This window comes from Lynx rufus, unplaced genomic scaffold, assembly GCF_022079265.1.
Source record: "Lynx rufus isolate CCGP_SWC_20201006 ecotype Redwood Valley unplaced genomic scaffold, mLynRuf1.p SCAF_7, whole genome shotgun sequence".
Taxonomy (NCBI): domain Eukaryota; kingdom Metazoa; phylum Chordata; class Mammalia; order Carnivora; family Felidae; genus Lynx; species Lynx rufus.
The window spans coordinates 96356337-96500515 of NW_025814889.1; the positions used below are offsets into that span (position 1 = coordinate 96356337).

A 144179-nucleotide genomic window follows, 5' to 3' on the forward strand; every position below is an offset into this window, starting at 1 on the left:
AGGTTGAGAAACATGAAGTAACAGGTCCTCAAATATGTCTAGGTAAGTGGCCCAGCAAAGATTTAAACTCAGGGTTATCCAAAACTAGTGTTGTATTTTTTTCTAATTTTATTTTTTATTTTTTAAAATTTACGTCCAAATTAGTTAGCATTGTATTTTGATGCAGTATAATTTATTTCTAAAATTTTTAATTTTTGTAATTAATGTCACATATGCACATGGTTTCCATACGTTTTGCTGTTACGAGAAACTGTCTTTTTCCTTCTCCCCACTCTCTAATTTCTCTTCCCTGTTGGCAAGATTTCCAGCTTTCAGCTAATTCTTTTGGAATTTACTTCCATATCTCTTGATGCTATAATATGCTTGTGTTGCTACTACTTTAATTTTCAGTTTTAGGCATTGTCCACTGACTCCCCATCTTGGAAGATGCGGATTTACCTCTCTTTCCCCTCCCCTCAGTCCTCCCTATGCATATGCAAAATTCTGTATCTTTCCACCTGCCAATATAGTTGATACCGCAATATGGATTAGATCAAAGCAATTAGCTGAGGCAATTTAGCCACAACATTCATTTTCCTTTGAGAGCTAATTCCTTAAAAAAAAAAAAAAAGATTAATTCTGGTATAGTTAACATACAGTGAGGAGCTAATTCTTACCGAGGCTTTTCACCTACTGATCTTATACATAATTCTCACTAATCCAACCCCACACTCTCTACCAGATATTTAAATTGGGGCTTGTCAACTGTGGGCTTCACTGTAGGGTGATCTGACTGCTTCATTTTGTTCAGATGCTCTAGGCTTTGCCTAGCTGGAGGATAAATGCCTGGCTGTCAGCCTTCTGAGGTTTGTGAGTCTCTGTATCCAGTTCATTTAATCACTCTCCTTTCAGGATGATACCCCTATTCTCAACTTTGGTGCCTGTCAGTCCAGAGGCCGTCTATTTTACCCTCTCCAGAGAATAAGCTCCATTCATCTACTGGGGGCAAGAAGGGAGGTGTCTTGGCTATGTAGAATAGGGGCAGAAAATATAGGTCTTTATAGTGTCTTTAAAATAAATTTAAAAAAATAAATAGAGTGTCTTTAAGAAAAGATTTAAAATTAAAATAGAATTCTTATGCTGTAAAACTCACTAAAAACACTTCAGTGTTTTTCAGTATATTCACAAAGTTTTGCAACTATCACCCATATCTAATTTTAGAATATTTTATTATTCTGAAGAGAAACGCTCCACCTGTTAGTAGTGATTCCTACCTACCCCACCCCTCTTTCCAGTCCTTAGCAACCACTAATCTACTTCCTGTGCCTCTCCTTTTCCTCTCTTTTGCCCTCTTCTAGACATTTCATGTAGATGGAATCATAAAATATGTGGTCTTTTGCGACTGGCTTTCTTCACTGAGCATGTTTTCAAAGTTTATTCATGCCATAACACATATCAGTACTTCATTCCTTTACATTGCCATTTATGTATATACCATGTTTTGTCTTTTCATCAGTTGATACTTGAGTTGTTCCCACTTTTGGCTATTTGGGGTAATGTTGCTGTGAACATCCATGTACAGGTTTTTGTGGGGACGTATGTTTTCATTTTTCTTAGAGGTGTACCTAAGAGTGGGATTGCTGAGTCATAGGGTAACTTTAGATTTAACTTTTGGAGGAGCTATCAAACATTTTTCTGAAGCGACTACGCTACTGACATATACCTAGAAGTAAAATCACTGGGTCATATGATAGCTCTATGTTTAACATTTTGAGAAACTACCAAACTTTTCCAAAGTGGCTGTACCATATTTCCATCCCACCAGCAATGTATGAGGACTTCAAGTTTCCCACTTCCTTCCAACACTTATGTGACTTTTTAATTTCAACCATACTAGTGGTTTGCGAAATTGTGTCTAATTGTGTTTTTTGATTTGCATTTCTCTAATGACTAATGATGTTGGACATTTTTTTCATGTGCTTATTGGCCATATACTCTTTGGGGAAATGTCTATTCAAATCCTTTGCCCATTTAAAAACTGCTTTATTTGTCTTTTCATTGTTGAGTTATAAGAGTTTCTTATATATTTGGGACACTGTCTCCTATGAGATACTTGATTTACAAATATTTTCTCCTAAACTGTGGGTTATCTTTTAATTTTTTCTGTCTTTTATTTTTCTGGATTGTGTTCTTTGAAGAACAAAAGTTTTTCATTTTGACGAAATCTTATTTATCTATTTTTCTTCCTAGTATGTTTTTGGTATCATATCTGAGAAACAATCACCTCACCCAAGGTTATGAAGATACAGTTTTTTAACATTTGTTAAAAAGATTATCCTTTCCCCATTGAATTGTCTTGGCACTTTGGTTGAAAATCAATTGACCATAAATGTAAAGGGTTTATTTCTGGACTCTAAATTCGTTTCCATTTATCTGTAAGTCTATCCTTTTGCAGTGCCACACTGATTTTTTTGCCCCGGCACCAGGTTCTTGAGTCTCAATGTCACAGAAATGAACACTGAACTTGAGAGAAAGAAAGCAGGCAGAGTTTATTAGAGATAGCTTGTATATGAGGGAGTCTACAAAAAAAAGGAATATCACTCCCCGAAGGGGTAACATGTAAGGCTTATAAAGGCACTTTTCCAAAGAGTGAAAGGCTGGGAGTGGGGAAGCGTCCTTCAGTCCCATGGTCATTATCTTGTGGTCATTACTGATTAGTAGACACAAGACAATCACAGGATACCTTTCCTCGTGGTCAACATTCTTTAGGGCTCCTGGAAAATAGAAATACTTGTGCAAGCAGGCTTTAAATTGTTACTTCTAATTTTGCTCTGACAACCATTACTCCCATTAATGGCTGTTATCTCTCATTTGTTCTCTCTCCCAGAAAGAGGTATTTGTTTCTAAGCGTATGGAAACTTAACTTTTACCTCAGACCAGTGGCTTTAAGGGAGTTAAGTCCCTCTTGCTTTCCCTATACAGTCTCAATTTGATTACTGTAACTTTGTTAAATTTTGAAATTAAACAGAATTTGGACCACTCTCTTCCAGTCTCCTCCATTTGCTTCCTCTTCTAGAGGTGTTTGAGTCTTTATGGGAACCTACAATATAAACTGAGTTGCTTCTCAGTCTTTGATAGCTTAAAATTTAGCTTTCTCGGGTCTGCAAAATTTTCGATCACTCATCTCCTTTCAGCTTCTCATTTTCTGTTGCTGTTGTTTCTTGAATTTATGCTATTCTTTTGTGCCTTAAAAAGGAATGGAAATCTTATACTATTGTTTTAGCTGGATTCCTGGAAGGAGCAGAAGTAGTTAAATCTATGTTCTTAATTAGGAAGTGTCTTTTGATACCTTATATAGATGATCTAGACCTGTGGCCTGCACTTCAGCACCCACACTCCTTTTAACTCCTGTAAACTGGGTTTTATGTTCTCTCTTTTGCTAAAACTGCACTCTTTAAAGTCACCAACAACAGTTTCATAGCCAAATCTAGTGGTCTTCCTCTGGTCCTCATTTCCTTCCTCTTCTCTTTAGTATTTACGAATTTATTTATTTTTTAAAGTTTATTTATTTATTGAGAGAGAGAGAAAGCACAAGATGGGGGAGGGTCAGAGAGAGAAGGAGAGAGACAATCCCAAGCAGGATTCACACTGTCAGTGCAGAGCCTGACGCGGGGCTTGAACCCACAAACCATGAGATCATGACCTGAGCTGAAGTCGGGTGCTTAACCAACTGAGCCATCCAGGCACCCCTCTTCCTTAGTATTTAAAACTATTGACCACAAGTCTTTCTTATCTCTTTCCTAAGCTTTCATGTTTCACCTTGTTAATCATTTTCTTACCTGATGGCTTCCCTTTTTCACTCTACCTTTAATTGTGAGCATCTTCCATGGTTTAGTTCCTGGGTTCTCTTGGGTTTTATTTAGTTATTATGAAAACATTTTTAAAAATTGTAAAACACAGGGGTTCCTGGGTGGCTCAGTTGGTTGAAAGTCTGACTCTTGATTTCAGCTCATGTCATGATCCCAGGGTCATGGGATGGAGCCCTGCCTGCATCAGGCTCAGTGGTGAATGTGGAGCCTGCTTGGGATTCTCTCTTCTTTGGCATCTTTCCCCCACTCTTGCTCTCTCTCTCTCTCTCTCTCTTAAAAATTTTTTTTCTCTTAAATTGCTATTATTTATGTGTGGTCTAGATTAATGTATGCCACTGTCATTAACCCAGTCCCTCAAGTCAGAAACTTAGAAGGTATTCTGGCACCTTTTTTCCCTGCTCTCACATACAAGTACAGATGTTCGATGGATTTTATCCCTTAACATCTCTGGTTTTGCCATTGCATCCTTAATGCTATTGCCTTAATCCAGGTCATCATCTACTGGTTAGACTATTTCAAGCCCTAAGTGGTGTGGGGTGGATGCCTTCAGTCTCGAAGTCTCCTCCAAGTTGCTTCTTGTCTAAGATACCAGTGTGGTTATGCTATTAACTTGCATAACGCCCTTCTAATTGTTCTCTTTCACCTGCAGCAAAAGGTGATGATAAAGCATAAAGCCCACCGAATGCCATTCAAGTTTTAGCAGAATTTGACCCCGCTTTCCTCCTTAGCCTTCTCTCTCCCAGGGCACCTTGCCTCAAATCCATACTCCAGCATTGTTGAACAACAACAATTCTCTGTATATTTTCTTAAATTCTTTCTACCTAGAATAACCTGCTTTCTTTTTAAAAATTTTTTTTATTTCAATCCAAGCTAGTTAACATACAGTGTAGTAATGGGTGCAGGAGTAGAATTTAGTGATTCATCACTTACATATAATGCCCAGGGCTCATACCAGCAAGTGCCTCCGTAATGCCCATCACCCATTTAGCCCTTCCCCCCACCCAACACCCCTCCAGCAACTCTCAGTCTGTTCTCTGTATTTAAGAGTCTCTTATAGTTTGCCTCCCTCTCTGTTTTTTATCTTGTTTTTCCTTCTTTCCCCTATGTTCATCTGTTGTGTTTCTTAAATTCCACATGAGTGAAATCATATGATATTTATCTTTCTCTGGCTGACTTATTTCGTTTAGTGTAATACACTCTAGTTCCATCCACATTATTGCAAATGGCAAGGTTTCATTCTTTTTGATCACCAAGTAATATTCCATTGTATATACATACCACATTTTCTTTATCCATTCATCAGTAGGTGGATATTTGGTCTCTTTCCATAATTTGGCTATTGTCAATAGTGCTGCTATAAATATTGGGGTGCATGTGCCCCTTCAAATCAGCATTTTTGTATCTTTTGGGTAAATACCTACTGGTGCAATTCCTGGGCCATAGAGTAGTTCTATTTTTAATTTTTTGAGGAAACTCCCTACTGTTTTCCAGAGCGGTTGCACCAGTTTGCATTCCCACCAGCAGTGCAAAAGAGATCCTCTTTCTCCGCACCCTCACCAACATCTGTTGTTGCCTGAGTTAAGTTTAGCCATTCTGACTGGTGTGAGGTGGTATCTCATTGTGAATAGCTTACTTTCTATCTCCTATTCCATTCTGATTAACAAACACAAACACTTTTTTTGAAGCTTTTAAAATTTTATTTTTAAATTAGCATATAGTAAAATCAACTTGTGCAGTTTGAATTTTGACATGGAGAGATTAGTGTAGCCAACACCATAATGAGGATATAAAATATTCCCCCTCAAACTCCCTCTTGCTATCCCTTTGGAGTCACACCCTCCCCCACCCATAAACTCTGGCAACCACTGATCAGTTCTCCCCCACTACAGTTTTATCTTTTTATGAACGTCATATAAATATACACAGTCTTTCAAGCCTGACTTCTTCCACTCGGCATAATGCCTTTCAGATTCATTCAGTTTGTGTATATTAATAGTTACGTTCCTTTTTTATTGCTAACAAGTATTCCATTTTATGAATGTCCCACAGTTTATGTATCCATTCACCCACCAAAGGACATTTGGGCTGTTTTCAGAACCTCTGTAAAGGTTTTTGTTTGAATACAAGCTTTAATTTCTCTAGCGTAGACACCCAGAACATACTCACTTTTAAATATTCAGCCCAACTTGTACCCCAATGTTTATAGTAGCACTCTCAACAATAGCCAAATTGTGGAAAAAGCCTAAATGTCCATCAGCTGATGAATGGATAAAGAAATTGTGGTTTATATACACCATGGAGTACTACATGGCAATGACAAAGAATGAAATATGGCCCTTTGTAGGAACGTGGATGGAACTGGAGAGTGTGATGCTAAGTGAAATAAGCCATTCAGAGAAAGACAGACACCATATGGTTTCACTCTTATGTGGATCCTGAGAAACTTAACAGAAACCCATGGGGGAGGGGAAGGAAAAAGAAAAAAAGAGGTTAGAGTGGGAGAGAGCCAAAGCATAAGAGACTGTTAAAAACTGAGAACAAACTGAGGGTTGATGGGGGGTGGGAGGGAGGGTAGGGTAGGTGATGGGCATTGAAGAGGGCATCTTTTGGGTGTTGTATGGAAACCAATTTGCCAATAACTTTCATATATTAAAAATAAATAAATAAATAAATAAATAAATAAATAAATAAATAAATATTCAGCCCAGGCAGTGCCTCCTAGGCGCCTCTTCCGACTCTCCTAAGGTAGCATTGAGCACCCTGTCTCTTGTGCTCCTAATGTCTTCTGTTCATAAGTCAATATATTTGTTTCACTTATTTATTTTCATGTGTGCTTCTTGCAGCTCATGTGTGATTTGCTTGAGGGTAGGGACTGTATCTCATTCATCTTTGCATCGCCAGAACTCAGTTTCAATGCCTAACAGAAAGTGTCTGCGTAACGAAGTTTTGTTGAATTACACATCATCCCAAACCCTGTTCTAGCTGAAATTATGTATGTGTGGTCTCTTGAGCCTACTTAGGTTTCCTCGTGTGGAATACCTAAGAGGCTGTATAATGTAAGAGCATGGATTTTGGAGGCAGACTGCCTGAATTTAAATCCTGCCTCAGCCATTCTTTAATTGTATGAACCTTTTTTTTTTTTTTAATTTTTTTTTCAACGTTTATTTATTTTTTTGGGGACAGAGAGAGACAGAGCATGAACGGGGGAGGGGCAGAGAGAGAGGGAGACACAGAATCGGAAACAGGCTCCAGGCTCCGAGCCATCAGCCCAGAGCCCGACGCCGGGCTTGAACTCACCGACCGCGAGATCGTGACCTGGCTGAAGTCGGACGCTTAACCGACTGCGCCACCCAGGCGCCCCTAATTGTATGAACCTTTTGGCAAGTTACCTAAATTCTCTGTGCCTCAGTTTCTGCCTATATAAAATGGAAATAATAGTTACTGCCTTGCTAGTGTTGTTGTGATGATCAAACATGTTTTTACCTAAAAAAATTCTTGGAATAGAAATTGGAAAATGCTAAGCACTCACTAATATTAGCTATTGTTATTATTACTTCAATCAATGTATTTTATATTTTTAATAGTAAGAAGTAGCATGATTTTACTGAAATGTTTTAGGACAGTGTTGGAAAATCTTAAAATCCTATATTCTAAACCTCAATGAATGTATTTAAACTTCATCTTACTGGGGCTGCCTGGTTGGTTCAGTCCATAGAGCATATGACTCTTGCTCTCGGAGTTGTAAGTACATGTTGAGTGTAGAGATTATTTGAAAATAAAATCTTAAAAAAATACACTTCATCTTCCTATCAGTTTGTGAGAGCTGATTTTTGGAGGAAATCCATGCCAAATAATATTTTCAAAATTAGGTCAAATAATAATTATGTTCCATGAAGATTCCAGAAACAATTAATATCCAGTTAATACTAGTTCATCCATTTCTGTTTTGAAAATTTTTCATCTTGTTTTCTGTACAGAGAAGCAGCACCAGCCCCAGGTTTTGTTTAGTTTTGCAGTCAAATAAGCATATCTGGTGAAGAGTCTTCCAGCCTTTAGGAGATTGATAATATTTTCCTGTGACATGGTGATTATCACTTACTAAAGTTTGAATAGTAAGTACTTCAATTGATCTATACATTTCAAATTGTTGGATTTGATCTAGTTACAAGTGGAGAGGAAAAATTCAGAAACCGTCAATAGCATCAAAGGAATGACTGATATATAGGCATTTATTTTCCTTTTCCTTCTCACAAAGTGGAGAAGATTCTAGGGTTAGTGTCTCAACCACATATGTGGCTAAATCAAAGCCTTACATATCCTTTACAATACAATTGCCTGAATATCACCACACAGCGGCATCGTAGGATTGGGAAGCAGTGCCTTTTATGAAAGCCATCACACACATACAGTTGTAACACATCAGATCAGAAAACACTTAACACAAAATAAAATGGCTTAAGGATTCAGCAGTGCTGATCTTTCTAAAAAAATTTTTTTTTCCTTTTGGAAAGAAAGCCCAAAACCTTTGAACTCATAGTCACCTAAAGTCTGAGGTTAGCTTGCCAGTAGCAGGTTTGAGAGATGAGAGCTAACCTCAGGGAACAGATGTTTTCTTTTACAAATAACATCCCCATTATGTATTGTTCTCCACCACCCACACCCAAACGACTGTTCGACCTATGAAACAAACCGCGACAGGAGCACAGATAACCCCAGCCTTCAGGTCTGTAATCTGATCGTGGCCATCGGCAGCCAGAAATGAGTTTCTTTCTAATCAGCCTTCCATCAGTCCCCAGTCACTCATATAAAGGAGCCTGGGGAGGGGACGATTCTCATTGCTCCTTCGTCAGCACCAGTGTTGTGGACAGAGCCTGGAGCAGCCGTCTATCTTACTCCCCTTCCGCTCTGTCTCCTCCAGCGCTGCTAACTGCCCCTCTAGTCCCCCCTGCTGCAGAGAAAGAAAATTACATCGGGATCCATGCAGCCGGCAATGATGATGTTTTCCAGTAAATACTGGGCAAGGAGAGGGTTTTCTCTGGATTCAGCAGTGCCTGAAGAGCATCAGATACTTGGCAGCTTAACAGTGAGTACTGAGTAGCTGGCACTCTAGAGGAGTGTTTTCTAGGGTAGCCATCGTTTTATCCTTGCCACAGGGACACCTGATATAGACCAAGCACACACGCCTCAACTTGTTCCTCTATCATCTGTATACCATGCTTCCCTGCTGTCTGCCTTCAGTCTTTCTTCTCTCTCCATAAAGTGGGTATATTGATCGCTATGTTCTCAACTTCCTTTCCTCAAAGTTTATAAGTAGAAAGTAAAGAAGTTCCTGAACATCAGGAACAAGAGATTGTAGGAACCAATGTCTTATATCTACAACTAAACAGAGTGTGTAGAATTTTGAAAGGCCATTTATTATGAGTAGGAACAGAGAGAAGAAATTAAATAGATTTCTGTGATTCCCGCAAGATTATTGTGTCTCCTATACCTCTAACCATCTACAAAGCTTGTTTTTTTTTTAAACACAGAAGTAATGTTTTCTATTCTTGCCTATAGGTGCTGATTATTGGAATAAAAGAAAGTCTGGTTCCTTTCAAAAGTTTTCCTGCTTTCCTCATTACCCAATTCCCCCCCCCATTTTAATTGATGGAGTAATGAAAGCAATATACCACTTGCTTCAGTATTTAAGATAGTTTTTGTATTGAAATACTAACAGAATAAAAAAGGAAACATTTTGTGGGATTTTAGATCCTGATTTGAGGTAATAGTCATGCGATTTAATAAAAAAGACAATGAACAGAAAAATCTATTCAGATTCCTAGTGATTTGAAATATTAAATACTATTTCATTATTATAACCTCAGAGTTCATCAAACCAATTACAATTCAGTCTGTGTCATAGAAAGTTCTGTTCTAACGTTGTAGCTTCAAACATGTGCCAGAAGGTTGTATTGTACAGTGCATTATTAGTGGTAAAAGTGTTGAAAAGTAATCGGGGTAAGTTTTATAGAACTATTTAAATCAATTTGCAGAAAGGAGACCAAACATGTAAATAGATTTTTTTAACATCTAAACATCATGAATATTTGGATGAGATATTACACTGAGGAATTTTGAAGTCATAATGAACTGCTAGAAGGAAAACAAAGAACTCAGAGTTATGGTTAATGTATGACCCTTTTGTATAAAAAATTCTACTTAAATAGATAAGATCTGTGTGTTATGTGGTGAGGATAAGGCAGATGTTGTGTGAGAGTGCTGTGGCATTTGAGCCTTTAATGACTAAACATACTGTCAAATGCCAATGTCTGCATGAACTTTTTCTCTTTCAAGTCATATAATAAAATATTCATTTCCATGATATAAAAATCTGGTGAGTGAGGCAATGTGAAAATGTGAAACATGTAAAAATAAAGCTGGTAGGGAAATCAGAGGAAGAGAGTGGCAAGTCCCTGTTCACTGGGTACATATCAAATGTACTTTTCTCAGTTACGTGAGAAACTCAGTTTCCTGAGACTGGTCTGATTGTACCAACTTACTACTTGCTAGGGAGAAACATCTCTGTTTGCTCAAGTCTTCGTTTGCGTATAAAGAACACAAAAAAGTACAACCTAACTTCACTTTGTCTTTTACGTGAAAGTTCCCAGCTTTTTTATTCTGTATTTCTGACAATGTGATCCATCCAAGTTCTGAAATCTGCCATTTTTTGTCTTTAACCAATAAGGCTAATAGTCATCACTTAGTCCTGTATTACAATATCTTGAATGGCTAATGAAGTGTTAATCATGTTCAGTTTCTCAGATTTTACCCTTTGCTTCTAATGATTAGCTAGTTTTCCTTTCTTCCTTCCTTCTTTCCTTCCTTCCTTCCTTCCTTCCTTCCTTCCTTCCTTCCCTCCTTTCTCTCTTTGTCTCTTTCTTTTTTCCTTCCTTCCTCCCTTTCCCTTTTTTCTTTTATTTGTGGCTGGATTGTAACAGCCACTTTTCAGATATTATCGCTAACACAGATGGCCTTAATTGAATATGCTCCTCTGTGTTGAACTTGTGCAGATATAGATTCACACTGACAATGTGGATCTAATTGCAGAGAGTAAGGTTATCAATTTCAGTGCATGTCCTGACATATTTCAGAATGAAATGGGTAGTTTATTTTGAAGATTTAATTGAAACTAAAATTATTGTTGTGAAAAATGTTTGGTCTTAATTTTTGTTTTATTTACTAATTACTATAGTTTCCATATTATGCAAGTAGGCTAACAGACCAAATTTCATGCTGTAAAATAAACCTAGAAAGAAAAGCAGGAATTATTTATATATGAGAAATTATGATGGTCAGATTTTTGTTACTATTAAATAAAGTGAACCAAATCTGACCCCCCTGGATCAGATTTCAACCACTGAGGGGTATCTTAGAACACTTGGAAAATAGTGTCCCAGAATACATTGGATCAGTATTTATGATCAAAAGTTATGAGTTCTGTGGTAGCTTCTCTTTGAGTGTATAGGATTGCTGAAGTTTCTGGCATATGAATGGAATATCTGACAAAAACTCTAGTTAGGGGAACTCTGGAATCCTAATCAATATTTGTGTGTGTGTATGTGTATGTGTATGTGTATGTGTATGTGTGTGTATTTCTACCTTCTTGAAGTTAAATAAAGCTAACTCTGGCAAAAATGATGATAAAAAAAGCAGCAAGGGGAACAGCAAAAGTGAAACTGGTCCCGAAAGTGGCAAGACGGCTGTTGTCTTCTCGTTGAAAAATGAAGTTGGAGGATTGGTAAAAGCATTGAAACTCTTTCAGGTAAATGTAAAACATCATTACATAACTTTAAAAGTGATCATGTGCCCCATTACACACCTGTCCTCTGCTGTGAAACATCACTGAATCCATTTCAAAGAAACCAAATTTCATGAAGCTTTACAAGGGAAGTGTGTCTGTCAAACAATGAAATGAGCAGATTTGCGTCAGCTATGTTTTATTAATTCTGAGTTAGCCTCTTAGAAATTCCTCAGACTATAGTCAGATAAGAAAGTCAGTAATTAAAAATGGGAGTCTCACACCTGAGAAAGCAAATGCAAGAGGAGCCAACAGGCTATCTTTAAATATCAAGAGCCTGCAGCCTTATTTGATTTGTTAACATTTGAGTTGTGTGCATGTTCTATGAGCACATTTATTGCCTAAAATGAGATACATAAGGAGAGGCATTTGGTAGTTTCCTATGCCTCATTGTTTCATGAATTTAACATCTTTTGGAAAGACGAGTCAATCTCCCCATATATAAGCTAGGGCTAGCTCTATTTTATAGAAATGTAGTAGCTTTTTTTCCAGGTCCAATTTGGTGGCTTGAACCCCCAAGAAAGAGCCTGGTTGAGGGGGAGGTTAGAAAAGCCCAGAAACACTGTTGCCCTCTGGAAACCTGATGGCTACCTTACTCTTCAGCAAGCATTGTCCCTTACAAATGCATCTGGTTTGGGGGCACTGGCTGCTGATTTGGGCTGCAAGATAGGGAGCCCAGCTCTGTATGGTGCCTAAGGGCCTGTCGGTGCAGTGGAAAGGTGATTGGAATTGCAGTCAGAGAATTCCGACTTGTGTTCTCCTGGTTTGGCTAATCACTAGCTGCTTCCTAGCTTCAAGTTCTTCATTTGTAAAGTAGCGGTAATCATTCCTACCAAACAAGGTTGTTGTGATACACTAATATGAGTGAAAGGGCTTTGTCGAAGTGTACAGATAGGACGCCTTTATTGTAAGGTCTCTTTGATGACCATAGAGGGGGAATTAGCAGCCTCATTTGGCAAATATTTCCTTGTTCTCTCTTGACCTGGAAGAAAGGATCAGGCACCATTAACAGTGGTAATGGAAATCTGGGGAAATATTTCGCACATAATTGTATCATCCAGGGCCGTCGCCATTCAGTGCCCAAAGGCAGGCCAGACTCCCTGGAGAAGGAGTTAGCAGCCCAGAGTTTTCACTGGGCCATCAGCTAGTCATGGGGTCAGAGCTAAACCATTTAACCCATCCAAACCCCAGTTCCCTTGTCTAAAAATACCTACTCTGCTTCAACCAATGGACATTAAGAGCCCAAAGTGACACAGCATGTGTGTGAAGACTCTTGACCTTAATATTAGTCTTACCTTTATTATCAGCCGATTTAGAAAATGTGGTGTTATTGTAAAGGTTAATAAAAACAGAAATAGAGTATCTAGTTTCCTGGTCACAGGACTACTTTCTTTATACAGGGGAGGATCTGTTTGATTCGATCTTACTCTGTACTGGAAACCACCTATCCTGCTCCCGTGCTGAAAATTCTGAGACCATCCAGGATTGTATGAGGAAATGTGAATTGATAATTGCAATATACCATCTGGTGTGATGGGGAGGTTTTGGCTTATGTAAGGGCAGGGTAGGGCGGAGAGGAGAACTTAGTCTTCAGTTAACTCAGGGGAAGGGTGGACTGCATCGCTGGGCAAATTTCAACCTGATAAATAAAGTACTAAATTGCTGCCCTCCCTTGAACACCTTATTGTAAGGAGAACTTTACCCCTGAAATCTGTCACAGGGTGAGGTTTGCAATGATGTATCCTTGCATGAACCTAGTCTGGAGGTTGCTGAAACAGAATAGTTGATAAATGGTCCCATTTAGGTGTGTTTTTTGGTTGTTGTTTTGTTTTTGTTTTTGTTTTTGCCTGTAGAGATACTTTCTTGGCTGCTTTTCTTCCTTTTCTTTTTCTACAATGTGGGTTGCACTTTGGCTTGTGTCTCCCAACTATCAGTCGTTTTCATACCACCTGCCCAATGTCTGCCTCATTTGCCTGCCATTTGTACCATGTACTTATTTTTTCAAAGATTATTGTGTTTTAAACTTTAACTTGTGAGGAAAACTTATACTGTTATAAAATCAGGGATTCGAGATTAGTTATGGTGATTTTTTTTGAAACATATGAAAATAAAAATATAAATTTGGGGATCATATGATGATATAAACTAATTTCCCCCCTCCAAATAGCCATGTACAACCCCCAGCAGGATGTGCGCTGTTCAAGAAAATAATGATATTCATAATTATAATACATTTTATAGGGCCCTGTGTATGCTCTTTTATGCCCTCTTTTTTTAAAAAATAAGACGGGAAAAACTATATACAGTGTTTATTTCCATTAACAGAGGTAGTGGTTGGAAACATTGCCATGTTTTAGTCAACCAAAGAGCAAGGAGATGGTCTTTTCCTCCTCTGTGGGCACTTAGCACCTGTTCTTAAGAGTTGAATAAGAACAGCCTGTGGCGTCCCTTTTATTGTGCCCTGAAGGTAATTTAGAGATGTTGCTTACATTTCCACAGGAGAAACATGTCAACATGGTTCATATCGAGTCCAGGAAATCCCGGAGAAGAAGTTCAGAGGTTGAAATCTTCGTGGACTGTGAGTGTGGCAAAACGGAATTTAACGAGCTCATCCAGTTGCTGAAATTTCAAAGTACAATTGTAACGCTGAATCCGCCGGAGAACATTTGGACAGAGGAGGAAGGCAAGGCCAGCTTCTCCTTGTCGGGTGATTTAGCAATCTGAGAAATGTTGCAAAGAGGAAAATACAATCTGTGAGCTAATATTTTTGAACTCGCACTGTGTTTCCAACAGAGCTAGAGGATGTGCCCTGGTTCCCCCGGAAGATCTCTGAGTTAGACAAATGCTCTCACAGAGTTCTCATGTATGGTTCTGAGCTTGACGCCGATCACCCAGTAAGTGTCCAGTAAGATCCATTCCATGCAGGCTCTTCCAGCTCCACGCGTGTGCCAGCTAGTGTGCCATGTTGTGTGCTGTGACGCTTTATTGTAGAGCAATTTATTATGTATTCCCCATCATGCAGAGCAGACTTTCAAATGATAAAGCTTCCCTGTACATATGCGGTGGCTGGAAGCAGATTAGAAGGATGGCATTTCCACATAACATTTGTTCTTAAAAGGATTGGAGAGAGGAGGAGATTCAAAACCTTGGAGAATATTTCTGTAGTATTAGACAGCCTGAGATATACTTGCAGATGGTGACCCTTGGAAAAACGATGAACTGAAATTGATCACCCCTTTGAGAAATGAGGGAGGACTAGGCATTATGGGGGCTCAGTGAGAGAATAAAATTCTCCTCGCTATTTTCCTTGACTGGAGGTAGTTAGGAGCAGAGTAATGTGGTGGGCTTCAGTCTCAATGGAAGGGCAGAGGGTTTTAGAATGAGGTTGTGATGGAAAACACATCTCTTCCCACATCTACTCTGAATCTACCGCTATCTCTCGTCTATTCCAATAAAAATGGCCACCTGTAAAGAAATATGATGCGTAGGTAAGCATTTCCCATTATTTCCTACCTCCCCCTTTACATCAGTTTTTATTTAACACAAGAGACCTGGAACTTCTTTATGGTCAGAATGAAGTATAGTTAATAGTCTGGGAGAAGTAAGCAATGTACTCATTTGTTACAAGCACTTTTTTCCTGGTGCCCCTTGTCGAAAAATGGGCAGATAAAAGAGTGAAACCCAAGCAGATCAGTCATGTTTATGGAAGGGCTTTGCAGTCTGAGGGTAATGGTGTACAGTTATTCCTTTATTTTAAATGGAAGAAATCTAGAAATGTGACAGTGTGACTATACTCTATGCAGTGGTTTACCAAGTGTGGTCCCAGGATCGGCCCCATCAACATTACCTGGGGGTTTGTTATAACAAGCCCACATCTAAGTTTGAGAACCACTGCTTTAGAGGAAACTATGACAACTTCAATAAACAAGGAAATTTTCAATCGAATTAGTCATTTCACGCAATATACCAATTCAAACCAATTCATAATATACCATTCAAGTAATGGTCAAACAGACCTAATTCAATTGCATTGTTTTCAAGAAGCTGAATTTATCCAAAGATGTGGTGTGTTAACATTTGCCAGTCTAAAATTTCAGAATAATTCACAGTAACTCATGAGTGACGCTCCCAAATGTTAGAAAAACACTCAAAAGTGCCTTTAATAATCATCCATTTGTTATCTTCCCCTTTCCCACTTCCAGAAGAGTCAGAATTAGCACAGACGCCTGATTTAAGAGTTTAGCAGTAATGGGACTTTCCGGATACCAGCTGTTAACTTGCAAGATGACCTTGGGCGAGTCCCTCTATTTTTGCACCTCAAATTCTTTATGTAAAAAGTGGAAATAAAATTCTTATTGACCTCCAAGGGGCGTTTGAAAAGCCTACTTAATAAAACAACTGGAAAGCATTTTGGCAAGAGTAAATGCTTAATCCCAGGGATGGAAATGCTGTGTCATTCAGATCAGTGCCTGGATAGTAAATGAATTTTTGCTAACCTCGTATTTCCAAATGTTCCCCTTAGTCTAGTTTTTAAATTACTCGACCTGGAGAAAGGGGGTCAGCTTTGTTAGTGGAGCAACCACAGGAACCACTGACCTTGCTTTGAAAAAAAAAAATTTATTCCGATACTCAGTGTGAATTTTTCTGTGTTTAATTCTGTTCTGTTATTCCTAATTACACCTACTTTATGATACCTTCTCTTATTTTCTGTGCAGCCAGTTGAAATAATTGCAAGTACTTAGCAATCTACTATCTCACTCGTCATTTTTTTTTAATCACATGTATTCCTTTTATAAGCACGCCAAATGTTTGTTATGCAAAATCTGGTATTGGTAAATTGGTGTTTCTCGTAGGTTATTATTTGATGAGCACGGAGAACGTTGTCTAAGGACTTTGGGTGCCTGGGAATAATCTCAGTTTCAAGACAGGGATTATCGTTTTAGGATGGCACTCTTGCTCTTGGTTGGCTCGGAAGGAGCTGGGATGGGAGAGTCAGGTTGCTGAGGCTACCTAGAAAGGGTTAAATATCTATCTAGGTCAGTGTCTCTCAAACTTTAATGGACAATCACCTGGAGGGTCTTTTCAAAGTGCAGATGGGAGTTCTGGGATTCTACGTGTCTGGTGAGGTCCCAGCTGAGGCTTTCACTGGGGGTCTGCTACACTTTCAGTAGCAAGGATCTGGACTGGGAAGGTCTCTCAAAGTGTGATTCATGGCCCACCCATAAAGTGCTTATTAAAAATGCAATTCCTTGGAGCTCAGCCCCCTGAATCAGAACTTTCAAGATGGACCCTAGAATCTGCATTTGAGAAGATTTGCAGGAGATCCTGATGAGCTCTAGTGTTTTGAGAACGAATGTTCTAGCTCAACAATTGTCAGCCTTAGCTTTCCATTCAAATAATCTGTGGAGAATTAAAAACACTACTGAGGCCAGTCTCACCTCAGAGTGCTGAAATCAGAACCTCTGGGAATGCATCTAGGTTTGGAGTATTATTATTTATTTTTCTTTTAAATGTTTATTTATTTTGAGAGACAGAGAGACAGAGAGACAGAGAGACAGAGAATGTGTGCATGAGCAGGGGAGGGACAGAAGGAGAGAGGGAGACAAAGAATCCCAAGCAGGCTCCCGGCTGAGCATGGAGCCCAAGGTGGGGTTTGATCTCACCAACGATGAGATCATAACCTGAGGTGAAATCAAGAGTCAGATGCTTAACTGACAGAGCCACCGGGCGCCCTGGAGTATTATTTAAAGCTCCCCAGGGGATTCTAATATTTCACCAGCGTTGAACGATTTGGGATAGCTGCTTGAGTGCCAACGCACACTTGGCTGAGCTCTTTAGGGTACTGGCTGGGTCTTTAGTTCTCCTTGATTTAAATGGAGAGAGGAAGGATGGGTATGCGACAGATATTCACTGGGGACTAGGGTTGCCAGCTTTAACAAATAAATATACAGGATGCCCAGTTAAATTTGAATTTCAGGTAAATGAGGAATAATTTCCTGGTATGAGTATGCTCCAAATATTACAAGGGTGCCCTCTGTTATATCTGGTAACTTATCCCTGCCTTCAGTCCAGAATAGATGGCCAAGGAACTCTTTGTCCCTGTAATCACTGGTGTAGCTGGGGTCTCTTTTATTTTGCTAGTCCACAGCTCCAGCCTAGAAGCTCTGGATCACCACTGGTGTTTGCGTAACCACTGCCATCCGAGGCTAATGAGGCACGATGAGTAAATCACTCTCTTGCATGCCTGGGAAAAGGTGCAGGTGTTTGCCAAGGAGAGGCAGTCAAGAATCTTTGGGAAGCCCAGCAGACAACGATGCTTGCAGGATGGTGTCTGGTTTGGCAGGAGCTGGGGAACAGGTGCTGTGCTTTTCACATGACTCTTTTCCCTTTGTCAGGTCTTCTTTCCTCTTGAGTAATAAAGGTGCTTGGAACTCGTCAGTTTTAGCATCCTGGGCTGCTTGGTATCACTAGGGAGTTGAAACTTATACTTTCTTGTTGAAAGCAGGAGAGCCATTTTCAGGTCACAGGCGCATTTGTGAATGTGGTAGCTACGGTCATGTCATTTTGCGTGTGCACATTATAAGTTTTCATAAGCCTGCCTGTGAATACTGGTTTGAAAATTCCCAATTCATAGCAGAAGAAAGATAGCACCAGCTTCTCTGGTGCGGGTACTTCATTTCTGCAGCGTGTTTGGGTGATCTCAGATACTCTCTCTGTCTCCCGCTATTAGGAGTGCTCTTCTGAGAGAAAGGCTGTTGGCAGTGGAAGTTCTTTACCTCAGCCCAGCAGACAGTCCTGAAGGCCAGTTCTCCTCCAACCATACAAGAGAACAGAATGATTTTCTCTGAGTTTGAGGTTCCTCTGACCAGCCCACCTTTGCAGAAACATGCTAGCCACAGCAGGGGTAGTCTAGGCCTTTGTGGGCCTGTCCCAGCTCTCCCCTCAGAGCCAGGGATCCCAGCGGCCCGTCTTGCCTGGCCTCCATTCTCAGAGTGGTCACTGCTTCCTGGCTACCTTTTAAGGTTGCAGGGGTTGCAGACGTAAGAAGTTAAATTGAAACAACTCCTTCTGGGTTTCCAGCGGTTTGAAGAAACAACCCCAGAAAGAATTGATTGAAAGTACCTGAAGGAAAGGAGAATGGAAAGTCTGTTGACAAGAGGAGAGATTCTTGAGTAAACCAGGAGGTTCCTCTCAGTAGTAGTCCGCCTGACAGAACAGTGGCAGACAGGATGTTTAATTTCCCAGGTGCATGATGATGAATAAGAGTCTCGCAGTTGCTAACGACTAAAGAGCATCACGGGAAGTCACCGTGGAATGGAACTAACTTGCTATGCTGTGCATGAATCCCTTATGATCGATTTTGCATTGTGTGGCTATCCTCCTAAAAAAACAGCAAAACCTCTTTAATTCATGCTAATTTGGGGATTCCGTGATTATTCTGAATGACAGGATTTTTAATAAATGTGCATTTATTGGTTATTTACACAAAATTACATTTAGGTTAACTTACTGAGTCACCATGTTAGAGGGACCTGTTTTAATGAACAGGGTAAGATTGACTTGTGATTAACATCAATTACATGTAAATGATACTTGAACACCAAAGGGTGTCATTCACTTTAGCCTGAAATCCCGCGCATCCCAAATTAGTACAACCTAAATTTAATGAGGTTTTACTGTAAGCACAATTCGCTTCTGCCTGTGTCATCAAGATGGTCATCCAAGGATCGGATTTACATTTGAATTGAACACTCAAGAAACACCCCAGTGATTTTCTTTTAGGCCTTCTGCAGCTACTTTTTGGTACTTTGTTAAATAACTTAATCTCTTTTCTGTTTAAGGGATTTAAGGACAATGTCTATCGACAGAGAAGAAAGTATTTTGTGGATGTGGCCATGGGTTATAAATAGTAAGTACCTGTGTAACTCTTTTCTGTGACTTGTTGCTGGCGAATTAGGGAAAACACACATTGTGCTAAATAGACCTGTCTTGTCTTCACTTTACCTTTTGCAGAAGGCAGGCACGAGCCATTTTAAATACTCACCAACTTTGTAGGGTTTCAATGCCAACACTGATGTTTGACATGCAGGTATAATTGTAAAATAATGAGTCCTGCAGGTCACAGGCCAAGTGCTACATTTTCACCATTGTCTTTGCTGCTCTACCAAGACAAGGTGCCGTTTTTATATACTCTGTAGGGTCTAGAAAATGTGTTTAAAAATTTTTTTTAATGTGTATTTTTGAGAGACAGAGACAGAGTGTGAATGGGAGGGGGCAGACAGAGAGGGAGACACAGAACTGGAAGCAGGCTCCAGGCTCTGAGCTGTCAGCACAGAGCCCCACGAGGGGCTTGAACCTACGAGCCGTGAGATCATGACCTGAGTTGAACTTGGACACTTAACCGACTGAGCCACCCGGGCACACCCGGAAAATGTGTTTTAATTTTACTTTTGATTTGACTTGTCAGTAATCTCCTTCAATGTTCAGTTTCCCCAGTGAAAGTAGAAGATTCAGCAGGATTGGTACAAGGGTTCATGTAAGCGGCGTTAATAAAAAATACATGTGTTTGCTTTACATGGAAAGGGAAATTCGCTATAAATTGGAGGGCTTATGGAAGACTTTCTTACCTAATCCCAGATCAGGGTGGGGATAAAGTTGGAGAACCTCAGGATTGGGGTTAGGACCATGCATAATGCATGGTGCTAAGTAGCAGTGACAGGATGTTTGAGACCAGTAATGATGTCATGTGTTGACTGCAGGCCGTGTGTAGGAAAATGGAGTGGATGTTAGGATATTCTGCTCACATTAATAAAGCTCGTAGACCATCACACTGCTGCCTTTCCTTTGTCTGGTGTGTGATCAGCTACATGAAACTTGTCTTCAGAACAAAATGTAAATCCATACCCGATAGGAGAGATTCTTTCTTATTTTACTTGTGAGTAGTTGAGAAGCTTGACTGTCCTGTGGGGCAAATTTTCCTTGGTGAGAATTTCAGACATTTTGTGTGTTTTAGAGAGTATCAGTGTTTGCTTTATCCTTTTCCTCTTTTTTTTTTTTTTTTCGTTAAGGAATATAACACACAGGGGCTTAAAGCAAAGTCAAACAAAGGACCCCACATCACACCCATGATTGGATCAGTTGTTGGCTCATGTATAACTTCCTTTGTTGCTTTAGTGCTCTTCCCTTCCTCCTCCCAAGACTCAGACACCTTTTGTGCTTTCTCCACCATGTTTATGATCCTAAAAACCAGAACCACTTGGCACATGCTTTTCCACATGTGTCTCCTCCATTTTTTAAAATGTTTATTTATTTATTTTGAGAGAGAGAGTGAGTGGGAGAGGGAAAGAGAGAGAATCCCAAGCAGCCTCCTCACTCAGTGCGGAGCCTGATGTGGGACTTAATCCCACCACCCTAGGATCACGACCTGAGCTGGAATCAAGAGTCAGAGGCTTAACTGACTGAGCCACCCAAATGCCCTTGTCTACTTCATTTTTATTTCCTTTGTTCCAAACAGCTTTTAAAAAATTTTTTTTAATTTATTTTATTTTTGAGAGAGAGAGGAAGAGAGAGAGAGAGAGTAAGGGAGGGACAGAGATAGAAGGGGAGAGAGAATCCTAAGCAGGCTTCACACTGTCAGTATAGATCCTGGTGTGGTTCTATCTCATGAACCCTGAGAGAGATCCTGACCTGAACCCAAATCAAAAGTCAAGACACTTAACCAACTGAGACACCCAGGTCCCCCCGCCCCACCTCTCAAGCAGTTTCTTGACCGCCTTTAGCTTCATGTGACTTTCTACCCCCTCACAATGTCAGCATACATAAGGCTTGTCCTGGCCCAAGCCCGACCTCCTGCCCCATTTTTACCCTCAGCACCATCACTCACTAGCCCCATCTCCCATTGTTTCCCAGTCAAATTGCTAAGAGGGGACTCTGATGGGCTGAGCTTACTTTTTCACATGAGGGTCTGACGAGTGATTGTGAGACTTAAGATTTGCTCCTCTTGTTTCACAGATTGTCCCCAGGGGAACCATGTCATACATGGATCCTCAGAAGGGGGGGGGGGTGGGGGGGTGGGACAGGTCATTAGGGCATGAACTCCCCAGGACATGATAAAAGCTCAGTGCTTGGCAGAGCCTTTTTTAAAAGACAAAACAGGGGCGCCTGGGTGGCGCAGTCGGTTAAGCGTCCGACTTCAGCCAGGTCACGATCTCGCGGTCCGTGAGTTCGAGCCCCGTGTCAGGCTCTGGGCTGATGGCTCAGAGCCTGGAGCCTGTTTCCGATTCTGTGTCTCCCTCTCTCTCTGCCCCTCCCCCGTTCATGCTCTGTCTCTCTCTGTCCCAAAAATAAATAAACGTTTAAAAAAAAAAAAGACAAAACAGATGGATAAATATGTATTTTATGCATAGATGATATATGTATTATATATGTGAAAATATATGTATGTACATATATGTATATATGTGTGTGTGTATATATATGTATATGTATATATAAAGGGTTTTATTAGCATAGTGATCAAGGATCTATCTCAAATGTTACTAATTTCTTCTTGGTAGATTCCAGAAACTGGACAAAGCAAGCTGATATTGTGGTGACACTAATAGAATTGGTATATATGAGTCAAACACTTTCAAAGAGCATTGATAATGGGGAGTGTTTGTGTTTTAAGGAAAATATATTGAGATGGAGAGAAGAGGCAAAGAACATGTAGTGAAAATGATGGAGGGTGAGGTTCTCAAAGCACTAACAAGAGTTTACATTTGCCACCTTCCCTTAGCTGAAGAGTAAAATTGAGTTGCCATGTCTATGGAAAACAAACGTAAAAATTGGTGGTTGGAAATGGTGGACATTTTTTTTTCCTGCAAAAAGCTTATTGTTTCCATTTGGTCCACTACTCAGGAGAAGGCTCCAGGGTGGTTAAAAAGCTGCCTAGTGCCTGCAGGGAGGGACGCAGGCAGAAGTCTTGGCACCAGGGGATGCTAGAAGGGCCTCTCAAAGAATGAGGTTTTGGAAGAGATACCTATGTGGCCCAGCCTGGGGGGCCGCCAGCCTGTGGAGTTAGCCAGGTGGTTGCCATCTTCTTGCTGGGTTTCACCTGCTCATCTAGGGAGTGGTTCTCTAGGAAGTCACAGAGCTGGGGGTCTGCGTTGGCAGAACCTGGGCATGAGATCCAGAGGGCCTGTTTCAGGTTCTTCTCCAGAACCATGGCGGCTTCCATGGCACCCAGGGTTTAACCCACTCACCCTGGGATGGCTTCTGTGTGTCCTGGAAGAGGGCCAGGCTGCTGTGTTGTTTTGTGTCTTCAAGAGGTGCTGGGCATCCTCATGCTTCTCCTTGGCCAACTTGGGGAAGAAGTGCTCCGTGCCTTTCAGAGCCACACGAGCATGGTGGAAATAGAAGCCCAGAGAGAGGTAGGTACAGGAGGCCAGCAGATGCATGCCGACCAGGCTGTTGATGGTGGCCTCCACCTCGGTGGAATAATTCTGACCAAATTGGGAGCTCAGCATTGGTGGGCGATAAACAGGCTATGCTCAGAAGATGGTGTTGGCTGGTTCCAGAGGCAGCGGGTGGCTGAGAAGATGATTCCAAAGGTTATGTATGAACGGAAAAGAGGTTGGAGGGTGGTGGGAGCCTGGGTCTGTTCCATTCAAACGCTGTTGCAACAGGACACAGACTTGCAAGACCCGCAGCTGGAAATGGTAGAGATTCTACACAGAGAAGGCTCTGGATGGAGCTGAAACATTCCAAGATCTGGCCCCTGTTTGCAGGGCTAGGGGGTGCTTAGTTTCAAGGGCCCTGATGTTCAAGAGGCTGAGGTTGGCAGGAAACCGCCAATTCATCATTATACAGGGAGAAACTACTCTCATATGACTCACAAAACTCCCTGTTGTCATGACCCCAGAGAGGCTAAATGCTAACCTAAATGTTATTTGGTGGATATAGTGTCAAACCAAACGGTGTTTAAGAGAGTCTGGAATCCAGGGGCATTATAACCCTTTCCTGGGACAGTGCTGAGTCCAGATTGACTACCTCTAACAACAAAGAGATTAAAAATAACAAAATGATTAGAACACTGGAGCCAGACAGTCTGGGGTTCAAGTCCCGACTCCACTGCTTCCTGGCTGGGTAATCAACCTCACTGTGCCTGTTTCATCATCTAGAAAGTGAGTCTCCAAATACGACCCATCTCCCAGGGTTGTAGTAAGGATTACCGAAGAGAAGGCACGTGTTGTGTTTAGCACAGGCCCTGGCACACGATTTGTGATCATGTGTCACTTATTATTACGTCTTCCCCCTTCCCTTTTGTCACAGTCTGTTTTCAGTTTCCAGTTGAACTATTATTGTTTAGCTCTTTAGCTATGTTAACACCATGCTGCCACCTTAACAAATACTGTAGCTCAAATGTCGCAAGAAGTAATCCTTAGGTGAAAACGACTTCAGTTCCCGATTTAAAGACTGTTGCCTATACCAAAGCTTTCTGGGCAGAGCGACATCCTTCTTTCGGGAAAGATTTCATAGAAAGCAATCATAGTCCCATTTGTGTGTGTGGGAAGCTGCCACAATACAGATACAGATCGTCAGTTGCCTTGGTGCTTCTTGTAAGTTGCCAGAGTGAGGAAGATGCCTATCAGGAGAGGTTAGATCTGGAAAGCACAAACCCAGGACCTGTGGAAAGTAGAGAGAAAAGAATCATTCCTTAATGCCTTTTATGTCATTGCTGCTGTGGCTTCTCTGAATATGAGTTTGAGGATAGCTAAGGGCTAGCTATTTTTGTGTGTGTGTGTGTGTGTGTGTGTGTGTGTGTGTGTGTTTATATATGTGTGTATGTGCGAGCGTGCACACAAGCCCATGGAGTGCTGGGGCTCAAGCTCGGGTTCTGGTGCATGTGGGTGTGGGGCACAGGTGCTAACGAATCCCAGGTGGGCCTGGCCCATTGTCTCCAGTTTGCCATGAAGTAAGTTAGGTTTCCTTTCAGTTTACAAAAAATAAAGATGCAATTTCTAATCGAAATAGGCATTTTTCTAGTGCTGATGGCTTTCTGAGAGCAAAGGAAAAAGATGTCAACACAATAATAACTTAAAATAAGCTCCTTAGAGTGGCTTCTGGCAGCATGCTACAATCTGATTTTCCAATCCGAAGCTTGGAACCTCCGGTCTGAGAAGCAGATTACTTAAAATTGACGTGGTCCTGAAAAATCCAGCATGAGATGTCCCAGCAAATTAGTCTGGTGATAAAATTAGGGGCCGTTCTGACAGGTGGAGAGCAATTCAATTCCCCTTAATAATTAGTTAAGGCTTTCTGGACCCTGAGCAGGCAAATATATGGTGAGAGATACAGACAGAGATGGAGTACCGATGGTTGGGGTTGTTGTAGGGATTGGCACGATGTAGTGTGAGGTGCTGAGGGTTTAGGGAGGGAAGAGAACTGAAATGCAGAATAATAGATATTGAAACCAGGGCCAAGAAGCCCTCCGGGGGATTCGTGTTGAATACTGTATTTTCTGTGATAGTCTTGAAAGGATAAAGCAGGGGGAAAGAATCAACACAAGCAGAGAAAATGAAAAAATTCCAGTCTATGATGAAAAAACAGCAGGCTCAAAGTGTGCATTACCATGAACCCGAAAGAGGAGAGGGAGCAGGGAAGGTGTCGGCACGCTGAGAACCGTCGATGGGTGCCACTCAGGCGAGTCTCTGATTGACAGCGCTGCTGAGAAACATGATTGATTACCCAGAGGTCCACCACTGCCTGCAGACATGCCTGAGCCATGTGGCCACGAGTGTCGGGAAGGCCTAATTGCCTCACCAATAATAGCAGAGGAAAACATTCATTAGTGCAAATACTTCTCCATAGAAGACCTGAGAATGAATGCCCTGGATTGAGAGGGCACTGTTTCTAAAATCCTGTGCGAGAGAATGCGAATCACCCCCTGTTCTCCCCAACCCAAATAGAAGAAATTCCTGGATAAACAGAAAAAGAAGTAGCCCTCGATTAGATGGTGCGATGTGCGTGCAGACAGTTCAGAGAAAATGGAAGTGCGTGGGGGGCAGATGGCATGTGGAGGAAGAGAAAATTATGACTGTGATATGGTAGCTGTTAGGTTTGTCTGAAACTATCCAGCTTTCTGTCATTGGCACTTTCATATTTTAACCTTGGCATTAGCTTTGCTGCATTTCTGTAGTTTTCACAATTGCTAGGTTATTGGGGAAGAAGAATCAGCAATACATTTTTTTTCAATTGACTAGAAATAAACGCATTTTTCTTTGAGGGCTATTATAACGATTATTCCTCAACAGTATGCATGCATATTTAATTATATTTTTGGTGTGTGTGTGGGGGTGGGAGTTATGTCAATCCATCTTACTCTCTTGGAAAGAGGCCCTGAGCTCTGACTTTAATTATGCCACTCTTGTTTGCTTAAATTGATTTTGAATATTATTGTGATTGTGTTTTGTTATGGATGTACTTTCTTCTGGTTGAAATTAAGGGAGTACATGTACCTTCCGTCCTTCTCAAGGGGCTATGTCCTCTTTTATTTATTATTTATTTATTTTTAGTCCATGGAATCTGAAATGTAAATAGGTAAATGCAATGTCAGAGGGTAAGGTAAACAAGGGAGATTCAAAACAGTCAGAATTTGCTTCAAGTTGGAAAATTCCCTGACCTGCCAAGAAAACTCATTTGACTTCAGATGATGTCAGGGAACCACTTCAGTCCATCTCGCAGCCTTAGTTTTCTCCTCTGTGAGTTGGGGATAATAATATCTCTTCTGCCTTCCTCCTGGGAGTATTTTGAGGATTCAATGAAATCAATGGAACATTGCCATACAGTGTACTTTATTCTTATCTCTCTCAAAACAATAATCAAAGAGTCTACACCAAAAGCCTGGAGTTTACTCAGACTCCTGGCCCACTTGGAGGACCTTGGTTGCTTTCTCTGGTTTTTCTTTCAACGTGGGAGGCAGTGTGTGGTGTGCTTAAGAGTGCAGAAGCCTGGGGTGAATTCCGGCTTTAAACACTTGCCAGCTGAGTGACTCCTACAAATGATTTGTCTTTTATGCCTCAGTTTCCATATCTGGGATACGGGGGGTAACTTTACTACTGCTTTTTAGGATTGTTAAAAGGATTAAGTGAGCTAATATATTAACAGTACTTAGAACACCGTATAGGAAATGCTACATAAGTGCTTGCTAATATTATTCTAATTTTTCTCACTTCAACTGGTCTCTCCTTTTTGTCTACCCGCATGTTCCAAATCTTTGTATTACCTTTTGGTTAATACCCTTCTCCATTCCCCTTGGCCAAGACTGTCTTTAGGCCCTGAAATTGTCTGATTTTTTTACACTGTATTGGTTATTTATTGCCATATAACAAATGACCACCAAATTGAGCAGCTTGAAACAACAATTTACTATCTCACAAAGTTTTTGAGGGCCAGGAATTAGAGGGGGCTTAGCTGGGTGGTTGTGGATCAGGGCCTGTCATGAAGCTGGAGTCAAAGTATTGACCAGGGAAAGCTTAGGGCTGGAAGATCTATTTCCAATATGGTCATGCGCATGGCTGTTGGCTGGATGCCAAAGTTTCTTACAACATGTGTCCCTCCACTAGGCTGCCAAGTGTCCTCAAGATAGGGCAGCTGGCTTCCCCCAAATCAAGTGGCCCAAAGGTAGAATCTGCCATGCCTTTTATGATGTAGCCTCAGAAGGGACATACCATCACTCTTTTTTTTTTTTTTTTTCAACGTTTATTTATTTTTGGGACAGAGAGAGACAGAGCATGAACGGGGGAGGGGCAGAGAGAGAGGGAGACACAGAATCGGAAACAGGCTCCAGGCTCTGAGCCATCAGCCCAGAGACCATCACTCTTGATGTAGTCTCTTGTTTTCATTGCCCAACCCTGCCACCCTATGGGAGGGGACACATGGGATAGAGGCCAGGAGTCAGGCTTCACTGGAGGCGAAGGAGGTTGGCTGCCATATACTGAGGTTGTGTTCAATTTTATTTCTTCAAGACCCTCTCGAACAGCTCCGCCACACTGGGTCTAGTGTACTGTCTGTAGAAGTCCTCCTCATGAGAGCACGGGAGTGGCAGCACATGTGGAAGAATGGATAGACTTTGGAGCTAGAGGGAGCTGGGTTTGAACTCCTGCTCCACCAAATACACTCGGGGGCCATGAGCGCTGACCAGTCTCTCTGCGTCTCAGTGCTCTTACCTTAAAACGGGCACGATATTTACCCACCTTGTTGGTTGGGGGGATTACCAGTGATTACAGGGCCCAGGTGCTAGCTGGTGTAAGCTGGGGTTGCATCTATAGATGTGATTATTATTATCATGTGTTAAGTAGCTGGTGTTCCTCGATTCTGTGTAATCATTCGTTAAGCTCATTTAAAATGAATAAAAGACCTTAAGGAGTGCATAAATCAGGGAATTTCAGGCTCCATGGTGGGCTGGGTTAAAGGAGCTTTTCAAAAATATATGCGTGTATGTGTGTGTGTGTGAGTGTGTGTGTGTGTGTGTGTGTGCACTTTTCAGTTTCATGTAACTCCTGCATGCAGCTCGCTTCTTCAGTTGAAACATTGCCCTCTCCAAGGCCTTCCCAGGCCAGTGAGTCTCAGCTAAGATTAGAGGGTGCGGGTTGCATCTGGACTGTGTTGGCTCAATCCCTGAATGGCTGACGGTGGTAGGAGTGTTCACCGTACATACCACTCAGTTGGCATATTTGGGTAGTTTTTGCTTCTTTCAGTAAAATTCCTGCCATGTGCTGGACACTGTGCTCAATACTTTGCTTATTTTTGCTCATTTAACCTCACAAAAAAACCTTTGGGATAGGTGCCATTATTGTGCTCATTTTGAAGATGAGAAGACTGAGGTTCAGAGACCTTAAGAAATCTGCTAAAGGTGACACAGCTGATCATGTTACCTGCATAAGCACCAGCCGTGGATGCTTTAACTTCCCTGAAATTGAGCAATCAGTTGAAGAGTAGGAAGAAAAAAGCAAATATTGTAGGTCTGGGTTTATTTCCCGGACGACCAGAATAGATTCTGAATAAGGTTGCTTACAGGACTCTCAAGTGTACTTCTCTCTCTTTTTTTAAAAAATTTTTAAAATGTTTTATTTTATTTAAAAAAAATTTTTTTTAACGTTTATATATTTTTGAGACAGAGAGAGACAGAGCATGAACGGGGGGAGGGTCAGAGAGAGGGAGACACAGAATCTGAAACAGGCTCCAGGCTCTGAGCCATCAGCACAGAGCCGACACGGGGCTCAAACTCACGAACCACGAGATCATGACCTGAGCCGAAGTCGGCCGCTTAACCGACTGAGCCACCCAGGCGCCCCAAAATGTTTTATTTTATATTTGAGAGACAGAGACAGCATGAGCAGGGGAGGGGCATAGAGAGGGAGACACAGAATCTGAAGCAGGCTCCAGGCTCTGAGCTGTCAGCACAGAGCCCGACGCGGGGCTCGAACTCACAAACTGAGATCATGACCTGAGCCAAGGTCGGAAGCTCCACCGACTGAGCCACCCAGGCCCCCCTCAAGTGTACTTCTCTTAAAGACACTCTCCATCGTTGCTCAAGAAGCCACGTCTGTAGCACTGCCACGTGACATAGGTGATATCATACACAGGTTGAAAATAGCAGTCACAGAACTAAGACTTGGCATTTTAAAAAGTCATTCTCTTTACAGAATTCTCAGCATATTTGAAATTCACAGTTCTTGTATGTGTTCGGTTCACTTAAGGCTTTATGGAGCCAGGACTTAAACCAGCCAGTCTGACTTCAAGGCTAAGCCATGTCACAGGGTGCCTGGAACATGTACCTGGCCCTGGCGAGGTAGAGCCATGTCCCAAACTGTGTAGCAATTTCGCCCGGCCTGCCGGGTCCTGTGTTCTTCCTGTCCTGCCTGAGGCCTGCCCCTTGTGGGATAGATGATGGAGGGAAATAAACACAGCTGCGCTGAAGCTTGAAAAACAACTGCCAGGGATTTGTCCCTCTCTGGCTTTTTCTAGTCGCCAAACGATTTATTTCTTGATTTTTTGATTTAACGGAATTGCACCCTTTGTGATTCGTTTGCTGTGAGCGTAAGTACACAGCTAAACAGAGACTCTAAAACAAAACAGCCCCAAATGGGGACTGGGATATTTGAAAAGTGCAATCACCAGCCCAGCAGGCACATTCAATTTGGGTGAGCTTGTGAATATTCTACTCCGCTCCATCAGAGAGAGAGAGAATCCTCTCATTCAGCATGGACTGGCGATGATTCTAACCTCCTCTTCTCATCAAAGCAGAGGAAGGCTATTTTGCCACCCTCCTCTTCCCCCACCCACAGCCCCACATGTCAACACAACTTTCTGGGACTGAAATGCCAAGGCCTCGAAGATGTTGAATAGATACATAGTATGGAATGGATGTGACTTCCAAGCCAGCATCTCACTTTTTGGGGGGTCTTCTCTGTTTCCTCTTGCGCTACATGACTCTGCAGGAGTCCCCTAGGTTTGCAAAGAAAAGGAAGGAGGGGGACAGATCAGAGACACAGGCAGGCTCCAGACCTCCAGTAGAACTGTTTGGCGGATACTGGTAGAGCAGATGCCACCATGCGCTTACCTCCCGCGCCCCCGACTGTCCACATGGGGGTTTCCCGACCTCAGGAACCTGTGGCGACTTAGCTTTTGTTTGAGCTGGAGGATCACCGATGCTGTTTCTTTCCTAGGAGGCATTTGCAATTATTGCAACTTGCAGAAGTATAACTGGGGTGGCTCCACTTCTCCACCTTCCTAGAAATTTCAGGTGACCCTAGCATTTCTCATTTCATGGGAGAAAAGGCATGACTTATGGATCCTGCTTGGTTTCAGAATGTAGCTAAAAGGAATACATTACTAACAGGAGTTGTGAGCGCCACACTACCTATTTTTAGATAGGTGAATCTTAATTGGAAACATCACAAATAGAAGGTGGAGGAAGAATGAAAGGGAAAAGTTCTGCTTTCTTAACAGGGAAGAAAACTTAACGGTGGGGGGCGGCAAGTTTTTATCCTTAGTTCTATTTTCCTCATCAGTTTTGCTGGCAGATGGTCACCTTGATGAATTGTGGGCTTTGTTGTGATGTGGGCCCAAGCTTTAATTTTTTTTCCCTTCTCTGCCTTTTTAGGAGACGCACCTTAGAAGGCAAATATGTTTTCTCCCCTACTGAGCTAATTGTATCCCATTCCATTATCCTCCATTGATTTGCTTTCCCAGGTTTTGAATGAAACTGAGATATATGTGGCTGTTTGGGTACTTTGTGACTCCTGCATAAACACCAGTTGTTGATGCTTTAATTTCTCTGAAATGGAGCGGTAAATTGAAAAGTAGAACAAAACCAAATATTTGTTGTGCGGGGGTCATTTCCCAGATGACTGGGATGGTTTCTGAGGAAGGTCACATTAGGATTTTCAAGAGCGCTTCTTCTGGAGAATCTAAATATCTTTCTCTGCTCAGGAGGCCACGCCTCTTTTTCTTTTTCTTTTTCTTTTTTTCTATCTATGTAGCAACTTCCATCTGACATAGATGATATTATACACAGGTTGAAAACAAGAGCAGAAGAATTAAATGATTGGGTTTTTAAAAAGTTATTCTCTCTACAGAAGTCTCGGTGTATTTGAAATGCATAGTTCTTGGAAGTATTTAAAAGATGTCAGGCTTTATGGAAGAATCATTTTCATGCCAAATGTTCTCTCTACCTGAAGTTCAGCTCAATGGCTGAAAGGAAGGGAGCCTGAGAATTGAAAGAAAGACAAAAGGGGAAATTGATTTGGAAAAGGTTTCTCCTTTTCAATTTTTGGGCTTGGCGGGTTTTTTAGATGTGCATGAATGCCTCAGTAGGATGTTGTCTGATTATAACATGGCTCCCACAGCTGGGGAAAACATTAGCACAGTATGGCTTGGTGTCACTGACAAGGACAGGAGTTGCACTAAATTCTAACTTCTTTCACAGGGAATGAGATATGAGTATTTTACTTTAAAATGATTTCCAGGAACATGAAGGATTAAAATTATTTTCCACGAGTCCTGTCTGAGAGGTGTATGGATTTATACAGAAGAGTGTTGTTTTGTCTTCAGACCTATTCCCAACCCTGCAGGGAAGTGATGAGATTTTATTCATTCCTTTTTGCCTGGAGAAAGGGATCCAACTGTACTGAGTACCTGTTAGGTGCTAGGCATTGGCCCAGGTGCTTTCCAGATGACATCATGTGATCTTCTCAGCACTGTATGGTTGTCTTATTTCCCTCAGTTTCAAATGAGGAAACAGAAGCCAACCTCCATGCTTCCTACACATGAGGTACTTAGTACCTTGCACTGAGGTGTGTTGGTGAAGTGTGGGGTCCCTAGGGCTAGCCTTCCATAATCTGAATCTCTGCTGTGCCACTTACTGGCTGTTTGATCTTGGAGAGATGACTATGTCTGTAAGCTTCAGTTTCCTCAACCATAAAATAGGGATACTAACAGCCATTTAGTTACTTGAGAAGGTGAGCATTATATGACATTATCCATGTGATATGCTATTATGTTCCTGTTATTGTTACAGTTAAATGAATGGATGGATGCTATTATCAGTTTCCTTAGGGCCATGAACTGTAGGGTAACCATATTCACTCATCCACCGCTAAAAGACATCAGGGCCCAGTAATTAGCAATGTTTGGTCCCTGTTGGTCATGATGCAAGATGTATGGGATTACATTTGGAGCCCTTGGAGACCCTGGGCTGGGTCTCCTCATTCCAGTGTGCCCTGAGATTTTGGCTGCTATTGAATTGCAGCTCTTTTCTGGATTGTATTCTCTGAGTTCCACTTCCTTCTGTATGTTGAACAGGCACGCATCGATGGATGTTAGACCCATTGTTGTTGCTCTTTGTATTGAATATCATGATAGTTTTGGTGGAAGCAAATCACTCCTCTAGAATGTGAAGAGGGCTTTCTGCAAGGCGAGAAAATGGTGGGAAGCCCTATCCTGGGGTGCATAGGACAAATAAAAACAAATAATTTCCAGGAGTTAAATTTTCACTCTCCCTGAGGCTCCCTAGGTGTAATAGTTTATTTTCATTATGCTCTTGTAAAGGCAGCACCAATATTAACAATGTGAACAAAACAAACTAACGTTTTTGTTTGCCACCATCTGAAAGTTCCTTAGGGCCCATAGACTCATTTGCAAGAATTCATGTGCGCAAAACTCATTTGCAAAAGCAAATAAAATATGTGATCACAAATGCTCTTTACCTGACTGGCCTAGGGGACTAGCTGAAAATGAGTTTGTGCCTTTACGTTTACTCTATGGCGTAGCGTAGCCATCTCGGGCTGCCCGTCTCCTTACCAAATGAACTCTCATCAAGCCACTTTATTTATGTCAGACAACTCGAATGGCTTGAAATCCTGATATAACACAGATGGTTGTTATGTCACTGTACTGATTTGTGACTTTCCTTTTAGAAAAATAGCATTCAATCATCATGCTCTGTGTCTTTGAAAATATCTTTGAAAGTTCATTCCTTAAGATGTCCAGCAAAGGAAACATCCCTGTGTTCAGCTAAGTTTGGCTTTTATGTCCCTTTGGGTTTGTAGATGTTGCTTTGTTTCCTGATGAAAATTTAGGCTACAAGTAGGATAGGTGACAATGCCTGGGAAGCCGGAGTTAAGAAAATTAGAAAAAAGAAACCCTTACATATAAAGTATGTAGTACATAGGGATAATTGGAAGCTACCAGAAAACGTACTAAAATCTCAAGGTCTTTGGACTTACTTTTTTGATAGCAATTACAATATGAGGCAGGGGGGTGCCTGGGTGGCTCAGTTGGTTAAGCGTCCGACTCTTCATTTCAGCTCAGGTTATGATCTCACGGTTCGTGAGATGGAGTCCGTGTGGGGCTCTGCGCTGACAGTGTAGATGGAGTAAGACAAATACATATCTGCCAGACTTTGTGGTACATACCTATAATTTTTCTCCACCCTTAAATTTGTGGTTTGCTTTAGTCTGATTGATTGATTTACTTATTCAACAAATAATATTTGTTGAACACCTGTATATTCCAGGCTCTTCTCTGGGTGACAGGGATACAAAAATGAACAAAGCAAACAAAAATCCCTGCCTTCAAGGAGCGTATATTGTAATGGGGGAGTAGACTTAGTCGAGTATTATATTTGGATACGTTACTTCCCCCACCCCACCCCCCGGTATTGCTGACAGTATTTCATCATAAAGTTATTGAGTGTCCTTTATGGTCTGAATTCTGAAGTGTAATTTTATCAAATGCAGGAGCCTTAGACGTTTTTCCCTTGGCTTTTGGAAATCAGAAAAAATGGCATTTGCTTTTTGGTTAAATTTTAATGGAATCCATCCACTTCTTAGGATTTTGTTTGTTCTGGTTTGTGGCAACATTTTTTCCAGTCCCGGAGGCATAAGCCATCTTCCTGTTGAACAATTGTGGACCTTTACAACTCTAGTCTGGGGACACCTGGTTGCAGGTGCTACTGTTTGATGAAGGTGGTACCAACTGGCACAGAACTGGATGACATTATGGTCACCAGTTACACCAGAACCAGAAGCAACTGACTCACACCTCAGTTGTATGAAGTGTAACATTCTTGGTAACAATTGATAGTAAATTTTGTGAATGATGAATGTTTCTTTTTAAAAAAATTCCATTGGATCAAGATAAAGATTAGTCTTATAAGTTAGAATAATGTCAGTCTTACTCTTCTATGTTCTTCTATGTTTTCTTGGATGGGAAGGAAAGAGGATGGATTACAGAAGCTCCCTGAAAGTTATGCAGAATTCAGGGTATGCGGCACATTGCTCGTTGAGGAGGGCAGCATGTGGGTGCATCATAAGTCAAGAAGGAGCAGAGACAGAGACTTCCTGCCTTTATGTTTCCATACTCTTCCTCCAAAGGCCTGGTTCAAACCCTTAGCAGAGCTGCTAATTGCTAATGAATTGCAAAGTTGATGGATTTTTACATTTCATCTCTTCTCAATTCCCTTCTGCAAACCCCCAGGTGGAAGTGTCAATCAAGAGAACTGCCTAAGGTGAGGAAGGGAGAAAAGGTGAGGCAGAGAGGAGAGGGATAGTCTATTCCAGGCAGATAAACAGCTGTTGAATAAGTGAGGCATCTCCTGGCCCGAGGAGCATGTAATGAAAGCAAATAGAAAATGAGTTCATTCCTAACTGTTTCTATCAGATTCCCCCGTCCCTTTAACCAATTCTCTGTTTACCTTCTGCTCTGCTTGGTTCTTGCCACCGAGGAGATCCAACTGTTTTCAAAGAGCACAATCTGCCTTGTGTTTCAGCCAATGTTGCCATCTTGATGTAAATACTATCAGTTGCAGCCTGTTACATCTTCCTCCCCTGAATAAGGGAGTTGCTTCCGGACTCTGGAATTCCTCTAAAGATAACATAACATAAGCAAAGAGAGTGCATCTCACATTTGGAATCCCACCAGCAAGGACTCCTGGAGGCAGCCAGGATGTACCGCTGGAATCAAGTATTTTCCAATCCCCCACATTAAAAAAAAAATGTATAAGAAAAATGTCTTGTGGTTGGACCTGCTGGAGCAGAAGATCAAAGAAATAGTTACATAAAACAAAAGGCATTGTTGCCTTATTCATCTGGCTATTGAAAGAACTCCCATAATTTCAGCCTCCGGGCGGTATGTGTATGTCCCTGGCTTTCAGTAGCAAAAATGTATTTGCTAAACAACTTTAACAAGCTCGGGACTTGCCTACAATGACTATAAATGTACCTGTCCCCAGTAATGTTTGTCTCTGTACTTTCCACTTTCTTCTCTCTGTGGGGACAAGGCAGGTTTTTCAGAATCATCCCCACCTTTAGGAAGCGTGGCATTTAAACTTATAGGCAGAAAGATGCCTCCCACAGCCTTCAATATTTACAGAGGTTCCTAGTCATCTCTGAGTAACATATTGCACCAGGGTTTTCTTTTTTCCCATCATCAAGCCTCAGATCTACGGTGACCACTGTAGTCCTTTCCCTGATATTGTCTTCACCGAGCACTGGTTCCCTATTGTGTTTATAAAGCCTTAATTTACCATCTTTCATAAGGGAACGGAATCGGCAGTGAATAGAAGCTACCGAAAGTTGGATCTATTTTTCTCCAGTAATTTAGGAATCTGTGAATAATCATTTTGGCGGTTACTGAGAATTGTGGAATCCCAACTAATTCCATATACATGGAGGAGACTCCCTAAAGATCTAATTATAATATTTACATGTCATTAGTTTGTTGAGAAGTCTCATCTTGTTGGGGTTTATACCAACGGTAAAATGGTTTTATTTTCCCCACTCACTGCTTTCAACTGTGTTGTGTTGAATTCTACTTTCCTGCTGGGAAGCAAGTTCCTTAGCAACATCTAATTTGCTGTCATTTTCAATTATTAGTACAGTCTCATTTGGGTATTTAAAGCCTAGTCCCATTCATTTAAAAAAAGATTAATCTCAAACTTGATTCAAAGTGTATCCTCCTTCTCCCTCTGTTATTTGGAGTGAATGTGTCTGTGTGTAAATGTGCGTGTGCTGGTTCTGAGACACCTTTTCTTCTCTCTTCAAAGACTTCGTTCCTCTACAGTTAGAAGCTAAAAGGAGGGAGGGAGGTGGCTGAGAACTTTTTACAGGATTGTTAGAACCAGGATTACCCGGGTCTAGACAGATCCTTTCTGCTGGGGTGGTCTCTGTTGATATGGTCTCTGCAGAGCGTGATGTATAGTTTCTTGGGGCTGCACCCTTCCCCCCACCTCCATCCTTACAGACATGTGCCCTGCATCCCCTTGGCCTTGTCAGTGGCCACACCACCAACCCCTTCTCCAGGCTGTGCGCACCAGAGCTTGGGAATGAACCCCTCACAAAGCAGGAGTGTTGGGAGCCACTTCTGCCTCCTGAGGGCTGAGCAGAATTAGAGGGGGTGAGGCCTCTGCATTTTCCTCCCAGGCACATCACATTGGATTCCACCAAAATCTCTAGATTTTGCTGGGCATCTGGCTCCACGTTCCTGTGAACTTCCAATTTCAGAGGACACATGTCAAAGGGCCCCTCTTCTTTCCCATAGAGCACTCTACTCCTAGCTTCCAGATACCCTCCTGTCCTCTGCTGCTCCACTGGTGGCCACACCGGGGGGGGGGGGGGTCCCATGGTCCTGCTGCTCTGCCAGGGTCCAGCTGGGAAATGAGATGCCAGGCCCCACTTCTGGTGGGCGGTCCCTCTAAATGTTTGACATGTATGCGCACAGCCTACCCTCCTCACTTGGGTAAGGGGAAAGAACCTGCCTTTTCCTCAAAGGCTGGCCTTCCCCACAATCCTGCACATCTCTTATATCCTGTTCGACTGGTGGGTGAGGTTTGGGGGTGAAGCGGGAAGGATGGTATAAGATAACTTTTTTTTTTTAAGATTTCATTTTGAAGTAATCTCTACACTCAACGTGGGGCTCGAACTCACAGCCCCGAGATCAAGAGTTGCGTGTTCTATCCAGCCAGCCAGGCAGCCAGGCAGCCAGGCACTCCTGAGAGAACTTTTTTAGCAGTAGGACCATTTCTGCTGCCTTTTAATAAGCCCTGCAAGGGGCTGGCCAGCTCCAGCTGCTAGGGGCTTTCTCTAGAATGTGAAGTACTTAAGTGACTTTAGTTTTGGGCCAGAGCAGAGATTAAGGATGCTGAAATATGATACCTGTTACATATACATTAGAATGTGTACCCATAGATAGATATGAAATGATTATGGGTATATAACATAGGCCCTAAAAAGATCAGAACACCCTCCTGTCATCCTTTTCATATATAATTCACACACAAAAATACATTAATCCATGACAAGGGGAAAGAAGGGCAAGGCATTCTGTTTTCCCCATGACTACGTTTTAATTTTTCCAAATGTCAAATTTCAAAGTTTTAAAACCATATATGCTTTCCTAGTGCTCTAAGCGGTATCTCCAGTCATACTGAAAGGGTTAAATAAGTGAATAAATACGGACATACTTTACGTGACCTATAAAAAAATGAAGGACCATTATTACATATGATTGTATAGTAGCTTTTCTATATATAAATATACATACCTATAAGTCTTATTTCAGTTTGGTACATGAAAACAAATTGGTGTCTGGAATAAATTTTTTATTTCTTTGGTGTATACCAACTAATTAAGACTACAGACAATCTTGAGCCAGACTGACTGGGATTTAAGCCTGGCTCCATGATTTTAGGACAAATAGCCTAATCTCTCTGAGTCTCAATTTCCTCATCTGTAAATGGGGATAATAATAGTGTCTACCACACAGAGTTGTTGTGAGACTCAAGTGGACTAATTAATAAAAAAATCACTTAACCTTAAAAAAGTGTCTGGCCCATAGTGAGCCCTCAAGGATGGGGTTTAATTATATATTCTTATTAACTACAGAGAAAAATAGGAAATTTCTTGTTTTTGCTTGGATATTGGTATTTTGAATTTTATGATAGAAATTAAATGGATCAAATTAGGATTTGCTTTGTGATGCTGTTGGCTTTTAAACATTTACCTGGAGGGGCATCTGGGTGGCTCAGCCAGTGAAGCATCCGACTTCGGCTCAGGTCATGATCTCATGGTTTGGGATTATGAACCCGCATCAGGCTCTGTGCTGACAGCTCAGAGCCTAGACCCTGCTTCATATTCTGTGTCTCCCTCTCTCTCTGCCCCTCCCCCGCTCACACTCTGTCTCTATCAAAAATGAATAAACGTCAGAAATTTTTTAAAACATTTACCTAGTTACCTGGGGGGTAGGGCCTACAGTGGAATGAGCTGTCTCAATACGATCAGGGTCAGCCTTACCTGCCATTGGAGTAGCAGCCATACAGGCAGCCAAGAACTCAGGGAGTAGGCTAATTAGCCACCCAGGCAGGACAGACAGGGGACACAAATGAAAATGTACAAGACTCTCCATATACCCAAGACTGACCCTGGAGATTCGTTACTCAGTAACAGATCTGTAAAACTTTGTTCCCATTCTCCCTCCACCTGCTTTCCTTCTGCTGTTTGCTGTGGGCTACATTCAGCTCCCCTTTGAAAGGTTTGCAGATTAGTATTGAAGGGAAAAGTTTGACCTAACGATTCTTTTCAAATGGCTTCTCAATATTTCATTTATTGTTTCAGCCTCATCGCTCTCCTAACTTCTGATTGTGCACAGCTCTTATTAGTTTTATTGGCTTACCTGACTCAAATAGATTTCGTTGAATTTTCTGGAACCAGAGGCAGACTGTTTGTATATTTATTTGATCACATCCTTTCTATTTTTACCTTTCCATTTCAAGCTTTCATTCTAAACTTATCATAGATGCTAAGTCTTAGCAGTCTTGATCTTCTCCGCAAATATTTGCCAGGTTGTAATTTTTTATTTGTTATCAACAGCCAAATTTAAACAAGGCTAATCTTGTTCTAATTTGGTTTGCATAAGCCCCAGTCTTGGTACTTAGAGAAAGCAAATGCTAATTTCTTGTTCTTTCTTACATGTGTTTTCCCTCATGTACTGCAGTTAATATTTTTTTAAATAGAAATTATTTGGGGCAGTAGGAACCACATTTGGACCTAACATTTAAACAGAAAGCATTTTGGCAGGAATGCACTGAAGTATACAGAATGGTTGCTGGATCTGTTTGTTAGCCTGATCTTGTAATTGTCTCCTTCCCTTTTTTTGCTTCCTCAGGGGGTACTCCTGGTGGTCCCAGCTTGTTGAAGGCGCCCTGCAGCCGCTGCAACCCTGAGTGGCAATTCGCTGCCTGGTTGGGTTCCTGTGGTGGCTGCCTGCTGCAGGCTGGGTTATGTAGATGGCAGCGGTAGAATTCCTAGTTTGGTGTGTATGTATTTGGACTTCCATATGTTGTGTGCATATATGTGCTGACTGCAGGGCCAGAACTTCTGACTGAGTGGCCAAGGTGGGCAGTGGGAGGGGGGCGGGGAGTATGTCATGAGAGGTTTTCTCAAACCCTAATTCACGTTTAAAATAGGTATCTTCATCAGAGGCTAAATTTGGATTCTGGTCTATCAAACAATAGCTTTGTAAAGTCACATTTCCATACTCTCCTCCTTCTACTGGTCCCAGGCTGCCTCAGGAGCTCTGTTTCCTGCTCATGGCTACTGGCTACCGTTAGAACAGCAATTCCCCCTTACCCTTCTGTCCGGGAACTCACAAATCCTCCCTGGGACAAGGCTTAGCCTCCTCCAGGAAGCTCTCGGTGCCCGTTCCAGTCCTGAGTCACCTCTTGATATTCTAATCCAGGCATCAGCACTACTGCTTGTAGGTCAACTCCAGCCAGCTGTCTGGTCTTGTAATGAAAGTTTGATTAGGATTCAACTATGTTCATTTGTTTACATATTGTCTCTGGCTGTCTTTGAGATACAATGGCAGACTTGAACAGTTCTGACAGAGACCGTATGGCACACAAGTTTAAAATATTTATTTCATATGGGGCGCCTGGGTAACTCAGTCAGTTGAGCATCTGACTTAGGCTCAGGTCATGATCTCATAGATCATGAGTTCAAGCCACACATCAGGCTCTGGGCAGACAGCTCAGGGACAGGAACTTACTTTGGATTCGGTGTCTCCCTCTCTTTCTGCCTCTCCCCTGCTCATGCTCTGGCTGTCTCTTTCTCTTTCTCTCAAAAATAAATAATAACCATTAAAAAAAATATTTACTTTGTGGACTTTTGCAGAAGAAGTTTGCTGACCCCCTCTACTAAAGTGAGAAAGCTTAACGTATGAACCTACCAACATGACGTGTAATGAATGGCCCTCTTGGGAAGTTTGTAAAACTCTCACTTTAGAATTTAGTATAGGTTTTTTTTTTTTTTTTTTTTTTTTAAGATTTTATCTTTAAGGAATCTCCACACCCAGTGTAGGGTTCAAAATCACAACTCCAAGACCAAGAGTCACATGCTCTACTGACTGAGCCAGCCAGACACCCCAAGAATTCAGTATAGTTTTTTTTTTTTAAGCATTTCCCAGACGTTTTATTCACTAAACAAAACAATCTCAAAATTACACTCAGAGATTAGGGTGATTTTCCCACAAGGGAAAGAGAACCCACAGGCAATTTCATTTTCTAGAGAAAACATCCATTTATTGCCACTGTTAGGTGATTGCAAGAAAGGCTTCCAGAGCACAGCTTTGTACCTAAATCAGTTTCTCCCAATGCAGAACTCTTTTTTTTTTTTTTTAAATTTTTTTTTTTCAACGTTTATTTATTTTTGGGACAGAGAGAGACAGAGCATGAACGGGGGAGGAGCAGAGAGAGAGGGAGACACAGAATCGGAAACAGGCTCCAGGCTCTGAGCCATCAGCCCAGAGCCTGACGCGGGGCTCGAACTCCCGGACCGCGAGATCGTGACCTGGCTGAAGTCGGACGCTTAACCGACTGCGCCACCCAGGCGCCCCTCCCAATGCAGAACTCTTACTAGTTATTGATCTCAGTGTAAGAACATATATCCTATCCAGTTTCCATAGGATGTATGAAGATATAACTTAATCAAATCATTTATATAGGAGTCCAAATACACAGATTTACAAGGTTAGAATTTACTTAAAAAAATAATTCTTGGGGCATTTGGGTAGCTCAGTCGGTTAGGTGTCTGACTTCGGCTCAGGTCATGATCTTACAGCTCGTGAGTTCAAGCCCTGCATCGGGCTCTATGCTGACAGCTCAGAGCCTGGAGCCTGCTTCGGATTCTGTGTCTCCCTCTCTCTCTGCCCCTCCCCTGCTCATGCTCTATCTCTGTCTTTCAAAAATAAATAAATGTTAAAAAAATAAATAAATAAATAAAAATAAAAAAAAATAATGGTAGGTATGAAATGAGAATACATTTAACTCAGTTACAGAGCTAGATTCATTCTTCGTTCTTCTCTCTTGCCCAGTGGCCAGCCCATTCCCAGGGTGGAGTACACGGAGGAAGAAACAAAAACATGGGGCGTTGTGTTCCGAGAGCTCTCCAAACTGTATCCCACTCATGCTTGCCGGGAGTATTTGAAAAACTTCCCTCTGCTGACTAAACACTGTGGCTACCGGGAGGACAATGTGCCTCAACTTGAAGATGTGTCCGTGTTTCTCAAAGGTAAGACTTCACACAGGCTGTCTCTTCTCTTCCCAGCCAACATCCTTGTTTGTCCTCCAAGGACACACATTGCAGCAATGGCCCTTTTTACAAAAAAGGACAAACTCCCTTTGATTTAAAAAGGAAAGCACGGTGGCGCCTGGGTGGCTCAGTCGGTTAAGCGGCCGACTTCGGCTCAGGTCATGATCTCGTGGTCCGTGAGTTCGAGCCCCACGTCAGGCTCTGTGCTGACAGCTCAGAGCCTGGAGCCTGTTTCAGATTCTGTGTCTCCCTCTCTCTGACCCTCCCCCGTTCATGCTCTGTCTCTGTCTCAAAAATAAATAAACGTTAAAAAAAAATAATAAAAAAAAGGAGAGCACGGAAGCAGTGATACCTGGGACCACCTGCTGAAAGCAGAGCAGGGACCATGGGCAGGGAGGGGGACTCAGCTGTTCATGCCACTCAGGGGCGCGGTGGGCTCTCTCATGGTTGGCTGTTTATGTGGTAAACCCCAAAGGATGTTTGCAAGTTCAGCTTTGAGATTTTCTGATCCAGGAACTACTCTGTGGGGCTACATAAGGATAGATCGGCCTCAGAGGTGACATTTTATTTGCTTTGTTAAAAATTATGTACTGCATGAAGAAATATCATGGGTGATCTTGAACACTAGTGACTTTCCTTTGGGGGAAACCAGTCAATTAATCAAAGCAGTTTTTGTATGAATAAATTATGTGCCAGGGACCATAGTCATGGCAGATATGGGAAGGAACAAGATGAGGTACAGTGATACCTCAAGTTCATGTCCTCTGCGTGGTCGCTCTCCTCCCTGGCCCTCCTGGGACAGCAACTGGGAGAGTTTCTGGGCGTGGCCAATGGGGGTGGGGTTTCATGTGGCTGCACTCCGTCCTCTGAGCTTCACTGGGGTTGAGTCTCTGGGTTCTCTGTTCTTTCCTCTCCCCCTGTTTCCATCGCAGCAGTGGTAGAAGCAGAAGCCTTGTTGCCCTCCTCCTCTCCTGGGACTCACTTCCTTGCCTGCCTACCCTTTCTATCGGTGATACTTTATTATTTTTTTAATTTTTTTAATGTTTATTTATTTTTGAGAGAGAGAGAGAGAGACAGAGTGAGAGGCAGAGGGGCAGAGAGAGTAGGAGTCACAGAATCCGAAGCAGGCTGCAGGCTCTGAGCTGTCAGCACATAGCCTGACGCGGGGCTTGAACTCACGGAGTGTGAGATCATAACCTGAGCTGAAGTTGGACGCTTAACCGACTAAGCCAACCAGGCGCCCCTATCGGTGATACTTTATTCTCTAGACTCACTAGGCCCACTTCTAAGGACCCCTCCCCTGACTTCCTATCCACCCTCCCAGCTGTGTAAATGGTCTTGGTTACTCGTTTCCTATCGTTGCTGTAACACGTCACCACAGATATAGTGACTGCATTACCTCACAGTGATGGAGGTGAGAAGTCTAAAATCAAGGTCTTGGCAGGGCTGCATTCTTTCTGGAGGCTTCTATTTCCTTGCCTTTTCAGCTTCTCGAGTCCACCTGCATTCCTTGACCCCTGGCCTTTTCCTTACACTGTTCCAACTTCTTGCTTCCTTTGTCACATCTCCTTCTCTAACTCTGACCCTCCTCTGTCCTTCTTGTAAGGACCCTTGTCATTATATCAGACCCACCTGAGTCATCCAGGATAATCTCCCCATCTGAAAATTCTTAACCTAATCACCCCTGCAAAGTCCATTTTGCCGCATATTTGCAGGTTCAGAACATTAGGGCATGTGGACATCTTTGGAGGGCTATTATTTAGTTTACCGCAGTCTCCAGGTATTGCCACGTCTAGCTTTGGCACCATCATGAACCTGCTCTTTTCTTTCCATCCCACTGTCACCACCCAAATTGAGGTCCCTATTTTACAGACTTGATGTCTGTATCTTCTCCCCTCTACCCTCTTGTCCACTGCTTCCAGATGAAGCTTCCTAAGACATTACTTCCTTCCTGGCATCTCTGCTCAGAAGCTATCAGTGGCTCCCCTTTGATGTTACTGGGGCTGGATTTTTTTTTTCTGTGAAGGCCCAGATAGTAAATATTTTAGTTTTTGTTGGCCAAGAGGCAAAATTGAGGCCATTATGTAGGTACTTAGATAACCTTTTAAATGTGACCAGTAAAAAAATGTAAAAATTATTCTTAGCTCATGGGGTATAGAAAAACAAGCTGGATTTGGACTATAGGCCATGCTGTGCTGATCTCTGGTTTATATAATCAAGTTCTGAACGGCTCAGCCTCAATTCAAGGCCCCCGACCCAGCTTGCCAAGATTGTCTCCTGTGACAACCATGCTGCACACACCCTATGTTCTACCTGTGGGCTCTCCATACCCTTGCTCACGTTCTGTCTCTTGCTAGAAAACTCATTCCTCCTCCACCTATCAAATTCTACCTATTCTTCAAGACTCAGAGCAAGTCCTGCCACCTCTATGAATCCTGAGCATAACAGTCACCCTGACCTTTCCTTCTCGATTTCTTTGTAGATCATGTGTGTATCGGGAGAGAGACAGGCATGGTCTGAGAGCAGGTACCCTGAGAACCACACCTAGTGCAATGGGAGAGCCCCATGTGTGAACACCACCCATGATATTGGGTACTAAGACAAAGAGACTGAGAACCACTAATCAGTATCACTTAATTAGTGCCTAATTACATAATGTCTTAGGCTGTTGTTTAACTGGATTATATTCTCCCTAACGGCCTTGCCTCTGGCATGTCCCTCTTTGTTTCCCACAGAGTTATGTGCGTATTATAGATTTACCATGGGCTTGATGGCTCATCTACGGGAATTGCTTTTTACCATGTTGTTTCTCAGACTCCAGTAATAAGAATACCATCCCATAATTTTTTGCCACATCTGTCTCCCAACTTAATATTTTGATGAGAGGCCGTGTGGTATAGCACAGAATCTGGCTGCAGAATTCCTGGGCTGAGTTCTTGGCTGGGTAACCTCAATGAGTTATCCTAACCTCTCTGTGCCTCAGTTTCTTCTCTGGAAATGGAGATCACAATTTTAATCTACCTCGCAAGGTGGCTGGGAAAGGAAATAACCACTATACCTAGAAGCCCTATAGTTATTTCCTGATATACGTTAAGCACAGCAGCGTCTTAGTTATTATTGCTCTTGTTCTTGCTGTTATTTTCACGACCCTTACCAACCCGACACTGGGAGCTCAGTCTGCACCATTCATGGGCACCTAGCAAGCATAATGTAAATGTATGTGGTATTTGTCTGTTAACTGACTCACTTTTAAATACCTAATTTATTTAAAATTATTTTTAATGTTTATTTTAGAGAGAGACAGAGACAGAATGCGAGTGGGTTGGGCAGAGAGAGGGAGGCACAGAATCCGAAGCAGGCTCCAGGCTCTGAGCTGTCAGCACAGGGCCTGATGCGGGGCTCAAACTCACGAGCTGTGAGATCATGACCTGAGCTGAAGTCGGATGCTCAACTGACTGAGCCACCCAGGCGCCCCCATAAATACCTAATTTATTTAAAAAGGAAACTTTATAAGCAATGATATCCACAAATTCAAAGTTCTTGATGATATGTTAGTCACATATTTTTTAAAAATTATATAAAAAATAAGATACATAACTATTCAAAAAAGGACCAATCCTCTGTGCACCCCCACACAGGTCCTACATGTGGGATACACCGGTTTCATTGCATAGAAAAGAAGAAGAAGAAAATCGACTTAAGTTTTTGATATTCTCTAGGGAAAAATCCAAAGGAAAAGCTTTTGGAATGAACATATTATTGTTAGAATTATGGGTCTGAGGAGGCCTGAGAACAGGAATATTTTCATGTAGATACCAGAAATCCCAGGATGAACTTGTTTTATAAGCTTAATTGGTTCTTGCCTTTTAAAACCATTCTAGCCATTCTGAGACGTTCTCCTAATGAGATGAGGTTTTCAGAATGGGAGGCTTTACAAAGCTGGTGTCAGAGATAAGAGTAGTTCTCCCGTTGTAAATTTCCTGGGCCTTCATGAAAAGCAAGCATTAGGTAGTGCTTAAACTGAGAACACTGATGACCCACAGCCTAATTGAGTTAGCAGGATAGGGCAGTTTCATAGATTGCATTGTGTTCCACTTATTTTGTTTCCTCTTACCATAAACCAATAGACATGTAGAGCTTTAGTGTATCTCTTCAAATTACAGAAATTAATATGATTGTTTTCATAATATCATAGAAAACAGCAATGTGGAATGAAGGAGTTAGGTGGTATTGATGATAGAAAGCTGTAGTGTGAACTGATTCCACAAGGCTAGCGAAGGGGGTGAATTTACTGTGTGTTAACTGAACACATACAGGCAGAATGGATCCCCACCTGGGGGCGTGTGTCTTTTAGAAACATACCAGGTAATACGTGGTAAGCATCACTTGTCCTGTGAATTTGAGCTTTCTTATCCTAATTTAGCTTCTGAATTTAAATCTTTCAAAATTTTTTCACTTTTCCCCCCCATTTTAATAAATGCCTTGTTCCCCTGGAAACCATAATTTGGGAGTATATTTTAGTAATCAGAAACCACAAACATGATAGCTATTAACCGTATATGTCATTCAGTTGTCAAGAGTTTTAAGACCTTGATTACTTTGTTTCTAGAACCTCCTTATGAATAATAGGACACCCTGCTTGGGCCCTCAAACCTTGTCAAGTTAATACTTAATTGGTTCTTTCTGTTGCCATTTTAGAAAGATCAGGCTTCACGGTGAGGCCGGTGGCTGGATACCTGAGTCCGCGAGACTTTCTGGCAGGACTGGCCTACAGAGTGTTCCATTGCACTCAGTACGTCCGGCATGGCTCGGACCCCCTCTACACCCCGGAACCGTGAGTACCCACATTGGATGCCTAGGCTGGATGAAGACCACCACACTGTCAAGTGGTCAGTGCTCACTGTACTTGGAAGTGACTTAGGCCCTCTTTGATCTCCGAAGTAATCGTGTCAGTCTAGCCAGCGAGCCAAGTGCTCGTTCAAAGAACCAAATTCCTCAGCTGGGTATGTGGGATCTCCGTATCCTCACTTAGGTTTGTCTCTTTAAGGTTATCTCAACACTGAGGCTTTGGCTTTGGCCCAGCTGTTGGTGATATTGCTCCTTAAAACATGTGTAATTTTTATAAAGCCACGATCCCTATAGACCATTAGGACGATGTTGCATTTAAAGGAGCAGGGCTCAAAATGCCAATAATAAGGATAATCCCAACACTCCAGGTGCTACTCTCATCAACTCATTTACTCTTCACAGCAATCCCATGATGTAGATGATTATTTCCATTTTTACTGAGGGGAAGATGCAGGCACAAAGGGATAAGTCAGCGTTAACACAGCTGGGACTCACGTGTCTCTTCCCATGAGGAGGCTCTTCCATGTTAAGGAAATTCATGCACATACACCATGACAATTCTCATGACTGATTCCTTCTCCTTCAGTGTTTCACATCACCCCCAAACTCAGAACTTTTTACTATGCTCTTCCTGCTGTCTTAGTTTCTTGAACACTCCTCCAGTCCTACCTACACCTCTAGATTTATATGGGGTTAATGATTCTTCTTTGACTCTGTCAGCTTTCTTTGAGAGAATCCACCTTTGGGGCTTTTATTCTCTCTCAGACAATGGGTGGCAAAGGGTTGGGTAAGCTGTGAACTCTCATGTGTTCATAATTTGGCCTTATCACACATGGATTGTAGTCTCCCAGTGTGAAACACTGGCCTGTTTTCTCTTTCTTTCTTTAATTTTTAAATGTTTATTTATTTTTAAGAGAGAGAGAGAGAGAGAGAGAGAGAGAGAGAGAGACAGAGACAGAATGCGAGCAGAGCATGGGCAGAGAGAAAGGGAGACACAGAATCTGAAGGAGGCTCCAGACTGAGCTGTCAGCACAGAGCCCAATGTGGGGCTTGGACCCATGAGCTGTGAGATCATGACCTGAGCTGAAGTCGAATGCTTATCCAACTGAGCCATCCAGGTGCCCCCAACAGTGGCACATTTTCTTTCTTTTTTTTTAATTTTATTATTTATTTTTTAAAATTTATATCCAAATTAGTTAGCATATAGTGAAACAATGATTTCAGGAGTACATTCCTTAATGCCCCTTACCCATTTAGCCCATCCCCCCTCCCACAACCCCTCCAGCAACCCTCAGTTTGTTCTCCATATTTATGAATCTCTTCTGTTTTATCCCCCTCCCTGTTTTTATATTATTTTTGTTTCCCTTCCCTTATGTTCATCTGTTTTTTCTCTTAAAGTCCTCATATGAGTGAAATCATATGATTTTTGTCTTTCTCTAATTTCACATAGCATAATACCCTCCAGTTCCATCCATGTAGTTGCAAATGGCAAGATTTCATTCTTTTTGATTGCTGAGTAATACTCCATTGTATATATATACCACATCTTCTTTATCCATTCATCCATCGATGGACATTTGGGCTCTTTCCATACTTTGGCTATTGTTGATAGTGCTGCTATAAACATGGGGGTGCATGTGTCTCTTCAAAACACCACACTGTATCCTGTGGATAAATTCCTAGTAGTGCAATTGCTGGGTTGTAGGGTAGTTTTATTTTTATTTTTTTGAGGAACCTCCATACTGTTTCCAGAGTGGCTGCACCAGCTTGCATTGCCACCAACAATGCAAAAGAGATCCTCTTTCTCTACATCCTCACCAAATCTGTTGTTGCCTGAGTTGTTAATGTTAGCCATTCTGACTGGTGTGAGGTGGTATCTCATTGTGGTTTTGATTTGTATTTCCCTGATGATGAGGGATGTTGAACACTTTTTCATGTGTTGATTGGCCATCTGGATGTCTTCCTTGGAGAAGTGTCTGTTCATGTCTTTTGCCCATTTCTTCACTGGATTATTTGTTTTTTGGGTGTTGGGTTTGATAAGTTCTTTATGGATTTTGGATACTAACCCTGTATCTGATATGTCATTTGCAAATATCTTCTCCCATTCTGTCAGTTGCCTTTTAGTTTTGCTGATTGCTACCTTCGCTGTGCAGAAGCTTTTTATTTTGATGAGGTCCTAGTAGTCCATTTTTGCTTTTGTTTCCCTTGCCTCCGGAGACGTGTTGAGTAAGAAGTTGCTGCGGCCAAGATCAAAGAGGTTTTGCCTGCTTTCTCCTTGAGGATTTTGATGGCTTCCTGTCTTACATTGAGGCCTTTTATCCATTTTGAGTTTATTTTTGTGTATGGTGTAGGAAAGTGGTCCAGGTTCATTCTTCTCCATGTTGCTGTCCAGCACCACTTGCTGAAGAGACTGTCTTTATTCCACTGGATATTCTTTCCTTCTTTGTCAAAGATTAGTTGGCCATACTTTTGTGGGTCCATTTCTGGGTTCTCTGTTCTGTTCCATTGATCTGAATGTCTGTTCTTGTGCCAGTACCATACTGTCTTGATGATTACAACTTTGTAGTATAGCTTGAAGTCCGGGATTGTGATGCCTCCTGCTTTGGTTTTCTTTTTCAAGATTGCTTTGGCTATTCGGGGTCTTTTCTGGTTCCATACAAATTTTAGGATTATTTGTTCTAGCTCTGTGAAGAATGCTGGTGTTACTTTGATAGGGATTGCATTGAATATGTAGATTTCTTTGGGTAGTATCGACATTTTAACAATATTTGTTCTTCCTATCCAGGAGCATGGAATCTTTTTCCATTTTTTTGTGTCTTCTTCAATTTCTTTCATAAGCTTTCTATATGTTTCAGTGTATAGATTTTTCACCTCTTTGGTTAGATTTATTCCTAGGTATTTTATGGTTTTTGGTGCAATTGTAAATGGGATTGATTCCTTGATTTCTCTTTCTGTCGCTTCATTGTTGGTGTATAGGAATGCAACCGATTTCTGTGCATTGATTTTATATCCTGCAACTTTGCTGAATTCATGAATCAATTCTAGCAGTTTTTTGGTGGAATCTTTAGGGTTTTCCATATAGAGTAACATGTCATCTGTGAAGAGTGAAAGTTTGACTTCCTCCTGGCCAATTTGGATGCCTTTTATTTCTTTGTGTTGTCTGATTGCAGAGGCTAAGATTTCCAATACTATGTTGAATAACAGCGGTGAGAGTGGACATCCCTGTCTTGTTCCTGACCTTAGCGGAAAGCTCTCAGTTTTTCCCCATTGAGGATGATATTAGCGTTGGGTTGTTCATATATGGCTTTTATGATCTCTAGGTATGCTCCTTCTATCCCTACTTTCTTGAGGGTTTTTTTTAGAAAGGATGCTGTATATTGTCAAATGCTTTCTCTGCATCTGTTGAGAGGATCATATGGTTCTTGTCCTTTCTTTTATTGATGTGATGAATCATGTTAATTGTTTTGCGGATATTGAACCAGCCCTGCATCCCAGGTATAAATCCTGCTTGGTCATGGTGAATAATTTTTTTTAATGTATTGTTGGAGCCAGTTGGTTAATATCTTGTTGAGGATTTTTGCATCCATGTTCATCAGGGAAATTGGTCTATAGTTCTCCTTTTTAGTGGGGTGTCTGTCTGGTTTTGGAATCGAGGTAATGCTGGCTTCATAGAATGAGTTTGGAAGTTTTCCTTCCATTTCTATTTTTTGGAACAGCTTCAAGAGAATGGTGTTAACTCTTCCTTAAATGTTTGGTAGAACTCACCTGGAAAGCCATTTGGCCCTGGACTCTTGTTTTTTAGGAGATATTTGATTACTAATTAGATTTCCTTACTGGTTATGGGTCGTTCAAATTTTCTGTTTCTTCCTGTTTCAGTTTTGGTAGTGTATATGTTTCTAGGAATTTGTCCATTTCTTCCAGATTACCCATTTTTTTGGCATATAGTTGCTCATAATATTCTCTTATTATTGTTTTTGTTTCTGTTGTGTTGATTGTGATCTCTCCTCTTTCATTTTTTATTTTATTTATTTGGGTCCTTTCCTTTTTATTTTTGATCAAACTGGCTAGTGGTTTACCAATTTTGTTAATTCTTTTAAAACACCAGCATCTGGTTTCATTGATCTGTTCTACTGTTGTTGTTTTTTTTTTTTTTTTTTTTTTTTGGTTTCGATAGCATTAATTTCTGCTCTACTCTTTATTATTTCCTGTCTTCTGCTGTTTTTAGGTTTTATTTGCTGTTCTTTTTCCAGCTCCTTAAGGCATAAGGTTAGGTTGTGTATCTGAGGTCTTTCTTCCTTCTTTAGCAAGGCCTGGATTGCTATATACTTTCCTCTTATGACCGCTTTTGCTGCATCCCAGAGGTTTTGGGTTGTGGTGTTATCATTTTCATTGACTTCCATATACTTTTTAATTTCCTCTTTAACTGCTTGGTTAGCCCATTCATTCTTTAGTAGGATGTTCTTCAGTCTCCAAGTATTTGTTACCTTTCCAAATTTTTTCTTGTGGTTGATTTTGAGTTTCATAGCGTTGTGGTCTGAAAATATGCACGGTATGATCTCGATCTTTTTGTACTTACTTAGGGCTGATTTGTGTCCCAGTATATGGTCTGTTCTGGAGAATGTTCCATGTGCACTGGAGAAGAATGTATATTCTGCTGCTTAAGGATGAAATGTTCTGAATATATCTGTTAAGGCCATCTGATCCAGTGTGTCATTCAAAGCCATTGTTTCCTTGTTGATTTTTTGATTAGATGATCTGTCCATTGCTATGAGTGGGATGTTGAAGTCTCCTACTATTGTGGTATTAATATTGATGAGTTTCTTTATGTTTGTGATTAATTGATTTATATATTTAGGTGCTCTCACATTTGGCACATAGATGTTTACCATTGTTAGGTCTTGGTGGATAGACCCCTTGATTATGATATAATGCCCTTCTGTATCTCTTGATACAGTCTTTATTTTAAAGTCTAGATTGTCTGATATAAGTATGGCTACTCCGGCTTTCTTTTGTTGACCTTTAGCATGATAGATGGTTCTCCATCCCCTTATTTTCAATCTGAAGGTGTCTTTAGGTCTCAAGTGGGTCTCTTGTAAACAGCATGTAGATGGATCTTGTTTTCTTATCCATTCTGTTACCCTATGTCTTTTGATTGGAGCATTGAGTCCATTGACGTTTAGAGTGAGTACTGAAAGATATGAATTTATTGCCATTATGATGCTTGTAGAGTTGGAGTTTCTGGTGGTGTTCTCTGGTCCTTTCTAATCTTTTGTTGCTTTTGGTATATATATATATATATTTTTTTTCATCTTTTCTCCTCTCAGAGAGTCCCCCTTAAAATTTCTTGTGGGGCTGGTTTAATGGTCACAAACTCCTTTAATTTTTGTTTGTCTGGGAATCTTTTTATCTCTCCTTTATTTTGAATGACAGCCTTGCTGGATAAGGAATTCTTGGTTGGATATTTTTCTGATTCAGCACACTGAATATATCCCGCCATTTCTTTCTGGCCTGCCAAGTTTCTGTGGATAGGTCTGCTGCAAACCTATCTGTCTTCCCTTCTGGGTTAAGGACTGTTTTTCCCTTGCCGCTTTCATGATTCTCTCCTTGCTGAGTATTTTGTGGATTTGACTATGATATGCCTTGTTGATGGTTGGTTTTTGTTGAATCTAATGGGGGTCCTCTGTGCTTCATGGATTTTGATGTCTGTGTCTTTCCCCAGGTTAGGAAAGTTTTCTGCTATGTGATTTGCTCACATAACCCTTCTACCCCTATTTCTCTCTCTTCCTCTTCTGGGACCCCTATGATTCTGATGTTGTTCCTTTTTATTTTTTTTTATTATTATTTTTAAAAAAAAATTTTTTTTTTCAACATTTATTTATTTTTGGGACAGAGAGAGACAGAGCATGAACGGGGGAGGGGCAGAGAGAGAGGGAGACACAGAATCGGAAACAGGCTCCAGGCTCTGAGCCATCAGCCCAGAGCCCGACGCGGGGCTCGAACTCACGGACTGCGAGATCGTGACCTGGCTGAAGTCGGACGCTTAACCGACTGCGCCACCCAGGCGCCCCGACTGCGCCACCCAGGCGCCCCTGTTGTTCCTTTTTAATGAGTCACTGATTTTTCTAATTCTTAAATTGTGCTCTTTTGCCTTAATCTCCCTCTTTTGTGGTGCTTCATTATTCTCTATAAGTTTGTCCTCTATATCGCTGATTCTTTGTTCTACCTTGTCCATCTTTGCAGCCGCAGCATCCATCCGTGATTGCAGCTCAGTTATAGCATTTTTAATTTCATTCTGGCTATTTTTTACTTCTTTTATCTCTGCAGAAAGGGATTCTAATCTATTTTCCACTCCAGCTAGTATTCTTACTATTGTGATTCTAAATTCTGGTTCAGACATCTTGCTTGTATCTGTGTTGGTTAAATCCCTGGCTGTCGTTTCTTCGTGCTCTTTCTTTTGAGGTGAATTCCTTCATTTTGTCATTTTGAAGGGAGAAAAGGAATTAATGAGATAGAAAATTTGAAATTAAAAAGTTGAAATTTAAAAAATATTAAAATTAAAAATTAAAAACATACACACACACACAAATTGAATAGATGATGCTAGATCCTAGCTGTGTTTTGATTTGGGTGTTGAAAGTGGTTTGACAAATTAGAGAAAAAGAAAAGGGGGGGGAGGAAAAAAAAAGGAAATCATTTGAGAATTTGAAAAAATGAATACACTGAAGTAGACTAAAATGAGATGATGAGGGTAAAATAGAATTTGAGAAAATATACACAAAAGTAAAGAATATAGTAGAAAAAAATTAAAGAAAAATATTTTTAATAAAAATTAAAAATAAATATGAATTTTTTTCATTTTCTGTATTTATGAAAAAAGAAACAAAAAACATAAATGAGATTAAAAAAAAGAAGAGAAAAAAGAAATCGTTTGAAAATTTCAAAGAGTGAACATACTGTAGTAGACTAAAATAAAATGATGGAAGTAAAATAGAATTTGAAAAAATTTACATAAAAGCAAAAAATATAGTAAGCAAAATTAAAAATTAAATAAGAATATTTTTAATAGAAATTGAAAGTAAAAACGAAGTTTTTCTCTTTCTGCATTCAAGAAAAAGAAAAGAAACGAAAAAGAAAAAAGAAAAAGAGAAAAAAAAGGAAATTGTTTGAAAATTTGAAAAGGTGAGTACACTGAAGTGGACTAAAATAAAATGATGGAAGTAAAGTAGAATTTGAAAAAAAAATTACACAAAGTAAAATATATAGTAATAAAAATTAAAGAAAGATATTTTTAATAAAAATTGAAAATAAAAATGAATTTTTTCTTTTTCTGTATTCAAGAAAAAGAGAAGAATTGTAAAAGAGAAAAAGAAAAATGAAAATTGAGCCTGCTAGCAGATTGAAGTAGGACTGAAACTGCTTCATTTTCCCCTAGAAGCAGTCTATGTAGCTCTTTATACTCCATAAATTAAGATTTCGGTGAGACGTGTGTTCTTGAAGAGTGAAGTTGGCCCAGTTGGGCGGGGCTCACTGTAACAGCTCCGCTCTCCACTAGATGGCGCTGCTAGCCTACTGCGGTGGATTGTTGCAGCGCTTGTAGGTGCGCATGCACATGCGTGGGAGTGATAAAAATGGCGGCGCCCGGCTACCCAGTCTGTTCTCCCCATCAGCAATCGTGCACCCATCCTGTGTCTTCAGCTCTTGTCCACTCCCTGCTTTTTTACTCTCCGTGACCAGGCCCCAGTCTCCCAAGTTTTGTCTCAGATGCGGCTGTTTATCCCGGTCCCTTACTTCCGAAGGACTGCGGCTTTGACCCGTTCCGCCCCTCTGCGGGAGGGTCTCACTGAGCAATGGCTGAATGAGCAATGGCCGAATGTCGGCTGCACCCAGGAATGTCGCTGGGCCCTGCTGCTGCCGGTGCCCCAAGACTGCGGCCAGGTGCCAGCCCGCCTCAGAAAAAGTTCGTGAGATAGTGTTGCAGCAGCTTTTCAGGGATTATGGAAAATCACAACACACATCTAGCACCAGGCTTCACCCTTAATGACCTTGTTCTAGCAACAGCGAATGTGGCTGTTCTCTGGGGTCTGCTGGGACCAGGTGGCTTCAACAGTCTCTACCAAATGTCCTTCCAGCAGTGGAACTGCTTTTCCCCTTGTGGCCCGAGAACCTCCTGGACCCCACTCTGTTCCTGAGGATTCGCCCTTCCCACCAGAGCACCGCCAGGTATATGCCAGGTATTGAGCTGCGGAGTTGCAGCCTTTGCACTCCCCTTGTTTACAGTCTTGATGGAATTTAAACCCTCTCCTTTCTCCTTTCTCCCTTTTTAGTTTAGTCCCTGAGGCTGTTTCCAATTTTCCACTTTCTCTCCAGCTGCTTTTGGGGAGGGGTGCTTTTCCCTTATTCTCCCCCCTCCCCATTGTCCTCTCTCCGACCACAAAAGTACCTCCCTTCCTGTGCCTCTCGCTCCCCAAGTTCACTTCTCTGTGCCGCGTACCTGCTGAATTCTGTGGTTCAGGTTGTGCAGATTGTTGTGTTAATCCTCCAGTCAGTTTTCTAGGTGTGCAGAATGGTTTAGTGTTGGTCTGACTGTATTTCATGGATGCGAAACACAAAAAGCTTCCATGCTGTTCCGCCATCTTGGCTCCTACTGGTACGGTTTCTTAAACTTACTGAATTTTCCACTGCCTTCAAGGCAGACACAAATCTCATCTCTGGGAAACATTCTCTTGCCATCCCTGTGCACAATCGCTTTTTCCTCAGCAAATGTTATTTGCTTTCCTTATCATCCACTTATTACATGTATTTAACCATGCTAGATTTTAACCTTTTAATTTGGGTCTTACATCTTTACTGAAATTGTAAACTACTTGAATATTTCTTTCTATTCTTTAAAAAAAAACAAACACTTATTGGGAGATTACTATGTGCTTAGATTGTCTAGGAACAATGTCCCTGTCTAAAGACAATGTCCCTGTTCTCTTGGATGAATGAGTGGAGGTAGAGGACAATGGTCAGCATACAAACACCTAGGTAATATGATATTGGGTGTAAGTGCTGTGATGTGCTAAAAGTGCTTTAAAGACAAATAAAACAGGGTGAGAAGATGAATAGTAGTGGATGTTGCTCTTTTGGGTTGAGTCATCAGGAAAGCCTCTTGGGAAGTGACATTCAAACAGAGACCTGAATGCAAATATTTCCTTTTTTTTTTTTTAAGTTTATTTATTAGGAATTTTCTTCTTAACGTTTATTTATTTTTGAGAGAGAGAAAGAGAGCATGCAGGAGGAGCAGAGAGAGGGAGACAGGCATCGAAGCAGGCTTGCTATGAGCATAGAGTCCTATGTGGGGCTTGAACTCATAAACTGTGAGATTATGACCTGAGCTGAAGTCAAGAATCTGCAGTTTAACAATCTGAGCCACCCAGGCACTCCTAGGTTTGTTTATTTATTTTGAGAGAGAGAGAGAGCGCATGAGCATGAGTGTGTACGAGTGGGGGAGGGGCAGAGAGAGGGAGAGACAGAAACCGAGGCAGGCTCTGTGGGGAGCCTCCTGATGTGGGGCTCAAACCCATAAACTGTGAGATCATGACCTGAGCTGAGATCAAGAGTCGGACACTTAACTGACTGAGCCACCAGGCGCCCCCTCCTTTTCTTCTTTCCAAATATTTCCTGGTAGAATATTCCAGGTAGAGAGAAAAGAGCACGAGCCAAAGAGCCCAAGACTGGGAGTTGTCACTGGGTCTCTGCCCCCTTGGGCTCCACTTGAATAAGCACCGACCCCTAATCTTACTCTCATTTGTTACCCATTGTTCTTCAGGACACTGGGGTTATCACTTTGCTTATGATGCTGTTTTACTAGAATAATATTGTGATTAATGGGCTGCCATTGATCTTCACTGTGGAGCAGAGAGTCCTTGAAGGTTGAAGCAGTTGACTAGCTGGTGGTGGTGGTGGTGGACGTAGGCAGGGATTTGAGCTGAGCCTCTGAAGTTCCCCTCCTCCTCTTCAGCAGGCAGGCGGCTCACTGACCAGGTAGGTCCCAGCAGGGTCACTACATTGCTTTCTAAGCTCCTTTCAGCTTCCCTGAAAGTGTTTTCAGGGTAAACAAAGGTTACTACTTATAGGACTCAAGACATTTGGAAAAGAAATGCTTCTTATAGTGGAGTGAGTACTCAAAGGAGCATTGTCAGAGTTAGAAAGGCAATCTCTAAATCTAGCCCAGAGGGTTTACAAATGGCCCTGTTTACAAATAGCAGGCACTTTGTTAGTTCCTTTTGAATAACTGGCCCTCGTGAGACCTGCGATAGCGTGCCAATAGGTATGCAGAGAGAGAGGGCAAAGAAATGAGATTTTAGCCACAGAGATCTATAAAATTTTGGGGTAATGTGTTACATTTTTACCAAAGTACTTTCAGCCAATTCATTCAGCAAACATTTATGTGCAATGCTAGCAGGGAGGTGCAGTGGATTCAAAGATGAATAAAATATAGCAGCTGTTTCTTAAAGCAGCTCACATTCTGGCAGGGGAGATAGAAACATAAATAATTATGCAAGTGTGGTTAGGGCTATAATGAGGGTGTGTATAAAGCAGTCCTGAAAGGCTTTTCAGAGAGGGTGTAAACTGAGTGGGGGTCTAGAAGGGTGGATAAGAATTTATGTTTTTGTACAAGGCAGGGTGGGGAGGGAGGGGAAAGCTTTCAAGTCAAGCAGACAGCAAGTGCAAAGTTGTGGAAGCTCACAAGAGGCATAAGTGAGCAAGGCTTGTTACACCAGAGTGGCCAGAGCATAGGTTATGTATTAAGGATGGATTTTTTTTTTTTTTCAGTTCGCAGTGTAAATGATCATTTGTCAAACTTGGACAATTCTGTAGGCAACAGGGAGTTATCCAAGGTTCTTGAGCATGATCAGATAATTGTATTTGAGAAAGATGATGGGGACTGGGGGATGGGGAGGTGTAAAGAATGAACAAGTTGGAAAACCAGCAGGAGCTCACATTCCAGTGAAGGAATATAGTTTATAAGTTCTTGACCTAGAAAAGGTCAGTGGGATAGGACAGGAGGTCACCTATTTGAAAAGTATCATCGCAATGGAATTAACAATATTTGGTGACCATGAGGGTGAGGAGAAGGTCCTCAAGATAATACTAAGGTTTTTAGACTGGGAAGCTGAATGGATAGTTTTTTTTTTTCTAAAAATGGCTGAGAATATTAGAGCAGGATCAGGCTTGGAAGGAAAGGGCAAGGAAGGGGCAAGGAAGGAGGGAGAGAAGAGGAGAATTTGGGATTGGGGCATGTTGTCTTTGAGGTGCCCAGGGGTGGACATCCTGGAGAAGCCCCTGGTAGTTGGAAGTAAGTGTTGGGAGTTCAGAAGTGAATTTAAAGCTCCCACTATAGATGTGAGTGTTTTCTTCTTCTATGACTCCCATGACCATACAGACAAGAGGATGCTTAAGTCAGAGGATAGAAACCTGGGACTTGCTAACTTGGGTGTTTTACAGAATCTTTTTTTGGGGGGAGTGGGTTTTCTATCATTCATTGTTTTTTAAATTATTATTTTATGAGTACGTAATACATGTACATAATTCAGAATTCAAAGCACACTGTGGACTTAAAAAAAAGGGGCGGTGGTGACACCGCCTGAGTGGTTCAGTCAGTTGGGCATCCACTCTTGATTTGGGCTCAGGTCATGATCTCATAGTTCCTGAGTTCAAGCCCTACATGGGGCTCTGTGCTGACAGTGTGGAAACTGCTTGGGATTCTCTCTTTCCCTCTCACTCTGCCCCTCCCCTGCTCATGCTCACTGTTTCTCTCTCAAAATAAATAAATAAACTTTAAAAAAAAAAAGCACACTGTAAACAGTGACTTCCTTTCCCTCCTTTGCTCCCTTGACACTCCCTTCACCTCCCCAGGAGACCACTGGTGCCAGTTTCCACTGCATCCTTCCAGAAGTAAACTGTGCAGACACAGTTCTCTGTAAAGATCCCTTTAATTTGTATTGCAAAGTCCCAAGTCCCTTCACAGCTGCAGCCTTGAATGGATGGGGCACCACACGGGGAGTGCCGGTTCCTGCCCAAGCACTTTTCCAGGCATTGTCTTTGTAATGAAATCCCATTTCCTCAATTGAAAACCAACAGAGGGCAGATTCTCCAATTTGTGAAGTTCAACTTGGCCCCTGTGTTTGGTGCCTGTACTTGGCTTCCAAATAACCGCCTTCAATTGCCGAAATGTTGTAGTGGAGGCAGCGCTAATGAGACAAAGGTGAGCCCTGAAGACGCAGGTAGAAATGAGAGTGAAAGCTGCAAAAAGACATTATCTGAAAAAAGGATTTTATTTTCCTTTTCAGTCTGGGTAGAATGCATTTTGATATCCTAGCTCTCAACAAATATTGGGTTTTAAACATGTCTTTGGTCTTTTTCAGCATTTTACATTCTAAAGGCTCTGTGTTCTCTAAACTTGGCCAGATAGTGGGACTTTAATTTAAAAAGTGATGGCAGATTGGATTGGTTCCTTGGGGAGAGTTTTCTGGCCTGGAGGACAGCAGTGAACGTTCTGGAGAATCAGTGACTCCTGGTTTTCTTGGTTGGGAGGACTGACTTGCTTTTCCCTATGTTTCTACCTATATTGAAAGGTTACTGGTTTTGCTAGAAGTGGAGATATCTCCTTCTCCCCTTATGTAGCACTCAGGGCACGGATTCTGCACATCACCATTGTGCGGCTACATGCTTTGATCGGCTATGATCACACGCCACTTTGTCACTAATTGAGTATTGAAGTTTATAAATGATTTCCTTTAAATAAATCTATTGGGTCAAATTCAAGGTTATTCCAACAGCAGCGTCCTTCTCACTCAGTGGAAGGAGAGGGAAAGATGCAGAGATCCAGGGTGCATGGGTATGTGAGCATCACCCAGCACGTGAATTGTGGCACAGTCATTTGAGAAGGCCCACCATCTCCAGGTCTCCTCTCTGCCTCTCGGGGAAATCCACTGTGACTGTGTCATAGTGCACCCTCTGGCCACCTCATCTTTTAGAACAGGGTTTCTCATCCTCAGCACTGTTGACAATTCTTCGTTGTGGAGGGCTGTCTTGTGCCTTGCACGATGTTTAGTAGCATCCCTGGCCTCTATCCACTAGATGTCAAGAGCACCCTTCCACTGAGGCCAGAGGTGACAACCACACATGTCTGCAGATACTGCCAGTTGTCCCCTGAGGGGGGCAACATTGCCCCCAGTGAGAACCACTGTTCTAGAAGAAATCTGACAGGTCATGATGACGTTGTTGCTCTGTCTGCCAGTTATTGCTCTCTTTTCTTTGAGACGCAGTCTGTAGACTTTGTTTCCTTTCTGAAACATAAATGCTGTATAGCATTCCCTTGTTTAACCTCCGTTGTTCTGTGTTGTGTGTAGAGAGAAAAGTCTGATCTCATTAAACTGTAACTTCTGCTTCTCTTTCTGCCTTCTGCAAAACCGTATGCTCCGGTCACACTGCACTTCTCACCATACCTGTGATCCTGCTGGTTCATGCCCCTGCCCCTTTGCACAGGTGGTTCATTCTACCTGCAATGGCTCTGGTAAAATCCTTTTAATTCTCTAGATGAAAGCTCAGTCACAACCTTCTCTGTGAAGTTTCTTCTCATCGGAGCTGGATGATCCTGTAACACTTTGTGTCACTTCGATTATGGCACTGACAACACTGAGTGGTAATTAATTGCATGTGTCAGTCTCCTTCATAAGATTGCAATGAACTCAAAGCCGGTTGGCACAGGCGGTGTGGAAGCAAGGAGGTCAGACTGAGGGAGCAGTGGATCCCCAAACCTGGCATATAAGGTGAAAACTGAGTCCTGTGTGGGCTGAAGCCGTGGACAGTACTGCTATCAGGAGGTGCCAGGTTCGAGATACACTCAGAGGCCCAGACCCAGTCAGAGATCCGTGGAGTGAGGGAGCACAGGGGAGTGAATCCTGCGGATTTATTTGAGGCCCTGGGCATGCACGGTGTATTGGTGAGGCCTCTGTCGGAAAGGCTGCAGCCCTGTATTGGGGAGTGTCCTCCCCTCTTCCCAGTGGCTTTACTCTGATTTCAGGGACATGTCTGGACACCCTTTGACCAATTTTTACACATTCACGGTCTTCAGGCAAAATCCTGAACCTTTACTGGTGCAATTATAGGCAGCAACTGAAACTGTGAGGATAAGTCACTTGGCTCAGAGGACCCTCTCTTCAATCACACCCAGTAAGGGGCATCCTATCCTGCTCATCTATTTTGTGTTTGGGATAAGGATCGTTTCAGAATAAAAAAGTGGTTATTCACTGTGAAGCTGGAGAAGAAGGGCAAAAGGAAATGTGCAAGTTGTCCCCACCTCCCCCTTATTAAAATGAGGGAAAAAGAGCAAGAGAGGGAAGGAGGGAAAGAAACAGAGAGAGGAAAAGAGGGAACCAGTCTGCACTTTACATGGTGCTAAAAAGGTATATATTTCTGCCTTGTGTAACTAACCCCAAATATTGTCCCACTTAAAAGGCAGGAAAGCTCATTGTCCTAACTTAAAAATAATGTCATTCCAGGGTGCCTGGATGGCTCGGATCATGATCTCTCAGTTCGTGGGTTCGAGCCCTGCATTGGGCTCTGTGCTGACAACTTGGAGTCTGGAACCTGCTTCAGATTCTGTGTCTCCCTCTCTCTCTGCCCCTCTTTCATTCATGCTCTCTCTCTCTCTCTCTCTTTCTCAAAAATAAATAAACATTAAAAAAAAATAATGTCATCCTGTGACATGTTCTAAGTTCTATTTGAACTAATATTTAAAATATTACATTAAGAAGAAGTTCTAGGAGATTGGCAACTCCTGCCAAGCACTAGTGCGGGTCTCCAAGGGACTGCCATGTAGGGGGATGTGTCATTCATGTCTGACATGAATGACATGTCTCTCCTTCCCCAGGGAGAAGAGTGGATCAGGGAGGCATCAGCATCCCTGGGTTTGTCTCTAGAAGCTTCTTGCTGGAGTGGCTGTGATTCAGTTGAGGAGTCTCAGGCATACTGGGAGGAGAAGCAAACTGTAGGCAGGGACCTTTCCCTCACTCCCTGGTTTGGTCTCTGACATCAGGCTTCTGGTTCTTACAAGGTGCTTTGGATTTTCAGATGCAGTATGTATTCCACTCTCCCTAGCTCTGCTTTAGTTCCTTTGATTTCTCCTCCCTGGGCATGTCCTTCCAGGGGATCTGCGGTCTCTTGCTCATAGTTTCTACAGACTCCTTGAATGTGTTTTGTGCAAGGTGGTTGTTGAACATCTGCTAACCGAATTTGCATGTGCACATGTACTTGTGTATATGATTTTCAATTACATCTGGAGTCCTGATGCCCAGTGGTATCTTAGAAATGCAGAGCTCTATTTTTTTTAAATTTATTTATTTTGAGAGAGTGAGTGAGCACGTGTGCATGAGTGGGGAGGGGCAGAGAGAGAGAGGGAGAGAGAGAATCCCAAACAGGCTCTTCACTGTCAGCATGGAGCCTGATGTGGGGCTCCATCGTGAACCATCAGATCATGACCTGAGCAGAAGTCAAGAGTTGGACGTTTAACTGACTGAACCACCCAGGCACCCCAGAGCTCTTTTTTTTTTAATTTTTAATTTTTAATTTTTAATTTTAGCAAGAGCATGAGTGGAGGAGAGGGGTAGATGGGGAGGGGGAGAGAGAGAGAGAGAGAGATTGAGAGATTGATTCTTTTTAAAAAAAATTTTTTTTTTAACGTTTATTTATTTTTGAGACAGAGAGAGACAGAGCATGAATGGGGGAGGGTCAGAGAGAGGGAGACACAAAATCTGAAACAGGCTCCAGGCTCTGAGCTGTCAGCACAGAGCCTGACGCGGGGCTCAAACTCACAGACTGCGAGATCATGACCTGAGCCGAAGTTGGCCGCCCAACCGACTGAGCCACCCAGGCGCCCCGAGAGATTGATTCTTAAGCAGGGCATGGAGCCCGATGCAGGGCATGATCTTACGACCCTGGGATCATGACCTGAGCTGAATCAAGAGTCAGAAGGTCAACCAATGGAACCACCCAGGCTCCTCTTTAATAAGAAATATAGTTCAGGATGCCTGGGGCTCACTCAGTTGGTTAAGCATCCGACTTCAGCTCAGGTCATGATCTTGAGGTTCATGAGTTCCAGCCCAGTGTCGGGCTCTGTGCTGACAGTTCAGAGCCTGGAACCTGCTTTGGATTCTTTGTTTCCCTCTCTCTCTGTCCCTTCTGTGCTCGTGCTCTCTCTCAAAAATAAATAAATATTAAAAAAAGTATATATAGCTCAAGAAAACCATATTCTCCTGGGGCCAAATTTCACGCTTTCCTTCAGAAGCTGTGTGGATTGACTGAAATCTCAGAAGTGAAGAAGGATAGGGCAAGAAAACCCTATTTTCTAAGGCTACATGCACACAAACACACTCACTCATTCACTCACTCACTCACTCCTGTATAGTCTGGACTAGTTCTCCTCAACATAGGCCAAACCCACCCCGATCTAGATTTCTGAACAGAGGTGGCCGAGGCCTCGTGGTACTGTACTGGATGTCCTTTGAAACTTAAAACATTGCCAGGGCAGTGTTGAAATACACATCCATAGCACATGCCCTCTACCCCTTGTCTATTTCTCAGGGAGGAGCAACCAGGAATTTTAAATATAAATGTACATTCTCTGACATCAATTTTTTGAGGTCAAGCCAGTACAATATCTGTCTTTCCAGAAGAACTATTACCAAAGTAATAATGCAATTTTGTATCAGAAATGCCTTTTAAAAATGTTTTAGTGAAAACATTTAAAATATTCATTCTATTTTATTTTCAGATGTTGGGCTTAACATACTAGCAACAAAAATATACTTGGCACAGCATAGTATAAGCTTATTCAGTGAGGGAGTTCCTGACTCAGAGCTGCGCTGGGATGATTGATTATTCGGCACGTACTGATGTGGGTGTATCTTCTTCTGCTCTCTCCTGGTAGGCCACTTTTCAAATCACAGGGCGAACTTCCACCATTAGGACATAATTCATGACACCACTGACAAATATTGCGATGTCTATTGCTATAATACAACTAAATGCATTCACGTTGAGGAAATTCTCTCTTGTCACAGTTGAACATTTTAGGGGCAATTAATGTTATCTTTAAATATAACTGTTTTAAAGTTTTAAAAAGGCTTTGCAGTCAGGTGATTTTTCTTATAATTACTGCTGTGTTTCAATTTTATAAGAAAAATAAAAGTGAATTATTTCTGACAGTATTTTTCATCTGTTTCTAAGTAAAGTGAATGAGTTTTATGCTTAGCCTTTGCTTATTAGAACAACAGAACCCTCTCTAAAACTAGCAGAAGATGCCATTTATTTTCTTTCCTTGTGGCTCAGACATTAATCCTCATTTGTTAAGTGATAGCATCAGTAGGTAAAGACGTAGGTTTTCACATTTATAAGAAAGGTTGGCTGCTCCTCTCCTGATCTAACAGATGCCTCTCACTAGGTCTGTAATGAGAGGAAAATAGGATCTTTCCCTTCTCAATTTTCCCTCCTTGCTGCCATCTGAGAGATTCTGGGCATGTGAACTTGTCTGACTTAAGCCCTGACTGTTGTGGGTGTTTTTTAATATCGGGACTTGCTGAAGGCGAGTCCGGGCAAGGTCTTACCGCAGAGCTGGGAAGATAAGCCAGAACTTTATAGAGTTTAACCTTCATTCCTATGAACTCTCTTTAGCTTAAACCTGCTCTTTCCCATAGGAGCCTGGAGCGCAGAGCCAAGCTTCCTGCCTAGCCAACTGGCTTTCTCCACGGTGCTATTATCATTGTTGCTGTTCAGGATTACACAGAAGCATTCTGTGTTCTCAGGAAATGGCACATTCTCAGAAAGCCAATCCCATCTGGCCTCCTTTTCTTGCATTTGAACCCAGAGCTCACACCCTCAGCAAAGCAGCCATCTTCTGCTTCAGGACAAGTTTGGTTTGGGGTATTCCCAGGGCTAGTTGAGACATTAGAGGCCCCAAGACCTGAAAATATTGTCATTGTCTGTCTGTAGTAACAGGTAATTTCAACAACAACATCTGTAGTAGCAGAAGCAATAATATTTTTTACTATTAACAAGTATATATTTATTGACTATTATGTATGAGGCACGATTTTAAGTATTGTATGTGGATGAACTCATTTAATGCAACAACCTTCTGAGTTGTTACTGTTATTATTCTGAGTTTCCAAATGAGGAAACTGAGGCACAGAAAGGTTAGGTAACTTGCTCAAGGTCACATAGCTGGTAAGTGGGTAGTCAGGATTTGAACTCAAGTAGACTTATAGCGTCAGCTTCTGTGAGATCAGCCAGTATTCTACGTTAAACAGCACCATTAAACAGGGAAACTCGAAACTTCTGCATATGACATTGAATAGCTTCTTTCTTGGTTTTCTAATCACCAATTTTATAGGACATAGTTGAGAGTAACAATCTTACTTTAATTTGGTGCCAGAACCTTAACTGCTGTATGTGCCTTTTGGATGATCTGGAGCTATGCAGGTCCTCTCCAGTCTTTGGTCAGTTGGGCTACCAGTCTTTGTTAGAATCCCACCCTCTCCTTTGATCTTCACAGGGCCAGAGCCTGCCCTATTTATCAGGAGGAGACGTTTCCTCTTTCACTAGGAAGGGGGAGGGGGAGGGAATAGTGCTTCACTAAGGTGTGGAAATGCAGCTAGAAGGCTGCTGTGTTTGTCTTCTCAGGTGGAAGGACCTAGGGGCTGCAGCACCTGAAATCCTGGCCCCACTATCAGCTCTCCACATGACTGTAGGCAGCCACTTAACCTCTCTGTGTGAGGGATAATGAAATAATGCTTTGATCTTTGCAGAGAAGAAAAGCTTTATATAAATACCAAATAGGTCCACTCTTTCTTGGTACCTCTTAAATTCCTGGGGAGGCTGACAGGTCTCCTAAAATTCCAGCTTAGTTACAAGGCCACGTATGTTCCTTAAGCCTGGACTCCCAAGTTTTCAATCATAAAATTGGGTCTAGTTTTGTGAGGTGCCTAAAAGCAAAAATACCCCTAAGACTTTTTATAGAGCCTTTTGTCTCAAGTGCCCCAAGCACTCTAACAATAGATATTCCATGAAAAATGAAAAGTCCTATACATTATTTAAAGCCTGTGCATTTTGAAACCAAACTGTACCTAAGTGTCTGCTGGAGCTCTGTTTCTGTTCTTTTAGGCTGTTATCCGTAGTGACTTGGGGTAAAGACTTCAAATATATATAAATATATATTAGTGGATTCAAAGCAGGATTCCTTCCTACCCACCTCCAAGGTTTGCCTAACGCCACACCTGAGCCACAATTCATGTTCCCTCAGTGCCATGTAGTCAAGGAGAAACTCATTTATGCACCTTCAGGTGTGGAAGACTGAGATGGCCTGGGAGAATTTTTTTTCAGGAATATTTGCATTTTTAAATTGCAAGTTCAGAAGAAGAAATTCAAAGTGATTGAAATTATTAGGCAGGGAAGACGTAACCACTGGTCATACCTCTTCACTGCTGTGCAGAGAGTTACATCTATTGACCTGTACAGAAGCCACCACCACCAAAGAGAAGGAAAAAGGGATCTACATTTCCCACACATGTTCTGTTGGGTGGACATGATTCCACTCATTTTTATGAGGGAGGCAGGGCTGTCATCATTTTACAGGTGGCAAATCCAAAGTTCAAAGAAGTCAGGTCGTTTCCCTGTGGCTCTACAACTAGGAAATAGCAAAACCAAGACCTAGTTCAATGCCCTTATGCTACACTGGAAATTAGGAAAACTGTACTTGCGAGCCACTTGGATTTACCTCTTTATGGAGCCGGAGAGCCCCATCATCACCACTCCATTCAGTTGAGTTGAAATAGCACTTATCAAGTATCTATTATGTGCCAGGTGCCCCAAGACGAACATGGCATGACATCTGTCTTGGAGAGGATTACTAGATCTTGTTTAAGTGATAAAATATCTTCCGAAAGGGCAAACTTGCTGAGGTACAGATGTAGGTGTAAGTATAATTTAATGTAATATGATTAATGATACAGAACTTGTTGGGAAATAATGTTTTCAATGGGTTATCTTAATCCTTGTTCAAGAGCTCCATGAGATAGGGACCCATATAATCTCCATTCTAAAAGATGAGCAAACAGTCCATCTGTGCTGTCCAATGTGGTAGAGACATGGCTATTTAAATTTATTAATTAAAATTAAATAACTATAAATTTAGTTCCTCAGTAGTGCTAGCCACATTTCAAGTAGCTACCATACTGGACAATGCAGATAAAGAATATTTCCAGCAGAAAGTCCTATTGCACAGAACTGCTCTAAGTCATTTGCCTATGCAGGAATGTGGGAAATGGACTTGGGTCTGACTTCAGAGTATATACTTTTAACCATTATGTTATACTGTGTCCTTAATATTTAGTGAAATTTGGGGAGGGGGCAGAGAAAGAATTCAAAATTCCTTACTTTTTCAAGGAATAAGAAATATCTGAGATGATGGGGGAACTAAAGACATATCAATAGTTTCCCTTGCAACCCTTTTATGGTACATGTAAGAGCTGCAAACTGTGTCTCTCACTGGATCAGGAAAGTTAGTACTTGCTGTTTGCCCTTTTATGGAACCATAAGGTGGCTTTCTAAGAGTTATTCTAGGATTATGTCTTATTTACTTTTAAGCCTCACTTCCGAGCATAGTACTTGGTACATAACAGGCATACAATAAATGCTTCTTGAACAAAATTTCAAAAAAGATAACTATAATATCTTCTGTCGGTCTCAAAAGAATTGTAGTGAAGAAGAGTAACATTGGTGGCCTTCCTGATGATTCCTAGGGGGAAAAAAGTAAAGATTTCCTCTAGGGCAATATCCAAGTGCTCAGCTTCACAGAAAGAGGGCCACGTATCTATTTATCTATACTGCAATAGGGATAGAAGAGGGAGTGATCATAAGGGCTGCCTAAAATTTTATCTGGGCCAGATTTTACAGTATGCTATTTTAAATCTAAACCAAAGGAATTCCGTATTTGGCTCCAAGGAGATCACTGAAGGAAAATTGCCTCGATACCAAATGAAGTCCTGTTATCATCTCCTCGGTGCAGTAAAAACAAACCAAGTCACCCCCTTTTCAACGTGTCCCGGGGTGTTATCCCAGATTACTTGCACTCACCCACCAAATGTTGTGTGAAAGCTGAAAAAGATACCCAATTTTGCCTCCCAGCTCATCCTCCCGCACCATTTCACCAGTGCAAACTCCTCACCCCGCCCACTCATCTTGCTTTCCTTCCCTTCATGATTTAGCTAAAGCGTTGGCTTCTGTGTCATTTAGAACAAACAAAAACTATAGAAATATGGTTTAAAAGACAGTTGCACTGATTTGGGATGGGAAGCAAATGTTGGATGCTGGCTCACTGCGTCCTAAAGGCTTTAATTTACAGCAGAAATAAAAAGGAGTTGTTCAACACGTAGTGTGAGGAGTCAGCTTTGAAAACTGATAAGAGGAGAAAAATGCCAGACTCATTTTGAATGTGAACTTAACAACCAGGACCCTTATTTCCCCGTAGCAAGATGATCGCAACTTTCTTAGAATGATTTAAGAATTCCCCTGAGGCACTTTGCCCAGGCCCCTTTGTGGGCCCATTTCAGCAGGCTTTAGAATCCTCCTAACAGGGCTTATCAGAGAAGATTCCAATTTAGAGCAGCAAAAGTTTAGAGTCTGATATCAGCTCTAGCTTTTCTTTTTCCTTTTTTTTTTTTCAAAAGGAGACATGATGTTTTACAGTGTTAACAGTTTTGAAAGGTCCTACATTTCCAGTGAACAGAGCGCTTTTGTGAAAAGCCTTCTGAAAAGCATTATTCAGGCGAAAATGCATCAAAGCGATGTGAGTTAAAAAGAGAAAAGTTTGCCGATGTAGAGATTGGAGGCAGCATGTGCTGACAGGTGCAATTATAGCCAAATAATTGAATCTTTTTAGAGAGATCTGTTGTGATAAGGCAATAGTTGTGGACTCACCTTGGAACCCTGTTCATAATTAGATACTCAGGGGTCCGGCTGTGGACGATACAACCAATGGAGGGATCGTGAACTATGTTATATGCAGGACAGAATCACTGTTGTACTTTGTAAAATAGGGCGAAATGGCATGATTTCAGCCCAACGGAACCTAATTAATACAACGGTTGGAGACAAAGCTCAGCCTTTTCCCTCAGACTCCCAACAGTCTGTAACAGTTTTCAGCCTCTAAAAATCATAGTCAATCCAAGCTTCTAGATCCTTTGGTGTCAAAGAAGCTAAAAAAAATGTCAATTTTTCAAAGCTAAGTAATTGCTTTTATTAGTAACATTAAAAATCTCTTTGTTGTTTGCTTGAAGAGTTTCTGGGCACTTCTGTTACCTTTGTCTACACTGCACATCTAAGCCAAAGACTGGGATAGGGAATGATCTGGTGTTAATTTCTGAGAATGTTGCACCAAAGTCATGAAAGACAATAAGCTTGTTTCTGGTCTTGAAATATGGGTGTGCAGAGTCTTGGCTCAATGAGAAGTGGACTTGCTGTCCATATTGTCCATGCTGCATGCACACTTGCTCAGGAATCTGAGCTGCAGGTCTTTCTCAGGGTCTCTGTGTGGACACAGAGCTGAGAAGAAGGCACAGACTACTGAGATACAACACAAATCATTTCTACTTATCACAGGGCAGAGGGCATCCCTCACTCTCCATTAGTAATTCTGTTAGACATCTTGCTTCAGGCTTTCCTTCTTAAGGAAATAGTGTATTCTGCCATATTGTATGATTTCTTTCTGTCAGATTTATTGCTTTTATCCTCTTCTCCATATAGTTGGATTACCTTGTCATTGCAATGCGATTAAAGGTTCTTAAGGTGGCTGAGAATTATAGGTTTCTGATAATGACACCTTAACTTAAAATCTAGGCGTTAGTTCCTTTTTTATTATAGGGAATTGACTCCTTAATGTCTTTGGATCTTAGTGTTTTCCTTCTTTTTTCCTTTGTAGTTGCCAACTTTTCACTTTTGCTTCTATCTTCATGTTTTTGAATTCCATTAGTACCTAGGTAGATAGAAGACTGTCCTCTGCACCTTGTTTGTTTATGTCACCTTCAGTACTTCCCCACAGTTTGACATCTGGTCTAGTTTTGGAATTATTATTGTCATCTTTTCTGCCTGGATAGGGAGGGGTGCTTTAGTATTTACATTATAGGCTACAATGGAGTTATTCAGATTTATCCATGGTGGGCCACTCAATCCTAATTCCAACACCAGTGCAGACTGCATGGCCTTTTATTAATTTTTTTTAATGCTTATTTTTGAGAGAGAGAGAAAGAAAGAGACATAGAGTGCAAGCTAGGGAGGGGCAGAGAGAGAGGGAGACACAGAATCCAAAACAGGCTCCAGGCTCTGAGCTGTCAGCACAGAGCCAGAAGTGGGGCACGAACCCACAGACCATGAGATCATGACCTGAGCTGAAGTCAGATGCCCAACCGACTGAACCATCCAGGTGCCCCTGCATGGCCTTTTAAAAAACTGATCACAGGAGCACGTCTATAGGGTCCACTCCCAGCATAGAACTTTTAGACCTTTAACTGAATCAAATGCACGTGAAGAAGTGATTAGCTACCTAGTGAACTATTTTTCACCACCTTTCATTATTCCTCAGTATTATGATGTCATTTCAGTGGAATTAAATTTGAGCAGCTCAAGATTACATAATCACATTGAGTGTTAGTTTCATGTCCTTGCTGCTTGAAGCCTGCTAGTAGAGCTCCAGAGCATCATCTGTTCTACAGCGGGTCTCCACCTTGGCTGTGCCTTCTTAGCACCTTCAGCGCCTTTAGAATAATGCAGATACTCTGGTCTATCCCAGAGAGTCTGACTGAATTGGTTTTAGATAGGACTCATCTTAAGATAGATATTCTTAAAAATTCTTCTCAAGGAATGGAGGGCCACTGGGTGGCAGGAAAAGAGATTCACAACATACTGACTACATTTGTACTTGTGCTAACCAACCTGGTTAAGCTCTCTCCCAACCACGTAAGCTGTGCCCCCTCACCCATCCCTTCTCATTTACTCCACATCTTCCAGTTAAAACAACAGAGCAGAAAGAGGACAGCTGTTTAAGTTGGAGGAATTTGATTTCAAATCTTGTCTTTTATTGAGACTGTGACCTTGGAAAGATAGTTAAATTTACATGAATTTTAGTTTCCCCATTTATCAAATGGGAATAATAAGTCTTCTTTGTAAGTATAGATAAATTAATATGATACAAGAGCATTTAGTACAGTACCCAACACATAATAGGAGCTCAGAATATGTTAGCTTTCTTTTCTCCCTTCTCTTTTTAATTTCTTTATAGGTCAAATGAAGGGCTCAGATAATATTTGAATTCTCCTTATTCCCTAGAATTCAATGAGTCTGATTCTCTGCCTTAAATAATATGAGTGGAGAGTAACTGCCATGTATTCTTTTCCACAAATCCAGTTCTGTGTAAAAAGAAAGCTATTGGCACACAGCTGACAGGGAATAAATTGGGAATTTCTTTTAGTATCCCATCTACACATTCTCCTTTGGCTACCCTTTCAACCTGACGTATCTGTGAAGTGGCTAGCCAAGGCTGGGGATGTGGTTTGAGTTGTGGGAACAAGATTTTTTGACTGAGTAATGCCATCTGTTTTATATGGGCATCAGTCTTGTACCCTTGACCACCATTCACTTGCTTCAACCATGTAACCACCCAATGTACTTTATACTTATGATAATAGTGGTAGCACCTGGCATTTATATTTTAGCACCTATTGAAAGTGATACACTTCAGAGGAGGCCAGGTGAAGTCAGGAAACATCTTTCAAAGACTACCTGGCTAATTACTTTTTGTCAAGAAAATAAAGTATTGCAGCTTCTCGATCCATTCCCAGAGAGTCATAGGAGAATTCATTCTAATATAGCTTGGTATCAGGGAACAGTGTGTGATTCGTGGCAATGACTCAGGAAGGCATCTGCCTTGCTTCACTGTGACACATACTTGCCTTTGCCTGATCATTTGGCTCCAAATGGAAGCTCAGGCAAATGGGAACAGACCTAAGCTTCTATTATTACCTAGTTCAGGCTGCCCAAAGCAGAGGACTGGGAAGGTTTTCCAACGTGCAGGCTCAAGGGAGTTGCCTGTGTAATAGGCAGATAAGTTCTTTATGGGAAAAGTCACTTTGATGATGACAATATAATCCCTCTGCTGTTTTCTGCTGTCCGCAAAGTGTAACATGGCAGGCAGTGCAACTTAAGTGTTAAAAGCAACAGTTTAGAAATCACCACAAGCTGGATTAAAATTTTGGCTTTATCCTTACAGCAAACTTTGTCTGTGAAGGGCCAGCTAGTAAATATTTTAGGCTTCATGGGCCATCTGGTCTCAGTCACAACTACTCAACTCTGCCGTTCTAGTCTAAAGGAGCCACACACAATACATAAATGAATGGGCATGGCTGTGTTCCAATTAAACTTTATTTATGAAAACAGGGAGTGGGCTAGATTGGCCTGCGACTGTAGGTTGCCCATCCCTGCTCTATAGGCTTTTGCACTAAGAAGTTACTTTAATTATCTAACTTTCCCTTGAGGGTTAAAAGAGACAGTATTTGTCATAAAACACTTCCCATGTGGTTGGCATATGGCAAGCACTTGAAAATAGTAGTTGCTATCAACTTATTAAAAATATCGTATATCACACAATTTAAGATGCCATGAATTGTGAGGTGTGGCTGGATTTCAGAGATGTTAAAAGGTGATAAAAAGTTTTAGAACTGATGAAATTTGGTAATGGTAATTGATCATAGTAACAAGGTTCTATTTAGGATTTTAAGTCTTGTTCTACCAGTGACAGTTTGGACTTCCTGTATAACATATTTTTATGATGTTTTTCTTGTCAGAGATACATGTCATGAACTCCTGGGACATGTTCCACTACTCGCGGATCCTAAGTTTGCTCAGTTTTCACAAGAAATAGGCCTGGCATCTCTGGGAGCATCAGATGAAGATGTTCAGAAACTAGCCACTGTGAGTTCATTTTCAATGAAAAAAACTGTTCTATTTATATCCATTTGTAAGGTAAACAAAGCTTTAGAGTCATTCATGATGATTACAAGGCAAATATTATGGAGAAGGCATGGTGACTTCAGTGATTACTGCGTTGTGTTCCTTTGATGTACAACGTGTTCTTAGCTTATCAGCCATTAAGATGTTTATATTTTATCCTTCTTGTTCAAGGAGTGGCTAGAGAGTAAATATTTTAGGCTCGCAGCTCATAAGGTCTCTGTCACAACTACTCAGTTAAGTCACTGTGATGCAAAAGTAGCCAGAGGCAGTATGTAAATGAATGAATGGTGGCTGTGTTCCAATAAAACTTTACTTATAAAAGCTGGCAGTGGGCCACGTTTGGCTTGTGTGCTGAATTTCGTTGACTTCTGTTCTAGTTCAATGTTTTTTTCCCTAGAAACATTAGGAATACTAAAAGTTATGCATTTATGAAAAAGTAGGGGTTGTACTTGAGGTTATCACTGATTAGTGAATATGGGTGTGGTCAGACACAATTTGAAGCTTAGGCTAAACAATTATTATAAGTACAAAACCAGAGAAAGATTTAATAGTTACTATGTTCTCAACAAGGTTTTTTTCTCAAAACAAGCAATATGAGAGGAAAAATGTCATGTTGGTGGCTTCCTTTAAGATGCAAATCTAGCAAGCATATCAACCTTACCTTAACCCCATTTCGAAGAGACCAGGGTAAGAAAGAACAACTTTAGCACACTCACTTACACAGGGGCCAGTCCATTTGCCTAAATGAACAAAGCTATCAGAGGAATTAAAAATGGAAGCTTAAGTTGTGTGTATTTGCTATAGATACACATTGATGTCACATCAGGCATGTAGGGATATTCTTCACTCCTACCAGGAAATACATGCTCTAGATTTCTTTTCTTTTCAAAAAAGTTTTTTGTTTTGAGAGAGAGAGAGAGAGTGAGAGAGAGAGAGAGAGAGAAGCACGTGTGTGTGAGCAAGCACAGGAGGAACAGAGGGAGAAAGAATCTTACATTTTTTTTTTAACCTTTATTTATTTTTGAGAGAGAGACACACACAGAGTGCGAGTAGGGGAGGAACAGAGAGAGAGGGAAACACAGAATCCAAAGCAGGCTTCAGGCTCTGAGCTGTCAGCACAGAGCCCAACGCAGGGCTCGAACCCACAAATTGTGAGATCATGACCTGAGCCTAAGTTGGACACTTAACCTACTGAGCCACTCAGGCACCCCACGAGATAATCTTAAGCAGGCTCCACACTGAGCACGGAGCCCGACACCAGGCTGTTACTCATGACTGTGAGATCATGACCTGAGCTGAAATCGAGAATTGGACGTTTAACTGACCGAGCCATCCAGGCGCCCCTCCTACATTTCTTAAGACAACTGGCCCTTTCAGTTCATCTTTTGTTTCCTAGTTTTCATAGAGATATAAGAAATGAGAAATGTTTTTCTAATATAAGAGAAGCAGCAGTGCAAAAGCCATGCTGTTAGTGTCAATGTAGAGATGAATAATTAGTGGGGTCAATGGGGGCTTCAGTAAACCCATTAGAGCCTACTGCCGAAGGCAGGTCCTCAGTTTTCACTGGCAGCTGCCAGACAGGAGTGCAGGCTTTGTGTTGCCAGTTCTCCAAATTTTTGAGAGAGATTGGAAATCTAGATTTCTAAATGAATTTAAATGATTTTAAGATTTTGGCTCATAAAAAACATTGTGAGCTGAGGAAAATATATTTGTAGACAGAATCAGGATCTTAACTTCCAATTTGCAACTTCTGCCCTAGGGAATGTATCTCATGTATATTGGCTATCTATTACTGCATAACAAATAACTCCAAAACTTAGTGGCTTGAAACAGCGAACATTTGTCATCTCATAGTTGGTGTTTGGGAATTCGGGAACATCTCAGCTGAGTGGTTCTGGCTCAAGGACGCTCCTGTGGTTGCTGTCAAGATGTGGGCTGGGGCTGCAGTTATGTGAAGATTTGGGAATCTTCTGCCAAGAGAGTTCACTCATGTGGCTATTGGCAAGTCACTTTCTCTAGAGCAAGTAATGGGGGAGGGGGAGGAGGAGAAAGAGAGAGATCGATGTGGGGAGGAAGTTGTAATGACTTCTCTGACTTGATCACATGTTGCTCATGTCAGCCATATTATGTTTGTTAGAAGGGACTCACTCCAGCCCACGTTGAAGGGGAAGGAGATTAGCCTCCACCTTTGGAAGAAAGGAGTGTCAGAGTGTTTGTAGACATGTTTTAAAACCATCACACCGCTGAGTTCTGTTATTTAATTCTCAAACCTTGGCTCTGTCTTTAAACTCCACATTTTAGAACTTTTTCCGTGCCTGGAAGATTTCCCTTGAAATTTTCCTGGTTTCAGCTGTTAACCCCCTATAACTTGTACTCTTCATCAGGGATGAATGTACTGCTTATTTGTCTGACTCTCTGAACAGTCACAAATCGGGATTCAACTCTGCCAGGCTCTGTGTGTGTCCAAAGAGAGGACGGGAAGGAATAAGGTAGGGCTGCATGGATGTGAATGTAGGTAGATCCTAGTGAGTGATCTTATTTCTTTTTTAAAAGCAGTAACAAAAAAGTAGGTTTGTTGGCCTTTATTTTTACACTCCATAAAGTGATAATTAATTAAGTCCATCGTTCAAACTAACATTCACCAAGAATATAACACGGTCCTCACGTTTGGGAAATTTGTAGCCTGTATAGGTAAAACTAAGATTTTTCAGAGGAGAGAAAGTTTGTACTGGGTCCTGAAAGATGAAAAAGTCAGCCAAGTTGCAAAGGGGGAAAGGGGGGGGACCTGAGGGACAGTTTCAGCCAGAATAAGAAATCTCTCTGATTTGGGGACCCAGCAGGGAATGCCTGCTCACCAGATTGCAGGGCCATGCTGAAAACAAGGATTGCCTTTTGTATTAGATATCTATCACTACTGTTAACAAATTACATATGACTTAAAACAACACAAATTTATTATCTTACAGTTTCATTAAACTTAGAAATTTGACACAATTCTCACTGAGCTAAAATTAAAGTGTTGGGATGCCTGGGTGGCTCAGGTGGTTAGGCGACCAACTCTTGATTTTGGCTCAGCTCATGATCTCACGGTTCATGGGATCAAGCCCTGTGTTGGCTGACAGCACAGAGCCTGCTTGGGATTCTCTCTCTTTCCCTCTCTCTGCCCCTCCCCCATGCTTTTGCTTGCTCTCTCAAAAAATAAGTAAACATTAAAGAAAATAAAATTAAGGTGTCAACAGGGTTGTGCTCCTCTCTGGAGGCCCCAGGGGAGAATCTGTTTCTTTGCTTTCTCGAGTATCTAGAGGTTGCTTGCATTCTTTGGCTCATGGACCTCTTCCTTTGTCTTCAAAGCCAGCAACGTTGCAACTCTCTGATCTCTCTGCCATTGCCACATCTCTCTTCACTGACTGAAGCTGGGAAAGGTGTTTTGTTTTTAAGGACTTATGTGATTAGATTGGGCCCTGCTGGATAATTCACAATAATGTCACCATTTCATGGTCCATATTCTTAATGATATCTGCAAACGTAATACTTTCTAGGGATTAGGGCAGGACATCTTTGGGGGGAGCATTATTTTTTGTTTCTATACTTACATTTGCAAGGAAAAAAATGAATACTTGAATACTTGTATCTTGAAACCTATTATACTAGGACCAGTAAATTTATAGGATGAATATGTTTTCTTTTGGAACTTACATTCCTTAGCATGATTCTAATACCCTTGGCTATGATTACCTTAGGTCCAACAGCTAAAAGTGCTTCCGTCTGTTAGAGATCATTGGGTCATTAATCATGTTTCTCTCTCTCTCATTTTTTCATTGCCTTTTTCCTGGAATATACATGTACTTCTGCAAAAGCCAATCAATAGTTAGTCTTTAAATGGCTAAAGAATCCTAGGTACCATGAGGTAGGAATAAGAAAAAGACAAAAAGGTATACTTGCATCAAGGAGCTTTTGACCTTTCATCCACAAAAGTATGAAAATCTAGAGTCAGTGTGAGCTTTTATTAATATATGTGAGAAGGTATGCAGAAGAAGTGGATTTAAGGTGAAGCTTCCAAATGCGTTTGAGTTCTGAATTCAGTGGTGGAGACTGGGGTTCAGAACTGGGAGCAGAGGCCAGCAGTTTCATTTCTTCTTCTTTTCAAAAAACATTTTTATTTAAATCCAAGTGAGTTGACATGTAGTGTAGTAACGGTTTCAGGAGTAGAATTTAGTGATTCATCACTTATATACAACACCCAGTGCTCATCACAAGTGCCCTCCTTAGTGCCCATCACCCATCTAGCCCATACCCCCTACCTCCCCTCTAGCAACCCTCAGTTTATTCTCTGTATTTAAGGGTCTCTGGGGCACCTGGGTGGCTCAGTCAGTTGGGCGGCCGACTTCGGCTCAGGTCATGATCTTGCGGTCCGTGAGTTCTAGCCCCGCGTCGGGCTCTGTGCTGACAGCTCAGAGCCTGGAGCCTGCTTCATATTCTGTGTCTCCTTCTCTCTGACCCTCCCCTGTTCATGCTCTGTCTCTCCCTGTCTCAAAAATAAATAAATGTTTAAAAAAAAATTAAAAAAAAAAAAGAGTCTCTTATGATTTGCCTCCCTTTCTGTTTTTATTTTTCTTTCCCTTCCCCTATGTTCATCTGTTGTGTTTCTTAAATTTCACATAAGACAGGTTCATTTCTATGTAGGAAGTAGCTGGTGACAGGTTAAGGAGGATCAAGTGTCCCCCAAGGGAGCCAAGAATCCTGCCTGGAATCTTGCAGTAGCTTTGACAGTTAAAAACAAAACAAAACAAAACAAAACAAAACAAAACAAAACAAAACAAAACAAAAAACCCAAGAGAGTAAAACTTGCAAAAGACTTTAACACAAAGATTTTGAACCTCTTCTAAATGCAGTGGAGAGTTGGTGGGGTGGGGGGAGTGGAGGGGGGAACTCACCATGGTTTTGTCTGATCTACTCATTTCTCTTTTTCTCATATTGCATGTGCCCCCACCCCAGCTCCCTTTCCTTTCTTGCCTCTCACAAGCCTTGTGATTCCAGTTCCTTCCAGCTTTATAAAGCTGGAAGCTTTATAAAGTCTATAGAGTCTATAGACTCTACCCATCTACTCTGAAAAGTGTTTCGCAGGGGCACTCAGTTGGTTGAACATCTGACCCTTGATCTTGGCTCAGGTCATGATTTCTCCATTCGTGAGATCGAGCCCCATGTCAGGCTCTGCACTGACAGTGTGGAGCCTACTTGGGATTCGCTCTCTCCCCCTCTCTCTCTGCCCCTCCCCCCTCAAAATAAATAAATATAAAAATTTAATAAACATTTGAGAAAAAAGAAAAGAAAAGTGTTTCGCAGACCAAAGAGAAATTTGGAAAGCTTTTCCTGCGTGCTGTGGGGAGTATGGGGGAGAGACTCACAGTGTGAGGAGGCTAGGGAGGGAGATTTTCCCTGAAATGCTCCTAAAACTGTTGTTGACTTTAGAAACCATAACGCATCTCTCAGTCAGAAACAAAGTGAATGGGAAACTGCTGGAAGGTGGTTTTGAAAGAAAGAACAGATTCTGGCCAGGCCATTTCAAAGTAAACCCTGGAATACATAACCTATTGGATAACGTGCATATTAATGACTCTCAAGCCATATACTGTAGCTAAAAGCCCAATTTAATGACCCAGTTACAAAGACTAAGAGATTAAGGGCTGACTACAGCCTCACTGGGAGGTGTAAAAAGTCCAGTGGTAGGGGGAATAGTGTTGGTTGGGAGGCCTCTTAACTGTCCAGATGAGAAATGGACATGTTATTAGCTGATTTCCTCAAAGTTGTTCCCATTAAGTCCCCTGAAGATGTACTGGAGTAAAATGAGAGATGAGATGTACCAAAGGAGAAAAATCCATAGAGAGGACAAATGGAAAACCACAGAAATCACTATTTATGCAGCACAATGAGACAGGCCATATTATTCTTTTACTCTAGGTGAGATTTATATTATTAATGACTCTGTTTATATAGTGCCTGCTTTTCCTTGTTTAGTGAATTTAAGCACTTAGGAAATAGGGAGTAAAAGCAGACACTTAATAACTTTCTGTGATGTGCTGTCAACAAATCCATCCAAGGAAGAAAACAACGTCCAGTAGGACTAATTGGCCACCACTAAATTCTGTTTCATCCAAAGCTGCTTTTGAACTTCTGGGTCTGATTTCAGAGGGACCAGGCTATTTGCCTATAGCGATATTGCTTCTTCTTGCTATATTTCTACATGATATTTATTTTGACATTTTAATAATGCTTAGCTTTGAGAATGAAGCTATCTCTGCTGTTTATGTAGCCAGTGGTTTCTATGCTCTGAGAACCATTTAAATGAAACTCTTTTGTATCTGAAGAAATTGATGATGATGCTTGGTAAATGTATTTCAAATGCATTGTTATACATGTAAATAATTTGCCCTCTGGTGGATAATGAATAAGGCCACTGGTTTTGGCAGCTGCACTCTTTTTATACTCATCATAGCTGTCCGGGGTCTGTGCATGATAGATATGCAAAAATATTCCCAGTAAGGGCTGCTTGGAGTGTGCTATGATTTTGAGACGAGCCATTTCCCACCGTAGTGCTGGCTTAAGTGGATTTAATAGATTAGTGTCTTCTTTAAGGGTTGTAAACTTAAATGCCTTCAGGGGCCAGATAGGTAGCAAACATGTGTGAAACAGCCTGATATATGATAATAAGGAGTGTAGGAGCCTGTGGAGAACTGGAGAATGCACATTACATCTAAAGGCCTTCATATCCAGAAATTAAAATAAAACAAAATGTTCTTTGGCTAGAAACCATGTCTGCAAGCTGAAACAGAACTAGGCTCTCAGTCCCCAGCCCTTGTATCTGAGGTTAGAGTACATGTTAGACCTACCATCATCCTTGAGGGACCAACCCATGCTCGGTTCATCTCTTGTCATAGTGGATGTTTTTAATTACCGTTTCCTGACTATTTTTCCTAAGAAAATAGTGTTCTCTAGAGGGAAGTATCCTATCGCTGTTGAGAGATGACTGGTTTTGAGTTAAACTGCAAACAGTTACAAGCATGATTGCCATGATGTGGGCTGAGCACATGTCAAAAGTTTATTTAACTAATTAATGAGGGGAAAGCAGGATGATAAATGCAGCTCAAAGAAGAATTTGCGAGACTGAGACCGTATCGTCCCTGAAAGAAAGAACCTGGAATAAGGTGCAAAGTCATTTGTGTTCTATGGGCAAAAACTACATAACCTTGAGGTTGTCTTTTCTCCCAGGCAGAAATCATTTGCGTGTCTAGTGGACAAAAATAACTTGCGATTTATCTATCTTCACAAGTTACCATCTAACTTCACAACGTCTGGGCCCTAATGAGTAGTAAATAGGAAGTCGGGAAAGCTTACGTTCCCTAGATTAATGCTGCTCAAACCATAATGTATATAAAATAAATTAGGGATGTTGTTAAAAGGCAGATTCTGGTCAGGTAGGCCCAGCATGGGGCCTGAGATCCGGCATTGTTTTGTTTGTTTGTTTTTGTTTCTTAAAATTTTTTTAAGTTTATTTATTTATTTTGAGAGAGACAGAGACAATGTGAGCAGGGGAGGGACAGAGAGAGAGGGAAATTGAGAGAGAGAATCCCAAGCAGGGATTCAATGACGCAGGGCTCAAACTCAGGAAACTGGGAGTTCATGACTTGAGCCAAAACCAAGAGTTGGACACTCAACCAACTGAGCCACTCAGGTGCCCCAAGATCTGGCATTTCTAACAAGATCCCAGGTAATGCTGATGCTGTTAGTCAAAGAGGGTCAGTTGACCTGATAGGCCCGTGGGCCTATTAGACAATGCTTGAATGTTTCATTCAAAAGACACATGGTAATCTTCCAGTCTTATTTCCATATTTTGATACTTTTTTTCTACAAGCTGGATTCATAGAGTATTGGGAGATTAATATTGTGTAATATGAGATGAGTTTATTTAGGACTTAGTCTGGGCCTGAAAATGAATGCTTGCATCTATGAGCGCCATGTCATTGGTTCTGTTTTGAGTGTCTACTCTTAAACTCCCCTGCTGCTTGCTCTTTGACCACATGACTTATATTATCCAATTTTATGGGAATGCATAAACAGAAACTTGCTGATTAAGTGGATTTAGGAATCAGTCCTAGAAAAATATCGATTTCGCTTCCTTCCCAATGTTGGGAAATGTAAAGGGGTGCCTTTCACCAAATGGTGCTTCCCATCTATGGTGTGTCCCATCATGCAGATGGTTTCTGTTCAGTCTATTCATTTCTCACATCATGGAGGCATTTGAAACAGACAAAGCTGTGCACCATTTGTAAGAGAAAGCAATCAGTATGAATACACCTCAGATGTTTCCAAGCAGAATAAATTGGCCTCTGGCCTAGTTGGAATTTTCTCTCTACAGAGAGTTTTAGGTCATCCATTCAGTTCTGTTGACCCTGACACATACTTACCTTCACTTCATGATTGAGGGTTTCTGTCACTGGGTCTTGGGAAAGCTGATGAGAGAAGAGTCTTGGCCAATGGTAATAAAAGAATAAGCACTCTTTCCCAGAATATGTTCCCAGAACATTAGTCTCATGAAATGTTATTATGGGTTCTAGAAAAGAAGGGATCTACGGGCAAATATATTTGGGAAACATTGAGTTAAAAAAAGAAAACAGCTTTGTTTTTTAAAGTACTGAGACTTTTCAGGGACTCTAATGTGATAATGTGTAGGGTGAATCTCCACAGGTGATAAAAAACTTATTTCTCCAAACTTACCATGTTTTCCCTGTTTAAAGATGCCATTGATTGTAAAATATACTCTTAATTCAATAGCTTGGTCTAAAGGGGAAAAAAGATTTAGTTAGCAAAATTTTTGATATTGTTTGTAAGATAATGTTAAAATGTAAAAACAGTGAAGTTAAGAATTAAGAAAGTACATTATATGATTGCAGAAGTCTCTTTTTATGGAACACATGTTAGCATCCTATGCTATTAATATTCTAAGGAACACAGTTTAGGAGATACAAATCTAGAATGATTTTTGAAAGGGGAGAATTCATTGTGAACAGAGACCCGTTCACCAGCTTAACTTTTTTTCCACAAAAGGATTGTCAGGAAATTAGTAATATAAGGTTCTGTTTGTATTTTATCAAAACAAATAATTTATTGGTTCCAAGTAAAAGAGTTTGCATTGATTGGGGCTTTTGATGGTCATGAATCAAGTGTGCTTGAATTTCTAGTTATAACCAGGACTTTCTCATGCTGAGAATAGTAATGAAATGTAGTCAGTCTTAAACTAATAATCGACTATAATTCACACTAGAAATGTAATTGTAAAGGTAACCTTAGTTTATGAATTGCTAATTAATATTTTCCTGCCTGTGGGAGGACATTAGCTTGTTTCCCGGTCTCACATCTTTGTCTACCTGGCTCAGAGTGGGGAACTTATGTATGCTTTTTTTTTCTTTTTTTTTTTTTAATTTTTTTTTTTTACGTTTATTTATTTTTGAGACAGAGAGAGAGCATGAATGGGGGAGGGTCAGAAAGAGAGGGAGACACAGAATCTGAAACAGGCTCCAGGCTCTGAGCGATCAGCACAGAGCCCGACGCGGGGCTTGAACTCACGGACTACAAGATCATGACCTGAGCCGAAGTCGGACGCTTAACCGACTGAGCCACCCAGGCTCCCCTTATGTATGCTTTTAAAAGACTTACGCCCAGCTCTAGTTCTTTCTGAAGATGGATGACATTAAAAATGACCATTTTAGTATCTCTACAGAAAGCTTGCAATAAGCCCCAGGCTTATTTATTCCATGCGGAGTCTTTGAACTAGTTCAGCTGTTTGGATCATTTGATACAAAGCTGACAAAAAGCTGGAAGGAATGCACTTTTATACATTCTTAATTGAGATGTTTGGGCAGATGATCAGTGTGTATATTATTTCTAAGAGTAACTTAATTAAAAGTTAATAGTATCTATTCCAACTCATTACTTTCACTTTTATGTCTTCTGTGCATATAGAAAAATTGTAGAACCTACAAGGTGCTACATTTCTTCAGCTAGCCCCATAGAAGCTTAACTTTTTCAGTGTTTTCCCTTCGTGTTTTTTTGCCTGGGTGCTCTAAGACCACACTTCCTTCTGACTATCTCTCTTCTGAGAACTTTGATATCAGAGCTAAGGCTATTTTCTCTCTCTGTTTGTGTATGTTTCACTTATGATAATGCCATTATGAGATGCCTTGCCAGCTATGGTGAGAACACCACGGTTATTTGGAATTAAAAAAGTGAGCTGTATATTGCCCACTATGGTTAGAAACAAATCCATTTGTAACCCAGAATAGTTGTGTATTTTTGCAACTCAAATCTTTCTTCGTCACTTAAAATTGTATCCTAGGGGCTTCAGAGAGCCATCGTGTAACTGCAGATGAGGGAAAAAAAGCTCAACAACCTACTTTAGATATTTGGAGACTCGTAAAAATAGAGCTGCTTTGGTAGCTATTCGTTCTGTGCTGCGAGTGAGCTCTGTGCCCACTTAATTTTATTCATGCAGGAGCACCGCAGGCCCGCCGCTGGAGTCCCTCAGCACTTGATGAAGCTGCTTTTGGGGTGTCTGGTGGGCAGTATGCGGTGTGGTGTGATGTGCTGGAAAGGGCCTAAACCCGAAGCTGGTCCAGTGGGGCTTGAGTGCCAGCTTTCTTCACTTTCCTCAGCTTGCCTGAGATATGATTGACATATGTTGTGGCAGTTTAAGGTGGACAATGCACTGATTTGATATATTCATATATTGTGGTCTGATCAGTTAGCTAATACCTGCAACGTGTCACAGAATCACCATTTCTTTTTTGTGAAGATATAGTCTCTTAGTGACTTTCAAGTATACAATACAGTATTATTAACTCTAATCATCATGCTGGACATTAAGATCCCCAGAAGTTATTCATCCTATAACTGGCCGTTTGTACCCTTTGACAAATACCTCCCCATATCCCTCACTCCCTAGCTCCTGGTAACCACCAATCTAGTCTCTGTTCCTAAGAGTTTGGCCTTTCTATATTCCACATATAAGTGAGATCGTACAGTATTTGTCTTTCTATGTCTGACTTATTTCCCTTAGCATAATGCCCTCCAGGTCCATCCATTTTGTTGCAAATGGCAGAATTTCCTTTTTCCTCAGGGCTGCATTGAATGAATACCACATCTCTATGCATTCGTCCATTGATGGACACTTACATTGTTTCTGTATCTTGGCTATTTTGGATAATAATACAGTAAACATGGGAGTGTAGATATCTTTTTTAATATTCTGTTTGCATTCCTTTTGAATATATATTCAGAAGTGGGATTGCTAAATCATATGGCAGCTCTATTTTTAACTTTTTGAGGAAGTTTTCCATACTATTTTCCATAGTGGCTACACCAATTTACATTCCTTCTAACAGGGCAAAAGTGTTCCCTTGTCTTCACATCCTTGCCAGCATTTATCTCTTCTCTTTTTTATATGAGTACCAGCTTTGTTACTTCCTAAACTTGTATTCTGAGACAAATCACATTAACATTTTGGGCCTCAAATGTCTTCTTTAAAACTGGGAGATTCTCCTCCCACCTGATGCTGAACGAGGAGCAAATGAAAGGAAATACTTCTGTGATGTGTGGCTTGTCATTATCTACCTCATACTCAGGTATGGTAGTACTCGATCTCACCATTACCCAACAAATCCTAACTGCAGCCAGGGTTGTATATTATTGATTTAATAATTTTAGAGTCATTTAAAGACCCTAAATCATCTAGCTCTTCATCTAGAGATAACTTCTTCCTGTGATTCAAAAGCCCTGACATTGAGTCCTTCTTACTTTTTCTTCTCAAAGTAAGCTAGTGTGCATTCATCAAGCACGGAAGATTTCTGCAGTCATTTTCATTTCCATAAAGATGTACAAGAGAAGGAGTTTTCTGGTTTAACTACAATGGAGTAGGCTCTCAAAATCTTAGACTTGTATTAACAGAAATGTCTATGGTATAATTCCATTTCTAGCAAAAGCAGGGAGAAGATGGTTGGAATTTTTTTTTTTTTATGAGCTAGAATAGCAGAGGTAATATTATATCAAACTATAGGAATTTAATTACCCCATTCCACAAATGCAGTTTTCAAATAAAGGAGTCAAAAGGATTTTCAAAGCTATTCTTCTGAACTGTGATATAAAAACCCAGAACACATTTAGTAGATGTAAAATGTATTGCTGTACATTATGAGCCACCACGATGAATGGAAGCACAATGAGAAACACGACACGAGACTGAACACACGGTGATTAAACATCTCTTTGCTCCCCTCTTAGAAATATTGTAATTTGGGGCGCCTGGGTGGCGCAGTCGGTTAAGCGTCCGACTTCAGCCAGGTCACGATCTCGCGGTCCGTGAGTTCGAGCCCCGCGTCAGGCTCTGGGCTGATGGCTCGGAGCCTGGAGCCTGTTTCTGATTCTGTGTCTCCCTCTCTCTCTGCCCCTCCCCCATTCATGCTCTGTCTCTCTCTGTCCCAAAAATAAATAAACGTTGAAAAAAAAAAAATTTAAAAAAAAATAAAAAAAAAAAAAAAGAAATATTGTAATTTGCTTAGAGTTTTATATGCTTGTCACTGTAAGGATGGGCATTTCTGGAATATTTCTGATGAGTGGACTTCATAGTGGGAAGAGGTTTCCCAGAAAATGGAAATGCTGTCATTTGAGGGCTTAAATCCACAGGATGTAAGTAAGAAATGCTGGGAGGGTGGGGAGGAATAAATCACCCAGGGGCCTCATCATTTTTCAGGGTCTGCCGGTCTGTCCTTTATAGTGTCCATAAACAACCATTCTCTCTGAAAGGAAGGGAGTGGATGCAGGGTGACTTGGGGACTCTGTTATTGAAAAGTCTTTACCAAAACTCTTTGTTTCTCCTCCTTGTTACACAACTGACATATAGTCATTGTATAAAATTTTTTTAAAAAATGGATAAGTAAGGAAAAGAATATAAAGATCATTTGTAATATCAGACCAGTGATAACCACTATTAACATTTAGTATAAAGCCTTCTTGTTTTTCCAAAGTGATTTTGGCATGTCAAGTAAGAGCTTGGTAAAGGGAGTCTTGGCTTTGGAAAAGGAGCAATGAGGTGTTCACCCATTTATCAAACACTTGTGCTGTCAGGAGAGACTGTATCTTTTACATCTACACAAGAAAGAATAAATTGGAATTGCTCTGGAGATACAGGGCTTATGACTTTTTACCCAGGTACACTGCAAAGTGGTCCAGTGAACATCATATGTAGCTAATGAGTTTCGTTTGCTTTTCCTTTTTCTTTCATTTTGGAGAAAAAAGTTAGCAGATGCCACTTTTTTTTTTTAAATTAAAAGTTGGTTTCCGTACCTATTTTAATTTTCTATTTTCTAATTTTGCATTAGCTTGTCGTTATTGGTGAGTACTACTTTTATCTAATCGATATCCACCCTTCCTATTGTTCTCTTTCTGGGTAAAGTCATAAGTATCCTTCCCCATAGCACTTGATCTGATTCTTTATTAAAAAATTTTTTTATTTTAGGGGCGCCTGGGTGGCTCAGTCGGTTGAGCGTCCGACTTTGGCTCAGGTCATGATCTCACGGTCCGTGAGTTTGAGCCCCGCGTCGGGCTCTGTGCTGACAGTACAGAGCCTGGAGCCTGTTTCAGATTCTGTGTCTCCCTCTCTCTCTGACCCTCCCCCACTCATGCTCTGTCTCTCTCTATCTCAAAAATAAATAAACGTTAAAAAAAATTAAAAAAAATTAAAAAAAAATTTTTTTACTTTAATGTTTATTTATTTTTGAGAGAGAGAGAGACAGAGCACGAGTGGGGGAGGGGCAGAGAGAGAGGGTGACACAGAATCTGAAGCAGGCTCCAGGCTCTGAGCTGTCAGCACAGAACCCAATGTGGGGCTCTAACCCACAAGCTGAGAGATCATGACCTGAGCTGCAGTCAGATGCTTAACTGACCGAGCCACCCAGGCGCCCCTCTTCATCTTTAAAATGAGAGTAATGATAATACCATTGAGTCTTGCAGAGCTATTGTGGACTAATGAGATAATGCATTGTAAACCTGCTTAGTACAGTGCTAAGTGTTCGATAAAAGCTAGCTAGTGTATTTGACGTGACTGTACTCTTAGCTGTCAAGGTGGCCACATCAGTAAGACTCAAGGGCAGGGAAGGCCCCTGTGTGACCTTGGGTAATTTTCTTTCAACAATTCAGTTTTCCCTTCTGAAATGCAGACTATGCAGTTTATATTACAAAGGGGTTTTAGACAGAGATAGGATGCTACTTTGCAATGTGAAGTGTTTTAACCATAAATAATAAAGGTATGGCCTCCCCTAAAAGATGTCAAGCTTCTCCCTGGAGATGGAGGAGACCTCCCCAGAGTTAATAGCACACCTCCCCTGAGTGAACACAGAGAGAGGCAAGTTGCAGGAAACAGCTTTGGAAAACAAATGAATAAATATTGTTTGTGCTGGTGAGAGCGCATGAAATATGAATTCCTGACTAAACTTTGCAAGCAGATTAGGAGTGATGCTGTTCATTGATACATGCAGCACTCCCTTAATAACTAAAGAAAGCAATAAATTTGGGGTTTCACATCTCGGCTGCTCTTCCTCCTTATGAGTTCAAGTTTCTGAGAATTCAAGCCAGGTGTGTGGAGTTTGGCTGTAAGCTGGCTGCATTAACATAAGAGTATGCAAAGAAGCTATTGGAAGAGTTCCAAAAGATGTTGTTTGCTCCAGTTTTGATGCATTTTGGATGTGTCTCTGTTTGTACACAGGGGTCCTATGTTGGTGTCTAACTAGCAAGGTTTATAAGTTCTCTGTAGTAACACATGGGGAGATACCGTAAATTGGCATACTTTAGAAACATTTAGATGTTCAGTGCTCACAAAAACGTTTTTGGGGCTGTTCACCCTTTCTTCTCTTAACACTAATGAAGAAGACTTAGCTCTTCCAAGATAAAAACCAAAGCTATAATTGGTGAGAAAAGGGGCATTGGATTCTGCTTCCTTGTGAGGGTGTTTTATCAAAGGCGTGAACTTGCTGTGTCCCTACTAAATATCTTCTCCACAACTCTGATAGAATCAATTGTGGCCCACTCATTTATTTATTGGTAAACATTTACTGAACATCTTTTATATGTTCAGGCGGTGGGAATTCAACTGTGAAGCTGGTAGACAGGATCCTGCTTCTTGGGGACTATTTCTAGTGAGGGGTACACATAAGTGAATAGGGATTTAAATATAACTTGGTAAATGCAAAGTTAGGGAAAGGAGGGCACTTAGGTCAGGTTCAGGATGATCAGAGGTGATTTTGATGAGGTGGGGAGACTTTTCCCAGCAGTCAGATTGTTAATTTTTTATTTGCTGTTACATATGCTTACTGATAGAATAGGTGTTAATACTTTAGGAAACTTTTGCATCTCAGTAGATTGTTTGCATATCAGAAAGCTCCTTTGATTGAGTTTCAGGAACTGTTGACCTGTAATTAAGCTCATAATCACCTATGCAGAAGGTAATTTCTCTGTAGAAATGACTCTGTAGAATCAGAGGCCTGAGATGGGATGAGTCAGCCATGAAGATATCTGTGATCTTAATCGCCTCAGAACAGAGAACCTTCATTTGAGTTACAGCTCTTGCTGTAATTGCTTGAGCATTTGATGTGTGCTTCTTCATTTGGGTCCCATGATGGCACTTCAAGGTAGGTGAGACTCATATTATCATCCCCTAACAAAGTCTCTGGTGTCCACAGAGTGCTGATTACACAATTGGTGCTCAATAGAAATTTGGTGAGGAAAGGAATCCCCATTATACAGATGAATACAGGGAGATTCAGACAAGTGAAATGACTTATCCAAGACCATACAGTAAAATAGTGGCAGGGACTGAACTATTAGATTTTCTCGGTCCTAATCTAGTACACCAGACCATTTCTCAGGAGTTTAGGATGTCAGAGCAAAGAGTGACCAGGTGAAGCAGGAGAGATATGCACTCAGTGTCCTGGAAGCAAATTATTGTCACAGATGCAGGATTCAGGCTAATGTCTGAACCTGGGGGAGGTTTCAGGCTAATGTCTGAACCTGGGGGAGGTGGAGTTATACACACACACACACATACACACATATACATACATACATATGTGTGTGTATGTGTGTATGTGTATACACACTCACATACACATCTTACACCTTTCTTAAATTAAAAAAAAAAAGTGCATTAACACATGAACATCCAGATTCCTAGCTTCTCTTAAAAAGACCAGTGTCTCTGGGAGTCAGACTGCCTTTACCTAAGGAGACAATTGGCCAGAGCTTAGTTATTGTTCTGTTAGAAGGGGTCCATGATCCTGAATGGAGAAGACATATTTCATCTTCAGTCTCCTGCCTGTCCCCCCTTTATTGATCAGGGGAATCTGCTGATTAGAGGAAGGGAGAGAGAACTGAGGGATTGGTGCTCTAGGCTTGATATGTTTTATTTCCTAGCCAAAATTTATTGTGGTCCTGGGTCTCCTGAGCCAGGCTAATTGCAGTGCTCTTTCCCACTTGCAAGACTCAGAAGACGTGGCTTCCTTTAATGACTGGTTTCTAGTGCGTGCTCCTCTCTGGCTCCTGATGAGCCTGTGCTGTGTTACTTGGCTGATCCTGGGGCCACAAAGGAATAAAGGCACTTAGCCCAGTGCAAGCTGTGGAAGGATGGCTGCGGGCAAGCTAGACAGACCCCTGTATTTCTTGGCACACGCCAAGCCCAGCTATTAAGAATATGACGTGAGCATCAATTCTAGGGACCTGCAGTGTTCAGTCGCAGAGAAGAGGGGGCAAACAGTGTGATACAGTGCAGACATCATAGATTTTGGGGGTTAGGCATAACCAATTCCAATTCAGCTCTATCACCCCAACACTTGCCCAAGTTACTGAGCCTAAGTCTCAGTTTCCCCAGCTGTAAAATGGGAGGATTTAGCACTGGCATATAGTAAGAATTCAATAAATGTTAGCGATTCATTTTATTTATTTTATGGATAACTTAAGACTCGGAGAGGCTAAACAACTTTCCTAAGGTCAGGTAAATGGCAGAGCCTACCCTTGAACCCTGATCTTACACTCCAAAGTCAAAGTGCTATCCTATTATATTACTGTTGCAGTGCCTGCCTCTTAGAGGTATTGCGAGCATGATGTAAAGTGCTTAGCACTGTAGTGGAGAGTAGGTTTCAGTAAGGCAGTGGTTATTATTAGAGATAGGGGAGCTCAATTGAGCTGAAATGCTATCTGGAGGTTCAATTACCTATAGACCCTCATTGTGACAGGGACCCCACTTCACAGGTAAATCTTCTCAGCCCCATTTACACATATAGATAGTTAGTGTCGACTCTGAGTGTGAGAGATGATGATGGTAGGGCTGATGGTTAGTGACTAGAAAAGAAACATGACTCCATTAATAAAAACTTAAGATAGAAGACTGCTTGGTCTAATGGAGTGGTAAGAATGGCTTTCCCCACTAAACATACCTTTCTCATCAGTTTTCAGGTGTATAATTGTCTCCAGGATTCTTGGTCTTGCCTGCAAAGAAATAGGTGAGCGAGTGCAAGTCTTTAGCCCTAATGTCTGGGAGGGTGTTGCTTTTAGTAATGCAGGGATAAAAATAAAACGACCCTCTAAAGGCAGTGGTGACTGCCCACAGCTTACTTGGGAGTCAGTAAAAACCTCATTTTTCATACTAGCCTCTGAGAGCTGACCTTTAAAATCACCACATCTGGGGAGAATGTGTGATTTGATGCAGAACATTTTAGGACATGCCAAAGGATGAATGGCTGAGAATGTGCTCATCAGTTTTCTTCTCCTTCAAGGAGCTCAGAATTGCTTAGGTTATAAAAGTCAGTTCTTGGGCACTTCAAACCTACAGCATTTGGTTAAGTAGGTCTTCTGTGCAAAGTAGATTAAGCACATATATAAATGGGATGCTGATCCACCTACCTGCAATGAAATGGGGTGTGTGTGTGTGTGTGTGTGTCCTCAGGGTGAAGTTTAACCATTTCAAGGTAGCTAGTTACATAATAAGTCAGTAAAGGGTTGTTTGGAAAAAGATGGAATTGCTTTAGAAAGAGAACCAAACAATGTGAATTGCTTTGTTATGAAGATGCTTTATCGAGACTCTTGTATTACATCTAGGGTCCAACGAGTAATACTACTGAACATAAAACCAGCTTTTGATTTGTGAAACTCAAAATAGCTGTAGATCCAGAGGGCTTCATTAAAAAGAAGCCTATTTGTATTCATAATACCTTTGAAAGAGCCAGAGAATTTTGTGGAAAACAGCATTGGATGGGTGGTCATCTCACAAAATCATCTTCAGGAGAAAATAGCATCTGTTGGATCTCATGTGTCATCATCTGCTCAGTGAAGGTCTGGGCAGTGATGCCAACAGAAATTCCTTGTGGTTGCTAATTCTGAGCAGTCTGGGCCGTGAGGCACTTCAGGGCCTGGATCTATCACACTTAAACTCCTTCACACCCTGACAATGCACAGTTAGCATTTTTCCCTGGCTAGTATCCAGTTGCCTACAAGTTTCAGACCTGGCAAACTGAAAAACTCTCCCCCCAACATTTTTGATGAGGATCCAGAGGTCAGAATCAGTGGACCTTCAGAGTTACTGCTTGTGATGAAATAGGCCAGGGGCCACTGAACCACAAGACTACTGAGCTTCTGCAGGAAGTAACTGCCAATCAATCTTTGAAGGCCTGCCAGTAGGATGGCTCCTCCCTCCCTCAATGGCTTGGAGGACCATTGGCTGTTGTTGAAGAGATGTCAAGGGACAGATCTATTTCTGAAGCTGTAGGTGAAAACTGATTGGATTTCTACTGTAGGAGGGTTTTCATCTTTACAGAAAAGTCTATAATATTGGAATATTTGCTGAAGGTAGTAGTTATTGATCTGGAAGACTGGCATTGACCTGTTGCTTGGCCCACTGGAAAACTCTCCTTGCTTTCCCCTTTCCTCCCTCCTTCAGTATTTGCTGAGCACCTGCTGCATGTCAGCTGGGTGCTGGAGACCAGATATTAAACAACAAGAACAACCCAAACAAGTCAGACCCTGTCAGAGTTACCTGAAATTAGGGAGCTCAGAGCCTGGTGGAGACGACAGACAAGACTGGCAGTATCCATATGGATCCAGAAGTGCTCTACCAGGGGAGAGGAGAGAGCCACCTAAGCTGGCAAACCAGCAGGAATTGGCAAAGGAGCTGGACAAGGACAAGGGCATTCCATGCAGAGGGAAGGTCATGTGCAAAGGCCTAGATGGGAAGCTGAAGAGAGCATGGCAGTCTGCACAGTTGCCAATAGTTCCCCGAGGAGTGGACGATGGGGAGGCAGAGGGTTGAGAGATAAGGCTGGAGGAGGCAGGGGCTAGGACACGGAGGGTCTTTTCTGCCATACAGAGAAGTGTGGGCCTTCACTTTAGGGCAGTGGGATGGTGAAGGTCTGTAATTGGGTCAGCACATGGCCATTGTGACCTGGAGCCTAGCCCTGGGGATGGAGTGTCTTAGAATGAATTTTGTCAGGGTTTCAGGGGTGGGCAAACTGCTTGGGTGGCTCTCCTGCTGACTGCAAGCTGATCACTACTGTTAGTTCATCATAGTTCTTTTTTCTATTTCTTCCTTTTTTAAAAATAAAAAAAATAGCTAGGCATGTGGGTGACTCAGTTGGTTGAGCGTCTGACTTCAGCTCAGGTCATGATCTCATGATTCTTGAGTTTGAGCCCCGCATCGTTCTCTGTGCTGACAGCTCAGAGCCTGGAGGGTGCTTCGGAGTCTGTGTCTCCCTCTCTCTCTGCCCCTCCCCGCACTCATGCTCTGCCTCACTCTCTCAAAGATGGATAATAAAACATTAAAAAATTTTTTTGGGGGGGCGCCTGGGTGGCTCAGTCGGTTAAACGTCCGACTTTGGCTCAGGTCATGATCTCACGGTTCGTGAGTTTGAGCCCCGCATCGGGCTCTGTGCTGACAGCTCAGAGCTTGGAGCCTGCTTCACATTCTGCGTCTCCCTCTCTCTCTGCCCCTTCCCTGCTCATGCTCTGTCACTCTCTGTCTTAAAAATAAATAAACACTAAAAAAATTTTTTTTAAAATAAAAATAAAAATTTTTTTTAAAAGATTAAAAAATACCATTAAATCCTGACGTAAAAACTAGTAAATGTTAAATGATAAGTCAGGTGGCCTTTCTTTGAAAATGCTCACAGATAAGCTGGAGGAGGGACAGTAAAACTGAAATGGCCAGAGGGCTCTGAAACAAAATCATCCATTTGTTCTTGGAAGCAACCAAAAAAATATAGGAAGCAATAGTTAAGAGACATACAGAAAAATCCCAACCAAAGCAGTGCTGCTGAAAATCGCCTATGTCAATGTATTCTTCAATAAAAGTTGTTTTCTGCTGACGCTTTTTTTCCCCCTACGGATGTTCCTCTTATATTTGATGATCAATTTTCCACAAGGTTTGCTGTAATGTTTCCTCAGAGCTTAGGTTTTTACATTTTAATTCATTCGATGGCCGTTCTTAACCTAAGACAATATATGCTGTTTCCACAATTCAGGATCATCGTCTTCTAGCTGACAAGACATTACTCAAATCCCAACCCTCTTTTTCTCTACTTGTTTTTGTCTGTCTTGGTTTGAGGCGAATGGCTGGCAAAAGCGGCGGTCTCTACCGGTTGAAGTGGAGCCTGTGATCTGGTACATTCTATCATTTGACTTACCTCTACCTTCCTTTGATGCTCATTTGGGGTTCCCAGAAGTCACCCTCCTCATGCAGGCCCCTGAAGTTACCCTTTCCACTTACTTCCCCTCTTCCCATTAATCCTTCTTCTAAGGGCCCATTAATCCTTAAAAGCCTAACACAAACTTCATATTCTTTGTGTTCGAGACAGATAAGCACACTGCAATTTCAAGACAGAGTGAGTTTGTGGGAAGATAAAAACTGCAGTTTATTATTATTATTTTTGTATTAATCTTGTCTCCCCGGTCATATTTAACAATTCTCTTTAAAAATTTTTGAATGTTTATTTATTTATTTTTGAGAGAGGTGGTGGGCCGGGGCGGGTGGGCAGTGGAGAGAATCCCAAGCAGGCTTCATGCTGCCAGCTCAGTGCCTGATGTGAGGGGTGAACTGTGATATCATGATTTGAGCCAAAATCAAAAGTCGGATGCTCAATCAACTGAGCCACCCAGGCACTCCCACATTCCACATGCCTTGAGCATAGAGACCACATCTTTACCTACTTTTGTAATCTCAGCTGGAGTTCAGCACTATGGAATTTAGTAAATATAAATTGATAAAATGTGTTTTGATTAAGTTGTGACTTGGCAAGAACTATACCGATTTTCGTTTAGAGGCTCATGCTGAAATATGAGTGTAGAAATCTAGGTGTAGCTACCATCACATGAGGCATTTGGACACTAGTACTTGGAATCTATACAGAGACTGGCCCCTGAATGTGTGAACACATGAGCAGCAGCTTCGTTTTGCCAGTGGAGGCTTTCAGATGTGGTGTGAGTGGCCTGTGGTTACACAACATCTGTAGCCGCAAGACTGCAGGAGACCAATGGATCTGACTCTAAGTTTCTCACATTTCTTACACTCTTATTGTATCCAAGGCTAGCTTGGGCCAAAATAACAAAGCATGCAAAACCCCCTTTTCTGCTGTCTCTTGAAATCGGGTCCCTGAAAAAAAAAAAAATTTAAATAAAGGGGCGCCTGGGTGGCGCAGTCGGTTAAGCGTCCGACTTCAGCCAGGTCACGATCTCGCGGTCTGTGAGTTCGAGCCCCGCGTCAGGCTCTGGGCCGATGGCTCAGAGCCTGGAGCCTGCTTCCGATTCTGTGTCTCCCTCTCTCTCTGCCCCTCCCCCGCTCATGCTCTGTCTCTCTCTGTCTCAAAAATAAATAAACGTAAAAAAAAAAAAAAAAAAAAAAAAAAAAGAAATCGGGTCCCTGAGAACTTCCGCCATCAGGAACCCTTGCTCTGGAGACAAAACATTGGGGTAGTCACTGCATCCGGTGTAATGTGGCTTTATGTGCTACTCTTGGGAGCATTTGTAGATCAAATGGTCAAAGGAACAATAACAAAAATTGATGTCTGGTGATTGGGGGACATTTCAGGGGCATGAGACTCTTCCAGGGCTTAAACAGTACAGTCCCCATTTTTACTTTTTATTTCTGATGGTGATTTGTTTGCCTTAACATTTCTATCCAAAAGCTTCCTGCAAATCAGGAAACAACAGATGCTGGAGAGGATGTGGAGAAACGGGAACCTTTTTTCACTGTTGGTGGGAATGCAAACTGGTGCAGCTGCTCTGGAAAACAGTGTGGACGTTCCTCAAAAAATTAAAAGCAGAACTACCCTATGACCCAGCAATAGCACTGCTAGGAATCTACCCAAAGGATATAGGAGTGCTGATGCATAAGGGCATATGTACCCCAATATTTATAGCAGCACTTTCAATAATAGCCAAATTATGGAAAGACCCTAAATGTCCATCAACTGATGAATGGATAAAGATGTGGTTTATATGTACAATGGAATACTATTTGACAATGAGAAAGAATGAAATCTGGCCACTTGTAGCAACGTGGATGGAACTGGAGGGTATTATGCTAAGTGAAATAAGCCAGTCAGAGAAAGACAGATACCATATGTTTTCATTCATATGTGGATCTTGAGAAACTTAACAGAAGACCATGGGGTAGGGGAAGGGGAAGAAATTACAGAGAGGGAGGGAGGCAAACCATAAGAGACTCTTAAATACTGAGAACAAACTGAGGGTTAATGGCGGGTGGGGGAGAGGGGAAAGTGGGTGATGGGCACTGAGGAGGGCACTTGTTGGGATGAGCACTGGGTGTTGTATGGAAGCCAATATGACAATAAATTATATTAAGAAAAACCTTCCTGCTTAGCTATCAAAGCTCATTCCTGTTCCAGTCCTATTGTCATTTGCAATTTAATGGAGATTAAGGGAATTTGGGCCAAAGGAGAGAAGATACCTGCTGCTTGTAAACTGAAATGATGTAGCTAAAATTCAAACCCCAGTAGCTGGGGATGGGCAGTAGAGGGGTGAGTGGGAGGGGACCTGGGACAGTTCCACCTTTCAACAATTCTTCGAGTATATATTTTGACATGCTACTTGTTCGAACTAGGATGGAAAGATGTTAGAGAAAACGCTGTGAAAGCAGGGCCGTGAGACACAGAGCCCCTTTTAAGTTTTTCTTTTATTTTTTTGCACTTATCAAAGTACAGACTCTGATGTTAGAACATCTTTGAGTAGCATTCTTCCTTTGCCCATTTGATATGATCTAAGCACCAAATAGAACAGATGCTTGTAGTGCTTGTAGTGGGGAATTGTGTTCTGGGGGTCCCAGTTTTACAAGCATGGGGTCTTATTTGCTAGATTATGAAGAAGTAGTGGTGGGGAGGGTGTGGAGGTTGGAACCTGGATGGGGCTTGGGCAGTGTGGTGGTGGCAGGGACTTGGGGAGTGTGGGGTTATAGCTATGTACCCATTCTGGAAGGATTTCATTATTTCAGCAACAGGAACTGACTGATAGTGGCCCTACGTTTGTAAGTGAACTTGTTGAGAGGAAAGAACACTGGATTTGAAGTTACGACATGAGCTTGACTCCTAGCTCTGCCTGCTATGAGTTGTGGAATCTGGGAAAGTCACTTAATTATTGAGTCTCCGTCTTCCCATCTATAAAATGGAAATGTGTAGTAATGACTGCTCTATATCCAGTTAGTGGTAAGATAGCAAGTCTGTACTCAGGCGACATCCCTGAGAATACATTTCTTCCTTCCTTCCTTCCTTCCTTCCTTCCTTCCTTCCTTCCTTCCTTCCTTTTCTTTCTTCCTTCCTTCCTTTCTTTCTTTCTTTCTTTCTTTCTTTCTTTCTTTCTTTCTCTTTCTCTTTTTTTTTATTTCTTTAAAAATTTTTTTTAACATTTATTCATTTCTGAGAGACAGAGTGTGAGTGGGGGAGGGGCAGAGAGAGAAGGAGACACAGAATCCGAAGCAGGTTCCAGGCTCCAAGACGTCAGTGTGGAGTCCGACTTGGACTCAAACTCACGGACTGCGAGATCATGATCTGAGCCGAAGTTGGCCATTTAACTGACTGAGCCACCCAAGTGCCCCGAGAATACTTTTTTTTTTTTAACGTTTATTTATTTTTGAGACAGAGAGAGACACAGCATGAATGGGGGAGGGGCAGAGAGAGAGGGAGACACAGAATCGGAAGCAGGCTCCAGGCTCTGAGCCATCAGCCCAGAGCCCGACGTGGGGCTCGAACTCGCGGACCGCGAGATCGTGACCTGAGCCGAAGTCGGACGCTTAACCGACTGAGCCACCCAGGTGCCCCGAGAATACTTTTTTAAACTGGGGCATCTTCCGGCTGATTTTCCCTTTTATCTTGATGTTCTAACATCATTGTTGAATTGCTTAGCGATAACCTCAGGTGTGGAGGTGTTTAGGTTTGTATGCTCAAGTATCAAATTTTATATTTCTGTGTTTTTGAGTTGTTAGGTCTGAATTTTTTGTCTTTTTCATCCCCCTCTTAGGTTAGGGTATGGGCTTCAAGCTACATGAGTAAACTTTAGACCATGTACAAGATAACGATAAGTGAGATCTCAGTGAGGACCTGAGACTCTTTTATATGTAAAGTAAATCAAATTTAGCATATACCTTTTTGTTACATTTAGCACATCTCAGGACTTTTCTAAACTCTCTTTGCTAGCCTCTTTCTTTGTGCCCATGTCCTGGAAGTGTGGATAGTGGAATTCTAGATGTGGAATGCTGTATGTGACTAGTTTAAAATATATACTACCTGTGTGTAAAGATCAAATTTGTACTGGAGGTGGCAGAGAGAACATTTCGCTTACTCCTCCCTTCAGTCAATTATTAAGTGATATGTGTAAGCCACCTTCCTGGAGAAAGTGAAAGACACCCAGGCTTCTTCCTGGATGTTTGTGTGTACCCTTTAATGCAATTTAAGAATATAGAAGGACTCTCAGAAAGAGGTTATATAGTTATTTCAAGGCATCCAGGGAGTAGGAGGAAGAGGGAGGCAAAAGGACCCTTTAAAAGGGAAATTGGAATAGTAAATTTCTTTTCCATCACAAGTTCTTTGAAAAAAGTTGTATTTCTCTTTAACTGGAGTGTGTGCCTTAGCCAAAGCTTCAGGTACCTAACACCAAACAGAACAAAGATGTTGCACCCTGTTTTCATAAGTCACCAGGGGGACCAGTGTATATTTTGTTGGTTTGAGTGTCTGTGGCCTTGGTTCCCTCAAGCTCGCCCCTGCAGCCCATTTGGCTGACCAGAACGGTTGCGAGAGTGGTGTACTACCAGTAGTGATCTGAAGATGGCAGCATTGGGCGACCTATCTCCTTTTCCTAAGCGCACACCCCGCCTGGCACATCCAGGAGCTGCCTTCCACGGCAGTGTTTGCATTTCAGCTTGTCACTCAGACTTTTTTTCTGCTTAATGACTGTATGTATGTAAATGATTCTGCTTTTCTTCTGTGGAAGAAGTCTGATCTATCATTCCTGTTTTGGTTTTTCAGTTAATGATTATATGTAATTATATTCAAATAAAATATTTATAAATAATTACATATAATTAGTGGTATGTAGAATGTGGAATTCATGAACATCAGCTCTGATGAAAGGTACCCTTTAATTTGGGAGGTGATTGTCTTCGTTTTATTTGTTTCTGTTTAAAAGACATCAGTGGCCAAGAACCTGCAATCCTCTTTTACAGGTGTTCTTATGATGTTCAGGGTGTTTTGTTTTTTGTTTTTTTTTTGGCTAATAGGTAGGATATTTGTTTGGTAGATCTCTAGGGAATATATTATAGATCCACATCTGGAGAGAGTACTGTGGAGAACAAATTATGTTTTCTTAAAATTTTGGGAAGCAATTAGTTATCCTTGAGTTCTGAAAGGTCTCCAGGGGTCATCCAGTTCAACTCTAAGCAGGCTTTGCATTTAAAACCAGATAGAAGAAATGTGCAGCTGTCCCCCTTCCCTGTCAGTGATCATGCCCGGGGCACTCTGTCTTGTGAGATCTCCACGGGTATTGAAAACAGAAAGAGAAAAATTGTCCTGAGCAAGTCCATAATTCAAATTTTGCCAACACCTGAAGTTCCGGTGCATTTTACCATTTTCTTTTTATCTGTTAGCCACACATGGAGCTGCAAATGGAAAATGGTCTTAAAGTAAAAAAAAAAAACCCAATTTTCTGGAGAGAAAAGGCTGTAGAAGTAGCATAGAGGCTTTCCTTGGTTGGGGACAGCAGGAAACCAAGGGAAAAGGTAGATAGCGAATGAGCAGATGGAGCTACGTAAGGTCAGAGTTTCTGGAAGGACTCCCAGACAAGGTATGGGGCCAGGGAGCATTCTGAGCGATGGGAAGGAGGATGCACAGTGACTCTTTCCTTTGAGCTTGCCCTGATTCTAAGAGCACATGGACCAAAGGACACACTGGTAGATTTAGCTTTGAACCTTTAGTTGAGTTGATGCAGACCTTTTAATTCCTGCCTTAGAATAGGATGGGATGCCAAATCTATGTGAAGACCTTGTGAATGGCACACCAGATTTTCTCAGCACCCCCTCCCACCCCCACCCCCAGCCTGTTTTGATTTAGGTCATTTTGTATGCACTGATATAGCATAAGAAAAATTAAAAATGCTCTTAACAGGCTGACCTAAATGCTCCTATAGCTGGCTCCATATGTGTATGTTGGAGGCTTTTGAACATGACAGCTCTCTCCCTCCCTCTCTCTCTCTTATACACTCTTCTGTATTCAATACTAAGGCTTCTGTATTCAATACTAAGAAGATACCATGAGATTCTAGTTTTCCGCTTTTAGACTTTAATTTCTCCATTTTTGGTTGTAAGGGGGAATCATGCATCTATTAATCTTTTACCTAAAAACTTTAAAATGTGACTTGTCGAGCTCTTTGAAATTTGGAGCTCTAGATCTCTTAAATGTGACCATCTAGATTGGTCCTGGGTAAATCACTTTATCTCCTTAAACTTGAGTTTTCCTTTGGGTGAAACAACGCTGAACCTGCAGGACTCTTATTCTACAACTGTACAATCACTTCTCTTCATTGTGCCCAGGATTGTATGAAATCTTTTGGAGGACAGACTTGAGGGCTGTCTTTTAGCATTTGATCAGATCTCTTATTTTGGCTCTTCTCCTGAGGTCTCTGTGATACTGACTTCTCCCAATCCCCTGCCCCTGCTGGCTCAAGTCGCATTCTAAGTCACCCACCTCCCTTGCTCTTTGGCTGCCTCTGCCTCCTAACTGGTCTCTCTGCTTCCACCCCTGCCCCGCTGACAGTCTGTTCTTTACCCAGCACCAGCACGATCTTTTGAGACTAGATTAGAACATGTCTAGCTCTTGCCTGAAATCCCTCCAATGACTTCCCACCGCCCTTGGAAATACAAATCCGTTCCTGCCTTTGCACCTACTTCCTCTGCTGGGAGTGCTCTTTCCCTAAGATCTTTGCACAAAAGGCTGCTTTTCAAGTGGGTTGCAGCTTAAATATCACTCCCTCAGAGACGCCTTCCCTGGCCACTTCATCTAAAATAGCCATCTCTTCTGCTTAATACCTGACACATTACATGGATTTATTACATATATAGCATATTCTGCCTGGAATTATCCTGTCTATTGATTTTTGTTGTTAAATCTCATCCCGGCAACAAATAGGCTTGACAGGATCAGGGACTTTGTTGCCTTGTTCATTGCATATCCTTAGCAACTAAAGCAGATTCTGGAATATAACAGGTGTTCAAGGAGTGTTTGTAGAATGGATGAATGAATGAGTGAATGAATGAAAGAATGAATGTCATGGGCAGAAGAACTACATGCCAGAGAGGTTATAGTCATATAGCTAAATAGAAGCAGGGCCAAGACTAGAACTCAGGTCCCTTCATGTGTTTCTTTCTTCCAGGTCATGCGGCCATATAGCAAGCCTGACTTAGAGATAATTCTCTCATTCGTTATTTACTCACTACATATTTATTGAGCTCTTATGTTTCAGACACTATTCTGTATCAGTGGTTCTCAAGCAGAAGTGATGTTGGTACCTTGGGAACATTCTTCAATGTCTAGAGATGTTTTTAGTTGTTACAAGTGGGGTGGGTATGCTAGTGACATCTAGTCTGTAGAGGTCAGGAATGTTATTGTCTGTACGTTCTATAATGCACAGGATAGCCTCCCACAACAAAGAATTAGCCAGCCTGAAGTGTCAACAGTGCTGCAATTGGGACCCTGTTCCAGATGAGCAGATACTTACTCTCATGGAGTTTATAGTTCAGAGTGGGGAGACAGATGACAGTGTATATCATACATAAAGAAATTAAAGGCCATGTCAAAAAGGTGGTATGATGGGAAAGAAAGATAAGTCAGAACAGAGTGAGAAGGAGGGCTGGTGGGCATTGTGAGTGATGAGGGGAGGAAGGACTACAATTTTACCCTTTTGGGGAGGTGAATCAGGGAAGGAAGTTTTGCCTTGGGAGGTTTAGCTCCACGACTTCCAATGACCAGTGCTTTGGGTTCAGCCCATTGAACTTCACAGGTCATCCTCACGTTTAAAAAACATAAAACCCTTCTGAACAAAGGGACATCTTAACTTCCAAATGAAAATAGAGCACGCTGTTGTGGGCTAGAAATAATTATTATTTTCCACCCCTTTTCAGGGGTGTTTAAATTCTCTTTCTCAACACTGTCAGTGCTCTATCATCACAAATGCAGTTAATTTGATGCAATGTGTATTGCTCATTGTCAACTTCTCACTTTTCTCCCAGAGCAAAAATAGTGTGATTTCAGCTTCACTCAAGAGCATCAAGAGATTTTTTGGTTGCTCAGAGGTTTCTGTCTGTCTAGGCTGGTTTCTTAAACTCAACAGAAACAACTGTAGATTTTAATGTCTTGGGAAAGCTGTAGTAGTTGATGCTGGTAAAATTCAGGTCAGTGAAATGGTTCTTACTATATATGTTTTTATATATGTGTATATACACACATACATGTATCTACACACACATACACGTGTCTATGTGTAGCATACGTAGATATACACTTAAGATCTCACTGAAAAAATCAGCCTAAAATTGTGGTTTTGGTAATTTGGTAGGCGTGTACTTGCTCTTTTGGTCTTGCTCTTGTTTTTGTACCACAGTTCTTTACCAAACATTGGCACCTAGTAGGTACTCCACAAATGTTTGTTGAATGAATAAACAAACTGCAAAAATCAGTTTGAGATTACTGGATTCCAAGTTATTTTTCTATGTTCGCATGAACTTATTTATGTCAACTGAAACACAACTTGGCAAATACAGAAACATATTCTTACGCTGGTATGACTGTGGCATAATCATTCATTTCTAAATCTGTAGTTTTTTTTTTTTAATTTTTAAAATTATTGCCAAGGATATGAGTTGACTTATGGGGTTTCTGAATCCACCAAGCACAAGACTCTTAGTAATTAATACATTTCCTGTATGCCTTTAACCTAGGGAGGGATTATTAATCAAGAGAATACATTTCAGGGGCACCTGGGTGGCGCAGTCGGTTAAGCGTCCGACTTCAGCCAGGTCACGATCTCGCGGTCCGTGAGTTCGAGCCCCGCGTTGGGCTCTGGGCTGATGGCTCAGAGCCTGGAGCCTGTTTCCGATTCTGTGTCTCCCTCTCTCTCTGCCCCTCCCCCGTTCATGCTCTGTCTCTCTCTGTCCCAAAAATAAATAAACGTTGAAAAAAAAGAATTTTTAAAAAAAAAAGAGAATACATTTCAACAAGCATCTTGATTCAAATGTATTTACATTGACAGTATTGAAGATATTATGCCCAGTGCACCTTTTTATTTTGGGTGCCATTTATTCTATAGAAGAACTGTGTTAACTAGTTCACTGGATGTGTGTCCATGGTTTTTTTTTTTTTTTTTCCCCACATTTTTTTTTCTTTCAGTGCTATTTCTTCACAATTGAGTTTGGCCTTTGCAAGCAAGAAGGGCAACTACGGGCATATGGAGCAGGACTACTTTCCTCCATTGGAGAATTGAAGGTATGAAGCTGTGAATGAAAATATCCTTCCTGAGCAAACTGGTTCAAGGTCATGGAAAATATTGATTTGTTTGTCTGAGCAGTTCTACTCATAGGTATGTCATAAATATTTGATACAGGGATGTGGCACCTCAGATGTGGGTGCTGACCTAACTTTTTGCACTTCTGAAAATGGGTCATGCCTTTCTAGGTGTGTGGTGTGGCTCAGATGGACGAGCAGCCATGTGCACAGATCAACGGGAATGACAAACGTATGCTCGAGTGTTGGGTAACATACGACTGGCCTAAATTTAGTACTGAAAAGTGGGCAGCAAGTTAGCAGTGATCGCTTCATTGAAATTTCTTTATAAGGATAGCTTGGCTATTCTCATTTCTGTTATCCCCATGGCTCCCATGGACTCCCTAGAATTTCCTTTCCAAGGGGAATTTGAGATTATGTTAGCTTCTGTGAAATTAATGTGTATTAAAACATTTGTGGACATATACAATTTGGGGGAAAAAAGCTGAAATATACCTATGTTCAGAGAGGTAGCTAATATGTGTAGTGATGCTTAGGGAATGCTATTTTTTTGCCTTAAAATATAGTAAAATGCTCGTTTATTCAGAAATGTTGGGGACTGGATCATCTGATCATTTAAATCTTTTGGTTACTTAAGAAGTGCTGTCTATACCACTGGGGGACAGCAAGGTTTGATGAATTTAGAATGCAGTGTGATGTATAATCTGGAAGTGGTACTGAAAATAATTTAATCTTTCTTTGATTATCCAGACTAAGAGCGGGATTATCGACTATCTTAGGGTTTTTATTTGGGGTATTGATTATCCCTAGAGTCGAGTAATGATTATTGGAACGTCTTGGTTGTTTATATTCTTGAAAGATATAATTTTCCTGTACTTTTATTAAGTCTGTTTGCTTTATGGTGCCATTTATTCATTAATTCATTCCTCAAACATTTGATTGAACACCTACTATGTACCATGTACTGTGCCAGTCTCTAGGGAAATAAATAATGAAGGAGGAGGAGGAGGAGCAGGAGAAAGAGAAGGAGAAAGTAGAAAGAAGAAAGAAAGAAGAAGCAGAAAACAGCTACCTCAGACACTTAAATAGACCTAACTAGTATTGTAGGTGCTTTAAACATATTAACCCACTTAATTCTCATAACAATCCAATGAGGTAAACAGTGTTATTATCACATATGAGAAAACTGAGCCATAAAGACATTAAGGAACTTCCCCGAGGTGACACAGCTAATAAGTGTTGGAGCTGGACCCACGTCCAGTGGACTAGGCTCCAGGATTCCAGCCAGTAACCAGTAGGCTGTCCCGCCTGGGATCTCTGTTATCAGAGAATTTACTTTCTAGTGCAAGGGGGTAAGCAGCCAATCTGTTAATGCAAACTGTGACCAGTGTGCCCGGCACTTACTAGGCCGTGCCTGGGAAGGCTCCTGACGAGGGCCTTGCCGCCCAAGCGGATTCTTGAGGAGTGGAAAGGATGAATAAGGGGAGGATGAGATGCAGGAAATAGTCCGGACAGCATTGTGTGCTCTCATCAAATCCTGGCCCATTTAGGAAGCTGCCTGAGGCTCTGCATGGCTGGAGTAGTTGATAACATTTAACATGACAAAAGCCTGATGTAATGTGGTAATTTATTTTTTTTAAATGAAATCCTCAGCCACAAAAAAAGCATTTCAGTGCCGTGACCAAAGCCCACAGCAATAGCATGATGTCATATCCCTGTAAGACCCATGCCTTCTGTGGAGTGCTTCTTGATTTCCATGAGAAAAGAATTAGAAAACGATGTGGCTCTTGAGCTACATCTATTTACATTCTCCTCAGAAAGTTTATAAATGATGCCAGACACAAAAGAAACAAATCTCTCTCATTGCCCCAACTTTCGACAGGGCCCTCTAATCAGGTTAATGGGGCATGTGTAGGCAGCATTGGGGTGAATCTGTTGTTTTTGTTGCTTTTGGTGTGGACGGAAAAGTCTAGAAATGGAAATCAGCCAGGATGTGTACACCGAAGGGCATTGTCTGCCGTGAATCTTGTTCTGGTCCATCACCTCTGGTCATTAGCATTCTTCCATTCTCAAATTTCTACACTCCACCATCCCAGTGATTGCTACTTTGGACCATTCTTACAATTCAGAAATTCTTTCTCCGAGAAGTATCTTCTGATTGTTCACAGAGAATACATAACACAGGATGCTTTCCATATCCCCACCCCTCCCCTCATCTCTGCCCCGCTCTGTGCGAATGTCCGGAACCCTCACACAGCTTCTGAGTACTTCTGGCTAACTGTCGTGTGTGGGGACAGATGATAATCCTGAACCCGGGGAGGGCAGGGGATCACTTTATTGATAGCATCGCAATAATTCCTGTGTCAAACACATTTATGATTTTGAATGCAGTTACCATTTGTGGTAAAGTCTTTCTTGTTGTTTTAAACTGCAGCCCAAATGTAGGTCCCAGCTAAGTTGTTGGAGGTTTGGGTGCAGTCTTTGTCACTTTTACATAAAAATTCGCCTTCTCTCCTTGAACAAAACACGTTTTAAAATTTGTTCTGTAAAAGGCTAAAATTTCTTGGGCGTAGATGTTGCATTACAGCGCCGGTCAAGGACTCCCAAGTGGTGTATCTCTAGCTCAGAGGATAACTTTCATTTTCGCCTCTTATTTTTTCGATGATTACAATGCTTATTTTTTGACAGCCTTTGAAGACAGAAACAAAATAAATAAGGAAAAGCTTGTAAAAGCTGTATGTGAGAACCACAAAGACTTCTTTTTTTAACCTCATCAGTGTTGTTCCCTCTCTTACCTGTTCTGTGATGTACTTTCAGGAATTCCAAAAGTGTGTCTGGGTAGGGTTTTCCATATCTTCCTCACTCTGGGTGGCAGTTAATAAGGAGATAAATCATCTGGAAATCTGACTTTAATTTAATTTAATTTTTTTAAATTTACATCTAAGTTAGTTAGCATATAGTGCAACAATGATTTCAGGAGTAGATTCCTTAGTTCCCCTTACCCATTTATCCCATCCCCCCTCCCACAACCCCTCCAGTAACCCTCTGTGTGTATTCCATATTTATGAGTCTCATATGTTTTGTCCCCCTCCCTGGTTTTATATTATTTTTTCTTCCCTTCCCTTATGTTCATCTGTTTTGTCTCTTAAAGTCCTCATATGAGTGAAGTCATATGATATTTGTCTTTCTCTGACTAATTTCACTTAGCATAATACCCTCCAGTTCCGTCCATGTAGTTGCAAATGGCAAGATTTCATTCTTTTTGATTGCTGAGTAATACTCCATTGTGTGTGTGTGTGTGTGTGTGTGTGTGTGTGTGTGTGTGTGTATACACACACACACACCACATCTTCTTTATCCATTCATCCATCAATGGACATTTGGGCTCTTTCCATACATTGGCTATTGTTGATGGTGCTGCTATAAACATTGGGGTGCATGTGTCCCTTTGAAACAGCCTACCTGTATCCCTTGGATAAATACCTAGTAGTGCAATTGCTGGGTTGTAGGTAGTTCTGTTTTTAGTTTTTTGAGGAACCTCCATACTATTTTCCAGAGTGGCCGCACCAGTTTGCATTCCCACCAGCAGTGCAAAAGAGATCCTCTTTCTCCACATCCTCGCTAACATCTGTTGTTGCCTGAGTTGTGAGTGTTAGCCATTCTGACCGGTATAAGGTGGTATCTCATTGTGGTTTTGATTTGTATTTCCCTGATGAAGAGTGATGTTGAGCATTTTTTCATGTGTTGGTTGGCCATCTGGATGTCTTCTTTGGAGAAGTATCTATTCATGTCTTTTGCCCATTTCTTCACTGGATTATTTGTTTTTTGGGTGTTGAGTTTGATAAGTTCTTTATAGATTTTGGATACTAACTAGCCCTTTATCTGATATTTAATCGTTTGCAAATATCTTCTCCCATTCTGTTGGTTGCCTTTTAGTTTTGCTGATTGTTTCCTTCGCTGTGCAGAAGCTTTTTATTTTGATGAGGTCCTAGTAGTTCATTTTTGCTTTTGTTTCCCTTGCCTCCAGAGATGTGTTGAGTAAGAAGTTGTTGAGGCCAAGATCAAAGAGGTTTTTGCCTGCTTTCTCCTCGAGGATTTTGATGGCTTTCTGTCTTGCATTTAGGTCTTTCATCCATTTTGAGTTGATTTTTGTGTATGGTGTAAGAAAGTGGTCCAGGTTCATTCTTCTGCATGTGGCTGTCCAGTTTTCCCAGCACCACTTGCTGAAGAGACTGTCTTTATTCCATTGAATATTCTTTCCTTCTTTGTCAAAGATTAGTTGGCCATACGTTTGTGGGTCCATTTCTGGGTTCTTCATTCTGTTCCATTGATCTGAATGTCTGTTCTTGTGCCAGTACCATACTGTCTTGATGATTACAGCTTTGTAACACAGCTTGAAGTCTGTGTATTGCTTTTTAAAGTAAATGTTTATTGATTTATTTGGAGAGAGAGAGAGAGAACAGCGGAGGGTGGAAAGAGAGAGAGAGAGAGAGGGAGGAAAGGAGAGGGAGGGAGGGAGGGAGGGAGGGAGAGAGAGAGAGAGAGAGAGAATCCTAAGCAGGCTCTGCACTGTCACTGTAGAGCTCAGCATGAGGCTCCATTTTTACTAACGGTGCTGGTTTCAGGAAAAGGAAGGTCCCGGGACTGGAGGTGTGAGCCATCTGAGCAGGGGAAAGGTGGGAGAAGTCTGGAGCCATTAGCACTAACTCTAGTCACAGACAAATCGAAGAGATTGTTTGAAGCGGGAATTTGTTCCTTGCCCCTACAGGAACTTATTCAAACCAATGAAACTTTCAACATCACTGAAAAAAAAAAAAAGGTGTGATGCTGTTATCACCCAGTTGAGCAATAGGGATGTTGGTGGCACTTTGTACTTGGTTAGCAGGAGAGACATTTGGGGAAATTTAAAAAAATATATGCATACATGCATATCTACATATACAGAAGTATATATTTGCTGTTCAGATGTGGGGAGGAAGGAGAAGATGATTGCAGTGTGAGTGTAAGAGTGTTTGCAAATTCTTATTCAGAATCTAGGGCCCAAACTACCTCTAAACCTGATTTCACACTTGAGTTTTTTCCCAACTTAAACCAGTCCTAATATAGAGGGTGAGGATCACAGGATTTATGTGGAGAATAGTTGAGATAATAACCCTGTGTCTGCAAAGGCAGGTGGCTGGGAGGAAGGAAGATTTTAAATTGGTGAACTTGGGGCAGGCACTATTGTGGTCTGAAACCTGAAAGCCTCATAGCTAGGGCCGTGTTTCCTTGTCTATGGGTTCTGGACCCAGCGGGGAGAAGAGCTGTATCAATGGTGGCAGGTGTGGCTGAATGCCTGTGTACACCGACATCATCTCCACACTGAGTGGCAATAACTCAGCATACGGTGCTTCCCATGTGCCAGGCACAACCCTGGGGGGGTAGATACTATTAGTAGTCCCATTTTTCAGATGGATACTGGAATAAGCTTCCAGAGGTGTAATAACTTGCCCAAAGTCACATAGAAACTTTAGGTAATAATTAGGTTCTAGGCAACTTGATGTGGAAAAAAAGTTTTTGTATTTAAAAGGCTGTAATGGCAAATAAGTCTTCATCTGTGTCCTGAAGGATTGTGTTGGGAAGTGTGGGAAGGCCATGCCTAGGCCATGGGAAAGGTTGCTATGGTCAATGTGTGCTGCCTGGGGAGAGGGGGGAGATGACAGGGAGTGCGGTGTACCTGCAGGCCCTTTAAATTTTTTTAAAAATTTATTTTAGAGAGAGAGAGAGAGACAGGATGTGATGGAGGAGAGGGGAAGAGGGACAGGGGATAGAGACAGTTTTAAGCAGGCTCCACGCTCAGGGTGGAGCCCATTGTAGGGCTTGATCCCACAACCATGAGATCATAACCTGAGCCTAAATCAAGAGTCGGACATTCAACTGACTGAGCCACCCAGGCACCCCTGTAGACCTTTTAAAATAATATTGTGAGGAAAACTTTAGAATTCATGTGGATCAATCTTTTCAGTTTTATCAAAGAGGACACCCTGTCCCGATGGAGAAGTCTGACTCATTCGATATCATGCCTCTGGGACAACTGTGTTTAGGACCCAGGACTTGTAGCTCCCAGTCCTGCACACTTGTCTTTAGCACTGTTGGTAAATACAGAACAATCCTTCTAGACAGCATTTAGATGAGAGCAGCTGATTCTTAAGCACTCTTGCACTTTTAAAATGGCTTAAGACGAAGAGACTGTCAGCCACATTCTCTCAGCCTTATAAAGCCTCTGTCTGCCAAAGTCGGATAAATTCTTGCAGACCTCAGGATATCAGACTGCTAACACTTTGGGAAGGATTCGCCACAAAGTCCCCGGGGACATCAAGTAGTGTGACTCCATGTTTACAGAGAATCCACTCTGGACATAGTGGGGAAGCATGGAGGCTGCTCCCTCACATGGAGGTAGCTTAGAGATAGACGCGGACGGGAGCTGAGAATCAAACTCAGTAGGGCTCCACTCCATGGGGTGTCAGTGGAGACATGGATGCTATTTCATAGACTTTGGGTCACACTCTAGTATTCAGAAACAGGAACCTCATAGGCTGCATGGATGTTCCTGGCAGTCATCCCACAGGTAAATGAGACCACTTACAGGTGTGAGCATCACCTCGTTTTTGGCCTCACCCACTGGTTGCCCCCCAACTCCAGGCTCTTATCATTCTCCAGGCGGCTAATCTTTGGGTACCACTATCACCCCCATAATTGTAATAGCTAAGGAGCAGCACTGGTCCCATACCCCAGTGGATGGAGAGGTCCCCAGTAGGTAATTAGCATATCGGACACAGCAGGCCCCTGAGGATAGACTGCATTGTTGATAGCTTAAAATAATCAGCTCCCAGTTTTTCCTTTGATTGTTACATTAGGCAAATGTGATGTGTCTTGCCTAATGGTCTTTGCCTCAAGTTTTATTCTGTGAATCCACTGACTTTACTTGAAGTCTGGGCACAGCGCTCGCCTTCTGGCCTTTTTCTTGGTTTACTCTCCTCCCCTTTACTAGTTATAATAACTAAATGGGCTCATCTGAGTATCCAGTGGAATTGTCACATGATAATTCTTTCTAAAACCCCACCGATTTCAGTCTGTGTTATTGTATACACACATTCTGGAGGCCTCCTTTACACATGGTGGCTGCTGGGTGGCTAATGGCCTACCAAAGCCTTTTAGACCCAAGCAGATGAGTTTCATCTCCTTCTTGTGCTTGTATTGACCCAATGAAAAGTCTTGGGCTCAGCAGGGATGCCCTGCCTGAGGGAGCAGAGGTTTAACTGTTTTCATGGTCTGTTTGGCTACCACTCTCCTCATGCCCCTGATTGTGAGCATGAGAACATGGAAAGATCAAGGACACTGAATCTGTCACTGTCCTTCCTTACATAGATACCGGTGAAGGGTGAAGTAAAACCCACCCCGAGTACATGGCTGCAAAGAAAGCCACTTCTAATTCTGAAAACCACAGCAAGTCAGTAGGAGGCCTGTTCTTTGCAAAGGAGCACCAGCTCTCAGAAAAGGACATTTGTTTCTTGAAACCGTGAAGTTGTTTTTAAAATGTGGACAGAATTATTAGTCATGTGGAACCCAAATCCCCTGATGTTCATGGCACTGGATTGAATCTGGCACAAATGCATTTCAGGTGTAGTGACCTTCTGCTTTTAATGAAGTTGTTCTGTGGGCCAAAAAGAATGAATGAGTTCATTCCCAGAGGCCCTCTGCATTCCCTGATTCATATATGCATTGATCTGGACAATGCAACTTTGCAGGAAAGCAAATCACATGCAGGTGGGCCCTCGTGCCCTTTCTCTTGCATGTTAGTCCTTTGGTCTGCAATTGTATTTTCAAACTTAGGGCACCACAGCCTTGTTCGTGGAAGACTGCAGCAAATCATCCCGTGCATTTTGAAATTGTTGGGGGTGTACCAAGAATTTGAACAGGAAAGATTTTTCAGCATTTCTCCAGGAAACTTTAGCAATCTACCTCTTGTACCGAGAGGGAGAAAAGTGCTTTGGGTGGAACCCAGATGCCGGAATGAAGTGTCTTCAGAAATCATCCATCCCAAACCTCTCATTTACAGTTATGGAAACAGAGGCACAGAAGAGAGGCCAAGGTTACCCAGCTTGACAGCAGTAACATTTAGAGTAGAGCCCATTTTCTCTCCGTTCAAGACAGTTTCTGCTGCCTCTTCTCTCACTCTGCTTCTCTCCCCCAACTAATTTACCCTTTTAATTGAGAAAAAGACAGAATCCAGAGGAGTATTTCTCGAAATATAGTTCACAACCACTGGAGTCTGAATCACTTCGGAAGCCTTTAAAATGCAGATTCCTGAGATTTATCCAGACTTGCTAAATAAAACTGAGGCCTGGGTATTTGCATTTTTCCCCAAGCTCCTCTGTCATCCTTGTGCACATGAGGTTTGAGAACCATTAATCTAGGGACGATAAATAGGCAGGTGGCACGTGGCAGGAAGTGACCACTAACTTTCAGCATCAGTGAATTTATCTTGAGAAGACAGTCATCCATTGTTTCTTGCTGTTCTCAGTGCCAGTCATGTAGTGAGTTGAATGGAGCTAATGATGGTTCAAAGAGCAATTACATTGGCTTCCCTGTTTTCCTAACGCCTTCTCTGTGCATAAGTGTAACCATTAATATTAGCTCCCTTTTCCCACCTGACAATATTTATCTGCTGTATATTGCTCTGCTGTACTTGCTGGAAGGGAAATGAATGCTTTGCAAGTACCCTCAAATATACAAGCCCACTCCAGACTCTGTTGATACACAGTGCCTGGCCTCAAAATGTCTCACAATGAGGCCACAAATAGTTCAGTCAGAGTCCCAATTACCTTTCCACGCAGGTAATTATTACTTCTGCCATTTAAGTGAAATTTTAGTACACTGCTTATAGCAATAAATTTAGGACCATATTTATGCTGTCTCCTTGCTTCTATTCATAGCGTAGATTTAAAATTCCATTTCTTTTGGGATATAGCTCTGAACTGTCCTTCCATATGAATTTGTCTGATAATACATAAAATAATACCATAATCTCATTTTTCCTCTCAGCTTCTAACAGACTTAAACAAAACAAAACCCCTAACACGCATTTTACCCTGCATTTTTAGAGAGTACCGTATTTCATGGCAGACTAGTAACTGAGCAGCTCTGTAAAAATACTGAGTTGTGTTATAGAACTGTGACATCATGGCACTTTGGAAGTCTCATTATCGAGTTTAATGGGTTTCGTGGTATATTTTGCAGCATGCTCTTTCTGACAAGGCATGTGTGAAAGCCTTTGACCCAAAGACCACTTGCTTACAGGAATGCCTTATCACCACTTTCCAGGAAGCCTACTTTGTTTCAGAAAGTTTTGAAGAAGCCAAAGAAAAGATGAGGTAAACTTGTGTTTCTTCCATCTCCAGAAAATTACTTTTTATTTTTCTGGCTCTGTTCCTTCCTTCTATCTGTATCTCCTATACCAATGACAGTTGATCACTTATCCCTCTATTTCTGTTTATTTTGCAGGGACTTTGCAAAGTCAATTACCCGTCCCTTCTCTGTGTACTTCAATCCCTATACACAGAGTATTGAAATTCTGAAAGACACCAGAAGTATTGAAAACGTGGTGCAGGACCTTCGCAGTGATTTGAACACAGTGTGTGATGCCTTGAACAAAATGAACCAGTATCTGGGGATTTGATGCCTGGGACCATTGTCATTGTCAGAATGATCTTTCTGGGGCTTAGCAGCAATTCAATCAATGTCATATAACACCAATAACTCTCTGAGTCATGGCTTGGCTACTGAGCATGCAATTCTGTACAATTCTGCATATCTCTATCTACTTGTAATTTACTGTGTTAATGTGTGAAACACCATAAAGAACCCAATGACAGATAACCACTCATTGTTTGAAATATTGTAACATGTTTAAATGTCTTAAGTAGATTTGACATTCTTGCTTGGTGTCCTTAACCAAACTGCAGCTATTTAAAATTTGTAACAAATAGCCCTCTTATGATTCTAGCTTATTACTTTTTTTTTCTCAGATCTGAGCTTTTCCTCTGTGTTCATTAGATAAAATGAAAATAGCAGTGAAACTGTTTCTATTTTCTATAGTATCAGTGTTTCCACAGCACTATTTGAGATAAACCCAGAATTGTGTGAAAACTCCCATCACATTAACAAAAGATACAGTATTCTGTTTCAAAAATGAAAACTAGTGAACCCACTGGTTGGAATGGTTTTTAGGTTGAATATTTATACAATGTTAGAAAAGAGAACATTTTGCAAATGGAATGTGTAGGTGGCATTGACCATGTATAAACTGAGTTGTGGCATGCTTTCCAAAGTATTTTGGAAGAAAATACTTCCAGAAAGGACATTAGGAAAGACTAAACAATGGGCAGAAGGTCTTGGGACTATGAATTTTATGCTGGAATAAAGAGAATTATCATGCTCAGGTGTTTAATCCATTTGTCTTAGAGAACAATATCATAGAGCCTGGGTTTCAAAACTGTGGAAATTGCGTCTCAGAGAAGTTAAGTGATTTGCCCAAAGCAGCGGTTAATTGTGCACTAACATTTCCAGCCCATTGCATGTCACTTTTGGATTGCTAAATTCAACTTGGTATATTTGTGTGTAGTAGAGAAGGGAAAACTAATACTTACAAAACTATGTTAATCGCTAAATAGGATTTGGTTTTTGATCAAGGGCTTCCAACAGCACAGATGTTTCCTCTCACGGCCCCCAAACCAAGCCAGATCTCTGAGAGTTTGTCCAGTTTGCCCAAAGTTTGGGCAAATTTGGGCAGATAATGGTGATGCACCACAAATCTCTAGCCATCTTTGCTGTAAGAGGTATAATCAGGTGACTGAGTGAACAAATAAAAATCTGAATGAGTGAATAAGTTTCGTCTGATTCTCTCAACAAACACAACCACTGTTCCTCACATTGTACTTTTGTCATGCAGAATGCTGGATGGATGAAGGAAAGGATGGGAAAAAGAGACGAGAAAGGTGACAAAATGACTTTTAAGTTAGCAATTCTACAATATTTGCTTAAGCAATTTCTAAGATGTTCTTTTAATAACAAATGGCATGTGATTTCAAACGAATTCATACTCATATGGGCCCATTATGAGTCAGAAATTTTTGTACTAGATGTACTTGGGAAGAACATGAGAAAGAGTGAAAATATGCATCAGAGAGAGGTAAAATGAAAAGAAATCAGAGGTTTGAATAGTGGTTCCTTAACTACTGAGGGTCTTTCGTTTCTGAAGGATTCTCAGAACAACTGAGTTTTGGAAAGGGATTTGGTAGACAGAATGTGACAGTTACGCAGTTTAAATGCTATTTTAAATGGAAGAGATAGTGCCTTGAGAGATTATTGGTGGTAGAGAAGTGATGAGCAAGCTGAAGCAAAATGATCTAGAATGATCAAGTAGTTGCATATTTCAGTAGTTTTATAGATTCCAAATGACATCGTTTCTTACATCTTGTTTTGCTAGGTCTAGATGACCCTGAGTAATTATTTACTTATAAATTCTAACCTAGAACAATAACCCAGAATAATAAGTCCAGAAAGTTCCAGAACTAGTTGCTGAATTTTCTCAAAGAGGAAAATTGGCTAAGAAACTCTTAATGTCTACCTTCCGCCTTGTTTTCATAATTTGGTGTAATAAGTAGCCATCAAGGTTGTCCCTTTTAGCCCCATGAGAGGGGAGGTTCTCAGTTAAGTGGACTGGAAGAAGAATTATATTTAATTGTAAACAAATTCCCTCAACAAAAATAACACTTGAGCTATCTTCTGATTGGCTTTTTCTCCCCACATGTGCAAAATCTATGTTGTTTCAAAAATAGAAGAGTTGCAAAGTAAATAGGCTTTCCCACAGAGCTTATATAGGTTATCATATAAGGTGGAGGGATTACATGATTCTTTTTAGATTTGTTCTCCATTTGGAAGAGCAGTAACCATGGTTTTCACTGTGTGAAACAAAGGAATCATGGTTTTCATTTGTCGTGAGCATTTAATATGCAAATGCTATTACAACTAATGGTGGGAAAAATCCTATAAAATTTAACAGCCATCATAGGAAAAGTGTTGGCAGAAAAAGTTCCCAAATGGAAATAGTACAACCAAATAATCACAGCTAGCTCCTTGTCATATTTGATACCTGCTTAGTATAACCATCTGTCTCACTTATGACTCATGACTTAAGGCTAAATTAAATAGAATCAAGGGCAATTATAAATTTAAAGATGCTTGCTCACTGTCATCTCATTGTGAATTGCTACTTTGTTTTGACTTTGCTGCTGACTTCTATAACCGGCTAATCAGAAACCAACCCAAGATTCCTGGCAATACCAGGTTTCTTATGCATCACACATTGGCAAAAGACAGCCAGAAATCTGATTAGTCCAGTTTTCTTCTGGAAGCATTTTTGTCTGTTACAAGTTAGGGTCAGGCATCCAGTGTATGCTTGGATGATCCGTTTATTTGGCATGATGAGAGCTTAATAGATTGTTCATAAATTGCATCTTATAAGAGTAGGGAACTTTGACCCAACCAAGTTGCTAATTTTTTTTTTTTTTTTTACATTTGTGGTGAGGGTTGTGGAGCCTTGGGTTTCTGGCTTAGTCTCATTTATTTACTGTGTAATTTATTTTTTTTTTTTAATTTTTTTAAAATTTTTTTTTTCAACGTTTATTTATTTTGGGACAGAGAGAGACAGAGCATGAACGGGGGAGGGGCAGAGAGAGAGGGAGACACAGAATCGGAAACAGGCTCCAGGCTCTGAGCCATCAGCCCAGAGCCCGACGCGGGGCTCGAACTCACGGACCGCGAGATCGTGACCTGGCTGAAGTCGGACGCTTAACCGACTACGCCACCCAGGCGCCCCTATTTACTGTGTAATTTAGAAATGATGCTTTATGGGGATGATATATGTGTTCTTGTCTTGCTTGCACATAGTAGATGGGCCTGTGCCTAATGAATGCAAAGTATTGCAACATTTACCAACATGAAAAGTCTAAAATGAAAAACAGTGCGCTTTAACGTGGAAGCAAATAGAAATACAAGGTTTCATTTTCAAATGGAGTCATGGCTCACATCATCTCATTTTCTTCATTCGAGAAGGAAAACATTAACACACGATGTAGTTGTCCTCCAATTCATTTGATCTAATTTTCAACTTCTAAAGAATCAAGCACTGATGCTTACTCTCATGAACCTTGTCTTACTTATAATGAAAAAGAAAGCAGTCCAGAGTATTCTAGTGTGTCTGAGTTTTTTTTTTTTTTTCTTCTTCAATTTGCAAAGACATTCTCTTATTTTGGGAAATGATTCTTATGCAGATTGCCATATTTTGGGAAAAGGCAAGGGAATTAATAGTGAGATACTGCTTCTAATATTAAATTTGCATGTGTTCAAAATAAACCAGTTCTGGAACATGAAATGGTGATTCTTTATAATATATGACCTGGGGCCTCAAAACATTTATTCAGTGGCTTAGACCGTATTAGGGACTATATGAGACACTTTTCTAGACACTGAAGATATGGTGGTAAATAAGGCAGAGAAAGTTTATGCCCACTTTGAACTTATATTCTGGTGGGCAGATACAGGCAAAAAGCCAGATTATTTGAGACCACAGCAAATTCTATGAAGAAATTGGAGTGATAAGGAGCAATGGGCAGGAGGAAGGAATAAGGTGGCTAGCGTAAGTTTTTCTGAGCAGATGGCATTTGACTAAGAACATGGGATGAGGAGAAGAGACCCATGGAAAGAATGTTTCTTGAAGAGGGGACAGCAAGATCAAAGCCAGTGGAAGCCTACAGAGGAAGGACAAGAGAGCAGCATGGGAGGCAAGGATAAGATGATATAGGGTTTCAGAGGGGGTCAGGTATGTTCTAAATGGAGTGGAAAGTCACTGGAGAGCTGTAGCAAAACAGTGACAGATCTGATTTACATTTTTAAGAGGTTACTCAGGCTGCTGTGTGGAAATGAATCCAAGGGGGATGGGAGGGTGGGGTAAAACCAATTAGGAGGCTATTGCAATGCTAGAGAGTCAGTATCTTGCTGGATCATGGTGGACGTTATTAAAAGTAGTAATTAAATAAGTTACACAGTTGGGTGGGTAGATTAGAACTGTCAGATGAAAAGTGGGGAAACTGGAAAAATGGTACTTGGGTTATCATTTGGAGAAGCATATATCCAATGATACCCTGTGTCTTTTGCAAATACTTAAAGTTTCCTTTGACAAAGTAATATTAGATTAAACTTTTTCTGGCAAGCTTAAGGATAAAAAGCCATGCAATTTTTTTTCCTCATGACCCACAAATATTAACTGCATAAGCAAAAATGAAGTAGAAAATGAGGCATTGTAGGTGAACAATTGGTGGTGCTGACATTTAGGATAATTCAGGAAAAAAAGCTCCCTTATTTCCAAGCACACTAAACAGTTGTGTTCACCGTGCCATCCAGCCATCTGTGGGAATAGACCTCATAAAGCGAATCAGTTGTCTATTTCCACTATTCTTGCTGCCTTCCACCTCCCCAGATGTATATTTCAGATACCCCAGAAAGGTTCACTTGCTGTCATTTCTTCCTCTCTCCAAGAAGGACAGGTCTGGTGCAGCAGCTGGATGCACATTTCCTTCTTTGGGAAGATCATAGTGAGCCTGATGTTCAACCTAAGGGCGTCTGTGGTTATGGTGCCTGCAAACAGCATTCTCATAATCCAGTCTGGATACAGTTTTTATAATTGAACAACGGAAACATCTGACAGATGTGGGTAGGGTAATTTGAAAGCTTGTGGCACAAAGAAATCAAGTTCATTTTCTGTCAAAATCAAATCTTTAAAAAAGATGCAAACCTAGCCCTCATTTTTAGGTTGAGAGAGATAATCTTAATTATAGGAAGGTGCTGGGAATTTCCTGGTGCCTCCTTCCAGATCCCTTGCAGTCTCTTTACTTTTTAGCTTGTTAATTTTCATGGAACTAGCAAGATGCTGATTCAGTAGGTCTATTATTCCCAAAGGTTTGAAAACCACTGAACACATCTAATGTACAGCTTGCCCAATTTTAGGGAACAGCTAACTTCACAGGCGTTAATGAGGCCAATTATTGGCAAGTGAATTTGAAGTGAAGAACACATTAGGTTTGCCACTATAGCAGTTATTTGTTATCGGGATTGATTGAAACAAACTTCCTTTTGATCATTACATCTGATTGATCACTGCACATGGCATTATGAAAGAATGAGGTTCCCAAATCAGATAGATACTTGGAAGAAAAATCTCTACCTTGTAAGGGCAGAACATGTTCCCCTATCCATTTCAGTGTGAAAGCCTAGCTATTAAGCTGGAATGGATCCTAATTAGCCTCCTCACAAATCTCTAAAACTTTTTGGTCTTTCCTGTTGAGCAGAATTTAAAAGAAGCCGAAATTCCTCCCTTTCCCACGTATAGTCAATATCAAAGAAAATAACTTGCAGGGTAATACTTACTGCTGAAAACGAGTGCAGACATAGAAATCCTGATTTGAAGTGGCATTGGAAAGTATAATTTGATTCACCCAGCCAAATGATTACTGCAAGTGCAGATCATCAGCACAGCCCGCTCTAGCACATTTGATTGGTGATCAGCGGACAGCTAATTGCCAGACTGAGTCTGCCTCTTGAGTCTCTGCCTGGGAACAGAGGGAAAAATCCCCATGAGTCCTACGTAGACTGGACGGAGGTTTTCCCACGTTGGAAATATGCCTTTGAGGGTGTTTGTCACTCTGCATACACTGGCCAGCTGCCAGTATCTACCAGTAACTGCAGCCCCCCCCCCCTTTCCTTTTGTGAACCACCCACCCCTATGCTTTGTTCATAGCTTGGGTGAAGCCGATTCCACTTCCCAGTTCCAGGGATGGGCTCATGGCCAAGGCTTGGTCAATGAGCTATCTTACAACAATTGGTGCAGGGATGGGCCATGTCCATGAGGTGAGCCATGTCCTGAGGTGAGCCCTGGCTCTTTCTGGAACCATTGGGAAAGAGGTGTGCTGCTTTCTTCTGTGACCGGAAGGTGGTAGTTTGTGAGTCTGGAATTACTAGGGGCCACCATGTAGGGAATGTAGGACTAAGATAAGAGATAGAGGCAATGTCTTAATGACATTGTTAAACCCATGGATTTAGCTCTGCCTGAAGCTAAATGTACCTTTAGACTTTCCAGGTCTGTGAGCTAATAAATGCTCCCTCCTCCCTTGCTCTCATTTTACTGCTGCTGTCACTGGCTCCAAAAAAGTACTAACGCCCAGGATAAAAGCACAAAAGGAGAGGCAGGAGATTTTAGACTTGCTTTCTTCACATTTTTCCACTTGGTTTTGGAAATCACAACTTCCTGAAGAAGTACTATTTATATCCTTCTGGCTTAGTCTGTGCCAGAGAAATATGGGATGTCTGACCTGTTTCGCGTCCTCGAGTGCTGGGAATGGTATGACGTCTTCCGGTAAGACATGGCCAGAAAAATTGCTCAAGAGAAGCATTTAGTTGGGTTCTAGGTGGCTACTTGCAGTTCAATCCGTAGGCCATGATTTGTTCCATGGAAAAAGAATACCAAGACAAATTAAACTTAAGATACCATGGGGCGCCTGGGTGGCTCAGTTGGTTAGGTGTCGACTCTTGGTTTTGGCTCAGGTCATGATCTCAGGTTTTGTGAGTTCAAGCCCCACATCAAGCTCTGCACTGGCAGTGTGGAAACTGCTTGGGATTCTCTCTCTACCTCTCTCTCTGTCCCTCCCCCATTTGCACTGTCTCCGTATCTCTCAAAATAAATAAACTTTAAACAATTTTAAAAAAGATACCTGTATAAGACTTTCTCATACCAGTTTTTTTTCTTTTTCTTTTAACACCATAACTCTTGGGAGGATCTCGTTTTCAGTGGAATTGAGCAGCTTTAAACAAAGATTCTCCCTCAGAGTATGGCGAGAGAACATGGGCTTTGGAATCAGATACACAGAAGTACAAAGTCTTGTTTTTCTGCTTACTACCTCAGTGATCTCTATAGACATATCGACACTTTCTGAGCTTCTGTTTTGTTTTCTGTTTTGTTTCTAAGTGGGATTGAAAGAATATTTTTTTTATGGAATTATCATAATTAAATATTATATATATGTCTAACCATAAAAATTACTTAATAAATGTTAATTTCCTTCTCTTCTTGTTTTAAAATCTATCAGCACTTAAACATCTCCAGCTTGTCCCACACTTGTAGATGATGAAATCATTGTACCTTCATGGCCCAAAGAAGTACGACACCAGTGTTATGGGTCATTGTTTTTATTTCTGTGACTCTTCATACTTTTATTTGACCAGATCTTAATAGAACTGACTGAATCTCATTCAGATGTGAATCTGTAGGCTTGTGATCATTTGCATGATGGCCTTAAATCACTACCTGGGAATTCTAAAGCAATGGATGCTAACCGATTCAGTGGCCTCAGAGATGTTTTGCATTTCTCTGTGGACATCAAAATTTATATCTGTGAAGTGGGAATAAAAATATAAAAGCCTGCTTAAATTAATGAAACAATATATAAGGTTGGAACTTTCTGGAAGAAACACGCTAAGCAAATCAAATTATTATTTGTAGTTCATTGAATCATGGCAAGTTGGCTCAGGGCCACTCTGCAGTTCTAGCTCAGAAAAGCTGAAATAGAGGGCAGAATGGTTGGTGGGTACATGTTCTAGTCACCAGTCCATGTATTACAAGGCAGGCCCAGCCAACCCATTCTATGTCAGAAGTACTGCATTCCCAAGGCTCTGTTTCAGAGAACAGTTGCTCGGGGCTGTCTCCAATGAAAATAAAGTCCTGGTCAGAGGAAACAAATTAAGTTCAGAATATAAATGCATTTTATTTGTAAAGCAGGAAAGGGAAGTGCTAAGTGAAAATAGGAAATTGGAATATTATGTATTGGGAGAGCAATTCCCTTCATCCTCATAGCTAATGGACTGAACAAAAAGTGAACAATTTGTTTCATGTGATGATTCACTAACGCTAAGCAGCAAGGTTTCTGTTTCGGAGTCCCATTCCACATTCAGCTGCTTGTTTTGTAGTGCAGGAGCACAATTATCTGTCTATCTATTGCACTGCATAAACAGGATGGCTGAAATGTATGTGAGGAATAACCGTAACTGCTTAAATCCTTCCTGTTAAAGGAAGGAGCAAGGGAAAGGCAATATGGAGTGTCTCCTACTTACCTTAAAATAACCATCTGTTTCCTTTGTGATGTCCTCTTCTCTGGAGAATTCACTTTCAGAAAAATATTCTAATATGGGAAGGGGAACAGTAGCTGGATTCAATTTTACTTTGAGCTCCATTTTTGCATCCTTTTCATCTTGGTTTCAAATGAAACAACTTTGAATATACTGTTCTTTCTAATCACCAGTGTGGACGGAGCAATTATCCTTGTGGTTGCCTTTACATGAGGATCTAGGTTAGGTGGGACCATAACTGACACACGGGGAGAAGGGACATTGGACATATGAACTGAAATGGATCCTCATTTCAGTAAACATTACAGTAAAATATTGATCAACTGTTAGCTTTGTTTTCCACCCCTGAACGTTTACTTCGTTGACTTTTTTTTGTATTATTTGCATAATTTGGGTTAGTTTACAATGGGGAGCTTTATTACGTATGACTCATGGAACCCAAGAACAGGGATGTAGTGGGCCTCCAAAAAAGCCTAGTGCTGGTAACTGGAAAGACTTCAGAATTTTCTGTCTTCACCTTTGCCTTCCCTGCACATCTGTTTAATTCTACTTTTTGGAACTTTTTTTAATCTTCTTGAAAACCTGCAGATGGGATTTTCTATTTACCCATCTGCATGGTGGAATATGGTGACTTTAAAACTCCTGAGTTTTACATGTTATAGTTTTAGCTAAAGACAGACTCACTGCCTCTGAATTCAAATTTCATTAAAAATTTTTTTTATATTAAATATAATTTATTGTCAAATTGGTTTCCATACAACACCCAGTGCTCATCCCAACAGGTGCCATCCTCAATGCCAATCATCCACTTTCCCCTCTCCCCGACCCCCCATCAACCTTCAGTTTGTTCTCAGTATTTGAGTCTCTTATAGTTTGCCTCCCTCCCTCTCTGTAACTTTCCCCCCCTCCTTTCCCTCCCCCATGGTCTTCTGTTAAGTTTCTCAGGATCCACATATGAGTGAAAACGTATGGTATCTGCCTTTCTCTGCCTGACTTATTTCACTTAGCATAATACCCTCCAGTTCCATCCACGTTGCTGCAAGTGGCCAGATTTCATTTTTTCTCATTGCCAAGTAGTATTCCATTGTATATGGAATTTTCTTTATCCATTCATCAGTTGATGGACATTTAGGGTCTTTCCATAATTTGGCTGTTGTTGAAAGTGCTGCTTGATTTCAAATTTCAAATTCTTGGGAAAGAGAATCTGATTGATCTGGTGTGGGTCAACTTCCATTCCTGGTTCAGTTGACTGTTGGCAGAGTGGAAGGGTAAGGTGGTTTAAATATAATTGCAGAGACCCTTTCCTGTGGGCAGGGAGGCAGTTCTGGGAGAAGATGGCATGGGCAGAAACCCAAATGGGTTTTTATAGTCCAGACTACAACTATTGCCTCATTAAAAAAATCATTGTGCCTGATGGAGCTTGTCCTTAGGTCCTAAATGACCAGACTTCGGGTGGACCTTTACCCCCCATGTCTTATTTTTATCACTCCCTTTTGGATGTGCTAACTTCTCATCAAATGTTCCCTTTTTTGGAGTGGGTGAAGTGAGCTTATACTAGTGGTCAACACCACCTTTGGCCAGTCTATTCTCCCCCTCTCTACTCTTTACCCACTTTTGTATTTGACATCATCAATCTAACATGCAGGTTGGAAAGGTCCCTTGGTGGGCTCTTACAGTGGTGAGCAGAGAGGAGAGACAATGGAAACAGAGAAGGAGCATCAAGAAAAGTAGGAGGGTCATGAATGTGTGGTCCTAGAAGCCAAAGGAGAAGAGCTTTAAGGGTTATGGGGTTATGGACTCCAAAGAACTGAGCCTTCAGCCCCTGGAGGTATGAATGTAGCACCTGTGTACTGGATGTAATCATGAACATAGCCAATCAAGTTCCATGCATATGGGCTATATGTTCCTACTCAGATTCCTGCCTTATTCTAGGAGTGATGTTTTCCTTTCTATGGGAAATGAGATTAATTTTTTTTGTGTTATATACACACACAATGGAATATTATTCAGCATTGAAAAAGAAGGAAGTCCTACTATATGCAACAACAAGGATGAACCTGGAGACTATTATGTTATGTGAAATAAGCCAACTACAGAAGGACAAATTCTGTATGATTTCTATTCTGTATGAAACCATATGGTTTCAGCTTTGCAAGATGAAGTTTATGTGATCTGCTGTATGACATTGTGCCTATACTTTTTAAACAAATTTTTAAAGTTTATTTATTTATTTTGAGAGAGAGAGAGCAGGGAGGGCAGAGGGAGAGGGAGAGAGAATCTCAAGCAAGTTCCACACTGCCAGCGCAGAGCCTGATGTGGGGCTCAAACTCACAAACTGTGAGATCATGACCTGAGCTGAAATCAAGAGTCTAAGGCTTAACTGACTGAGCCACCCAGATATCCCATCATTGTGCCTATACTTAACAACACTGAATTATGCACTTAAAAATTTTGGTAAGAGGGTAGATCTTATGTTAAGTTTTCTTACCAGAACCTCCCCCCACCACCAAAATAAACCCCCAATCCCCAAACCAAAACCAAAATAAAAATAAGAGGGCATGAGGAAACTTTTGAGATGATGGATATGTTTATTACCTTGGTTGTGGTGATGGTTTCACCATATGTCCAAACTCATCAAATTATATACATTAAATACATGCAGCTTTTTGTATATCAATTATCCCTCAATAAAGCTGTTAAAAATATAAATAAATAAATTGGAAACCAGAAGATTGGATTATATAGCTTCTAAGACTACTTCCATTTTCAAAATTTATTTAACATATCTATAATAGTATCTGTAGGCCAGATTTTGTCCAGACTCCACAAAACCCATATGCTCCTCTGTCATATGGCTGTTCAAGGTTTTCAGGTGTTTTCAGAGCTGATTAATCTGCCAGAAAGCATATTAACATTCTCGAATATTTCTCAGGGTTTGCCTACCATATCACACCAGTCCCTTCCCTTCTATACCTCAGTCACTAATTGCAATTCTTTCTAACCATTTTTAGGAAGAGGCCAGTTTGAGTCACACAGGCAGACACATTTTCTTTCGTCTCAGACTCTTTTTAATTTTAGCTTTCTTTTCTACCTACATCCACAAGCAGCTCTGTCACGTTCATGGTGTGTTACTTTTCTATTGCTGCTATAACACTATTGCAACCTTAGTGGCTAGAACAACACAGTTTTCTAGGTTGGAAGTCTGGCATGGGTCTCATGGGCTAAAATCAAGGTGCTTATGGGGTTGCCTTCCTTTATGGAGACTGTAGGGGAGAATCTTTTTTTGTTTTTTGTTTTTGTTTTTTTCCTTTTCCAACATCGTGATTTTTTAATGCACTTTTGGCTCATGACCCCTTCTTCTATCTTCAAAGCTAGCAATGGTGGGTGGAACCTTTTACTGCATCCCTCTGACTATGCTTCTGTGATCATATCTGTTTCTCCGACTCTTCTGTTTTACTTCCTCACTTTTAAGGACTCTTGTGAATACATTGGGTCTGCCTGGTAATCCAGGGTAATATCTCTTTTTTGAGGCCAGCTGATTAGCAACCTTAATTGCATCTGCAACCTTAGTTCTTTCTTGTTATGTTACTTAAAATATCCACAGATTCTAGAGATTAGGATATGGACATTTTGGAAGAGGGCATAGTTTTGCTACCTTGGGAAAGCTAATCAATTTCTTTGTCTTAAAATGGGATATTATTTTTCTCATATACTTGGTGCAAAGATGAAATAACGTATTAAAAATTCATAGTACAGTGTCTTACACATGACAGATATATGGGGAAGAGTATCATTATTATTAATGTATTTTCTGGCACACCCAGACAAGAAGAATGGCTAAGAGAGAATTCTGTTAGAAGGGTTATTTTTCCTATTTAACCCCTCTTGTTGCAGAAAAAAATTTCAATATAACCTTTCTCCTGTAAAAAAAAAAACACAAAAAACCCAAAACAAAAAAACAATGCCTTTTCATTATAGGGTGTTGGGGAAATTACCAAAAAAAGTAAATAAAATGACATGCACACCTACCTCACAGACACACCTGCTCTTGACATTCATGCTGTCTTATAGTCTTAGAGGTTTTATAGCTAGAAGCAACAGAAGCTCAAATGAGCTCAAGCAAAAATGGACATTTAGTGAAAGGACATCTGTAAAATTCAAGTACATCAAGAAAGAAGGGTTTGCTCTTTTCATTTCTCTAAGAGAGAATGTTTTCTTATCTTTGCTTCTTTTTGGTATTTTCCTGCTCTTGCACACTAATTTTTTCAGCTTTGGACATGCATGTGGCTACTCTAGTTCATGGCCTTGTATTAGTTTCAGTAAAGGCTGAGCTGCTGCATCAAAGAGCCCCCAAAATGCAGTGGCTTAAAAGAAGTTTATTTCTGTCTCTCTCCAGGGCAATGGGGCAGGTCTGCTCCATGCAGTCATTCTGGATTCTAGGTTTCTTCCATCTTTTTGCCCTGCCATTCCCGAGAGGGTTGACAGAGTCTGCCTGGTTGAAATTGGTTCATGGGCATATCCAGGTTTCCAATTCGTGGGAGGGAGTCAGGGGAGCACCATTTCAGGAGAAATGACTCATCTTTCAAGTAGCAGATAATCCAGAAGTTGTATAGCTAGCTTCTACTCTTAGTGCTTTGATTTGAACTAAACCACTTAACCACAATTTGTCACTAGAGGCTGGGAAATGTCAAATCTAGGTATGCTTCCAGGTGCCCCACTACAACCCTATTGCTGTGGACAAAGGGGACTGGTGGATAACCAGCAGTCTCTGCTTTGACTTCCTAATTCAAGAACTCAAACTGCAGCTCCTCTTTAATTCCAAACTCTCTTTAATGGGCTCAGATTGGTCTAGGTTGAGTAAGGTATCTGTTCTATTTAGTTAGCCCTCATCTGGGGAGGCAAGATCATGGGAACCATGGCAATATCTTAGAGGTTCTGGGAGAAGACGAAGAAGGGGAAAGGCATACAAAGTGCCCATTTGTATATGAATATATATACTTCCCCCCCTCACCCCCTGATGTAGACATATAAATATATACACAAATATTTGGGGATCTCTCCTCCAAATCCATATATCCTTATCTCCATCCATCCATCCATCCATCCGTCCATCCATCTATCAATGTACATGTTACCAGTTCCTTAAGATTTAAACAAACTTGGCTTGAATTCACTGAGTCAGAGAACCTAGTTTTTCTTTTCTCCTGGGCATATGTCTAGACTACATTTTTAGCCTTCTTTGTAGTTAGGTATGGCCATATGATTGAATTATGGATAGTAGAATGTGGACCATAGAAATAATTTGCATGATTCTCTACTCTCTCTCTCCTATCAAGAACTTGCTGAATGCCCAGAGTGACCTTGGAATCCATACATTGCATTGTCTGTCAGCCTGAGAATTTGAATAACTGTATGAAGCAGGACTTCTACCCTCTTAACCACAACCAATTGAACTGTGATGTGTAGGCAAAATAAAATTCTATGTTCTAAACCATTGAGATCTTGGAATAGCAGGTAGGGTTACCGTAATTCACCAACTAATTTCTGTGTCATGGATGTCCAATTACATTTTTATGGTACTGTCTCTGATTTCCTGTTTTTTTTTTAATTTTTTTAACGTTTATTTATTTTTGAGACAGAGAGAGACAGAGCATGAACGGGGAGGGGCAGAGAGAGAGGGAGACACAGAATCGGAAGCAGGCTCCAGGCTCCGAGCCATCAGTCCAGAGCCCAACACGGGGCTCGAACTCACGGACTGCGAGATCGTGACCTGAGTCAAAGTCAGATGCTTAACCGACTGAGCCACCCAGGCGCCCCAGATTTCCTGTTTTATTAAAGCCTTGAAACTCACTTATCTCTCAACTTGGTTCTCTTCTTGACCACATTAATCTCGGTGGAAGAAAAAACAGCTTCTGTCCTTTATCCAGGTTATTTGTATGCATGGCATACTTTGCTGAAGGTTTGTGCAACCCAAAGAATTGGATATCTAAAAAACTCTTGTTCTTTTTTGTAAAGTTTATTTGTTTATTTTGGAGAGGGAGAAAAGAGAGTGCAAATGGGGGAGGGGCAGAGAGAGAATCCCAAGCTGGTTCCACGCTGTCAGAGTCCAATACAGGGCTTGAACTCATGAACTGTGAGATCATGACCTGAGCCAAAATCAAGAGCCGGACACTTAACTGACTGAGCCACCCAGACACCCCTAAAAAAATCCTTGTACTTACAAGCCCTTACCCCATCTGCTGCTATGTTAGCTGGTTTCTTATTTCCTTTCCTCTCTCCCTTTTTCTTCTTTCCCCCAACCCCAAATTAAACTTTTTTTTTGCAGAGCAGTTTAGCTAGCTACTCTTTGACTGGTCCCAGCGTATCCAGGCTATCCCTAGAGAGCTTCCTTCTCTCTCTCTCATTCTCTCTCTATCCCTCTCTCATACACACACACACATGCACACCGTGCATGCACACACACATTCACCAAGACACCTAGGCAGCCCTTGAGCTATGAGTAGTGCTGTATAATATTGACCATAAAGCAAAAAGCATAAAAAATCCAGGTGGTTAGCTCCTTCAGGAAAAAAAAAATCAGAAGAGATGGCAACATTTCCAGATACACAAGTGCACATTCCCAGATATAAGTAGATGGAGCTGAGGATTGGTTGTCTTTATAGGCAGGTAACTGCTGTTCAGTAAGCCACACCCCCACTACCACTATTCCATGTTATCTCTGAGACACGGGCCATTTCACTCACCCATGTCACTCGCCTCCCTCCTTGGGGTATATGAGCTTGCTCCTTCTTTCCTATGATGAAATCGTTTCTATCCTAATAAGAACTCAAGGCCCAACTCTCAAAATAACAAATATTATCCCCTATATACATACACATTGATCATTTTGCTACTTTTCTGGTCTCACTGAAGACCCAACAACATATCAATGTACCATCATTTAACCGTTTCTCTATAGTTGTTAATTCGAATTATTTCCAAACCTTTGTGGATAAATGTGTATTCACTCTCCATTTCTGTAGACTAAATTCCTAGATGGGGCATCACTTGGTGAGTAGGTATGAAGAATTTATAGTACCTGATACATATCACTAAACTGTTGTGAAAGAGATGCTATCAGCAATGGGTACCAGAAGTTTGCTTGCAGTAGTTAATAGGACTATAACTCAGTCTTGAATCACAGCTCCTACAATACCTGGAACGGTTCTTTAACTTTGAACTTTCATTTTGACTGAATTCATGCTATGAGATGAAGAATATATAGAGTTTAGTATTTGGTTAACCTAAATATAGCCATATAAAATTTAAATGATGATAATGAGACCAGAATTTCAATCATCCTTATTAAAGAATGTGTATAAGCCTTAGTTGAATGTGACTGAGCAAATAGTTTTGTTTCTAGTTTTATCCCTTGTATCATACAAGTTTTTTTTTTTTTTTTTGGATCCTTTTCTGTGTATCTCATGGTGTTCTTGTTCCACTTAGAAGGCTACTTCCTTTGAACAGGACATTTCTTACTATTTGCAGCAAATTTTTAGTTTCCTTCTGCTTCTTAAAATATAGAGTCCATCAGTGTTCAAAAGGGATGGCTTTCCTCTTTTACCATGCTGAACACCTTTCATCTGTTCCTTACTACCCTTGCAATATTTGCCCTGTTTTTAGAGCCCTCTGCAGAGTTTCTCTCTGTCCTGTGGGCTGCCTGGTTCATCTAGCATTCTGGAATTGGGTGGAAATACTGGGTCAAATTGTGCAGTAGCATAATCACTGTTATATTTCCTATGTCACACTGTTATATATCCTTCTGGACTAGAGCAGGTCAGTTTAATTATTTACCTTCTTCATAACCACATTCATGCAGCCTACACTGGTGAATGATGAATGTAAAGTTACAACATAATTCATCATACCAAAACTCATATTCTAATATAAAAGGAATCAAAGGGAAACTTCAATGCAGAGGTTCTCATTTATTTAGGAATTCAGGAGCAGGCTGCCTTAAAGGCAAGTGTGTGGCCTTGATGCTCCTATAACATTGTTCCCATTCTGATAATGGCAAGACTTTACACAAATAACAAGGAAGATCAAAGTCACTGCCCAGTTCAACCAGGTGACGTTTTCCCATGTTTATAATGGACTTGCTTTAGGAATGAATTGTTTCATCTCCGTGGTTTGCTTATCTAAATTCTGGTCTAGTTTAAAATAACATCAGAACCCTTTTAATCTAATGCAATCATGGCAGTAGTTAAATTGGTTAATTGAAGAAGTTGTTTAAAGCAAGAAATTATTTTAAAAAGACACCTTATAGATTTTACCTGCCTTAAGAACATGTAAATTTATATTCATTCACCAGTATTATAATGTAGACCCATGGTATTCATTTTTTAAAAGGTGATTATCTATCTATTTATTTATCTATCTATTTATTTATTTCTAAAGCATGCACGAATGGGGGAGGGGCAGAGAGAGAGAGGGAGAGAGAGAATCCCAAACAGACTCCGCGCTATCTGTGCAGAGCCCTATGAGGGGCTCGATCCCACTACCATGAAATAATGACCTGAGCTGAAATCAAGAGTTGGATGCTTTACCAGCTGAGCTGTCCAAGAGCCCCTCCACTGTCTTCATTTTGGGTATGTGTCCCCTGATGGGAGTTCTGCATCACCCTGCTTCCATCAACCACACCCATAATTTGAAAATTCTGATTTGGCTTCTTCATGTAGAGCAATAACCTAAGACATGGGCACAGCAACCTGGGTGCTGACACTTTCATTTTTATGATTCTTTAAAAATACTCTCCGATTGTCTCACTCACATCTAATCTGACAGCATATTTTTAGTGACTCACTTTTATAAAGTCTTTTCAAAGCATTCAGCATGGTTTTCAAAGAAGCCATGACTGTTTTGCATTCAAATATCGTGGATTTAGATGGTATTTCATTAAGTTATGCAATTACAAAAACAAGTTTAAGTGACATGTACAGTGCTGGGAACAAACATAGCTGCCTCTTGGCGAGTCTCCAGCTTGGCTGATTGGCACGGCATCGAGGGAGCTGGCTGGGGAGTGCCCTCTGCCAGTGGCTGTCCCACTGCTCTGGGCTCCAACAGAAGAGCTTTACAGGGATCCAGGGAGTATCAGGTAACCTGGCAAGTTGGTTAAGTGGAGGTAGGTTCACAGAGTTCTACTATACTTCCAGGATCCCTGTTAAATGTTTTATAGGGAAATTCAAATGCTACTGACTATGAGCTCAGTTAAGGTGTGAAATAAATATTTTGCAGAAACCCAAAACTTTTAGTTTGAGTTTCTGGAAGATTTTATCTTTTATTTCACTGACATTCTCTCTAACACTCCTCTTGATGGGATTCTTGGCAATTTAATAGCAGAGCCCAGATGAATCTTTCAACACCCGGACTTCTCCTTTCCTTCCCCTCCTCCCCCCCCCCCCCCCACATATCCTGTTCTCCAGCCTCCTGCAGCTCTTCATTGTCACTCATGTCCCGACTTTGTTGTTGCCAATAACTGCAACCTCTCCATAGGTTCTGTTTTGAACTACTTCCCGCTGACACCCCAACTTTGCAGCTCCCTTCAGTAACCTCAACTCTGAAAATGCTGGTTCCCTCTTTTCACTTTCCCTCACCTGCCTTTTGTCCACATTTCCCTTCTTCTCCAGCTTAAATTCCAGGGTCAATAATTATCACTCCCTTGCATACATCCTCAGCTGCCCTGATGCACATTCTTGCTTTCTGAAATTTGTTGGGGAAAATCCCAACTTGGGTAAATCTTATCATCTTTCTACTCTGCGCCTATAACCATGCAACAGACTGTGATTGTAGACAAACACACAAGTGTGTGGTTGGTCTCACTTTAAATCTGTGATCACTCACCCCAAGTGGGGATCAGGCAGCCTGACCTTATGTGGCCATGTGTTTTTCCACTCTCACATTATGTCCTACTTTCTCCTCTCTCTTTAAACTCCCATATTGCATATTTCATCCCTCTCTTAGCTGGCCTTGCTTCCTATTCCATTGAGAAAATACAAGCAATCTAGAGGCTTTCCATAAGCTTCTATCCAAGACTATTTGCCTTCTAGCCCTAGTTCCATATATGCCCTCTTCTCTCCTGCTTATCAATCGTCCCCCTCTCCCCTTCATTAAATTTTCATCTTCTACTAGATCATTCTCATCAGCATATGAAAAAACAATGCCATTATCCCTACCATTAAACAACAACAATCCAATAAACTCTTTGTAAAATCTCATTTCTTCCTCTTGCTATTTCCCCATTTCTCTGCTCCCCTATGTAGCAAAACTTGTTAAAGACCAATCTATATATACTGACACTTTCCTCTTCTCCCACTATTTTTTTTTGAATGTTTATTTTTGAGCAGGAGAGAGAGAGAGAGTGAGAGCACAGACCTGTGAGGTGGGGGGAGGGAGACAGAGGACTGAAGCAGGCTCCATGCTGACAGTAGAGAGCCCAAAGTGGAGCTTGAACTCATGAACCCTGAGATCATGACCTGAACCATGAGATCATGACCTGAGCTGAAGTCAGATGCTTAACCAACTGAGCCACCCAAATGCCCATCTTCTCTACTCTTTAGAACTCATTCCAGCCAAGCTTTTACCCCTAGCACTCTACCAAAATTTAGTAAGTCATCAGACCTTCACACTGCAGAATCCAACGGTAACGTCTCAGTCTTCATCTCGCCTCACCTATCAGTAAAATTGGTCCAATGGCTCTCTTACTCCGCACATGGCTTGATTCATTAGGCTTCCAGGCACTATCTTCTTTTGGGTTTGCTCCTACACCTCTGCTCCTACTCTGTCTCCTTCCTTTCCTCAAACTCATTACATTAAAGTGTCCCAAGGCTTGGATTTTGCCTATTCGTTACCTATATTCATTTCCTTGGAGATCTTAACCAACCTCATGGCTTTAAATAACATCTAAGTGCCTATGACTCTTAAATTTATATTTTATCCTCAACTTCTTGCCTGATATGTGTAATTTCTATCTGATCTCCACTTTAAAGTCTAACGGGCAACTCAAACTTAATATGCCCAAGACTAAGATTTTGGTTTTCTCCCCCAAACTTGCCTCTCTTTCAGGCTTCCTTATTTTAGTAAACACATCTCTATCAAGTTGTTCAGTGTATCAGTTAGCTATTGCTTCATAACAAATTACCCTACTCTCAAAGGATACTCTTAAAACAATAATCATTTATTCTTACTCATGTATCTAAAGGTTGATTTGCAATTGGCTAATCTAGATTGGCCTTGCCTAGGCACCTCTGCTTCAAGTTTCAGAGGCCAAGGCGGTTCTCCTTCCTGGTGCAGGTCTGTGGGTCACCTGATCACCTCTACTCCACTTGTTTCCTATTTTTCTGGAACAAGCAGGCAGGGTAGGACATGTTCTTTTCAAGCTGATGGCAAAGATATAAGAGGGCAAGAAACAAAGTGTAAGGCTTCTTAAGGCGTAGGCTTGGAACCAGCAGGCAGTCACTTCTATATGCATGTCATTGGCCAAATTTTGAGCTTGTGGTTGAGCCCAAGGTCAAGGGGTGGAGAAACAGATGATACCCATATTGAGGTAATAAGAAAGATGCTGATGTTGGGAGACATGAGGAATTAGAGTTAATAATTCAGTTGACCACAGTCAACCAAAATCCTCAGTGTCATACTTGATTCTTCTTTCTCATACTGGCTCCCAACATTTAATCAATAAATCCTGTTGACTCTACCTTCAAAATACACCCCAAATCTGTCACATCTCACTACCTTCCCTGTTACCACTCAGGTCCCAGCCACCATCATATCTTATTTGGATTAATTATAATAACCTTTTATCTGGTTTCCATTCTACTGTCCCTTTCTCTTGGTGGTCTTCCTTAATACTACAACCAGAGTGGTCTTGTTGAAATAGAACTCAGATCATGTCATTCTTTTCAAAACCCTCCAAAAGTTTCCCAACTTAGAGAAAAAGCCAAAATTCTTACAATGGACTAGAAGAAGGTCCACAATCTTAATCTCATTCCTTTCCCTCCATGAGGTCGTCTTTACTCTCTTGCCTCACATTGCTTCAGAAATAACACACTCCTTGATGCTCCTTGAAAATGGCAACCATACCCCTGCCTCAGGGCTTTTGCACTTGCTATTTGCACCTGCTGTTTAATCTGCCTGAAATGTTTTTGTTCTAGATATCTGGTATTTTCACAAAAACTACCTTTTTTTTTTAACGTTTATTTATTTTTGAGACAGAGAGAGACAGAGCATGAACGGGGGAGGGTCAAAGAGTGGGAGACACAGAATCTGAAACAGGCTTCAGGCTCTGAGCTGTCAGCACAGAGCCCGACGCGGGGCTGGAACTCACGGACCGCGAAATCATGACCCGAGCCGAAGTCGGCTGCTTAACCGAGTGAGCCACCCAGGCGCCCCGCAAAAACTACCTTCTGAGTGAAGTGTTACTTTTCAATTCTCCCTCTCCATTTCTCCCCAAATCCTGCCACCCTCAGCACTTCTCATCATCCTTTCCTATATTGTTTCTCCATAGTACTTACCACTGCCAAACATGCATATGTTTTATTCATTTTTGGTCTTCCTTTATTGGAATAAAAGCTCTATTCTTACACTCCTCTAGCTGAGATTCCCCCTCCCCCGCCTTGTTCACTGCTGTATGTCCAGTGTCCAGAAGAATGTTTGGCACATAGCAGATCTTCAATACATACTTTTTGAATGAAAAAATAATTGAATTGAATTTTACTGTTTCATCAGTGTTTAATTCATAATGGGCAGAAAGAGCATTCCTTTGCTTAATTGTGAATAATTACCAGTAAATATCTTAGGGATATTTAACTTTCAAAATATTGTTGATCACTTATAATCTCCTGCAGTCAGCTGTGGATTTAGGAATTATTTTGTCAGAAAATTTTTTATATTTTGGATGTTGATTAATCAATTATTATTAAAGTACATAATAGAGAATGTATTTATTAAAGTTACTTCTTTCCAACTGAGCTTTATTTTCATCTTTCCTTCTTCTTTAATCCATAGTATTTACTCTGGACAGCACAAAATCTTTATTATTTGTTCCCTTTCTTTTGCAAAATGACTGGTTTTGCAATTTCAGCAAAAATGGCCTCAGTTGGGGAAATAAATAACTTTAATTCTCCTTTAGGTTTTGAGATGATTAAAATTGAGAATAGGTGGGATGTTTCTTTCATATGTTATTTCTTCAGCTTTATAATTTTATGTTCAAGCTAGTTTATTTTTCTAAGCCCTCCCTTTTTTCCCTCCTCTGAGGGCAAAGTAAATCGCTTTACCTTGCAGAAAAGTGCCAGCAGCATCCTGCAAAATCTTTGAGGAAGCTTATCCATTGTCATTAATTTTGGAAGATTCATGATCTCTGTAAAAGATATAAAAAGTCAGTGCTTGGAAGCACTGATGATGATTATTTTTTACTTTTCTTCCCTTTCATATGCAAGGGGTGGATGGGCATATTTCCTTGGTTTTAATGATAGTGATACATGATCACAGATAGTCATTCTTCCCAAGCTCTAATGGGAGGGAGTGACTGCTCATCCAAAAAATAAAGCCTGGTCTGCAGTAAGAATTATGTGTGTCTGGATGAAAGGAATTGGTTTGGGTCTCCTAGCATATATCAATAAGTTTAGTTTCCTTTGTATATCTTACAAAGTTCCTTTCATTTCTTTTACTTTATGAAAGGTGATTGAAGTAGAGGTTTAAAGGAACTAAATATATTGCTGCAATTTCCTGCAACTATTATGTTTCTTTCCATATGTCAGGCTGAAGACAATTATCAATAAAATGTATAGAATTATTATTTGGCACTGACACTCACCACTTATCACACACATTTATAAAGGCACAGGGAATATGTTGGGTTAGGTTTTCCAAGTCTTTGAAAATAACTCTTTTGATCTTTGATTGTTTTAATTCATATTTAAATGTTGGTTAATTCATATTTTTTAACCTTCAGTTTTGTATAGGAAAAAAATCCTCACTATCCTGCTTTTTCATGTTGACATTTCAGAGGAGGTTTTTTTTTTTCCTGGTAGAAATGCATGTTTTTTCGTCCTGGAATGATCAAATGATAGTTTTCTTTACATGAAAAAATTGAACTTAAATGGTATCATTTTTAATGGCTGGACCTATTAAGAGAAATACTTTACTTTCATTATTTGGTCTCTTTCCTGAAGCCCAAAGCAATTGATCAGTGGGTATGTGGGAAAGAGTCGTCACTTCAGCATTCTCCTATGAAAACCTTTTCCATTTGTCCCTAGTGTCTTGTGATATTTGTTTGGGGACCCAGTGAGTCTTTGCCCCCATGTCTCTTCCAGAAAGAAACAAGAGGCTCTACCTTAAAGAACCAAATAGGAAAAAAAAAATGAATGGACATATCGCCCTGGACATACTTGCAGATATTTCCAAAGTTAATTTCTCCCAGAGGAAGGGCAGTAAACAGGCTTTCACGTTGGAAGGTCAAAGTCTTATTTTTAGCCATTTAAAATGGGAATGTTAATAAGAACACAATTAGAGTAAACAGTCTACAGCCCATGTGAGAATCATCAAAGTTATGAACAAGAGGAGGCATTTAAAGGATAAACATAATTGCTGAAATTGTGTTGAAATGAAAAAAAAAAAAGAGGTTAGACTGGGAATATGCTGAGGATTTTAAACAGATCTTTGCTCCTTTTTTATTACCACCCCATCTCCCGCCTCATAATACTCCTCCCCAGAATGACAGGCCAGCCCTCGTCTTCCTCTTGGGTCTAGAGTGGAGGGAGTTCACACTTCAGAGACAAGGTGGTGCCTATGTACTTCCCCTTCCCAGTTCCCACCTTGTGACAGTCTACTGGCCCAGCCACTGGCTCTGGTTTTCCTCCTTGCTGGAGCCATGCCCACAAGCTCTGGTGGGGGTGGGGGGATGGTGGGTGGGGGATGGCATTTCCCTTGTGTGAAGCCACATGATGAAAGAGGTGCTGATAGGGCTTTCTCTATTTCTGTGGAAAACTAAAAAACAACAACAAAAAAAAGGGACTGGTTGGACCTCAGGACACTATATTTAAAACTTAAAAGCACTAGAAGAAGCATTATTGTAGAAAAAGATTTTAAGTTTCTGGTTTTGGAGATTGTCCAGGAAAACATTCAGTTCATCAACAGCTATTCACTGAAGCTTATTTTGTTTTAACGTTCAATTTTCACATTTGTTATCATATGGCTACACCAGGACATTGAGGGCACAAGGAACTTTTTGTTCCACATGATTTGGATTCTTGTCTGAAGGCAGGAGGCCCCACCCAGCCTGTGCAGTCAGGGTAGTAGCCAGCTGGTAGAGACCATGGCCTCTGAAGTCAAATTGCCAGGTTTTGAGTCCTTCTTCTCTTGCTCACAAGCTACAGTCTTGGTAAATTATCTAACCTCTCTGTGCCTCAGTTTCTTCAAATGTAATAGGGGGGCAATAATAGTATCTCCCTCATAGAGTTGCAATGAAGTGTTGAGAAAAGTGTCTCACACATTGTAGCTCATGAGCTGGGAGTGGAGGAAGCTGAGAATAAGAATGATTCTACTTTGCATTTAATGTGAGATGTGACTGAACTCTACAAAATTAAAGTGACTCATTAAAAGTGGGTCAGCAGCAATATATTTTATTCTACCCTAACATTTAGGTATAAGAAGTTTCTTTCACTTCTCTAAATCAAATTTAATCTGATCCAAGCCTTTATCTCATTGTGTTGGCTGGAAATTCAACCTCAGTGGTTTTTGGATTTCTCTATTGCCAACTTGGGCAAAAGTGCTGGTGAAGTGGGATGGGTGGGGGATGAATACTACAGTGCGAATATTTGGGGATGATTCTCCTGTTTTTGGTTCAGATGGATGTCTACTCGAGCTCACATTTATCTTGGATAGGGACAGGCTCTGCTTTTTTTTTTTTTTGTTAAAGCTTTATTGAGTTACAAATAAAATCATAAATAAAATTGTATATATTTAAAGTATACAACATGATGATTTGATATATGTATACATTGTGAAGTTTACCAAAATTAAGTAAAGAAACATCCATCACCACGCAGTTCCTTTTTTTTTTTCCTTTTTGGTGTTGAGAAACCTTAAGATCTACCCTCTTAGCAAATTTCAAGTATATAATACAGTATGACTGGCTATAGTCACCATGCTTCACATTAGCTTTTCAGACCTCATTCGTCTTGGAGCTGAAAGTTTGTACCCTTTGACCAAGATTTTTTCATTTTGCCCATGCCCAGCCCCTGGAAACCACCATTTTACTCTCTGTTTCTGAGTTTGCCTTTTTTTTTTTCTCCCCAAGAGTCTACATGTAAGCGATACCACACAGTTGTTTGTCTTTCTCTCTGCTTTTGCTACAAGCTGGAGTGTGGGTCTTTGTGAGGCTGGGTGCCTACATACCTACTGGGCACTCAGCAAACACCAGGCGATCATTTCTCTCAGGGGCCCTGCCATCTTCTGTCTTTGCGGGACCTCTTTGTTGTTGAACTCACAGATCTCAGTCCCTTTCTTTGTCTTGGGAGTTCTCCCTCCAAGCACTCCCCTTATTTCCTTCCTTTCTTCCTCTGTAGACTTAGCATAACTTTCTAAATGAGTTTAAGCTTTTAGGAAAAAAAGTCCAGAAAGATGCAAAATCTTAAGGTAACTTTTGCTTGGACCTTGCAACATGAACTCCCGTGAGAAGAAAACATAAAGACTCGGTGGCCATCTTAGAACAGGGAGAGAAAATTATAGGAAAAATAAAACATATTAATCTCACTCACATTTCGATTTCAACATTGGTTTCAGAGTGTGGAATATGGGAATTAATTTTCTCCAGAGTCCCTTATACACTCCTTTCATATTTGCAATGGCTTCTTCTCTGACACTCGTTGAAATCAAGTCAGTCATGTTAAATGACAGTCAATGCAGTTTTAGTAATATCTGGCCTACATATGGCCCATGCATTTTCTTTCATTGGCAAATGCAGCATTTTCCTTCCCACAATAGAGATCTCAAATGGTGGAAATGCAATACATAACTAACACAGATCCAAGGGACCCAAATACACCAAGGTAATTATATTTGGGCTGAATTTTATTTAAAAATTTTTTTTCTTTTTTCTCTTCTTTTTTTTTAAATTTAAATCCAAGTTAGTAAACATACAGTGTAATAACGGTTTCAGGAGTATAATTTAGTGATTTATCAGTTACATATAACACTCAGTGCTCATCCCAACAAGTGCCCTCCTTAATACCCACTAAGCCCATCCCCTCACCCATCTCCCAGCCAGCAACCCTCAGTTTGTTCTCTGTATTTCAGAGGCTCTTATGAGACTCTTTGCCTCCCTCTCTGTTTTTAAATTATTTTTGCTTCCCTTTCCCTATGTTTGTCTGTTTTGTTTCTTAAATTATACATATGAGTGAAATCATATGATATGATATTTATCTTTCTCTGGCTGACTTATTTTGCTTAGCATAATACATTCTAGTTCCACCCATGATGTTGCAAATGGCAAGATTTTATTCTTTTTGATTGCCAGGTAATATGCCATTGTGTATATATACCACATCTTCTTTATCCATTCATTAGTCGATGGACATTTGGACTGTTTCCATAATTCGGCTATTGTTGAGAGTGCAGCTATAAACATTGGGGTGCCTGTGACATGCATTTTTAGATCCTTTGGATAAATACCTAGCAGTGCAATTGCTGGGTTGTCGGGTAGCTCTATTTTTAACTTTTAAGGAACCTCCATACTATTCTCCAGAGTGGATGCACCAGTTTGTATTCCCACCGACAATGCAAAAGAGATCCTCTTTCTCTGCATCTTTGCCAACATCTTTTGTTGCCTGAGTTGTTAATTTTAGCTATTCTGACAGGTATGATGGTATCTCATTGTGGGTTTGATTTGTATTTCCCTGATGATGAGTGATGTTGAGCATCTCTTTATGTGTCTGTTAGCCATCTGGTTGTCTTCTTTGGAAAAAGTAGAACCCATTTCTTCACTGGGTCATTTGCTTTTTGGGTGTTGAGTTTGATAAGTTCTTTATAGATTTTGGATACTAACCCTTTATCTGATATGTCATTTGTAAATATCTTTTCCCATTTCATTGGTTGCCTTTTAGTTTTGCTGATAGTTTCCTTTGCTGTGCAGAAGCTTTTTATTTGATGAGGTCCCAATAGTTCATTTTTGCTTTTGTTTCTGTTGCCTCCAGAGACATGGCTAGTAAGAAGTTGCTGTGGCTGAGGTCAAAGAGTTGTTGCCTGTTTTGTCCTCTAGGATTTTTATGGTTTCCTGTCTTACATTTAGGTCTTTCATCCATGTTGTGTTTATTTTTGTGTATGGTGTAAGAAAGTGGTCCAGGTTCATTCTTCTGCATGTGGCTGTCCAGTTTTCCCAACACCATTTGCTGAAGAGACTGTCTTTTTTCTGTTGGATATTGTTTCCTGCTTTGTTGAAGATTAATCAGCCATACATTTGTGGGTCCGTTTCTGGGTTCTCTGTTCTGTTCTCTTGATCCCTGTGTCTGTTTTGTGCCTGTGACCACTTGACTCAGGGCTGGATCAGGACAATTTGAACTTCCTCACCCTCCTCATTCCTTGATATGTATGTTCAGCTCACTATTCCCACAGCTGAAGCTGTTTTCAAGGATGCAGACTTGAGAGAACAATGCATTGGTGAGCCTATCTGTTGTACCTTGTATGTGACTGAACCCTGTTAAGGCCTCTATAAACTTTTAAGATTCTAGTGGGCTCGTGTGAAGATCTACTTGTCTTGAGGCTGCCTGAGATAAGCCTCATCAGTTAGTTCCCTTGCTTATTAAAACCTGCCATCTACCAATCTGGAATGGCCTGCGCCTTTCTCTAGTCTCTCCTTGCCCTCTGTGTATGGTGCCAGTTTGCACCTTAACACATAGAATTGAAACAATCAATTACTTTTACTTCTATAGAATACTATGTACTAGATTTAAAAAACACTGTGAAGCAGACTTTGGTCATCAATGACCTTGGAATATTTATGTGACTTTGAAGGAATCCCTGACAACCTGTCACCATACCACAGGCCCACTGGTTTCTTCCTCCTTTCTTTTTCTTACTAATTCTTCCTCTCCTATTCTGTTCTCTTCCTTATTACTTGTCTTTCTATCTCCCCATTTTCTCTGTCCCCTTTCTCTGTATTTTCCCTAATTTTCTATTCTAGAAAATTATCTAGCCCCATCTGGGAGAGCAGGACTAAGGAGACTGTTAATTTCTGGTGGGGAGGTGTTTTCTTTGCTTTAACCTGAAGAGCTACTTTCTTTTCTTTTCTCTTTTTTTTTATGGTTTATTTATTTATTTTGAAAGAGAGAGAGAGAGAGAGAGAGAGCAAGCATGAATGGAGGACAGGAAAAGAGAGAGGGGAGAGAGAGAGAATCCCAAGCAGACTCCACTTTGTCAGCATGTAGCCCAATGTGGGGCTCGAACTCACGAACCATGAAATCATGACCTGAGCCAAAGTCAGGTACTTAACCAACTGAGCCACCCAGGCACCCCACTGCTTTCTTTTCTCATTAAGAGAATTTCACATATGTATGATATGGTGTTCATTTGTTATTCTTTTCTTCTATCCTAGGTATCTACACTAACTTAGGGAAGCAACATAATTTCAGTAAATATCATTCCTAGGGTTCTCATTAGAGAAAATGAGGTCCATTGTGTCTATATCAGAACAAGTATTTAGGTTGTTAAGCTGATATTCCCTGGGGTCTTTTTAAGACCAAACAGTAGTATTGAGGTCAGGGCTTTAATTACAAAAAGTCCAAAGACTTTTGTTTCCATTAGGAAGCCACACACAAAAAATGTTTTTTCTATTTCTGCAGCGGCATCTTTCTAGAGGTGGTTAGTGTCAGTTACCATTGTTTCATATAAATAAATACATATAACAGCAAAGATCAGAGTCCAGAATCAAAAGAGTAAAGTCTTCCAAATAATTCAATTCAATTCAACAAGCCACAAAGATGATAAAAATAGTTCCTATCCTCTTGAACAAGATTCAGCAAATTATGGCCCGTGGGCCAAATATAGCTTATTGCCTGTAAATAAAATTTTATTGGGACACAGCCGTGCTCATTTGTTTCCATATTGACGATGGCTGCTTTTGTGCTACAGTGGCAGAGTGGAATAATTCTGACTGTGGTTCAAAAAGCCTAAAATATTTACTACCTGGCATTTCGCAGAAAGTGTTTACTAACCCTTGCTACTGAAGCTGACATTTATTGTGGAGAGTGACATGGAGAGTGGTGGTCATGGAGACACAGACACCTTTTCGCTCACCCTTGTTGTATGTTCTGCTGGAGGAAGAGGTAAAGCCTGTTGTATTTCCACTGTATTCTGTATATACTTTTTAAATAGTCCTTGGCACTGTGTAATTGCAGTTATTCTTTTAAAATATCTGTCTCCCTTACTGTTAGACTGTGTTTATTCGATCCTTATGAAGACCTACTTTGTGTCAGGTGTTGTTCTAGACATGGAAGATACGGTGATAAACAACAACAAAGTGTTGCCTCTTTCTCTCTCTGCATGGATTTCACAGTCTAGATCTGGGGTTTTCGGGGACCAGGCTAGTAATACAAATGAGTGAAGCAGCCTAGGTGTCTTAGCCTTTTTGGGCTGCTATAGCAAAATATCGTAAACTGGGTGGCTAATAAACAACAAACTTATTTCTCACAGGTCTGGAGCCTGGGAAGTCTAAGGTCATGGCACCACCAGATGGGGTGTCTGGAAAGAGCTGGCTTCCCCATGACAGCCATCTTCTCACTGTCCTCACATGGCAGAAGGGGCGGCAAGCTCTCTGGGGCTCTTTTATCAGGGCACTGATCCCATTCATGAGGGCTCCACCCTCCTGACCTAATCACCTCCCAAAGGCCCCACCTCTGAGTACTAAGGCTTAGGATTTCAACAGATATATTTTGGGAGACACAAACACTCAGAACACAGCACCAAGAGTGAGACACAGACTTCCTTTCTTTGACTATTAAGTTTGTAAAAATAGTTTTCACTTCCACCCAGTTTGTGCTGGTTTCTGATTTTTTTGAAACATGAGCTCCTCTTGGATTATGCTTCACTTTTCCAATTTTGATAGAGACATATTTGATAAATATTTCTCTCCCATGAGAAAAGTCACAGCATATGATGATAAATGGGGCTAACACTGGGCTTTAGTGTCAGAGAGGCTGATAGGACTGTGACACACTTTCTTCTAAGGAAACACCAGCTACTCCACTCCAGGGCATTTGTGCCTTATAGGAACGCTAAAGGTTCTTATTTTTAAAGGTTTGTTTGTTTGTTTAGAGAGTGCGCACAAGCAGGGGTGGGGCAGAGAGAGGGAGAGAGAATCCCAAGCAGGCTCTGTGCTGTTAGTGTAGAGCCAGATGCAGGGCTCAAAGCAACAAACCACAAGATCACGACTTGAGCTGGAATCAAGAGTTGGTCACTTAGCTGCCTGAGCCACCCGGGTGCCCCTAAGAATAATATTCTTATTCTCTCTTTCCTTCTCCTCATCTTCCTCTTCCTTAGTCCTCCTCCTCCTCCTCTTGTTCTTTCTTCTTTTTATGAGAAAGAGAGAAACTGAATAGTTGATCTGGATTTTATGTGAACTCTTAATCTTTGAATGTTGGCTCAACTAAAAGAATACCATGCAAACCAAAGTTGCTATATGCGCTAGTGAAGTTTTGTTTACAGTCTATCAGTCTATGTTCTGTTTGAGATCTGTGTAAGGTCCTGGGGAATAAGTTCCTTGTTTTAATAATAACAATATTCCCTATGATTCCTTAGTTATGTTATTATTATTCCTATTTTACAGACAAAAATGAGGTTCAGATAGAAGTAACTTCTCTGAGCTTCTGAAAATCCCCCTCCCCCAATGGAACTGAAAATGCAGAACTTTTGTAAAAATGGGAAGAGATAATATATACAAAAGTTTTTGGTAAACCAAAAAGTGCTGTATGTATATTTGTTTATAAAGTGGTAAAAGAGAGCCTCTATATTCTCTAAGTGTTGGGGAAAGAGAGATTCACTTGTTTTCTTGGCAGAGATAGACTTTGAAGTGGACCTTTAGAGAAGGGTGGGACTTTGGAGGTGTGGAGAAAGAGGGCAGAAGAAACTGTCTGAGCAAAGGCCAAAGCATTATTTCCTGAACAGTTTCTGGAAGGCCCTCTGGAGAACTGATGTTTGAGAAATGTTGGCCTAGAAATATGTAGCTGTGGAGTTCATTTGGGAACAGAATATAATCCTGTGACTGAAACATGGTTGAATCTACTGCACATGGAAGAGAGGCAGAAACTTGCTAAATTGGAGAGGGCCTGAAGGCTAGAAAATGTGAGCTTTATTCTGTAGGAAATGGGCATCATCAGAGGTCTGAAGCAGGAAAAGATATTTTTATATTTGTGTTTCAGGTTGGTGGTGGTGGTGGTGGGGAATAAACTCCTCAACAGTGGCAGGCATGATGGATAGCTAGGGAGGGACTAGAGGCTGGGAAGCCAGTTTGCCCATTTAGGAAGATGCTCAAAATGTCCAAGTGAAGGGTGGGATTGGGAAAAGTTTTTAATAGTCTTTATTTTATCTTTGGTAAGGGTATATTTTTATGTTGCTTGCACATTAAAGAAGAGCAGTAAGGCGGTATCTGGACCTAGGCTTCAGATTTCTTCCTGAGAAATTGAAGGACTTTTGCATTACTGGGTTTGATCCTCTGCCACCAGCTCTTTTTTTTTTTTTTATATATGAAATTTATTGACAAATTGGTTTCCATACAACACCCAGTGCTCATCCCAAAAGGTGCCCTCCTCAATACCCATCACCCACCCTCCCCTCCCTCCCACCCCCCATCAACCCTCAGTTTGTTCTCAGTTTTTAACAGTCTCTTATGCTTTGGCTCTCTCCCACTCTAACCTCTTTTTTTTTTTTTTTTCCTTCCCCTCCCCCATGGGTTCCTGTTAAGTTTCTCAGGATC

The 144179-nt window shown here is 41.1% G+C and overlaps 1 protein-coding gene and 1 pseudogene across 2 annotated transcripts; one reads left to right on the plus strand and one right to left on the minus strand.

Moving 5' to 3' along the window:
* The first annotated feature begins 8826 nt into the window (after window positions 1-8826).
* TPH2 (tryptophan hydroxylase 2) lies at window positions 8827-112622 on the plus strand. 2 transcript variants are annotated; one of them, XM_047066612.1, is made up of 11 exons: window positions 8827-8932; window positions 11480-11649; window positions 14185-14368; window positions 14479-14579; window positions 19527-19594; window positions 41596-41792; window positions 46512-46647; window positions 72599-72725; window positions 102791-102886; window positions 112184-112317; window positions 112448-112622. In XM_047066612.1, exons 1-11 carry the CDS (start codon window positions 8827-8829, stop codon window positions 112620-112622), a joined length of 1494 nt encoding a protein of 497 aa, XP_046922568.1. The 2 variants fall into 2 exon arrangements, with proteins under 2 accessions (XP_046922568.1, XP_046922569.1); XM_047066613.1 differs by having other exon boundaries at window positions 8827-8931; window positions 11497-11649.
* LOC124501187 (ferritin light chain-like) lies at window positions 22706-23192 on the minus strand (annotated as a pseudogene).
* Window positions 112623-144179: the final 31557 nt, after the last annotated feature.

Coding starts and splice junctions, on each gene's coding strand:
- TPH2 (XM_047066612.1), top strand. CDS start 8,827: ATGCAGCCGGCAATGATGATGTTTTCCAGTAAATACTGGGCAAGGAGA. Junction 11,650..14,184: donor AAGCATTGAAACTCTTTCAG/GTAAATGTAAAA, acceptor ACATTTCCACAG/GAGAAACATGTCAACATGGT. Junction 102,887..112,183: donor CCTCCATTGGAGAATTGAAG/GTATGAAGCTGT, acceptor TATATTTTGCAG/CATGCTCTTTCTGACAAGGC.